Raw genomic sequence first — 144,179 nt, forward strand, 5'->3', positions numbered from 1 at the left:
CTCTTACTAGGTTGCTAGCTACTGCTGCAATCCAAATTATAAGAGGCAGCCTGGCCGAGTGGTCCAAGACACTGGTGTTAGCCACCAGTCTCTTCGGAGGCGTGGGTTCAAATCTTAGCGCTGGTATACGATTATGTTTGAAATACTGCAGTGTGAAAAGACATCAAAAATGCAGTTTTCGGCGGAAAAATTTATTCTCTTTTAGAAATAATTTATTTTAGTAAGTATTGATTTTTAACCCAATTAATTTCCTTTAAAATGAGCTATTGAACAACCCTCTACGATGTTCCAGTGCCAAGCTATCTGTGGAAAAGAAAAAAGAAAAAAAAATATCCCGTTTAGGCAGAATGTTGTAGTAGCTGCCACTTTTCTTGATTTTCAAGCCAATATGTTTCCCTTGCTGTTCAAGCCAAGGGACAGAAAGTTTCCTATACAGGGGTTTCGGACAAGGCGGTTCTAATGGTGTAGTTTTGAATTTGATCTGACTCCTTTGTTAGGAACTATGGGTTTTTATATTTCTTAACATTGGACGTGATCGTCTCTTACTAGGTTGCTAACTACCATTGCAACCCGGATAACAACCAATCAAGTAGCTAACTAAATTAAATGTATCTAATGGATTTTTATTTTAGTATAGGCAAGAGGTCGTTCTTTATTATAAACAAAGCTATCTGTGGAAAAGAAAGAAAAGAGAAAAAAATATCCCATTTGTGGAGAATAACGTGGTAAAAGTCAATTTGCTTGATTTTCAAGCCAATATATTTTCTTTGTTATTCAAGCCAAAGGGCGGTAAGTTTCCTTTATAGAGGTTTCGGACAAGGCGCTTCTAATGGTGTACTATTTGTTTTGATCTGACTCCTCTGTTAGGAACTATGGGTTTTTATATTTCTTAACATTGGACGTGATCGTCTCTTACTAGGTTGCTAGCTACAGCTGCAACCCGGATCTTCAAACATTTGAACCTTTTATAATTTATAATGATGTATAATATAAATACTGTAATCTTAACTGTAGTGAAGTTGCCTATGCAAGTTAGTATAGGGAAGAGTTCGATCTTTATAATACCATTTAAAAACAAATATAAAAAGTAACTGCCAACTGAGGAAGAATCCTAATTTGAAGCTGATTTAGGAATGGGTAACTTTATAAATAAGTTTTTGCTTTTTTTGTCCGAAATAAATTAAATATAGCGACGTATCTGATATATATAACCTGGTCACAAACAGGAAAAAGCCTACGGCATTTACTTCTTTGAAATAGTAAGAGACGAACATCAAACAATCAAGTAGCTAACTAAGTCCAATGCTTCCAATGGTTTGTTATTCCAATGATCGTATTTTATTGTAATAATTGACAAATAATATTTATGATGAACTATATCGGTCCTTTATATAACTTTAAAATGAGCCATTAAAAACTCTCTATGATGTACCAGTGCCAAGTTATCTGTGGAATTACTAACCTATACTATAATTAAGTGGCGTATAAAATTTAGTATAGGCAAGAGGTCGTTCTTTATTATAAAAATGTTTATGTCACGTATCAAGTATCAAGAACCTAACAAAAAATGAAACTAAATTTTAAATTTTTGGGTATTTTTCTAGTCTAAATTAAAAGATTAAAACTATTGTTCAGACACCATAAATATTTTTGCAGTTTATAACTTTAGCGATTCTGAACTAAAAACAAAAATAAAAAAAAATTAATTTTTTCAATTTTTACGTCACGTCACTCATTAAGTCATATATGGTTATTAGTAAAAAATAGGTTTTAGATATTACATCATTTCACTTATTACGTCATATATGGTTATTAGTAGATAATCGGTAAAATATTCGTTCTTTATTATAACAATCCGAAAAACAAAAAGGAAAATATTACAAACAGGAAAAAGCCTACGGCTTTTTCTTCTTTGAAATAGTAATAGACGAACCTCAAACGATCAAGTAGCTAACTAAGTCTAATGTATGCAATAATTTTGTATTCCAATTATCCTCTTTTAATTTAATAATGACAAACACCATTTACGATGAGATATATTTGTCCTTAATAGAATAATTTATTACTTTGTGGTGCAAATGGCTAGCACGATCGGTCATTAACCGAACAGTTGTTGGTTCAAGCCCACCCGGGGTCAATTTCTTTTGTTTGATATTCAGCTATCAAAATGGATATTCATTTAAAATAAACCTAATTGACAAACACCATTTATGATGAGCTATATCGGTCCTTTATGTAAAAAAATATTCCGTTTAGGCAGAATATTGTAGTAGCTGCCACTTTACTTGATTTTCAATCCAATATATTTCCCTTGTTGTTCAAGCCAAGGGACTGAAAACTTCCCATACAGGGGTTTCGGACAAGGCGGTTCTAATAGTGTACTTTTCGTTTTGATCTGACTCCTTTGTTAGAAACTATGGGTTTTTATATTTCTTAACATTGGACGTGATCGTCTCTTACTAGGTTGCTAGCTACCGCTGCAACCTGGATAAAAAATTATGTTTTCCGTAAAAAATAATTAATTAAAAAAAATTAAGTAGAAATGGCACTAGATCTAGAGATTTCCTTTAAAATGAGCCATTGAACAACTCTCTACAATGTCCCAGTGCCAAGCTATCTGTGGAAAACAAGAAGAAGAAGAAGAAGAAGAAAGAAAAAAATATCCTGTTTGTGGGATATTTTTGTTAGCCGAGTGGTCCAAGGCGCTGGTGTTAGTCACCAGTCTCTTCAGAGGTGTGGGTTCAAATCCTACCACTGGTATACGATTATGACGTCATTGATCAATCTTTAATATGAAATATGTAATTTTTCGTAAAAAACTGATTCAATTTTAAAAATACATTGTTTTAAGTACAAAAAGTTTTTAACGCCATTAATTTCCTTTAAAATGAGCCATTGAACAACTCTCTACGATGTTCCAGTGCCAATCTATCTGTGGAAAAGAAAGAAAAAAAGAAAAAAAGAAAAAAATATCCCCTTTGTGGAGAATAACGTGGTAAAAGTCAATTTTCTTGATTTTCAAGCCAATATATTTTCTTTGTTTTTCAAGCCAAAGGGCGGTAAGTTTCCCTTATAGGAATTTCGGAAAAGGTGATTCTAATGGTGTACTTTTTGTTTTGATCTGACTCTTTTTTTTAGGAGTTATGGGTTTTAATATTTCTTAACATTGGACGTGATCGTCTCTTACTAGGTTGCTAGCTACCGCTGCAACCCAGATGTTTATGTCACGTATCAAGTATCAAGAACCTAACAAAAAATGAAACTAAATTTTAAATTTTTGGGTATTTTTCTAGTCTAAATTAAAAGATTAAAACTATTGTTCAGACACCATAAATATTTTTGCAGTTTATAACTTTAGCGATTCTGAACTAAAAACGAAAATAAAAAAAATTAATTTTTTCAGTTTTTACGTCACGTCACTCATTAAGTCATATATGGTTATTAGTAAAAAATAAGTTTTAGATATTACATCATTTCAGTTATTACGTCATATATGGTTATTAGTAGATAATCGGTAAAATATTCGTTCTTTATTATAACAATCCGAAAAACAAAAAGGAAAATATTTCAAACAGGAAAAAGCCTACGGCTTTTTCTTCTTTGAAATAGTAAGAGACGAACCTCAAACGATCAAGTAGCTAACTAAGTCTAATGTATGCAATAATTTTGTATTCCAATTATCCTCTTTTAATTTAATAATTGACAAACACCATTTACGATGAGATATATTGGTCCTTAATAGAATAATTTATGACTTTGTGGTGCAAATGGCTAGCACGATCGGTCATTAACCGAACAGTTGTTGGTTCAAGCCCACCCGGGGTCAATTTCTTTTGTTTGATATTCAGCTGTTCCTTGGAAGACGTTGATTTTGTTTTCAATGTTCTTTTATTACAGAAGCACGTAGAGGTGACACATTCTTGATATTATAATAACATAATCTACTACAGGGCTATAAAAAAAAATGCAGTTTTGATTTTCTACCCAGGATATTTCCATTGTTATTCAAGCCAAGGATCAGTAAGTTTCCAATATAGGGGTTTTGGACAAAATGGTTATAATAGTGTATTGCTTGTTTTGATCTGACTCCGATTTTAGGAGTTATGGGTTATTATATTTCTTATAATTGGACGTGATCGTTTCTTACTAGATTGCTAGCTTCTGCTGCAACCCTGATAAGTTACTATGGGCTGGAGGTCGTTTTTTATTATAAAATTTTGAAAATAGGACAAATTTTACCGGGCTCGTAACTTTTAATTAGTATTACTCTTGAGACTACTCGCTCCTACTACAACAGTTCGTTAAGACGAACTGTTTGACTATTTAATTTTTACTATGGGGCGTGATCATCTCTTACTAGGTTGCTAGCTACCGCCGCAACCCCGATAGGTTGCTAGCTACTGCTGCAGCCTGGATTCCAGTTACTATGGGCTATAGTTCACCCTTTAATGTAATAGCTAACTAATTCCAATGTATGCAATTGTTTGTTATTCCAATGATCGTCTTTTAATGTAACAAACAGGAAAAAGCCTATGGCTTTTTCTTAATTGGAATAGTAAGAGACGACCTGGCTACAAACTATAATTATGGCATCATTGATCAATCTTTAACATGAAGTGTTCTTTACTGTAATGGTTTGTTCTTTACTAGGTTTCAGCCAGATCTACATCCATGATACTGATGGAAATTACATAATCCCTATTAATGTTTCACTTAACATGGGTAAGGTGTCGTTCTTTATTGTAATAATTCCTTAATGTAATAAAAATAATTTGTTTTAATTAATAAAAGGTTTTTAAACCCATTAATTTTATTTAAAATTATCCGTTGAACAACTCTCTACGATGTTCCAGTGCCATGCTATCTGTTGAATTACTAACCTATACTATAATTAAGTGGCGTATAAAATTTAGTATATGCAAGAGGTCGTTCTTTATTATAACGAAAGAAAAAAATATCCCGTTTGTGGAGAATAACGTGGTTAAAGTCAATTTTCTTGATTTTCAAGCCAATATATTTTCTTTTTTATTCAAGCTAAAGAGCGGTAAGTTTCCTTTAAAGGGGTTTCGGACAAGGCGGTTCTAATGGTGCACCTTTTGTTTTGATCAGATTTTTTTTTTTAGGAGTTAGGGGTTTTTATATTTCTTAACATTGGACGTGATCGTCTCTTACTAGGTTGCTAGCTACCGCTGCAACCCGGAAATAGTTACTATGTGCCGTGGTTTGTTCTTTACTAGGTTTCAGCTATAACCGATGAAATTTATGCTATAAGAGATCATAAAACAATTAAATAGCTTTCTATATATATCTCATATGGTTTAGTGGTTTAGGGTAGTTGACTTTCAATTAATTGTCTTGAGTTCGAATCCCGGTGTGGGAATTATTTTTAAACAAAATTCGATGAAATTAATTAGCTAATTTGACAAGACATAGTAGGTAACTAAGGGCAAGAGTTCGTTCTTTACTATATTTAACCCCATTAATTTCCTTTAAAATGAGCCATTGAACAACTCTCTACGATGTTCCAGTGCCATGCTATCTGTTGAAGTACTAACCTATACTATAATTAAGTGGCGTATAAAATTTAGTATAGGCAAGAGGTCGTTCTTTATTATATTCCAATGATAGTCTTTTAATGTAATTTTTTTAATTTTCGTTAAAATGAGCCATTAAACAACTCTCTACGATGTCCCAGTGCCAAGCAATCTGTCGATTTACTAACCTATGCTAAAATTAAGTGGCGTATAAAATTTAGTATAGGCAAGAGGTCGTTCTTTATTATAAGACAAGCGACAATGAGAATCCATATATAGAAACCTGCCACGTGCCAAGTACCGGGGCCTGGGGGCGAAGCCGCCGAGCTCCCGGTTCTATATATATATATATATATATATATATATATATATATATATATATATATATATATATATATATATATATATATAGCATTGGGTTCATAAGCAGGGAGTACGGCTCAGGATGAATAAAGATGCTTCTATGTCTTGCTTAGGTTGGGAAGGTATAAATAATACCATTCTAGTTGCTCCTTTTACCACTTTGAAGTGTAAGGTACAAGTCATAGTAGTATATACCTATGTAGAACCGACTGGAGGAGGTAGTAGTGGCTCAGGTGAATTTTACATACAGTAACAGAAACAAATAGACATGATCCTAGATAGAAAAACTGGTGTTAGCCACCAGTCTCTTCAGAGGCGTGGGTTCAATTCTTACCGCTGGTATACGATTATGTTTGAAAGACTGCAGTGTGAAAAGACATCAAAAATGCAGTTTTTGGTGGAAAAATTTATTCTCTTTTAGAAATAATTTATTTTAGTTACTATAGATTTTTAACCCAATTAATTTCCTTTAAAAAGCGCTATTGAACAACCCTTTACGATGTTCCAGTGACAAACTATCTGTGGAAAAGAAAAAATAAAAAAAAAAAGAAAAAAAAAAAGAAAAAAATATCCCGTTTAGGCAGAATGTTGTAGTAGCTGCCACTTTTCTTGATTTTCAAGCCAATATATTTCCCTTGCTGTTCAAGCCAAGGGACAGAAATTTTACTATGCAGGGGTTTAGGACAAGGCGGTTCTAATGGTGTACTTTTTGTTTTGATCTGACTCTTTTTTTAAGAACTATGGGTTTTTATATTTCTTAACATTGGACGTGATCGTCTCTTACTAGGTTGCTAGCTACCGCTGCAACCCGGAAACAAAGAAAAAAAGATAAAAAAATATCCCGTTTATGCAGAATGTTGTAGTAGCTGCCACTTTTCTTGATTTTCAAGCCAATATATTTCCCTTGCTGTTCAAGCCAAGGGACAGAAAGTTTCCTATACAGGGGATTCGGACAAGGCGGTTCTAATGGTGTACGTGATCGTCTCTTACTAGGTTGCTAGCTACCGCTGCAACCCGGAAAATAAAATAATATTCTTCATTATTGTGATCTTGGAATTGGAAAAGACATAAAATCACACGTCAGGTAGTTAGAATCTAACAAAAAATTAAATTAATTTTAAAATTTTAAGGTATTTTTCTAGTTTGACTTAACATTGGACGTGATTGTCTCTTACTTGGTTGCTAGCTATTGCTGCAATTAACAAAATCATCTATATAGTGATTCATTTTATTACTTCAGTTACAAAGGGCTACAGATCATTCCTTAATGTAAATCAAGCCAATATATTTCCCTTGCTGTTCAAGCCAAGGGACAGAAATTTTACTATGCAGGGGTTTCGGACAAGGCGGTTCTAATGGTGTACTTTTTGTTTTGATCTGACTCTTTTTTTAAGAACTATGGGTTTTTATATTTCTTAACATTGGACGTGATCGTCTCTTACTAGGTTGCTAGCTACCGCTGCAACCCGGATCTTTATTATAAAATGTTTGTGTAGTACTGTTTTTTCAAATTGCGTATAGCTTGCTTCGATCTAACCATTATTCTATTCAAGACTGAGAGAATTTACATCTTTGTCGTTCTTAAGTAGTAATTATGACGTCACGGCGTAATGATTTTATTGACGTCATGGCACAATGATATTATTTCATAACGTCATCAGAAACAACAATATAATTTCGTTTTTTTCTATTCACGTCATAGCTCTAATATAAAGCTATGACGACATTCATTATTTATCTAGTAGGGTTTCAGACAAGGTAGTTCTAATGATGTACTTTTGTTTTGATCTGACTCTATTTTTAGGAGTTTTGTTATATTTCTTTTCTGACTCTATTTTTTACTCTATTTTTAGGAGTTTTATATATTTCTATATTGATAGCTACTGCTGCAACCCAAATTCACATATATATTTATTTATTAGAGGCAGCCTGGCCGAGTGGTCCAAGACACTGGTGTTAGCCACCAGTCTCTTCGGAGGCGTGGGTTCAAATCTTACCGCTGGTATACGATTATGTTTGAAAGACTGCAGTGTGAAAAGACATCAAAAATGCAGTTTTTGGTGTAAAAATTTATTCTCTTTTAGAAATAATTTATTTTAGTTACTATAGATTTTTAACCCAGTTAATTTCCTTTAAAATGAGCTATTGAACAACCCTCTACGATGTTCCAGTGCCAAGCTATCTGTGGAAAAGAAAAAAAGAAAAAAAGAAAAAAATATCCCGTTTGGGGAGAATAACGTGGTTAAAGTCAATTTTCTTGATTTTCAAGCCAATATATTTCCCTTGCTGTTCAAGCCAAGGGACAGAAAGTTTCCTATACAGGGGTTTCGGACAAGGTGGTTCTAATGGTGTACTTTTTGTTTTGATCTTACTCCTTTGTTAGGAACTATGGGTTTTATATTTCTTAACATTGGACGTGATCGTCTCTTACTAGGTTGCTAGCTACCGCTGCAACCCAGACTTTACTCGGTTTCAGCTATATCCACTGAAAGCAGCTTAGGCCCCATTTATCATAAACGTTATCGATTCTTTATGTAAAAATGTTTTCAAAGCGTGTTTTCAAAGCACGTTTTTTCAATTTTAGTTACTATGGGCTCTGGTTCGCCTTTCACTAGGTTTTGCCATCTATAGCAATTATGATTTTCCAAAACATATTTAAAAATTTTAGTTACTATATGCTTCGGTTTGTCTTTCACTTGATTGCAGCTATAGCTACAACTATCATTTAGAGCTCGTTCTTTACTATATAAAAATACTAAACTTTTCAGTTAGTAAAGCCTGAAGTTCATCCTTTATTATAAAATAAATTACAAACAGGAAAAAGCCTACGGCTTTTTCTTCTTTGGAATAGTAAGAGACGATCCTCAAATAATCAGGCAGCTAATTATGTTTATAATTTGTTCTTTAACATAAACTTCATTAATCGGATATTTTAATATATCCTATATGGTCTAGAGGTTGGGATAGCTGTCACCCAGCAGGCTTGAGTTCAATTTCCATACGGGAAATTTTTACTTATGATGATTTCTTAAGGAACATAATTAAAATTTCTTAATGTAATAAAAATAATTTGTTTTAATTACAAAAGGTTTTTAACCCAATTAATTTCCTTTAAAATGAGCCATTGAACAACTCTCTACGATGTTCCAGTGCCATGCTATCTGTTGAATTACTAACCTATACTATAATTAAATGGCGTATAAAATTTAGTATAGGCAAGAGGTCGTTCTTTATTATATCAAGCCAAAGGGCGGTAAGTTTCCTTTATAGAGGTTTCGAACAAGGCGGTTCTAATGGTGTACTTTTTGTTTTGATCTGACTCCTCTTTTAGGAACTATGGGTTTTTATATTTCTTAACATTGGACGTGATCGTCTCTTACTAGGTTGCTAGCTACCGCTGCAACCCGGATTGCTAGCTACCGCTGCAACCCGGACTACACCTGGAACCACCATATATCAGTTAGTATGGGAGAGTGATCGTTCTTTACTGTAATTTTTTAAAAAGTCACACATGCTAAACTAATACGGTCCTTCATTCCGTTGTCTTTTTGTTTTATCGTCTACCACCAGATTGCGCAGTGCAATGTTTTCATTTGCAATTCAATATGCTTGCGGCTGTTTCTTGTTCCATGGGTCATTAAGTAAAATACAGTACCACACCCCAGAAATGCAAATTTTCATAAGAGGCTTTTATTATCATCACTTTTAGTTTTAGATAAGCCACGGCTTGTTCTTGACTCAGTTTCACTTATCTCTACAACCATGAACACCCATTTATTAGGAACATTACCGATGACTTATAAAATTACATAATCCAAATTTATAATGAATTATATCGTCCTTTATGTAATTTACTAGGTTTTGGCCATCTCTACAACCATGACACCAATGAAACTTACATAATTTCAGTTAATATGGGCTAGAGGTTGTTCTTTAATATAATCTTTTTTTTAAGAACTATGGGTTTTTATATTTCTTAACATTGGACGTGATCGTCTCTTACTAGGTTGCTAGCTACCGCTGCAACCCGGAAAATGGATAATTATATAAAAAAAACCTAATTGACAAATACCATTTATGATGAACTATATCGGTCCTTTATGTAACTTTAAAATGAGCCATTGAACAACTATCTACGATGTTCCAGTGCCAATCTATCTGTTGAATTACTAACCTATACTATAATTAATTGGCGTATAAAATTTAGTATAGTCATGAGCTCGTTCTTTATTATAAATCGTTCTTTACTATAAAATTTACTATTATAACCAGGATGACGTCAGTTACAACTTGGAATTCGTTTTATGCTATATCATTACAAACAGGAAAAAGCCTATGGCTTTTTCTTCTTTGAAATAGTAAGAGACGAACCACAAGTAACTACCCCTGGAACCACCATATATCAGTTACTATGCATGAGCGATCGTTTTTTACTGTAAATACTTTTAGAAGTTATGGGTTAGTTTAGTTTTTACCATGGGGCCCGATCTTCTCTTACTAGGTTGCTAGCTACTGCTGCAACCCAAATTCACATATATATTTATTTATGAGAGGCAGCCTGGCCGAGTGGTCCAAGACACTGGTGTTAGCCACCAGTCTCTTCGGAGGCGTGGGTTCAAATCTTACCGCTGGTATACGATTATGTTTGAAAGACTGCAGTGTGAAAAGACATCAAAAATGCAGTTTTTGGTGGAAAATTTTATTCTCTTTTAGAAATAATTTATTTTAGTTACTATAGATTTTTAACCCAAGTAATTTCCTTTAAAATGAGCTATTGAACAACCCTGTACGATGTTCCAGTGCCAAGCTATCTGTGGAAAAGAAAAAAAAGAAAAAAAGAAAAAAATATCCCGTTTGGGGAGAATAACGTGGTTAAAGTCAATTTTCTTGATTTTCAAGCCAATATATTTCCCTTGCTGTTTAAATCAAGGGACAGAAAGTTTCCTATACAGGGGTTTCGGACAAGGCGGTTCTAATGGTGTACTTTTTGTTTTGATCTGACTCCTTTGTTAGGAACTATGGGTTTTTATATTTCTTAACATTGGACGTGATCGTCTCTTACTAGGTTGCTAGCTACCGCTGCAACCCGTATGTCAAAATGTGCATTCCTATCCAAGGTAGTAGATTCCATGACACTAGAATGAGGACAGGAGTTTTTCTCATCTGACAGGCTTTTTAATATTTTTTTGCGATATAAGGACAGATCTTGTTTAATTTTCTTTAGTTTCTTTATTATATTTTTTTTAGGACTTATGAATTTTTATATTTCTTAACATTGGACGTGATCGTTTCTTACTAGGTTGCTAGCTACTGCTGCACCCCGGATGTTCTTTACTCTAATAATAATTGACAAACACCATTTTTGATAAGTTATATCGGTCCTTTATGTAATTTCTAATGATCGTCCTTTAATATACTATGGGGCGTAATTGTCTTTTACTTGGTTGCTAGCTGCCGCTGCAGCCCGGATAAAAAATCACGAACAGGAAAAAGCCTATGGCTTTTTCTTATTTCGAATAGCAAGAAACGAACTTCAGAGAATCAGGCAGCTAACTAAGTTCAATATGTGCCCTGGTTTGTTCTTTACTAGGTTTCAGCCATCTCTACAGCCATGATACCGATGAAGCTTACATAATCCCTATTTATGATTAATGGTCCCTTGTATAACATACCTTAGAGAAGCAACTTTCTAAAAGTATTTGCTTCAAGTTATTTTGAAACAATAGTTTATTTCAGTTATCATGGGCTAGACGTCGTTCTTTATTATAATTTTTAAATTTTCAAGTTTTTTTCTGGTTTGAATTAAAAAATGGAAATTATTGTTCAGACACCATAAATATTTTTGCACTTTTCAGATAAATAAAATTATTTTTTTTAAAATTTTCATAAATTATTCTAGTTTAAGTTGACAAATAAGATTTTTTTTTTCAAGGAATCGAGCAGCTAAATAAGTCCCAATATATAAAATGGTATGTTCTTCGAATGATCTCTTTTAATTAGGTTCCTAGCTACCGCTGCAAACCGGAACTATTAAAAAAATATTTTATCTTTAATTACAGAAGGAACTAGATATAGCAAGTTTTACTATTGAGACGAGTCACTCTTACTATACAACATACAGTTCGTTATCACGAATTATTTGCTTTGATGTATCTATTGGTATCAAAATCTCGTTCTTTAGAGTTTCGGTTACTATTGAGACAAGTAGATATTATTACTATAGAGTTCATTACCATGAACTGTTTGATTGCTTCAAAATTCAAATATCTTTGAAAAGACTGCAGTATAAAAATACATCAAAAATGCAATTTTTTTGACAAAATTGATTCTACTTTAAAAAGTATTTTATTTTTAATTACAAAAGTGACTAGATGTAGCAATTTCCTTTAAAATGAGCTATTATACAGCTCTCTATGATTTTCCGGTGCCCAGCTAGCTGACGAGAAAGAAAAAGCGGAAAGAAAAAATATCCCGTTTGTGGAGAATAACGTGGTTAAAGTCAATTTTCTTGATTTTCAAGCCAATATATTTTCTTTGTTATTCAAGCCAAAGGGTGGTAAGTTTCTATTATAGGGGTTTCGGACAAGGCGGTTCTAATGGTGTACTTTTTGTTTTGATCTGAATCTTCTTTTAGGAATTAGGGGTTTTTATATTTCTAAACATTGGACGTGATCGTCTCTTACTAGGTTGCTAGCTACCGCTGCAACCCGGATACTAGCTACCGCTGCAACCCGGATAATTGAAAATGCCATTTATGATGAGCTACATTCGTCCTTTATTTAACTAAACCTGGAACCACCATATATCAGTTAGTATGGGAGAGATCGTTCTTTACTGTAAGAAAGTTTTTAACCCCATTAATTTACTTTAAAATGAACCATTGCACAACTCTCTACAATGTTCCAGTGCGAAGATATCTGTTGAATTACTAACCTATACTATAATTATGTGTCTTATGAAATTTAGTATAGGCAAGAGTTCGTTCTTTATTATAAATATTTCTTAGAATTGGACTGATCGTCTCTTGCTAGGTTGCTAGCTACTGCTGCAACCCAGATTCACATATATTTATTTATGAGAGGCAGCCTGGCCGAGTGGTCCAAGGCACTGGTGTTAGCCACCAGTCTCTTCGGAGGCTTGGGTTCAAATCTTACCGCTGGTATGCGATTATGTTTGAAAGACTGCAGTGTGAAAAGACATCAAAAATGCAGTTTTTGGTGGAAAAATTTATTCTCTTTTAGAAATAATTTATTTTAGTTACTATAGATTTTTAACCCAATTAATTTCCTTTAAAATGAGCCATTGAACAACTCCCTACGATGTTCCAGTGCCAAGCTATCTCTGGATACAAAAGAAAAAAAGAAAAAAAGAAAAAAAAATATCCCGTTTAGGCAGAATGTTGTAGTAGCTGCCACTTTTCTTGATTTTCAAGCCAATATATTTCCCTTGCTGTTCAAGCCAAGGGACAGAAAGTTTACTATACAGGGATTTTGGACAATGTGGTTCTACTGGTGTACTTTTTGTTTTGATCTAACTCCTTTTTTAGGAACTATGGGTTTTTGTATTTCTTAACATTGGACGTGATCGTCTCATACTAGGTTGCTAGCTACCGCTGCAACCCGGATGCAACTACACCTGAAACCACCATATATCAGTTAGTATGAGAGAGAGATCGTTCTTTACTGTAAAACGTGTTTAATCACGTTTTTTGAATGAAGTATCTGTACTGTATATTCAAGAGGTGAAATCAATAAAGAGCTTGTTACTTACTACAAATTTTTTCATAATTTCTTGAATGAAATTTCCGTATTGTGTATCCAAGAGTAGATTTCAAGAAAGAAATTGTTACTTACTGAGAATTTTTTCATAATTTCTTGAATTAAATTTCTACATCGTGTAGGTAAGTGAAAATTGTTTGTGATAAAGAGAAAAAAACAGTCTCGTTGAAAGCGTGGAGTTTTCGTACTGCTCACTTTTTTGCAATGTGTAGGAACCAGTGGGGAATCCCCGCTCGTTTGGAAAGGTGCCAAGGAAAGGGAAGCAAATAGCATGTAGTTTCAAAACGTGTTTAATTACGTTTCTTGAATGAAGTATCTGTACTGTATATTCAAGACGTGAAATCAATAAAGAGCTTGTTACTTACTTACAAATATTTTCATAATTTCTTGAATGAAATTTCCGTATTGTGTATCCAAGAGTTGACTTCAAGAAAGAAATTGTTACTTACTGAGAATTTTTTCACAATTTCTTGAATTAAATTTCTACATCGTGTAGCTAAGTGAAAATTGTTTGTGATAAAGAGAAAAAAAGAGTTGTTCTAATATTGAAATTTCCAGACTTCATTTACATGCAATAAATACCGAGAGTTCAATGATTCCTCCCTGCAATGACTTCCAAGGGTTTTATAACTCCTCCCCACAATGAATTCAGATGTTTTTAGGGCTCATCCCCCTAGCCATAACTCCATTCAACCTTGAGCGAAGGTATAAAAGTTTGATGAAGTATTTTTCTACTTAACAACTACATTAATAACTTCCAAGATGATAGGACTGTATAACACAGAATTTATCAGTTTGAAAAAATCATCTTGTGGTGTTATATTTGAATATGCATTTTTATTATTGTCTATGGAACTCGAAGAAATTGACTGTTATCATGGGATAGTGAACTATAACATGTTTGAGTATGATAAGAGCTTGTGGAGTACTACATTATGTCATATAAACAGACTGGGTTTCTATGATAGAGTGATTACAATACTTAATAATATTGGTCAGGAACTGAGAAATATTCAGGAGGAAGTAGGTGAAATTTTCAGCTTTTTTAGGGTTAAATCACTCTATGTAAAGGGTACTGTACATACAAATAAATTTTTAATTCAAAAGTGTCATCCTAGGATTCCACTTTTCAATCTAGAAGAGTTTAAGTGTCCTAAATTTAAGGGGGGTTATCACCGTCCTGAAGACGAGGTTAGGTTCTTCGCACAGTGGATACCTAAGAACATACCTGCTCGTGATAAATCAATAAGACATGGTAAAAACTATTCTATATCATGGGACCATCGTTTGTGGATGTTTAAGACTGAACTCTAAGTACTATTTTTATGTTAACATTTGTTGTTGTGTTTTTTTTCTCTCAAAAAAATCTGTTAATACGTTTAAGCAATAAATATCTTTAAGCTTAACCCGTTTTTATTCTTTAGAATAGTTCTATTCTTTTCATTAAATTGTGAAGAAATTGTAAGTAACAATCGCTTTCTTGAATTCGCTTCCTGGACACAATACAGATATTTAATTTGAGAAATCATGATAAAATCGCAAGTAAGTAATAAACTCTTTATTGTTTTGATATTTAATTTCGAGAATTCCCATGAGTTGAATTCAAGAAAAAGTTTGCTACTTACGATACTATGATTTTCTCAATGCTATCCCAATTATCTGTCAATAGATGTTTATATAGAATTTATTCATTCTTATACTTAGATTTTCTCTATGTTAACCTATCTATCTAACATATGATATATGTAAATTCCTTTTCTTACATCTCCGATGTTTTAATAGACATTCTAAACGTTCGATATGCTAGCTTACTCTAAAAACAATGAACACATAACAATGTAAGGCATAATATATTTTTAATGAAATAATATCATGTAGAATATTAATACAAAAAATATATATTATTATACATTATTAATATCAATGAACAACTTTGGACATTTTGAATCTGTTCCATAAAATGGTTCACCATGTTCTCTCTTGATACTATAGCTATTGTTTTCTCTTCGTATGTAATCAGTAGAATAATCATTATTCCATTTTGACTCATACACAATTTTTATAGGTGTGTCATTGACAGGGTCAATATGCTTTTTGTCTTTGGTATTATTTGATTCATTGCCTGTTTGATCAATGGCAGTAACGTTACTGGTGCTTTGTTTTTCATCGATTCATGTTTATATTCCTTAGTGATATTTTCTACCAATGCCCTTTTTATTTTTCTAGCAATTTCACTGTCTATTATCACATTATTTTGACACAGGTAACAGTTCCGGCACGTAAACAGGGTATGGTTTATGATATTAGTAAAAGAGTAGGCCTTTCTTTTCGTCTTTGCTTTCATTTGAATGCTAATACCCGAAAGCTGACGATATGATTTAACACTGGGTAACATGTTACCACAAGCACTAGCAAGAAGATGCGCCTCTTTATCAATTATTATTTTTATGTTGGCATTCTCTTTGAGTGCAACCATCTCCGGAGATCTCAATCTCGCACATCCACCATCATAAAAGTTGAATTTTTTTGTTACTCTAAAGAAATTTAATTCTTTACTGTCATTACAATGCACGCATACGTTTCCGATAGTGCTACCGCTTGTACTTATTTCATAGTTTAAATACTTCTCCTTGTCAGCCTTCAATGCTTTAATAACACTATCATGTGAACAAACTTTCTTAAAATGCTTCATCTTCACTTTTTTGGAGATATTAGTTATGTGTTTATCGTTCCACTGAGTAAAAAATACTGATTTATTACATGCAATAAACTAGGTAGTGTCGATAACAGGCCATAGAGCAATAGTAGGAAAGCCACATCGTGTCTCTGGGCAAGCATTGAGTACAATTGTTAGAGCCATAAACATATCTGTCGAGGAGGTATCATTAGCAATAACCTACTTCTAATGAAGCATATCAAGTCACCTGTTTACCGGGTACTAAATAACTACCCTTTTTACTCCCCCTAGCATTATATTGGCTTACACTGAAAATAATTGAACGGAAAAAAAAATCCCGATAAATATTTACTAGTTGGTGTGACAAACACAGTGCAACGTTTAGCTACATAAGAAAAAGAAGAATACGGTGAATTAATAGTCTTTTGTTCACCATTATACATGAATAAACTGATTTAGTCGAGGGAATGAATCTTTATTCTAGAAGTTCTATTCCTACAAGTTAAGTTAGAATAAAAGAATGAGGTAATTATATTGGCTTACACTGAAAATAATTGAACAGAAAAAATGAAACCCCGATAAATATTTACACAGTCTCTGAAACCCCCCTTAAAGCTATTTTAAAAGGTATAAGAATTATTTATTTAACAGAAATCCTCGCTTTTTGAATAGCCACCAAGTAAAGAAAAAATCACACAGAATAAACACCTTAATTCTCTGTATTTAGAGGCAATATCAATTGTCAGAGCCAGGCAATAATCCTAGCACGGGGAAGGGGAAGGGTTTTACGAGTTTCCACTAGGAGCAACAATTCTATTATACTTGACTTATTGTATCGGAATACTATCACCTTAATTATCTGTATTTAGAGATAATATCCATTGTCACAGCCAGACAATAATCCTAGCGCGGGGAGGGGGAAGGGTTTTACGAGTTTCCACTAGGAGCATAAATTCTATTATACTTGACTTATTGTATAGGAATACTATCACCTTAATTCTCTGTATTTAGAGGTAATATCCATTGTCACAGCCAGGCAAAAATCCTAGCTCGGGGAGGGGGAAGGGTTTTACGAGTTTCCACTAGGAGCCTCAATTCTATTATACTTGACTTATTGTATCGGAATAATATCACCTTAATTCTCTGTATTTAGAGGTAATATTCATTGTTACAGCCAGGCAATAACCCTAGCACGGGGAGGGGGAAGGGTTTTACGAGTTTCCACTAGGAGCATAAACTCTATTATGCTTGAATTATTGTATTGGAATACTATCACCTTAATTCTCTGTATTTAGAGTTAATATCCATTGTCACAGCCAGGCAATAATCCTAGCGGGGGGAGGGGGAAGGGTTTTACGAGTTTCCACTAGGAGCATAAATTCTATTATACTCGACTTATTGTATCGGAATACTATCACCTTAATTCTCTGTATTTAGAGGTAATATCCATTGTCACAGCCAGGCAATAACCCTAGCACGGGGAGGGGGAAGGGTTTTACGAATTGCAACTAGGAGCATCAATTCTATTATGCTTGAATTATTGTATTGGAATACTATCACCTTAATTCTCTGTATTTAGAGATAATATCCATTGTCACAGCCAGTCAATAATCCTAGCACTGGGAGGGGGAAGGGTTTTACGAGCTTCCACTAGGAGCATAAATTCTATTTTACTTGACCTATTGTATCGGAATACTATTTGATCTGACTCCTTTGTTAGGAACTATGGGTTTTTATATTTCTTAACATTGGACGTGATCGTCTCTTACTAGGTTGCTAGCTACCGTATAAAGCTATGACGACATTCATTATTTATCTAGTAGGGTTTCAGAAAAGGTAGTTTCAATGATGTACTTTCGTTTTGATCTTACTATATTTTTAGGAGTTTTGTTATATTTCTTAGCATTGGACTGATTGTCTCTTACTAGGTTGCTAGCTAATGCTGCAACCCAAATTCACATATATATTTATTTATGAGAGGCAGCCTGGCCGAGTGGTCCAAGACACTGGTGTTAGCCCCCAGTCTCTTCGGAGGCGTGGGTTCAAATCTTACCGCTGGTATACGATTATGTTTGAAAGACTGCAGTGTGAAAAGACATCAAAAATGCAGTTTTTGGTGGAAAAATTTATTCTCTTTTAGAAATAATTTATTTTTGTTACTATAGATTTTCAACCAAATTAATTTCCTTTAAAATGAGCTATTGAACAACCCTCTACGATGTTCCAGTGCCAAGCTATCTGTGGAAAAGAAAAAAAAAAGAAAAAAGAAAAAAATATCCCGTTTGGGGAGAATAACGTGGTTAAAGTCAATTTTCTTGATTTTCAAGCCAATATATTTCCCTTAATGTTCAAGCCAAGGGACAGAAAGTTTCCTATACAGGGGTTTCGGACAAGGCGGTTCCAATGGTGTACTTTTTGTTTTGATCTGACTCCTTTGTTAGGAACTATGGGTTTTTATATTTCTTAACATTGGACGTGATCGTCTCTTACTAGGTTGCTAGCTACCGCTGCAACCCGGATTAACATTGGACGTGATTCTCTCTTACTATTAATTATTATTATTATTATTACCGGATTATTATTATTATTATTATTATTATAATTATTATTATTATTATTATTATTATTATTATTATTATATTATTATTATTATTATTATTATTATTATTATTATTATTATTATTATTATTATTATTATTATATTAATAATTATTACTAGGTTGCTAGCTACCACTGCAACCCGGATGTTTCACTTAACATGGGCTAGATGTCGTTCTTTACTATATGTTCTTTTATATAATTTAGGAATATGTATTGCTTCTTTTCATAAAGTGAAATTGTTACTCAAACATTCTAAATATTTTTGCAGTTTATAGAATTTTTCAGTTTTTTCTCATACGTTTTGCATTGTCTTAATATAAACACTTTAATCTTAACTATAGTTAAGCTGCCTATAGAAGTTAGTATAGAGAAGGGTTCGTTCTTTATTATAATCTTTACAATTATTTACTACAATCCTTTTTTAGGAACTATGTGTTTTTATATTTTTTAACATTGGACGTGATCGTCTCTTACTAGGTTGCTAGCTACCGCTGCAACCCGGATATCATTACAAACAGGAAAAAGCCTACGGCTTTTTCTTCTTTGAAATAGTAAGAGACGAACCTCAAGTAACTACCCCTGGAACCACCATTTATCAGTTACTATTGATGAGAGATCGTTCTTTACTGTATTTTATTTTTAATTACAAAAGTGACTAGATGTTGCAATTTCCTTTAAAATGAGCTATTATACAGCTCTCTATGATTTTCCAGTGCCCAGCTAGTTGAGGAGGAAAATCAAGCGGAAAAAAAAGATATCCCGTTTGTGGAGAATAACTTGGTTAAAGTCAATTTTCTTGATTTTCAAGCCAATATATTTTCTTTGTTATTCAAGCCAAAGAGTGATAAGTTTCCTTAATAGGGGTTTTGGACAAGGTGTTTCTAATGGTTTAATTTTTGTTTTGATCTGCCTCTTTTCTCAGGAGTTAGGGGTTTTTATATTTCTTAACATTGGACGTGATCGTCTCTTACTAGGTTGCTAGCTACCGCTGCAACCCGGATTGCTAGCTACCGCTGCAACCCGGAAAATACGATGAAATAATAATATGCATATGGTTCTTAAATCCTGCTGTTTTATAGTCCCATATGGTGTAGCGGATAGGAAAGCTGGCTTTGATCTAGAAGGCCTGGGTTCGATTCCCGGTATTGGAAAATTTTTAACTCTATAATCTTCGAACATTAGAAGCTCTAAACCTTTTATAATTTATAATGAACCACATCGATCCTTTATGTAATGTAACTACACCTGGAACCACCATATATCAGTTAGTATGGGAGAGAGATCGTTCTTTATTACTGTAAATGCCCAGCTACCTGAGGAGAAAGAAAAAGCTTTCAGTTAACATGGGCTAGGTGTCGTTCTTTATTGTAATTTCTTTTGGATATTACTATGAAGCTTTGCCAAGGAATTTCTAGCCGACTTTTCAACAGCATCCGCTCTTTCAAAGAGAATTTTAATCTGTAATTTTGAATACTTTTCGTGATCCTGGTAAAACATACGTAAAATATTTCTCAATTTACGAAGATCAGCCTGCATTTTTGCCATCTTCTTGTATTTCTGAATGTAATTTTTCCCTTTGTCCTTATGCGTTCTTCGGTACAACCTCGCAGAGAATTTAATTTTTTCATTATAGCTTTTGTCACCCCAGTATCTACCCATTATTCTGGTAGCAACTTTTTTCTTATGTTTGTTTCGGTAATCTTCATCATTATCATACCGTTCCCTGCTCTTTTGTCTAGCCTGCTCAATTGTTGCTTCTCTATAAAGTTTATCATTGTGATAACGCTCCTTGATCTTTTGTCTAGCCTGCTCAATTCTTGCTTCTCTATAAAGTTTATCATTGTGATAACGCTCCTTGATCGTTTGTTTAGCCTGCTCAATTCTTGCTTCTCTGTAATGTTCATCATTACCATACCGTTCCTTGATCTTTTGTTTGGCTGTCTCAATTTTTGTATGTCTATAATCTTCATCATTGTGATAACACATCTTGCTGTTTTCTTTTGCTCTCTCAATTATTACTTCGCGATACGCCTGGTCGGTTGAATACCTTTGTTTTGCTCTCTCAATTATTACTTCTCGATACACCTGGTCGGTTGAATACCTTTGCTTTTTTCTTTTCAAGTTACTATCTCTGTTGTTTGTGTAGTACTCTTTCTTCAACTTGCGTATAGCCTGCTTTGATCTAACCATTATTCTAATCAAGAATGAGAGAATTTTCAGTTTTGACTTTCCTTATATACTAATTATGACGTCACTCTATTCACGTCATAGCTCTAATATAAAACTATGATGACGTTCATTATTTATCTAGTAGGGTTTCAGACAAGGTATTTCTAATGATGTACTTTTGTTTTGATCTGACTCTATTTTTAGGAGTTTTGGGTTTTTATATTTCTTAGCATTGGACTGATCGTCTATTACTAGGTTGCTAGCTACTGCTGCAACCCAAATTCACATATATATTTATTTATGAGAGGCAGCCTGGCCGAGTGGTCCAAGGCACTGGTGTTAGCCACCAGTCTCTTCAGAGGCGTGGGTTCAATTCTTACCGCTGGTATACGATTATGTTTGAAAGACTGCAGTGTGAAAAGACATCAACATGCAGTTTTTGGAGTGGTCCAAGGCACTCGTGTTACCCACCAGTCTCTTCGGAGGCGTGGGTTCAAATCTTACCGCTGGTATACGATTATGTTTGAAAGACTGCAGTGTGAAAAGACATCAAAAATGCAGTTTTTGGTGGAAAAATTTATTCTCTTTTAGACATAATTAATTTTAGTTACTATAGATTTTTAACCCAATTAATTTCCTTTAAAATGAGCTATTGAACAACCCACTACGATGTTCCAGTGCCAAGCTATCTCTGGATACAAAAAAAGAAAAAAAGAAAAAAAGAAAAAAATATCCCGTTTGTGGAGAATAACGTGGTTCAAGTCAATTTTCTTGATTTTCAAGACAATATATTTCCCTTGCTGTTCAAGCCAAGGGGCAGAAAGTTTCCTATACAGGGGTTTCAGACAAGGCGGTTCTAATGGTGTACTTTTTGTTTTGATCTGACTCCTTTGTTAGGAACTATCGGCTTTTATATTTCTTAACATTGGACGTGATCGTCTCTTACTAGGTTGCTAGCTACCGCTGCAACCCGGATTGCTAGCTACCGCTGCAACCCGGATTTTAGTGATCGTCTTTTAATGTAACAATGTATGCAAATTTTTTATATTCCAATGATCATCTTTTAATGAAATTACATCCTAGCTAAAATAGGGAAGTTAATATGAATGAACCACAGGGTTCAGTTTCTTAGGGCTTGAGTCTATTCTTTACTATAACTACCGCTTGAACCCAGATTATAAATTGCAAACAGGAAAAAGCCTTCGGCTTTTTCTTCTTTGGAATAGTAAGAGACGATCCTCAAATAATCAGACAGCTAACTAGGTTTATAATTTTTTCTTTAACATAAACTTCATTAATCGGATATTTTAATATATCCTATATGGTCTAGAGCTTGGGATAGCTCTCACCCAGTTGGCTTGAGTTCAATTTCCGTATGGAAAATTTTAACTTATGATGATTTCTTAAGGAATATAATTGAAATTTCTTAATGTAATAAAAATAATTTGTTTTAATTACAAAAGGTTTTAACCCCATTAATTTGCTTTAAAATGAGCCATTGAAAAACTCTCTACGATGTTTCAGTGCCAAGCTACCTGTTGAATTACTAACCTTCACTATAATTAAGTGGCGTATAAAATTTAGTATAGTCAAGAGGTTGTTCTTTATTATATATTACTAACCTACACTATAATTAAGTGGCGTATAAAAGTTAGTATAGTCAAGAGGTTGTTCTTTATTATAAAATACGATAAAGAGATAAAGAGAGCAAAGAGAGCTGAAATAAAGTTGAATAATTGCTTAAACGTAAATTTTCTGTAAACATAGTTCTAATTAATCACTCCTAAAAAGGTAAGTATAGACCGCTCATCCTATATGGTGGGGGAGCATGCACAGCTGGCTAAAGCAGTTAACATTTGCCTGGAAGCTCGAAATGTAAAGTGAGATTTTGGAAAATGCAGAAATTTAATAATTGTTATTGGAAATTTTCGTTTTGATTATGAAATAAGAAATTTTTAAAAACATGAAATTTTTTGCAATTAAAAACGAACAAAAATTAATTAAAAAACTTTACGAAAAATATGTTTTAAAAATAAATTTAAAGTTCATTTTAAAATTAAGCTCAGAAGATGAAAATACAATTTAAAATTTAAACTCGAAACAATCATAAATTAATATTAAATAAGAGATGAAACCAAAACGAATAGCTATGACTGAGTTTATATTTTAGTTTCAAGAAGCAAAATTAGTTAATACTCCCAAAGATTTGACTTATAAAGCTGGAAACGTAAAGTAAGATTTATAAAAATGCACAAATGTAAATTTTATTTTCTATGATAAATACGATAAAGAGATAAAGAGAGCAAAGAAAGCAGAAATAAAGTTGAATAATTGCTTAAACGTAAATTTTCTGTAAACATAGTTCTAATTAATCACTCCTAAAAAGGTAAGTATAGACCGCTCATCCTCTATGGTGGGGGAGCATGCACCGCTGGCTAAAGCAGTTAACACTTGACTGGAAGCTCGAAATGTAGAGTGAGATTTTGGAAAATGCAGAAATTTAATAATGTTTCTTGTAAATGTTTTAAATATGAATCATTCTATTGCGAAAACACACAAAAGTTTGAAAAAATGAAAAATGATCCCTTATTATCACTGCTATACGGCTAAAAATGATTAATTCATACAAATTTTCAAATATCTAAGGGTAATTATGTTAAATATTAAACTTTCTATTGCGAAAACACACAAAAGTTTGAAAAAATTCAAACTGTTACTGTAGTACATCTGAATAATTTATAAAATTGAAGAAATAAAAACATATTTCACCTTTATTTGTGTAAATGTAGAATTTTATTTAAATTATTTTGAGAAAACACACAAAAGTAATAATATATTAAAAATGTACCTTGTTTAAATATTAAATACGGCTAAAAATGAAGAATTCATACAAATTTTAAAATAGATAAAGGTTAAATGTTTTAAATATGAGCCATTCTATTGAATAAAAAATCACCCGTTAGAAGAAATTAATAATTTCACTTGCTTAAAACTGCTATTCGTCTAAAAATTTATTATACATTCAAAATTTAATATATATAAATTGATTATTTTTTAATGATGAGCCATACAATTGAGAAAACACACAAAAGTTAGAAAAAATGCACTTTTATCCTTTCTTACAAAAGCCTTACATCTAAAAATGTAGTCTAAATACAAAATTAATACACTCATATGGGTAATTGTTTATTTTTATTTAAAGAATAGATAGTAATAAAACAAAAGTTAGAAAAAATGCAAAATGTTCCTTTATTACCTATTCATTAATTCTAAATTCTTATAATTCATAAAAATTTTCTTAATTAAAATGGGAATAATAATATTTAAAGAGAATATAAAAAGAGAAAACACACAAAATTATTACAGTATTCAAAATAGGTTTCAAGCTCATATCTACAAAAAATGTGGAATTTTGCTTTTTTACCAGAAGAAAGATCACGGATGCGTGTTTATTTTTATTTATTTATTTTTTTGTTCCAGGGGTTTTCGTATCGACCCAATGGTCATATAATATCATTGGAGGACTTATTGAAACGGAAATTAAAAGTTCTAGTTCTCTTTTTAAGTGATCAAAAATGGAGGGCAAATAGGCCCCTCCCACGCTCATTTTTTTCCAAAAGTCACCTTATCAAAATTATGATTTTCAGGGTCGAGTATTTCTAGCAAAAAATATAGTTAATTCTAATTAGTGGTATGCAAACTGTGGCTTACAGATACCTAATTTACAGATCTGGATATTCCAAATCGTCACGTTTTTGTAAGAAAAATTATAGAAATAAAATATATTTCTATGGTTCAAATATGTAAAATCCAGAGGGGAAAATATAAATTAAAATTTAAACATACATTAACCATCGAAGGACCGGTGACTTCATTTGAACTATTCATTACTTTATATATATATATATATATCTTTATTTCAATATGCACTGAGGTTGATGTCATCAAAACACTTAATAATATGCGGTAATAACGGTATATTTCCTTTCCATAATCAAATTAATAAATGTTGACCTATATATTCATGGAAAACAAGTTCATTTTATGTCTTCTTTTCATTTGCATAAGTCCCCCAATGACATAAGCCATTCTATGACTTGTTTTTCAGAAATAATGTTATTTTTTTTATGTGAACAAAGTAACTCCTGATATTTGAAAGTTCTCGTCATAATGTGATTATTTTTCCATAATCGTCTAATCAATTTTTAGATGGATCTTTTCTTCAACATAATTAAAAGCCACAATAACTATGTCTTTAGAGATAAAATGGACTCTTCAGCACCGGGGAGATAGGTTTTTAAGTTATGAAATTTATAAATAAACCGATAAAAGTTGGGGGTTGAAAAGATTTGTACTCCAACTCGAAACACAACAGTCGAGAGAGGGATCATTCTAATTGAAAAAGATTCTAGTGATCCTTTTAAGTAACAAAATTAATTGGAAGGGTAACGAGCGTCACCCTCTCGCATCACTTGGGGCCTAACTCATCGACGGGGAGCCACGGATCCGACGGACGACCCCGGACGGACCCCCCCCCCCCCTGGCACACACACTGACGGCCCACCGCCGGTGCGCTCCCCCCCCCCCCAGCCACCGCCTCTCTACGGCCACCGCTGGTGGGACCCCCCCCCCACCGTCGGGGTCACAGACCAAAGGCCAACCACGGAACAGGATCCGCCAGGGGTCACAGGCCGAAGGCCGACTGCAAACGATCGGAGCCCCAGTGGGACCCTCCACCCCCTCCCCGGACTCATAAGCCAACGTGGTCGATCCCCACCCCAGGGGCCACAGGCTGAAGGCGGCACAGTCTGGGTCTCCATCCCCAGGATAGGTTAGGTTAAGTGGTCTTAACCTAACCCAGGTTAGGTTAGGTTACCTAACCTAACTAGGGTTAGGTTAGGTTAAGACCACTTAACCTAACCTATCCTGGGGATGGAGACCCAGACTGTGCCGCCTTCAGCCTGTGGCCCCTGGGGTGGGGATCGACCACTTTGCCTTATGAGTCCGGGGAGGGGGTTGGAGGGTCCCACGGGGGCTCCGATCGTTTGCAGTCGGCCGTCGGCCTGTGACCCCTGGCGGATCCAGTTACGTGGTGGCCTTTGGTCTGTGACCCCGAGGGTGGGGGGGGTCCCACCATCGGTGGACCTTTAGCTTATGAGTCCGGGGGTGGGGGGATCCCACCTGCGGTGGGCCTTCAGTCTGTGATCCCGGGGGGTGTGGTGTCCGTCCGTGGTCAGCCTTCGGATCCGTGGCTCCCATTAGACGATTTAGGAAAAAGGTGATGCGGGAGGGTGAAGCTAGTTACCCTTCCAATTATTTTTGTTACTTAAAAGGATCACTAGAATCTTTTTCAATTAGAATGATCCCTCTCTCGACTGTTGTGTTTCGAGTTGGAGCACAAATCTTTTCAACCCCCAACTTTTATCGGTTTATTTATAAATTTCATAACTTAAAAACCTATCCCCCCCGGTGCTGAAGAGTCCATTTTATCTCTAAAGACATAGTTATTGTGGCTTTTAATTATGTTGAAGAAAAGATCCATCTAAAAAATTGATTATACGATTATTGAAAAATATTCACATTATGACGAGAACTTTCAAATATCAGGAGTTACTTTGTTCACATAAAAAAAATAACTTTATGTCTGAAAAACAAGTCATAGAATGGCTTATGTCATTGGGGGACTTATGCAAATGAAAAGAAGACATAAAATGAACTTGTTTTCCATGAATCAATAGGTCAACATTTATTAATTTGATTATGGAAAGGAAATATACCGTTATTACCGCATATTATTTAGTGTTTAGATGACATCAACCTCAGTGCATATTGAAATAAAGATATATATATATATAAAGTAATGAATAGTTCAAATGAAGTCACCGGTCCTTCGATGGTTAATGTAGGTTTAAATTTTAATTTATATTTTCCCCTATGGATTTTACATATTTGAACCATAGAAATATATTTTATTTCTATAATTTTTCTTACAAAAACGTGACGATTTGGAATATCCAGATCTGTAAATTAGGTATCTGTAAGCCACATTTTGCATACCATTAATTAGAATTAACTATATTTTTTGCTAGAAATACTCGACTCTGAAAGTCATAATTTTGATCAGGTGACTTTTGGAAAAAAATGAGCGTGGGAGGGGGTCTAGTTGCCCTCCATTTTTGATCACTTAAAAAGAGAACTAGAACTTTTAATGTCCGTTTCAATAAGTCCTCCAACGATATTATATGACCATTGGGTCGATACGAAAACCCTTGGAACAAAAAAATAAATAAATAAAAATAAAAACGCATCCGTGATCTTTCTTCTGGTACAAAAGCAAAATTCCACATTTTTTGTAGATATGAGCTTGAAACCTATTTTGCATTTTTTCATACTTTTGTGTTTTTACGCAAAAGAATGGCTAATTATTATATAAATTTCCCTCTATCTTGAAGTATTTTTTTTTGTATAAAAAATTTTATGACGTAAAACATAGGTAATAAATGAAAAATTCTATTTTTGTAAAACTTTTGTTTTATTACTCATTTTACTTGAAAAATAATTAAAAATTTACAATTATATATTAGTATTATTGTAGTTTTTCTACATTTTTAGCCGATATGCAGTTGTTCAAAAGGAACATAGAGAATAATTTCATGCTGTTTTGTGTTGACGCTATAGAATTGCTCTTTTATAATTCATAATTCCTTTATAATTAATTTAATTTGTCTGAGTAATAAATTTATATACTCATTGCATATGAACAAAAGTAGAATCTTTCATTTTTTTCTAAATTTTTCGTGTTTACGCAATAGAATGGCTCATATTTAAAACATTTACCCTTTATCTATTTGAAAATTTGTATGAATTCTTCATTTTTAGCCGTAATGCATAGTGAAAAATTTAACATATTTATATTATTCTAACTTTTGTGTGTTAAAGACAATGTTTTGCAAATATAATAAAAATTAACCATTAGATCTTATAAAATTATACTGACAAATAAATTTTTATAAGTAAATACTAGTTAAAATGGGTCCAGTTTTCATTTTTTTCGAACGTTTGTGTGTTTTCGCATTAGGAAGGTTAATAATTAATATATTTACCCTATATCTAGTTGAAATTTTGTATGAATACTACATTTTTAGACGTATATCAGATAAAATACAGGATAATTTTTCATTTTTTCAAACTTTTGTGTGTTTTCGCAATATAATTGTTCATATTTAAAACATTTCCAAGAATCATTATTAAATTTCTGCATTTTCCAAAATCTCACTCTACATTTCGAGCTTCCAGGCAAGTTTTAACTGCTTTTAGCCAGCGGTGCATGCTCCCCCACCATAGAGGATGAGCGGTCTATACTTACCTTTTTAGGAGTGATTAATTAGAACTATGTTTACAGAAAATTTACGTCTAAGCAATTATTCAACTTTATTTCTGCTCTCTTTGCTCTCTTTATCTCTATATCGTATTTATCGTAGAAAATAAAAATTACATTTGTGCATTTTCATAAATCATACTTTACGTTTCCAGCTTTATAAGTCAAATCCAGGGAAGTATTAACTAATTTTGATTCTTGAAACTAAAATATAAACTCAGTCATAGCTGTTCGTTTTGGTTTCATCTATTCTTTAATAGTAATTTCTGATTGTTTCGAGTTTAAATTTTAAATGGTATTTGCATCTGCTGAGCTTAAGTTTAAAATGACCTTTACATTTCTTTTGAAAACATATTTTTAGGAAAGTTTTTTAATTAATTTTTGTTCGTTTTTAATTGCAAAAAATTTCATGTTTTTAAAAATTTCTTATTTCATAATCAAACCGAAAATTTCCAAGAACCATTATTAAATTTCTGCATTTTCCAAAATCTCACTTTACATTTCGAGCTTCCAGGCAAATGTTAACTGCTTTAGCCAGCTGTGCATGCTCCCCCACCATATAGGATGAGCGGTCTATACTTACCTTTTTAGGAGTGATTAATTAGAACTATGTTTACAGAAAATTTACGTTTAAGCAATTATTCAACTTTATTTCAGCTCTCTTTGCTCTCTTTTTCTCTTTATCGTATTTATCATAGAAAATAAAATTTACATTTGTCCATGTTCATAAATCAGACTTTACGTTTCCAGCTTTATAAGTCAAATCTTTGGAAGTATTAACTACTTTTGCTTCTTGAAACTAAAATATAAAATCAGTCATAGCTGTTCGTGTTGGTTTCAACTATTCCTTAATAGTAATTTCTGATTGTTTCGAGTTTAAATTTTAAATGGTATTTGCATCTGCTGAGCTTAAGTTTAAAATGAACTTTACTTTTCTTTTGAAAACATATTTTTCGGAAAGTTTTTTAATTAATTTTTGTTCGTTTTTAATTGCAAAAAATTTCATGTTTTTAAAAATTTCTTATTTCATAATCAAACCGAAAATTTCCAAGAACCATTATTAAATTTCTGCATTTTCCAAAATCCCACTTTACATTTCGAGCTTCCAGGCAAATGTTAACTGCTTTAGCCAGCTGTGCATGCTCCCCCATCAGAGAGGATGAGCGGTCTATACTTACCTTTTTATGAGTGATTAATTAGAAGTATGTTTACAGAAAATTTACGTTTAAGCAATTATTCAACTTTATTTCAGCTCTCTTTGCTCTCTTTATCTCTTTATCGTATTTATCGTATTTATCGTAGAAAATAAAAATTACATTTTTGCATTTTCATAAATATCACTTTAGGATTCCAGCTTTATAAGTCAAATCCATGGACGTATTAACTACTTTTGCTTCTTGAAACTAAAATATAAATTCAGTCATAGCTGTTCGTTTTGGTTTCATTTATTCTTTAATAGTAACTTGCTTTTTCTTCATGGAACTAGAGTATAAGAATAATACTTACCTTTTTAGGAGTGATTAATTAGAAGTATGTTTACAGAAAATTTACGTTTAAGCAATTATTCAACTTTATTTCTACTCTCTTTGATTTAATGTCATAGCTCTTTACTTTTCATTGAAAAAAATAGTTCTTTGTAAAATTTTTTTTTACTGGTTTTATAAAATAAATTAAATATCATACATGCTTCTATAAATGACATTAAATCTCGCTCCGTATGTAAAAAATAATATAAAAAAAACCCACATATGGCTAATTGATGAATTTTAGACATACAAAATTATATATAAAATTAAAAAAATAAGTAACCCTGTTTATTACATTTATAGAACACCCCTCAGTATATTCATGAAGACTATACCTTTCCACAGAGCTTTTGACCATAGTGTTCTCAACCTTTTTAGGATGTATGGAGCGAGTGGGGGCTCACTATCGAGGAAGAGGAGAATCTTCTAGCTACATGTGCAAAGAACGAGAGCATCGAGATCACCTCTGAGGAGGAGGAAGAACTTCTCTGTACATGTAGAGCGGTGGATCTCTTGAGGAGTGGGTCCTCGGTTCGAGTACATAACCCGCGAGTTCGAGTGCGTGAAGATTTATTTGCGGAGGAGATACCCTCTCTCATAAATATTGTGCCAGTGGAGGGGGATCTGTTGAGGAGTGGGTCCGAGGATTTATTTGCTGAGGAGACACCCTCTCCCATAAATATTATATCAGTGGAGGAGGATGAGGTTCAAATAATAGAACCTCCTGAGGTAGTATACATAAAAACAGTGATAAATATGGATATTACAAAGGAATAAATATTTGAACATAGATTGTTTGTGAATTTGTTTATTAATAAAATGCATATATACAACAATGTCTTTAAATCTTCACTTTTAGATTTCTTCATCTTCGAGGTATAGGCAATTGTCGTGAATCACTAATGTGTGTAAATCATTTGGATTCACTGTATATTGATCTTGATTGACGTCAAAGTGAGGGTCCCATTTTCTGAAGTACAATGTAACTTCACTCTTGTCATATCTCTTTGTATAGTCAATGATACTATTTACATTCATATTATGAAATTCACGAGTTTCAATCTGTCTATTTGAAGCAATATCACATACAGTGTTTTCAAATGGTGAATCACATTCCGTCACAGCCAAATAAAAATCACTTGGTTTATAGTCATAGTAGGCAGTGTCGTCACAGCGATGACGTAGAAACCAGATTGTCTTGTTATTCCAACAGTTGAATCGTAGACCAGATTCCTCTTCCCATAATAATTTAAATCATCGACGATACCAATCTCGTAGAAATAAACTAAAATCGCGTTTAGGATTCTGTCCAATCATAGCGGGGTAAGTATTCTCCCACTGATCACATTTATCATTATGACAATTGGAGCACAGGTGCCCTCTAGGATGAGAATCACACACCTCCTCAAGACATGAATTACATCCTTTAATTTGTACTGCATAGCCTCTATGTAATTTACAAGGATTACATACTTTACACTTTTCACTATATCCATCTATGATTGTACAATTCTCACATTGATTCCAACTGCCAAGAGTGTACATATACAATTGACATGTATAGAACATTTTTCGGTTTCCGATGTCAACTCTCTCACAGCTAAAACGAAACTGATCGTCCTCACTCGATAAATTTAAGGTGAGGGAAATGGGGGAGAGAGGAGTAGCTCTGTAGCGTTACCTCTTTCGAATGATGGGGGAGTCATCTACATTGAATCCATTGGCAATGTTTTCAAAAGTATATCCACAATATGATTCTGCTTTGTTCCAATTAATACATCAATAAATTGACTATAAGCATTTGAATCACATTTTAAAAGCTTCATACAATAGTCCAATGGGGGAGAATCACTCCTCATTATATTGTCAAGTGTTCCCCGACAAGAGAATATCTTGCGTTTAAGAGATAACTCGAGAAAATCATCATCCAAAATCAAATGTTTTTCCATAAACACTAGATTTGATCTAAGTCTCTCTTTCTCAAATTGAGTCATTTTTCGATCATGTCACTACGACTGCAATCTTGAGGCTGATACCTCTTCATTAGAACTCACCAGAAAATATAGGAAATATTATTGAGGTCACAACAATTTTACTGAATAATTACAACAACAACAACATTAATAATTTATAAAATGTAAAATTATAAAGACTGTTTATTGTCTTCAATATGTTTCACCAATGCACTTAAAGCACATTGAAGTCTATTCACGTGTGCTATATCAACTTTAGCGGCGAAACATAATTGATCCTCCATTTTAAATTTGCTCAAGGATATCACATATCTTGCATATACTGCATCCCATTCCAGACAAAGCCGTGATCCTTTCGTGATTTCCACCGCAATGTTTGGTTCTCTTGTACTATTATCATCAACTACACTATCAACTTCTAATAGGGTAAACATTCCACACATCGCCATCTTCAACACAAATATATATCCAAAATGAGTAAAGTCAAACTGTTCTTCTTCTTCTCACTCCTTTGAATTCTATTCACAGACTAATAAAACTATATAAAAAAAAACCCGTTCCTTATATTCCCACCGCCGCTAATATGTAAGCACGTCTCTGATTGGCTGAGAAGGAGGATGTATCCGACTCGCTGATTGGCTGAGAAGGAAACATGTGATCTAACTGTTTCCTATTCCAGGACACCTTGACATTCACCCCGAGCATGCACTTGTCCAAAAACAACAATAATAAATAAATCCCTCAGGCCTAAAGATTAAAGAAGCCTTAATGTTTCTTAAGTCCCTCTTCGTGAATCAACAATTTCCCCGCCGATTATGTAAATCAATTTCACAGGTTAGGCCTAACCAAACAACACTGAAGCCAGGTTTGTTTCATAATTCCCCCCTTCGTGAATCAATAATTTCCCCTAGCGATTATGTAAATCACAGATTAAAGAAGCCATGTTTGTTTCTTAATTTTCCCTTCGTGAATCAACAATTTCCCCTTCGATTATGCAATCAATTTCTCGGAAATTCACTTCCCCTTCGATTACGCAATCAATTTCTCGGAAATTCACTTCCCCCTCGAGTCCTAGATCAATAACATTGTTCCCGTTAGAATTCAATGCGCATGTGCAACCTTCGCCCCGGAGTTATTACACATAGAAACATCAAATAAATCGACCTTAGAAAAAGAGGTCATTGACCCCATTAACCACGTGTTCTCCCTAATGACTCTATGCCCATATATGGTGTACTGATCGGAGATACGTTCTTTTGATAACCGAATTTTGTACTGATCGGAGTCGGACCCCCTCCTCTACTGGCAACTAGGCCCCCTCCCACGCTCGTGTTTTCTCAAAGTCACCCAACTAAAATTTTGAGATAGCTATTTTGTTCAGCATAGTCGAAAATCTTATAAATATATCGTTTAGGATGACTTAATCCCCCCCCGTTCCCCGTGGAAGGGCTGCAACATATGAACGTTGCCCTTTCCTCAAATCTTTCATTGGTTAGTGGTAAACATACCTATATTGTTTGACAGGATTATTGTTCTGGTGGGGGGGGGCTTGAGAAGGGGATTATGTGGCAGAATATTACCATGGTGGTGGTGTCTTCGGGTTAAGGGACATTTCTATGGAGGGTGTGCCGAATTTCCAAGAATTACTTAAAAAAAGATAATAAATTAAATTAAAAAAAACAAGTTTTTTCAACTGAAAGTAAGAAGCAACATTAGAACTTAAAACTAACAGAAATTATTACGTATATTAGGGGGTTCTCCCCCAAGTCAATACCTCGCTCTTTACGCTACAGTTTTTTTTAGTGCTTTCAAAAGAGCTATCTATTCTAATTAAACGGCCTTTGTGATTCAGGGGTTTGTGAATTAAATTTTTTTTTAACTTTTAACGTAAAGAGCGTGGTATTTACTAAGGGTACAACCCCCTCATATACGTAATAACATATACGTAATAAAAAAAAAACAATCGATACGGCTCAATAGTAATCGAAACTTTTAAAAATGGAATTTTGATGTCAATAACTGTATCAAAAGAATGGGCTTATAATGCTGATTCTAAATATATAAATTTTATTAAGTTTAGTATTACTCATCAAAGGCTACGAGCCTGAGAAACTTTACCTGATTTTTTAAAGAGGGAGGAAACATCCCCTTCAAGTGAAATAATTTTAATGAAAATCCCACCGTCAGATTCAGCGTATCAGAAAACCCTATTACATAGGTTTCAAGCTCATATCTGCAAAAATCTGCAACTATATCTGCAACGTATTTTTTGCCAGAACAAAAATATACGAATATAGAAGTTTGCTACTTAAGTTAATTTGTAAATTACGTCAGAACCAAATTTCGAGACAACCATTTAGCAAAAGAAGAGTAAAATTTTTATGCAAATTTTGCTTACTTATTCAATGACGGTGAGTCAAAATAAAAGCTGCATTAACTAAAAAACGATCAGAAATTAAATAGAAAAACAAGTTTTTTAAACTGAAAGTAAGGAGCGACATTAAACCTTAAAACGAACAGAATTTATTCCTTATATGAAAGGGACTGTCCCCTCCCCAACGCCTCGCTCTTTACGCTAAAGTTTAACTCTATCTCACAACTTAATTTTTTAAAATAATAAAAAACTTTAGTGTAAAGAGCAAGGCGTTGAGGAGGGGACAGCCCCGTTCATATACGGAATAATTTCTGTTCGTTTTAAGTTTTAATGTTGCTCCTTACTTTCAATTTAAAAAACTTGTTTTTTTTTATTTAACCCTAGAAAGGTAAGCTTCCCAAAAAGTTACGTAGATGGTAAGCTTTCGTAAAAATTACTACTTGCAGAAACATTGACTTTTAAAACTCATCACTTAAGTATATTTTAAAAGTAAGTGGGAATTATCGAAAACAGATCTTCAGATAATGTTTTACACAGCACAAAAGGTTGATTTCATTTCTTGGAGTCACATGGTATGCATGACTTCGCACGGTGTTCACCGCAGAACGGCTTTTTGCAGTGGTTGCAAAAATTGGTTGTCATTCGGCGAATGCGCGCTGGGCAAAGGCTGCAGGTCAATCTTCTCCCTTCCACAGACGTTCCTGAATGTATTTCACCTGTCACCTCCTTTTTGACTGATATCGAGTCTGATCGAGCGCTGCAAAGTGGGGGTATCTAAGAGAGTGGTCATATGCGGCTGGGTCAACTCTTTGAACAGAACATTCATGAAATCCTTTCGTGAAAGGGGTCTTCCACCAGATTTGGAGATATTGAAGGAGTAGATGACATAACTGTTGATACACGCGATGTTGATCAGCCCATAAAACATGCACATGGGCCACCTGTTGGTCTTCCAAGCCGCTGACATTGAACTACACATTTTGTCAAATGTGTCTATACCGCCTTTGGTGTTATTGTAGTACTCAATTATCTCAGGCTTCTTGGCTCGATACATGATACTGGTACCCTCTTGGCAAGTTGACAAAAGCTGGACCATTTTTGATGGCTTAGGAGGATATAACACTAGAGTAAGCTCCCAATCGAAACATAACATTGAGGTTCCTGTGATTCTCCCTTTGCTTACAAGCAGCTCTTCCGGAATTTCATTCTTGTTTTTTCGTACTGTACCAACTGTAGTCAGTCAATACAGTTTCTTCAGTAGTTCGGTTGCAAACAGAATCAATGTAGACCAGATGTCAGTCGTGACACTTTTATTTGTCTCCCAGATATATGTTTTGAGCTCTTGCATATATTGTATTCCTAGTGGAAATTCGTCAGTCCTTATCGCCTTTCCAAAATATGGCATTGCATTCACCAAGGACTATGTTCCAACGTCGCACATCATGAAAATCTTAAGTCCGTACTTGGTAGGTATGTTGGGAATATACATTCTAAAAGGACAGCGTCCACGGAATCCTAATAGCTGCTTGTCGATAGTGACGTTGATTCCTGGGCGAAAATGTTCTTTGCAGCTCTGTATGATCAATTCCCACGTTTCCCTTATAGTTGCAAACGGATCATGTTTTCTTCGTTCTTCCCGACTATTTTTGTCATCGAACCGCAAAAAAATTACCAAGAATCTGAAGCGCTGACGGCTCATGGTGGCATGGTATGAAGAGCCACTCAAATGGGTGTCAAACAGCTCCTCGGTCGAAAGATGCCCATCTTTGAGTGAGCCTGAGAGAATGAGGATACCAACTAGGGCCCTAACTTCTATCTCAGTCGTTGCAGCAGTGGTTGCAATTTGCTGTGAATACGAGTCTTTCTTCCTCACTATTTCCTCGTTCGTATGTTTCGTTATTTTCTCGAAGACACCGTTTGAAAAAAACAGGTGAAATACTGACAGTTCACTTTTGGCCGCTTTTGCATCGCCACTTACAGGTTCAGCTGCACCTCTAACAATGTTTCTCGCCTTTGCCTTATTGGGTCTGGACGGCGGGACAGCCGACCATCGATGACCATTCTTTGCTTTCAAAGATTTTTTCCTTGGAATGACAATATGTTCGTCCCCTGGCAGCTGAGAGGATAGAGGAGGGTCGTCATCGGTTTCATTTGATGATTCAGGAGATGTAGGACCTTCAGCAACAGTTTTTTTACGCTTCGAATACGCCTGGCTTAAACTCACTGTAGTAGAAAGGTTTTCATCAGGGCTGCTATATTCGTTCTCGTCTGGAGGAAAATAATCATCATCGGAATCTTCGCTATTAGAAATGTCAAGGATTTCCTGGTCCTCCTCATCGTCTGTACAAGAATCCTCTGCTGCTTCACCATCTTCTGATTCAAGCAGACGCAGGATTTCCGCATGTGAAAGCCGTCGCGAAGTCATTCTGAAAAAAGAACATTTTTTGCTGCTCATTTGTTAAATCAGAAAATAGCCAAAGTCAGCATTTTCATGTGCTATTTCCTCACGAAATTTGCTACGAAGCTTGTCAACAACGTTAAAAAACTGATCTAACCTCATTGTCTGAAGAAGCTTACTAATTACCAAGTTTTGATCAAAAAATCCCTTTTCCTGAAATAGGTGAACAAGTTACGTAGATGGTAAGCTTTCGTAAATTTTGCTACTCACCCTTAATACCTCCCCACCCGGTTCAGATAATAAAACCTCGGTGACGGCACAAGAACTGGCTAGTCATAATATTAGCATATCGGGGAGGTCAGTTCGCGCAATGCATCCGTTTCCATGGCAACCGCGAAAAAGTGTTTTTGCGTCGTAAAATTTACGAAAGCTTACCCTTCTAGGGTTAATCACTTTTAAGATGCAAGTCGCAATTGTGCAATATTTCAGAATATCTTGGAATCTTGTAAATCATGATATATGTCTCCCATATTAAGGGAGTAAAATTATTTGGATCACTATAGATAGGAAGAAGAACAATAAATATCTTCAGGGGTAGCGGTAATGCTGACATTACAAGCGTTGAAAAATATGTTCAGAGGAGTATACGAGTCATAACCACTAAGTAAATATGTATTATTTTCTCGTACATCATTCATTCCTAGAACTTTTATAACTGTTATTTTCGTGTTTTATATGTTTCTGTGATTTGTGTTTGTCAGCGATTATCGTATTTTAAATTTTGTTTTATTATATTTCTTAGTAAAGCATATCGTGCTTAGTTTCTGCATTTCTAGAATTTTCATTTTGTTTAATATAAAGCGGCTTTCTCAAATATTGTTGTGCAAAGGTTGAATAATGGTTTAAATAAGATTTATATTTCACACACGGATGCCATTTAAAGGGAGGCTCAAAAGGACATACCAATTATCGGAAAATGCTCAATTTTGCAATATAGGACAAGAAAATTTGTTTGCAGGGGTATACAAAAGTTTTATTTAGACAGTCTTGAATCCTCAAGAAAATGCTTGATCCCCCTTGTCTGAAAAAGCGACAAATTTATTTGAAGTGGCTTGATTTGCTCTCATTTTTCGTTTAAGGAAAATTTTTCCAGGGATCAACAATTTGTAAACCTGGCAAAAAAAGGCAGGTAAACTTTGTCAAACAGAATAAATTACAGAGAAAATATTCATAGCTTCATATCTGTTTACAAGGGGCATGACGGCCATAGCTTCACATCTGAGCATGACGGCAATTGTTTGTTAGTGCATATAAATCAGGCTTTTACCACGTCATTCAAGAATATGTCTCTTGCAATGGAAATAAAGGAAGAAATATTTGACTTTTTTGGAATCTCTTCTGTCCAATCTGTCTTACTATTTTGTTTCAGATCATGTTACAGTAATTACTCTCCTTTATCTGTTGTGGATCATTTGGTCCTATCCCAAAGGGCCACACAAATTTTATGAATTCTATGCAAGTATTCTTTTAGAAGGAATCCCTGAACATCGCCTATTTGTTAAATCCTCTGAAAATATTTTTGTTAATCTACCCTGCATGTTCGTTTTGATCGCCTGGTGGTTTTATGTTGTATGGTCTAATTAGTTTTTGATGTGTTATCATTTTAGGAATTCCATTTCTTTTGGCGGCCATGTTTTCTGATGGATGGCCTCTTGGCTATGTGATGTGCAAAGTTTATATGACACAAACATCCATAAGTCAGTTTGCCAGTTCATTTCTCCTGGCCATTATGTCTGCAGACAGATATATCGCTGTTTGTCATCCAATTAATTCACCAAAGTTCCGAACGCCGACTATTTCAAAGGTAAGTCATTGTCAGGTGATTTAGAAGCGATAAATCTGAAAGTTGGAACGGATTCTTTTGTTCTTTTCCCAAAAGTAGTTCTTTTAGCTAATTAATAATTCTGAAAGTAGAACAAGGTCATCATTAATACAAGTTTTAGCTTCTATCTAAACTCATTTCCATTTGTTTTGTTCGTGTTAAACCAATGTCCTATCAAAAAATTTGGGAAGTAGGGAGGTTTGACCAAAATGAACAGCTACTAGCACCCAGTCACGTTCAATATAAACACACACAGGGGCCATGGAAATTAATCTTCCCACTAAAATAATTAGCCGATTTCCCTAAGAATACCTTAAGAATACGTCATTATGTCAGAAATTTTCGGCCATTTCGATTTTTCGGTCAAATTAAACAATTTTTCCGTTTTTAATGTCAGAGCCATTAGCATTTTAGATCTCCTTTAATTTTTGATATAAATCTGTTATCTGTTCGCCAGTTTCTCCCTTGATCACTCGACATGTTGTGCTTAAGAGAGGATGCCGCGCTTTTTATATTCCCTAAATACACCAATGTATTAGGTCTGGACCCAACTTGCTCAAAATTTTAATAATATTTATGGGTTCCCTTAAGATTTTGACTACAAATACGTTTAAAACAAGAAAGTGGGGCGCTTTAGTTAAATTCTGATTTTTGCTGATCTTATACTAAAGTAATTTTTTATGTTATACAAAACTCTTTGGCTTGAGGTAAAATCAGTCCTCAAAGGTTCATTTCAATAATGGCTAGGTATTTAATTTTATTTTGAATTTCATGCACATCTACATTAAAGAAGGATTAGCTGCTCCATTGGGCTTCTTCGTACATGCAAATGATCAGAACATAAACTGTTTTTTAAGCATTACTCAAAACCCTTTTTACCAAAAGCTTCAGGACCCACTGGCCTGTTAAAAATACAACTATTTTATTATTTAGGTGTAGCTTGTTGTGTACTAAAAACACCCACAACCACAGAGGTGAAGACAAGATTGGGCTAAAATTTCAAATACTCGTACTATAGCAAAACAGATACAGGCTTATATATATTTAGGTTTCCTTATTCACAAACAAAAAAACAGTTTTTATTATATATGAATTTTATACAATTATGAAAAAATGACGATTTTTGCTAGTGTGCAGTATAAGATACTAGCCAGTTTTTTCAATTCTACTACAATAATAATTAGTTTTTTTTTATAATAGAAACAAAACTGCCAAACAACAAACTAGATTTTTTCAACAATGGCAAATCCATATACTGTATTATTCATACGCTATAGGATACATTCATATTTAGGTTTGCTTTTTCGCTCTGTCTTGGCTGTCTGCTAAACTTTTAATCTAATCTATTATAGTATTTGCTTGAAAGATATCCTTAACTCTTTACTAGATCACTCAGATAATTCTTGTACAAAATCCTCCTCGCTCTGTTAAACATGTAACAATATCTAAGTGCCTTTTATAATAACTTTATGTTCGTTCTTAATTATAATCAATTGCGCAATCTTTCCTGCAAGACAAAATACTTATGTCTGTTTAAACTTACACACATCAAAACCGTGACTCAGATTAAGTAAAACATTTTCACATTTTTTAATTAGCTCAGCCTTCCGAAGACCTATAGCAAGCTGATAGTATTGATTTACAAACTGATATTGGAAATTCGGGACGATAATTTAGCTGCAGAAACACGCACTGTCTCAATAATACCTAGTACTCTTAGCTGCTGCACAACTCTATGGGGATAAAAATAGAACGCCACCTTACTATCGTTCAGTTTGTGGTATCTTATATACTGTAGACAGGTGCTATCCAGGCTATCCATTAATTGAGTTAAGGAATCTTTAAATTGTGACCCAACAGTTCGTTTTTTCTATTGGAGGGTTGATTTTTACTATGGGGCGTTATCGTCTCTTACTAGGTTGCTAGCTACCGCTGCAACCCGGAAAATATCTTAAGTCAAAGTATCAATATCTTGAATTGTGTTTTTATTCTGTTTTTTTTGTCAAACGACAAATTTGGTGCATCATAATGGATATATCGATCTTAACTTTTAGTTACTATGTGGCACGTTTTGTTCTTTACTAGGTTTCAGCTATATCCACTGAAACTTAAATAGTACCCATATATAATTACCTATATTGATCCATTCTCTATGTCTTATATTATCTTGTCAAAAGATAGACTTGCATAAATATTACATTCACATATTACGTCACATGGTAACAACTCACGAATATGACGTCATTTCTGCAGCTTGTGCATGAAAATGCAGTTTTTCTGTAAAAATTGATTCTACTTTAAAAAGTAAATTCTTTTTAATTAATTTTCTTTTTAAACACCCCATTGTTTTGACTATGGGACGTGATCGTCTTTTACTATGTTGCTAGCTACCGCTGCAACTCGGATTGCTAGCTACCACTGCAACCCGGATTAATTTACTATGGGCTAGAGTTTGTTTGCTATTATAACCCGGGTTCAATTCCCCGTTATAGGGAATTTTTACTATATTGACTTTAAATATTACTGTGCAAGCCTATAGTATAGTTGAGTTTTATATACAAGTTAGTATAGGCAAGAGTTCGTTCTTTTCTGTAATACTTCTCGATACGCCTGGTCGGTTGAATACCTTTGTTTTGCTCTCTCAATTATTACTTCTCGATACACCTGGTCGGTTGAATACCTTTGCTTTTTTCTTTTCAAGTTACTATCTCTGTTGTTTGTGTAGTACTCTTTTTTCAACTTGCGTATAGCCTGCTTTGATCTAACCATTATTCTAATTATTCTTATATAGTAATTATGACGTCACTGCATCAAAAATACAGTTTTTATTGGAAAAATTTATTCTCTTTAAGAAATAATTTATTTTAGTTACTATAGATTTTTAACCCAATTAATTTCCTTTAAAATGAGCTATTGAACAACCCTCTACGATGTTCCAGTGCCAAGCTATCTCTGGATACAAAAAAAGAAAAAAAAATATCCCGTTTGGGAAGACTAACGTGGTTAAAGTCAATTTTCTTGATTTTCAAGCCAATATATTTCCCTTGCTGTTCAAGCCAAGGTACAGAAAGTTTACTATACAGGGGTTTCGGACAAGGCGGTTCTAATGGTGTACTTTTTATTTTAATCTGACTCCTTTTTTAGGAGCTATGGGTTTTTATATTTCTTAACATTGGACGTGATCGTCTCTTACTAGGTTGCTAGCTACCGCTGCAACCCGGATTTAATGCCATATTGTCGAAAGAACGTGTATAAATATTGCATTCACTTATTACGTCACATATGGTTATCTTTTAATGTATTATTACAAAAAGGAAAAAGCCTAAGGCTTTTTCTTCTTTGGAATAGTAAGAGACGAACCTCAAAGAATCAGGCAGCTAACTAAGTCCAATATAGGCAATGGTTTGTTCTTCTAATGATCATCTTTTAATTTGGCGTTTCGTACTAGGTTGCTAGCTACCACTGCAACCCGGATTATGTAATTAATAGGTTGCTAGCTACCGCTGCAACTTAGATATTCTTATTTCTGCTACTATGGGCTAAGGTTCGTTCTTTACTGTATTTAGAAATAATTTATTTTAGTTACTATAGATTTTTAACCCAATTAATTTCCTTTAAAATGAGCTATTGAACAACCATCTACGATGTTCAAGTGCCAAGCTATCTATGGAAAAGAAAAAAGAAAAAAAAGAAAAAAATATCTCATTTAGGCAGAATGTTGTAGTAGCTGCCACTTTTCTTGATTTTCAAGCCAATATATTTCCCTTGCTGTTCAAGCCAAGGGACAGAAAGTTTCATATACAGGGGTTTCGGACAAGGCGGTTCTAAAGGTGTACTTTTTGTTTTGATCTGACTCCTTTGTTAGGAACTATGGGTTTTTATATTTCTTAACATTGAACGTGATCGTCTCTTACTAGGTTGCTAGCTACCACTGCAACCCGGATATGAGAGGCAGCCTGGCCGAGTGGTCCAAGGCACTGGTGCTCGCCACCAGTCTCTTCGGAGGCGTGGGTTCAAATCTTACCGCTGGTATACGATTATGTTTGAAAGACTGCAGTGTGAAAAGACATCAAAAATGCAGTTTTTGGTGGAAAAATTTATTCTCTTTTAAAAATAAATTATTTTAATTACTATAGATTTTTAATCCAATTAATTTTATTTAAAATTAGCTATTGAACAACTCTCTACGATGTTCCAGTGCCAAGCTATCTCTGGAAAACAAGAAAAAAGAAAAAAAAAATATCCCTTTTAGGCAGAATGTTGTAGTAGCTGCCACTTTTCTTGATTTTTAAGCCAATATATTTCCCTTGCTATTCAAGCCAAGGGACAGAAAGTTTACTATACAGGGGTTTCGGATAAGGCGGTTCTAATGGTTACTTTTTGTTTTGATCTGACCCCTTTTTTAGGAGCTGTGGGTTTTTATATTTCTTAACATTGGACGTGATCGTCTCTTACTAGGTTGCTAGCTACCGCTGCAACCCGGATTTTATATTTCTTAACATTGGACGTGATCTTCTCTTACTAGGTTTCTAGCTACCGCTGCAACCCGGATTCCTTTAAAATGAGCCATTACACAGCTCTTTATTATGACCATCTCTTAAGTTACTATGGGTTACAGTTCGTTCCTTATTGTAATAATTCAATATCCGTCGGATAGAGCTTGCAGATATCAGGGTGACATTGCCAAGTAACCTGCTGCCCAATTTTTGGTTTTGAATTTTTACTCAGATTGTTATAGGTGACTTCAGCCATCATAATTTCCTTGTCAGATCTAGTTTTAGAGCATTTTTCAATAGTTGTCTCGTACTTTTCAGGACAGTGTGTTCTACTACACAGAGAATTTTTTGCCAAATATTCAGTAGAACTAAACGAACTGTTTAAAACACAGTTAGAAATGCTTTTTTCTTGAGTCGGTGTTCCAGGAATTTGTTCTAAATCATTAGTCTTACAAACACATTTACTAATAACCCTAACAGGCTCGTTTTCGCCATAATTGAAAAACATTGCTTTTCCTTCGCTGTTGATAGGTATGCTTGTATATATATTTTTATTGCTGCTACATAAACTGCAATTGCTCCTTCCAAAATTAATATACGAATTTTCTAAGAAGTACGCCTCCGTATATTCACTGTGTTGTCGAACATTTTCCATTGCATCTATAAACTGTTCCGCAGTTGCCAATCCATACCTTGGAAGCTTTTCGTTAAACTGACAACATTTCTTTTGGATATTGCCATGAAGCTTTGCCAAAGCATTTCTAGCCGACTTTTCAACAGCATCCGCTCTTTCAAAGAGAATTTTAATCTGTAATTTCGAATACTTTTCGTGATCCCGATAAAACATGCGTAAAATGTTTCTCAATTTACAAAGATCAGCCTGCATTTTTGCCATCTTCTTGTATTTCTGAATGTAATTTTTCCCTTTGTCCTTATGCGTTCTTCGGTACAACCTCGCAGAGAATTTAATTTTTTCATTATAGCTTTTGTCACCCCAGTATCTACCCATTATTCTGGTAGCAACTTTTTTCTTATGTTTGTTTCGGTAATCTATATCGTTATCATACCGTTCCTTGCTCTTTTGTTTCGCTGTCTCAATTTTCCCTTCTCGATACCCCTGATCCGTAAGATACCTCTGTTTTGCTCTGTCATATTTCATTTTCTTAAATCCTGGATCACAAGACATCTTAGTAGCAATCCTTACGCGTGCTCGAGCTTTATTGCGTTTGGTGGCATTTTTATCTCTTTTAAATAAACTTTTCTTATATTTCAGGATGTTAGCTTTATTTTTTGTGTAGTAAAGTTTTCTATTAGTAGAAATTTGGATTGTTCTATTTTGATATTGTTTTTGGTTATTCTTTCTTTTTTTCCTTTTTTTCTTTCTTTTTTTAAAATTATTAAGCACACAAAATCCCGTGTCGAGTATCTAAAACCTAGCATAAAACAAAACTAATTTTAAAATTTTAATTTTTTTATCTTTTTTTAATTAAAAAATTAGTATTATTGGTTAGACACAATAAATATTTTTTAATTTTAAATAATAAGTTTATTGATTATTGACTGAAAACTAAAATAATTGCAATTATGAGACAATAATATGGAGATATGTACTTTACGGGTTACAGGATACAATAATAAATTTGAACTGAGATGAAAAAAAAATTTCTTCCAGGAGACAAAAAGCAAAACTAATTTTAGAATTTTCATGTATTTTTGTTGTTTAAATTAAAAAATTACTATTACTGATTAGGCATCATAAATATTTTTGCAGTTTACATAATAATTTTAGCGATTAAGCCAAAAAAGAAAATTTTGGTTCCAGGAGTTTCGGTTACTATTGAGACAAGTAGCTATTATTACTATAGAGTTCATTACATGGACTGTTTTATTGCTTCAAAATTCAAATATCTTTGAAAAGACTGCAGTATGAAAATACATCAAAAATGCAATTTTTTTGACAAAATTGATTCTACTTTAAAAAGTATTTTATTTTTAAATACAAAAGTGACTAGATGTTGCAATTTCCTTTAAAATGAGCTATTATACAGCTCTCTATGATTTTCCAGTGCCCAGCTAGCTGAGCAGAAAGAAAAAGCGGAAAGAAAAAAATATCCCGTTTGTGGAGAATAACGTGGTAAAAGTCAATTTTCTTGATTTTCAAGCCAATATATTTTCTTTGTTATTCAAGCCAAAGGGCGGTAAGTTTCCTTTATAGAGGATTCGGACAAGGCGGTTCTCATGGTGTACTTTTTGTTTTGATCTGACTCTTTTTTTAAGAGTTGGGGGGTTTTATATTTCTTAACATTGGAGGTGATCGTCTCTTACTAGGTTGCTAGCTACCGCTGCAACCCGGATATAAATACAAACAGGAAAAAGCCTATGGCTTTTTCTTCTTTGAAATAGTAAGAGACAAAACTCAAACAATCAAGTAGCTAACTAAGTCCAATGTATGGAATGGTTTGTTATTTCAGTGATCGTCTTTTAATGTAAAAAAAATTATAAAAATACTGTAATCTTAACTATAGTAAAGTTGCGTATGCAAGTTAGTATAGGGAAGAGTTTGATCTTTATTATACTGGAAACAAAGAAAAGAGAATCTTATATAGTAATTATGACGTCACTGCATCAAAAATACAGTTTTTATTGGAAAAATTTATTCTCTTTTAGAAATAATTTATTTTAGTTACTATAGATTTTTAACCCAATTAATTTCCTTTAAAATGAGATATTGAACAACCCTCTACGATGTTCCAGTGCAAAGCTATCTCTGTATACAAAAAAAAAAGAAAAAAATATCCCTTTTGGGGAGAATAACGTGGTTAAAGTCAATTTTCTTGATTTTCAAGCCAATATATCTTCCTTGCTGTTCAAGCCAAGGGACAGAAAGTTTCCTATAAAGGGGTTTTGGACCAGGCGGTTCTAATGGTGTACTTTTTGTTTTGATCTGTCTCCTTTTTTAGGAGCTATGTGTTTTTATATTTCTTAACATTGGACGTGATCGTCTCTTACTAGGTTGCTAGCTACCGCTGCAACCCGGATAAATACAAACAGGAAAAAGCCTACGGCTTTTTCTTCTTTTAAATAGTAAGAGACGAAACTCAAACAATCAAGTAGCTAACTAAGTCCAATGTATGGAATGGTTTGTTATTTCAGTGATCGTCTTTTAATGTAAAGAAAATTATAAAAATACTGTAATCTTAACTATAGTAAAGTTGCGTATGCAAGTTAGTATAGGGAAGAGTTTGATCTTTATTATACTGGAAACAAAGAAAAGAGAATCTTATATAGTAATTATGACGTCACTGCATCAAAAATACAGTTTTTATTGGAAAAATTTATTCTCTTTTAGAAATAATTTATTTTAGTTACTATAGATTTTTAACCCAATTAATTTCCTTTAAAATGAGCTATTGAACAACCCTCTACGATGTTCCAGTGCCAAGCTATCTCTGGATACAAAAAAAAAGAAAAAAATATCCCTTTTGGGGAGAATAACGTGGTTAAAGTCAATTTTCTTGATTTTCAAGCCAATATATTTCCCTTGCTGTTCAAGCCAAGGGACAGAAGTTTCCTATACAGGGGTTTCGGACAAGGCGGTTCTAATGGTGTACTTTTTGTTTTGATCTGACTCCTTTTTTAGGAGCTATGGGCTTTTATATATCTTAACATTGGACGTGATCGTCTCTTACTAGGTTGATCGCTACCACTGCAACCTGGATAACATTGGACATGATCGTCTCTTACTAGGTTGCTAGCTACCGCTGCAACCCGGATATTGTTTCTAAGGCTTATCAATTCTTCTTGCCTTTGAGTCTCTTGCTACTCGTATATTTTTAGTTTAGCTGTCTGTTGTATTTCTACAGCCATTAGGTTTGCATTCCGGAGTCTGTCGTATTTTCTCCAGCTATTCTTTGCGTCTTCGTAATCTTTATAAGCAGCAACAATTAAATCAACGTGAAAAATAATTTATTTTTTTTCACCCCACAAAGTGACGTAACGAGTCACTTGAAGCAAAAGGAAAACCAAACTAATTTTAAAATTTTTAGGTAGTTTTTTTGTTTGAATTAAAAAATTAAAATTATTGCTCAAACACCATTAATATTTTTGCAGTTTACAGCTAAATATTATTGATTTATTTAATATTTTCAGTAATTATTCTAGTTTCAGTTAACACACACCCATACACGCCTTTCAGTTACTATAGGTCAAAGTTCGCTCTTTATTGTAATCCAGGTCGAAGGAATTTTTTACCACCTTTGTTTTCAACTATACTCTGTCTCGTGTTTTAAATTAAAAAACCACAGAAAATCAGGCAACTAAGATATTCAATTACATGCTGTTGTTTGTCATTTACTAATTTTCAGATCGATCCTTTATGTATAAATTTTAAAATAGAAACTTGTTTATTTACATTCTAGCTAAAATAATGAAGATAATATGAATGAACCACAGTGTTCAGTTTCTTTGGACTTGAGTTCGTTTTTTAACTAAAAATACAAACAGTAAAAAGCCTACGGCTTTTTCTTCTTTTAAATAGTAAGAGACGAAACTCAAACAATCAAGTAGCTAACTAAGTCCAATGTATGGAATGGTTTGTTATTTCATATAAATACTGTAATCTTAACTATAGTGAAGTTGCGTATGCAAGTTAGTATAGGGAAGAGTTTGATCTTTATTATATAATAATAATTAATTTTGTTAATTACAAAAGGTTTCTATATACAGCAGTTTCCTTTAAAATGAGCCATTACACAGCTCTTTACTATGACAACAAACCGTTTGATTTAATACTTAAGTTACTATGGGTTATAAGTTCGTTCCTTATTGTAACATTGTGATAACTCTCCTTGATCTTTTGTTTGGCTGTCTCAATTTTTGCATGTCTATAATCTTCATCATTGTGATAACACATCTTGCTGTTTTGTTTTGCTCTCTCAATTATTACTTCTCGATACGCCTGGTCGGTTGAATACCTTTGTTTTGCTCTCTCAATTATTACTTCTCGATACGCCTGGTCGGTTGAATACCTTTGTTTTGCTCTCTCAATTATTACTTCTCGATACGCCTGTTCGTTTGATTTGCTTTGTTTTGCTCTCTCAATTATTACTTCTCGATACGCCTGGTCGGTTGAATACCTTTGTTTTGCTCTCTCAATTTTTACTTCTCGATGCGCCTGGTCGGTTGAATATTTTTGCTTTTCTCTTTTCAAGATACTATCTCTGTTGTTTGTGTAGTACTGTTTTTTCAACTTGCGTGCGACTTGCTTGATTGAAACCATTATGTAATTATGAATGAGAACATTTTCATCTTTGTAGTTCTTAAGTAGTAATTATGACGTCACAGCGTAATGATTTTGTTGACGTCATAGAGCAATGATATTATTTCATGACGTCTTCAGAAACAACAATATAATTTCATGTTTTTCTATTCACGTCATAGCTCTAATATGAAACTATGATGACATTCATTATTTATCTAGTAGGGTTTCAGACAAGGTAATTCTAATGATGTACTTTTGTTTTGATCTGACTCTATTTTTAGGAGTCTTGTTATATTTCTTAGCATTGGACTGATCATCTCTTACTAGGTTGCTAGCTACTGCTGCAACCCAAATTCACATATATATTTATTTATGAGAGGCAGCCTGGCCGAGTGGTCCAAGGCACTGGTGTTAGCCACCAGTCTCTTCGGAGGCGTGGGTTCAAATCTTACCGCTGGTATACGATTATGTTTGAAAGACTGGAGTGTGAAAAGACATCGAAAATGCAGTTTTTGGTGGAAAAATTTATTCTCTTTTAGAAATAATTTATTTTAGTTACAAAAGGTTTTTAACCCAATTAATTTACTTTAAAATGAGCTATTGAACAACCCTCTACGATGTTCCAGTGCCAAGCTATCTGTGGAAAAGAAAAAAAAAAGAAAAAAGAAAAAATATCCCGTTTGGGGAGAATAACGTGGTTAAAGTCAATTTTCTTGATTTTCAAGCCAATATATTTCCCTTGCTGTTCAAGCCAAGGGACAGAAAGTTTCCTATACAGGGGTTTCGGACAAGGCGGTTCTAATGGTGTACTTTTTGTTTTGATCTGACTCCTTTGTTAGGAACTATGGGTTTTTATATTTCTTAACATTGGACGTGATCGTCTCTTACTAGGTTGCTAGCTACCGCTGCAACCCGGATACCGCTGCAACCCGGATTGTAAGCCATGATACTGATGGAAATTATATAGTCCCTATTTATGTTTCAGTTAACATGGACTAGGTGTCGTTCTTTATTGTAATCATTAAACTAACAACATTTCTTTTGGATATTACTATGAAGCTTTGCCAAAGCATTTCTAGCCGACTTTTCAACAGCATTCGCTCTTTCAAAGAGAATTTTAATCTGTAATTTTGAATACTTTTCGTGATCCCGATAAAACATGCGTAAAATGTTTCTCAATTTACAAAGATCAGCCTGCATTTTTGTCATCTTCTTGTATTTCTGAATGTAATTTTTCCCTTTGTCCTTATGCGTTTGTCGGTACAACCTCGCAGAGAATTTAATTTTTTCATTATAGCTTTTGTCACCCCAGTATCTACCCATTATTCTGGTAGCAACTTTTTTCTTATGTTTGTTTCGGTAATCTATATCGTTATCATACCGTTCCTTGCTCTTTTGTTTGGCTGTTTCAATTGTTGCTTCTCTGTAATCTTCAACATTATCATGCCATTCCTTAATCTTTTGTTTGGCTGTCTCAATTTTCGCAGGTCTATAACCTACATCATTATAATAACGCTATTTGTCACTATCAATTTTTGCATCTCGATACGCCTGGTCGGTTGAATACCTTTGCTTTTCTCTTTTCAAGATGCTGTCTCTGTTTTTTTGGTAGTACTATTTTTCTAACTTGCGTGTATCTTGCTTGATTGAAACCATTATGTAACCATTAGTTGAATGTTTAAGTCACGTATCAAGTATCAAGAACCTAACAAAAAATTAAACTAATTTTTAAATTTTCAGGTATTTTTCTAGTCTAAATTAAAAGATTAAAACTATTGTTCAGACACCATAAATATTTTTGCAGTTTATAACTTTAGCGATTCTGAACTAAAAACGAAAATAAAATAAAAATTAATTTTTTCAATTTTTACGTCACGTCACTCATTAAGTCATATATGGTTATTAGTACACAATAGGTTTTAGATATTACGTCATGTCACTTATTACGTCATATATGGTTATTAGTAGATAATCGGTAAAATATTCGTTCTTTATTATAACCATTTAAAGTTTTTAATTCGTCGTTTACTGTTTGTGAAAAAACTTTTATACAATTAATAACAATAATTTGGTGAAAACAATCCCTCCGCAGTATTAGACGACAAGTTTCATGCAATGTTCAGTCAAGTCTTGACTGAACAAGTCATTCAAGGATGTTCAGTCAATTCATTTACTGCTCTGACAGATCACTAGTTCTTGGATTTGCTGACAATTTTCTTAAGATTCCTACACATGGATTAAGCTGCAGAAATACTCGGGCAGGCAGTTGCAAGTATTTAAATATACTGATAAGTCTGCAAGAGCTTAGAATCTTTTTTTGTCATGCAGAAAATGACTGAAAGTCATTACAAAAAAAATGAACTTTGAGCCTAAGCCCGAACAGCCCGGTAAGTACTTCAGAGCAAAATAACCACCTCACTTCTGTATGAGAAAAAAAAAGAAAAAAGAAAAAAATATCCCGTTTGGGGAGAATAACGTGGTTAAAGTCAATTTTCTTGATTTTCAAGTCAATATATTTCCCTTGCTGTTCAAGCCAAGGGAAAGAAAGTTTCCTATACAGGGGTTTCGGACAAGGCGGTTCTAATGGTGTACTTTTTGTTTTGATCTGACTCCTTTGTTAGGAACTATGGGTTTTTATATTTCTTAACATTGGACGTGATCGTCTCTTACTAGGTTGCTAGCTACCACTGCAGTACTTTTTGTTTTGATCTGACTCCTTTGTTAGGAACTATGGGTTTTTATATTTCTTAACATTGGACGTGATCGTCTCTTACTAGGTTGCTAGCTACCGCTGCAACCCGGATTGCTAGCTACCGCTGCAACCCGGATTAGCATGGGACTGATCGTCTCTTACTAGGTTGCTAGCTACTGCTGCAACCCAAATTCACATATATATTTATTTATGAGAGGCAGCCTGGCCGAGTGGTCCAAGACACTGGTGTTAGCCACCAGTCTCTTCGGAGGAGTGGGTTCAAATCTTACCGCTGGTATACGATTATGTTTGAAAGACTGCAGTGTGAAAAGACATCAAAAATGCAGTTTTTGGTGGAAAAATTTATTCTCTTTTGGAAATAATTTATTTTAGTTACTATAGATTTTTAACCCAATTAATTTCCTTTAAAATGAGCTATTGAACAACCCTCTACGATGTTCCAGTGCCAAGCTATCTGTGGAAAAGAAAAAAAAAGAAAAGAGAAAAAAATATCCCGTTTGGGGAGAATAACGTGGTTAAAGTCAATTTTCTTGATTTTCATGCCAATATATTTCCCTTGCTGATCAAGCCAAGGGACAGAAAGTTTCTTATACAGGGGTTTCAGACAAGGCGGTTCTAATGGTGTACTTTTTGTTTTGATCTGACTCCTCTGTTAGGAACTATGGGTTTTTATATTTCTTAACATTGGACGTGATCGTCCAATGAACTATATCGGTCCTTTATATAATCATTGATCAATCTTTAATATGAAATATGTTAAAAATTAGCCATTGAACAACTCTCTACAATGTTCCAGTGCCAAGCAAGTCCAATGTATGGAATGGTTTGTTATTTCAGTGATCGTCTTTTAATGTAAATTTACTAACCTATACTATAGTTAAGTGGCCTATATAATTTAGTATAGGCAAGAGGTCGTTCTTTATTATAATTTCTACACGTATCTCATATGGTCTAGTGGCTTAGGATAGTTGGCTTTCAACCAATTAGCTTGGGTTCGAATCCCGGTGTGGGAATTATTTTTAAAACAAAATATGGTGAAATTAATTAGCTAATTTGACAAGACATAGGTAACTAAAGTAAAGAGTTCGTTCTTTATTATAAACATCAAAAATGCAGCTTTTAGTGAAATAATTTATTCTCTTTTAGAAATAATTTATTTTAGTTACAAAAGATTTTTAACCCAATTAATTTCCTTTAAAATGAGCCATTGAACAACTCTCTACGTTGTTCCAGTGCCAAGCTATCTGTTGAATTACTAACCTATTCTATAATTAAGTGGCGTATAAAATTTAGTATTGGCAAGAGGTCGTTCTTTATTATAATCTCTTTTAGAAATAATTTATTTTAGTTACAAAAGGTTTTTAACCCAATTAATTTCCTTTAAAATGAGCTATTGAACAACCCTCTACGATGTTCCAGTACCAAGCTATCTCTGGATACAAAAGAAAAGAGAAAAAAATATCCCGTTTGTGGAGAATAACGTGGTAAAAGTCAATTTGCTTGATTTTCAAGCTAATATATTTTCTTTGTTATTCAAGCCAAAGGGCGGTAAGTTTCCTTTATAGAGGTTTCGGACAAGGCGGTTCTTATGGTGTACTTTTTGTTTTGATCTGACTCCTCTGTTAGGAACTAAGGGTTTTTATATTTCTTAACATTGGACGTGATCGTCTCTTACTAGGTTGCTAGCTACCGCTGCAACCCGGACTACCACTTAAGCCCTTATTATGTGATAGGTTGCTAGCTACCGATGCAACCTAGATATTCTTATTTCTGCTACTATGGGCTAAGGTTCGTTCTTTCATGTAAAACTAGCAAAACATTTCTTAAGCCTGATGAAGATTTAACTAATGTGTCAAAAGTAAGGTTGCAAGTTGACGATTTTGTTTTGGCCTTATTATAATTGGTATGGTGAAGTAATAATATGCATATGGCTCTTAAAATCATACTTCTTTATGGTTCCATATGGTCTAGTGGCTATGATAGTTAACTTTCACTTAACAGGCTCGGGTTCGATTCCCGGTGTGGGAAAATTTTTAACTCTATAATCTTCGAACATTTGAACCTTTTATAATTTATAATGATGTATAATATAAATACTGTAATCTTAACTATAGTGAAGTTGCGTATGCAAGTTAGTATAGGGAAGAGTTCGATCTTTATTATAATAACGTGGTAAACTCAATTTTCTTTATTTTCAAGTCAATATATTTTCTTTGTTATTCAAGCCAAAGAGCAGTAAGTTTCCTTTATAGGGGTTTTGGACAAGGCGGTTCTAATGGTGTAATTTTTGTTCTGATCTGACTCCTTTTTTTTAGGAGTTAGGGGTTTTTATATTTCTTAACATTGGACGTGATCGTCTCTTACTAGGTTGCTAGATACCGCTGCAACCCGGAAATAGTTATTATGTGCCGTGGTTGTTCTTTACTAGGTTTCAGCTATATCTGATGAAATTTATGCTAAAAGAGATCATAAAACAATTAATTAGCTTTCTATATATATCTCATTTGGTTTAGTGGTTTAGGGTAGTTGGCTTTCAATTAATTGTCTTGGGTTCGAATCCTGGTGTGGGAATTATTTTTAAACAAAATTAGATGAAATGAATTAGCTAATTTGACATGACATAGTAGGTAACTAGGGGTAAGAGTTCGTTCTTTACTATAACAACCAGGATGACGTCAGTTACAACTTGGAATTCGTTTTATGCTATATCATTACAAACAGGAAAAAGCCTACGGCTTTTTCTTCTTTGAAATAGTAAGAGACGAACCACAAGTAACTACCCCTGTAACCACCATATATCAGTTACTATGCTTGAGCGATCGTTCTTTACTGTAAGAACAAAAGAAAAAAAAATATCCCGTTTAGGCAGTATGTTGTAGTAGCTGCCACTTTTCTTGATTTTCAAGCCAATATATTTCCCTTGCTGTTCAAGCCAAGGGCCAGAAAGTTTACTATACAGGGGTTTCGGATAAGGCGGTTCTAATGCTGTCCTTTTTGTTTTGATCTGACTCCTTTGTTAGGATCTATGGGTTTTTATATTTCTTAACATTGGTCGTGATCGTCTCTTACTAGGTTGCTAGCTACCGCTGCAACCCAGAAACAACCCGGATTTGTTTTAATTACAAAAGGTTTTTAACCTTATTAATTTCCTTTAAAATTAGCCATTGAACAACTTTTTACGATGTTCCAGTGCCATGCTATCTGTTGAATTACTAACCTATACTATAATTAAGTTGCGTATAAAATTTAGTATAGGCAAGAGGTCGTTCTTTATTATAATTTTATGGGTAGCATAGACTAAATACAACTGAATTCATCGATTTATGCTAGCAAAACATTTTTTAAGTCTGATGAAGATTTAACTGATGTGTCAAAAGTAAGGTTGCAAGTCGACGATTTTGTTTTTGTCTTATTATAAAAACCCTGATTACAAACAGGAAAAAGCTTACGGCTTTTACTTCTCTGGAGTAGTAAGAGACAACTCTGGCAGCTAACTGGTCAAAAAAAATCTGGCAGCTAACTAAGTCCAATGTATGCAATGGTTTGTTATTCCAACGATTGTCTTTTAATGTAACTACCATTGCAGTCCGGAATATATACAAGCAGCTTCGATGTTTTAATTACAAAAGGTTTTTAACCCCATTAATTTCCTTCAAAATGAGCCTTTGAACAACTCTCTACAATGTTGCAGTGCCATGCTGTCTGTTGAATTACTAACCTATACTATAATTAAGTTGTGTATAAAATTTAGTATAGGTAAGAGGTCGTTCTTTATTATAATTCATGAATGAGACCATTTACAGTTTTGACGTTTCTTATATAGTAATTATGACGTCACTGCATCAAACATACAGTTTTTATTGGAAAAATTTATTCTCTTTTAGAAATAATTTATTTTAGTTACAAAAGGTTTTTAACCCAATTAATTTCCTTTAAAATGAGCTATTGAACAACCCTCTACGATGTTCCAGTGCCAAGCTATCTCTGGAAAAGAAAGAAAAAAGAAAAAAATATCCCGTTTGGGGAGAATAACGTGGTAAAAGTCAATTTGCTTGATTTTCAAGCCAATATATTTCCCTTGCTGTTCAAGCCAAGGGACAGAAAGTTTCCTATACAGGGGTTTCGGACAAGGCGATTCTAATGGTGTACTTTTTGTTTTGATCTGACTCCTTTGTTAGGAACTATGGGTTTTATATTTCTTAACATTGGACGTGATCGTCTCTTACTAGGTTGCTAGCTACCGCTGCAACCCGGATTTCAAGATACTATCTCTGTTGTTTGTGTAGTACTGTTTTTTCAACTTGCGTGCGACTTGCTTGATTGAAACCATTATGTAATTATGAATGAGAACATTTTCATATTTGTAGTTCTTAAGTAGTAATTATGACGTCACAGCGTAATGATTTTGTTGACGTCATAGAGCAATGATATTATTTCATGACGTCTTCAGAAACAACAATATATTTTCATGTTTTTCTATTCACGTCATAGCTCTAATATAAAACTATGATGACATTCATTATTTATCTAGTAGGGTTTCAGACAAGGTAATTCTAATGATGTACTTTTGTTTTGATCTGACTCTATTTTTAGGAGTTTTGTTATATTTCTTAGCATTGGACTGATCATCTCTTACTAGGTTGCTAGCTACTGCTGCAACCCAAATTCACATATATATTTATTTATGAGAGGCAGCCTGGCCGAGTGGTCCAAGGCACTGGTGTTAGCCACCAGTCTCTTCGGAGGCGTGGGTTCAAATCTTACTGCTGGTATAATGTTTGAAAGACTGGAGTGTGAAAAGACATCGAAAATGCAGTTTTTGGTGGAAAAATTTATTCTCTTTTAGAAATAATTTATTTTAGTTACAAAAGGTTTTTAACCCAATTAATTTACTTTAAAATGAGCTATTGAACAACCCTCTACGATGTTCCAGTGCCAAGCTATCTCTGGAAAAGAAAGAAAAAAGAAAAAAATATCCCGTTTGGGGAGAATAACGTGGTAAAAGTCAATTTGCTTGATTTTCAAGCCAATATATTTCCCTTGCTGTTCAAGCCAAGGGACAGAAAGTTTCCTATACAGGGGTTTCGGACATGGCGGTTCTAATGGTGTACTTTTTGTTTTGATCTGACTCCTCTGTTAGGAACTATGGGTTTTTATATTTCTTAACATTGGACGTGATCGTCTCTTACTAGGTTGCTAGCTACCGCTGCAACCCGGAACCATTGAACAACTCTCTACGATGTTCCAGTACCATGCTATCTGTTGAATTACTAACCTATACTACAATTAAGTGGCGTATAAAATTTAGTATAGGCAAGAGGTCGTTCTTTATTATAATTTCCTTTATAGAGGTTTCGGACAAGGCGGTTCTAATGGTGTACTTTTTGTTTTGATCTGACTCCTCTGTTAGGAACTAAGGGTTTTTATATTTCTTAACATTGGACGTGATCGTCTCTTACTAGGTTGCTAGCTACCGCTGCAACCCGGACTACCACTTAAGCCCTTATTATGTGATAGGTTGCTAGCTACCGATGCAACCTAGATATTCTTATTTCTGCTACTATGGGCTAAGATTCGTTCTTTCATGTAAAACTAGCAAAACATTTCTTAAGCCTGATGAAGATTTAACTAATGTGTCAAAAGTAAGGTTGCAAGTTGACGATTTTGTTTTGGCCTTATTATAATTGGTATGGTGAAGTAATAATATGCATATGGCTCTTAAAATCATACTTCTTTATGGTTCCATATGGTCTAGTGGCTATGATAGTTAACTTTCACTTAACAGGCTCGGGTTCGATTCCCGGTGTGGGAAAATTTTTAACTCTATAATCTTCGAACATTTGAACCTTTTATAATTTATAATGATGTATAATATAAATACTGTAATCTTAACTATAGTGAAGTTGCGTATGCAAGTTAGTATAGGGAAGAGTTCGATCTTTATTATATATTGAACAACTCTCTACGATATTCCATTGCCAAGCTATCTCTGGAAAAGAAAGAAAAAAAGAGAAAGAAAAAAATATCCTGTTTGTGGAGAATAAAGTGGTTAAAGTCAATTTTCTTGATTTTCAAGCCAATATATTTTCTTTGTTATTCAAGCCAAAGGGTGGTAAGTTTCCTTTGTAGGGTTTTGGACAAGGCAGTTATAATGGTGTACTTTTTGTTTTGATTTGACTCTTTTTTTAGGAGTTAGGGGTTTTTATATTTCTTAACATTGGACGTGATCGTCTCTTACTAGGTTGCTAGCTACCGCTGCAACCCGGATTGCTAGATACCGCTGTAACCGGGATTTTAATAACTAGTACATGAGATCATCTTGTCCTTGTGTCACAATACTAGGTTGCTAGCTACCTCTGCAACCCGGATGTTTGATGTGAAATTACAAACAGGAAAAAGTTTATGGCTTTTTCTTAATTGTAATAGTAGGAGACGACCTGGCTACAAACTATGATTATGGCATCAATGATCAATCTTAAACATGAAATGTTCTTTAATGTTATGGTTTGTTCTTTACTAGGTTTCCGCCATCTCTACAGCCATGATACTGATGGAAATTACATAATCCCAATTTATGTTTCAGTTAACATGGGCTAGATGTCGTTCTTTATTGTAACTTTAGTTTTTACTATGGGACGTGATCGTCTTTTACTAGGTTTCTAGCTACCGCTGCAACCCGGAAAATAAACTGATTACAAATAGGAAAAATCCTACGGCTTTTTCTTCTTCGAAAAATAGTAAGAGACGAACCTCAAACAATCAAGTAGCTAACTAATTCCAATGTATACAATTGTCGTCTTTTAATGTATTAGCTAATTTCAATAGTTGGGTTCAAATCCCGGTACGGGAATTATTTTTAAACAACATTTGATGAAATTAATTAGCTAATTTGACAAGACATAGTAGGTAACTAAGGGCAAGAGTTCGTTCTTTACTATAACAAACAGGATGACGTCAGTTGCAACTTGGAATTCGTTTTATGCTATATCATTACAAACAGGAAAAAGTCTACGGCTTTTTCTTTTTTGAAATAGTAAGAGACGAACCACAAGTAACTACCCCTAGAACCACCATATATCAGTTACTATGCATGAGCGATCGTTCTTTACTGTAAACTACTGCTGCAACCCAAATTCACATATATATTTATTTATGAGAGGCAGCCTGGCCGAGTGGTCCAAGACACTGGTGTTAGCCACCAGTCTCTTCGGAGGAGTGGGTTCAAATCTTACCGCTGGTATACGATTATGTTTGAAAGACTGCAGTGTGAAAAGACATCAAAAATGCAGTTTTTGGTGGAAAAATTTATTCTCTTTTAGAAATAATTTATTTTAGTTACAAAAGGTTTTTAACCCAATTAATTTCCTTTAAAATGAGCTATTGAACAACCCTCTACGATGTTCCAGTGCCAAGCTATCTGTGGAAAAGAAAAAGAAAAAAGAAAAAAGAAAAAAATATCCCGTTTGGGGAGAATAACGTGGTTAAAGTCAATTTTCTTGATTTTCATGCCAATATATTTCCCTTGCTGTTCAAGCCAAGGGACAGAAAGTTTCTTTTACAGGGGTTTCGGACAAGGCGGTTCTAATGGTGTACTTTTTAATTTGATCTGACTCCTCTGTTAGGAACTATGGGTTTTTATATTTCTTAACATTGGACGTGATCGTCTCTTACTAAGTTGCTAGCTACCGCTGCAACCCGGAAAATTTACTAACCTATACTATAGTTAAGTGGCCTATATAATTTAGTATAGGCAAGAGATCGTTCTTTATTATAAGGTATACGATTATGTTTGAAAGACTGGAGTGTGAAAAGACATCGAAAATGCAGTTTTTGGTGGAAAAATTTATTCTCTTTTAGAAATAATTTATTTTAGTTACAAAAGGTTTTTAACCCAATTAATTTACTTTAAAATGAGCTATTGAACAACCCTCTACGATGTTCCAGTGCCAAGCTATCTGTGGAAAAGAAAAAAAAAAGAAAAAAAAAGAAAAAAATATCCCGTTTGGGGAGAATAAGGTGGTTAAAGTCAATTTTCTTGATTTTCAAGCCAATATATTTCCCTTGCTGTTCAAGCCAAGGGAAAGAAAGTTTTCTATACAGGGGTTTCGGACAAGGCGGTTCTAATGGTGTACTTTTTGTTTTGATCTGACTCCTTTGTTAGGAACTATGGGTTTTTATATTTCTTAACATTGGACGTGATCGTCTCTTACTAGGTTGCTAGCTACCGCTGCAACCCGGATAAGTGGCGTATAAAATTTAGTATAGTCAAGAGGTTGTTCTGTATTATATATTAATTACAAAAGGTTTTAACCCCATTAATTTGCTTTAAAATGAGCCATTGAAAAACTCTCTACGATGTTCCAGTGCCAAGCTACCTGTTGAATTACTAACCTACACTATAATTAAGTGGCGTATAAAAGCTAGTATAGTCAAGAGGTTGTTCTTTATTATATGCAACCCGGATATAAATACAAACAGGAAAAAGCCTACGGCTTTTTCTTCTTTTAAATAGTAAGAGACGAAACTCAAACAATCAAGTAGCTAACTAAGTCCAATGTATGGAGTGGTGTGTTATTTCAGTGATCGTCTTTTAATGTAAAGAAAATTATAAAAATACTGTAATCTTAAATATAGTAAAGTTGCGTGTGCAAGTTAGTATAGGGAAGAGTTTGATATTTATTATACTGGAAACAAAGAAAAGAGAATCTTATATAGTAATTATGACGTCACTGCATCAAAAATACAGTTTTTATTGGAAAAATTTATTCTCTTTTAGAAATAATTTATTTTAGTTACTATAGATTTTTAACCCAATTAATTTCCTTTAAAATGAGCTATTGAACAACCCTCTACGATGTTCCAGTGCCAAGCTATCTCTGGATACAAAAAAAAAGAAAAAAATATCCCTTTTGGGGAGACTAACGTGGTTAAAGTCAATTTTCTTGATTTTCAAGCCAATATATTTCCCTTGCTGTTCAAGCCAAGGGACAGAAAGTTTCCTATACAGGGGTTTCGAACAAGGTGGTTCTAATGGTGTACTTTTTGTTTTGATCTGACTCCTTTTTTATGAGTTATGTGTTATTATATTTCATAGCATTGGACGTGATCGTCTCTTACTAGGTTGCTAGCTACCGCTGCAACCCGGATATAAATACAAACAGGAAAAAGACTACGGCTTTTTCTTCTTTTAAATAGTAAGAGACGAAACTCAAACAATCAAGTAGCTAACTAAGTCCAATGTATGGAGTGGTTTGTTATTTTAGTGATCGTCTTTTAATTTAAAGAAAATTATAAAAATACTGTAATATTAACTATAGTAAAGTTTCATATGCAAGTTAGTATAGGGAAGAGTTTGATCTTTATTATACTGGAAACAAAGAAAAGAGAATCTTATATAGTAATTATGACGTCACTGCATCAAAAATACAGTTTTTATTGGAAAAATTTATTCTCTTTTAGAAATAATTTATTTTAGTTACTATAGATTTTTAACCCAATTAATTTCCTTTAAAATGAGCTATTGAACAACCCTCTACGATGTTCCAGTGCCAAGCTATCTCTGGATACAAAAAAAAGAAAAAAATATCCCTTTTGGGGAGAATAACGTGGTTAAAGTCAATTTTCTTGATTTTCAAGCCAATATATTTCCCTTGCTGTTCAAGCCAAGGGACAGAAAGTTTCCTATACAGGGGTTTCGGACAAGGCGGTTCTAATGGTGTACTTTTTGTTTTGATCTGACTCCTTTTTAGGAGCTATGGGTTTTTATATTTCTTAACATTGGACGTGATCGTCTCTTACTAGGTTGCTAGCTACCGCTGCAACCCGGATATAAATACAAACAGGAAAAAGCCTACGGCTTTTTCTTCTTTTAAATAGTAAGAGACGAAACTCAAACAATCAAGTAGCTAACTAAGTCCAATGTATGGAGTGGTTTGTTATTTCAGTGATCGTCTTTTAATGTAAAGAAAATTATAAAAATACTGTAATCTTAACTATAGTAAAGTTGCATATGCAAGTTAGTATAGGGAAGAGTTTGATCTTTATTATACTGGAAACAAAGAAAAGAGAATCTTATATAGTAATTATGACGTCACTGCATCAAAAATACAGTTTTTATTGGAAAAATTTATTCTCTTTTAGAAATAATTTATTTTAGTTACTATAGATTTTTAACCCAATTAATTTCCTTTAAAATGAGCTATTGAACAACCCTCTACGATGTTCCAGTGCCAAGCTATCTCTGGATACAAAAAAAAAGAAAAAAATATCCCGTTTGGGGAGAATAACGTGGTTAAAGTCAATTTTCTTGATTTTCAAGCCAATATATTTCCCTTGATGTTCAAGCCAAGGGACAGAAAGTTTCCTATACAGGGGTTTCGGACAAGGCGGTTCTAATGGTGTACTTTTTGTTTTGATCTAACTCCTTTTTTAGGAGCTATGGGTTTTTATATTTCTTAACATTGGACGTGATCGTCTCTTACTAGGTTGCTAGCTACCGCTGCAACCCGGATTGTTTTGGCCTTATTATAATTGGTATGGTGAAATAATAATATGCATATGGCTCTTAAATCATACTTCTTTATGGTTCCATATGGTCTAGTGGCTAGGATATTTAACTTTCACTTAAGAGGCTCGGGTTCGATTCTTGGTGTGGGAAAATTTTTAACTCAATAATCTTCGCACATTTGAACCTTTTATAATTTATAATGATGTATAATATAAATACTGTAATCTTAACTATAGTGAATTTGCGTATGCTAGTTAGTATAGGGAAGAGTTCGATCTTTATTATGAACTATTGGAAATTACATAATCCCTATTTATGCTTTAGTTAACATGGGCAAGGTGTCGTTCTTTATTGTAGCAGAAAAAAAAAGCGGAAAGAAAAAAATATCCCGTTTGTGGAGAATAACGTGGTAAAAGTCAATTTTCTTGATTTTCAAGCCAATATATTTTCTTTGTTATTCAAGCCAAAGGGCGATAAGTTTCCTTTATAGAGTATTCGGACAAGGCGGTTCTAATGGTGTACTTTTTGTTTTGATCTGACTCTTTTTTTAGGAGTTGGGGGGTTTTATATTTCTTGACATTGGAGGTGATCGTCTCTTACTAGGTTGCTAGCTACCGCTGCAACCCGGATTATAATTAGTATGGTGAAATAATAATATGTATATGGCTCTTAAATCATACTTCTTTATGGTTCCATATGGTCTAGCGGCTAGGATAGTTAACTTTCACTTAACAGGCTCGGGTTCGATTCCCGGTGTGGGAAAACTCTATAATCTTCGAACATTTGAACCTTTTATAATTTATAATGATGTATAATGTAAATACTGTAATCTTAACTATAGTGAAGTTGCGTCTGCAAGTTAGTATAGGGAAGAGTTCGATCTTTATTATATTTTTCTATTCATTCTTTACTTTAAACATATCGATCCTTTATGTAAAATTACATAATAATTTTAGCGATTAAGCCAAAAAAGAAAATTTTGGTTCCAGGAGTTTCGGTTACTATTGAGACAAGTAGCTATTATTACTATAGAGTTCATTACATGGACTGTTTTATTGCTTCAAAATTCAAATATCTTTGAAAAGACTGCAGTATGAAAATACATCAAAAATGCAATTTTTTTGACAAAATTGATTCTACTTTAAAAAGTATTTTATTTTTAAATACAAAAGTGACTAGATGTTGCAATTTCCTTTAAAATGAGCTATTATACAGCTCTCTATGATTTTCCAGTGCCCAGCTAGCTGAGCAGAAAGAAAAAGCGGAAAGAAAAAAATATCCCGTTTGTGGAGAATAACGTGGTAAAAGTCAATTTTCTTGATTTTCAAGCCAATATATTTTCTTTGTTATTCAAGCCAAAGGGAGGTAAGTTTCCTTTATAGAGGATTCGGACAAGGCGGTTCTAATGGTGTACTTTTTGTTTTGATCTGACTCTTTTTTAGGAGTTGGGGGGTTTTATATTTCTTGACATTGGAGGTGATCGTCTCTTACTAGGTTGCTAGCTACCGCTGCAACCCGGATTGGAAAATTTTTAACTCTATAATCTTCGAACATTAGAAGCTCTAAACCTTTTATAATTTATAATGAACCACATCGATCCTTTATGTAATCTCGATACGCCTGGTCGGTTGAATACCTTTGTTTTGCTCTCTCAATTTTTACTTCTCGATGCGCCTGGTCGGTTGAATATTTTTGCTTTTCTCTTTTCAAGATACTATCTCTGTTGTTTGTGTAGTACTGTTTTTTCAAATTGCGAATAGCTTGCTTCGATCTAACCATTATTCTAATCAAGACTGAGAAAATTTACATCTTTGTTGTTCTTAAGTAGTAATTATGACGTCACGGCGTAATGATTTTTCTATTCACGTCATAGCTCTAATCTAATATAAAGCTATGACGACATTCATTATTTATCTAGTAGGGTTTCAGACAAAGTAGTTTCAATGATGTACTTTCGTTTTGATCTTACTCTATTTTTAGGAGTTTTGTTATATTTCTTAGCATGGGACTGATTGTCTCTTACTAGGTTGCTAGCTACTGCTGCAACCCAAATTCACATATATATTTATTTATGAGAGGCAGCCTGGCCGAGTGGTCCAAGACACTGGTGTTAGCCACCAGTCTCTTCGGAGGCGTGGGTTCAAATCTTACCGCTGGTATACGATTATGTTTGAAAGACTGCAGTGTGAAAAGACATCAAAAATGCAGTTTTTGGTGGAAAAATTTATTCTCTTTTAGAAATAATTTATTTTAGTTACTATAGATTTTTAACCCAATTAATTTCCTTTAAAATGAGCTATTGAACAACCCTCTACGATGTTCCAGTGCCAAGCTATCTGTGGAAAAGAAAAAAAAAAAAGAAAAAAGAAAAAAGAAAAAAATATCCTGTTTGGGGAGAATAACGTGGTTAAAGTCAATTTTCTTGATTTTCAAGCCAATATATTTCCCTTGCTGTTCAAGCCAAGGGACAGAAAGTTTCCTATACAGGGGTTTCGGACAAGGCGGTTCTAATGGTCTACTTTTTGTTTTGATCTGACTCCTTTGTTAGGAACTATGGGTTTTTATATTTCTTAACATTGGACGTGATCGTCTCTTACTAGGTTGCTAGCTACCGCTGCAACCCGGATACCGCTGCAACCCGGATTTTAGTGATCGTCTTTTAATGTAACAATGTATGCAAATTTTTTATATTCCAATGATCATCTTTTAATGAAATTACATCCTAGCTAAAATAGGGAAGTTAATATGAATGAACCACAGGGTTCAGTTTCCTAGGGATTGAGTCTATTTTTTACTAGAACTACCGCTTGAACCCAGATTATAAATTGCAAACAGGAAAAAGCCTTCGGCTTTTTCTTCTTTGGAATAGTAAGAGACGATTCTCAAATAATCAGACAGCTAACTAGGTTTATAATTTTTTCTTTAACATAAACTTCATTATTCGGATATTTTAATATATCCTATATGGTCTAGAGCTTGGGATAGCTCTCACCCGGTTGGCTTGAGTTCAATTTCCGTATGGAAAATTTTAACTTATGATGATTTCTTAAGGAATATAATTGAAATTTCTTAATGTAATAAAAATAATTTGTTTTAATTACAAAAGGTTTTAACCCCATTAATTTGCTTTAAAATGAGCCATTGAAAAACTCTCTACGATGTTCCAGTGCCAAGCTACCTGTTGAATTACTAACCTACACTATAATTAAGTGGCGTATAAAAGTTAGTATAGTCAAGAGGTTGTTCTTTATTATATATAAATACAAACAGGAAAAAGCCTACGGCTTTTTCTTCTTTTAAATAGTAAGAGACGAAACTCAAACAATCAAGTAGCTAACTAAGTCCAATGTATGGAGTGGTTTGTTATTTCAGTGATCGTCTTTTAATGTAAAGAAAATTATAAAAATACTGTAATCTTAACTATAGTAAAGTTGCGTATGCAAGTTAGTATAGGGAAGAGTTTGATCTTTATTATACTGGAAACAAAGAAAAGAGAATCTTATATAGTAATTATGACGTCACTGCATCAAAAATACAGTTTTTATTGGAAAAATTTATTCTCTTTTAGAAATAATTTATTTTAGTTACTATAGATTTTTAACCCAATTAATTTCCTTTAAAATGAGCTATTGAACAACCCTCTACGATGTTCCAGTGCCAAGCTATCTCTGGATACAAAAAAAAAGAAAAAAATATCCCTTTTGGGGAGAATAACGTGGTTAAGTTATTATAAAAAAGAAACTTGTTTATTTACATTCTAGCTAAAATAATGAAGATAATATGAATGAACCACAGGGTTCAGTTTCCTTGGACTTGAGTTCGTTTTTAACTATAAATACAAACAGGAAAAAGCCTACGGCTTTTTCTTCTTTTAAATAGTAAGAGACGAAACTCAAACAATCAAGTAGCTAACAAAGTCCAATGTATGGAATGGTTTGTTATTTCAGTGATCGTCTTTTAATGTAAATTTACTAACCTATACTATAGTTAAGTGGCCTATATAATTTAGTATAGGCAAGAGATCGTTCTTCATTATAAGGTATACGATTATGTTTGAAAGACTGGAGTGTGAAAAGACATCGAAAATGCAGTTTTTGGTGGAAAAATTTATTCTCTTTTAGAAATAATTTATTTTAGTTACAAAAGGTTTTTAACCCAATTAATTTACTTTAAAATGAGCTATTGAACAACCCACTACGATGTTCCAGTGCCAAGCTATCTGTGGAAAAGAAAAAAAAAGAAAAAAGAAAAAAATATCCCGTTTGGGGAGAATAACGTGGTTAAGGTCAATTTTCTTGATTTTCAAGCCAATATATTTCCCTTGCTGTTCAAGCCAAGGGAAAGAAAGATTTCTATACAGGGGTTTCGGACAAGGCGGTTCTAATGGTGTACTTTTTGTTTTGATCTGACTCCTTTGTTAGGAACTATGGGTTTTTATATTTCTTAACATTGGACGTGATCGTCTCTTACTAGGTTGCTAGCTACCGCTGCAACCCGGATTTTATATTTCTTATATTGGCCGTGATCGTCTCTTACTAGGTTGATAGCTACCGCTGCAACCTGGATTCTATGCTATATGATTACAAACAGGAAAAAGAATATGGCTTTTTCTTCTTTGAAATAAAAAGAGACGAACCTCAAACAATCAAGTAGCTAAATAAGTCCAAATACAAATAGCACTAGATCTAGGGATGTCCTTTAAAATGAGCCATTGAACAACTCTCTACGATGTTCCAGTGCCAAGCTATCTGAGGAAAAGAAGAAAGAAAGAAAAAAATATCCCGTTTGTGGAGAATAACGTGGTTGAAGTCAATTTTCTTGATTTTAAAGCCAATAAATTTTCTTTGTTATTCAAGCCAAAGGGCGGTAAGTTTCCTTTAAGGGGTTTCGGACAAGGCAGTTCTAATGGTGTACTTTTTGTTTTGATCTGACTCCTTTTATAGGAGTTAGGGGTTTTTATATTTCTTAACATTGGACGTGATCGTCTCTTACTAGGTTACTAGCTACCGCTGCAACCCGGATACCGCTGCAACCCGGATTAGTATGATGAAATAATAATATGCATATGGTTCTTAAATTATATTTTTTTATAGTTCCATATGGTCTAGTGGATAGGATAGCTGGCTTTGTCTAAGAGGCCCGGGTTTGATTCCCGGTATAGGAAAATTTTTAACTCTATAATCTTCGAACATTATAATTTACATTAAAATTTCGAACCTTTTATAATTTACAATGAACCACATCGATCTTTTTTGTAATTTCTTATTTCTGCTACTATGGGCTAAGGTTTGTTCTTACATGTAAAACTAGCAAAACATTTTTTAAGTCTGATGAAGATTTAACTAATGTGTCAAAAGTAAGGTTGCAAGTCGGCGATTTTGTTTTGGCCTTATTATAATTGGTATGGTGAAATAATAATATGCATATGGCTCTAAAATCATACTACTTTCTGGTCCCATATGGTCTAGTGGCTAGGATAGTTAACTTTCATTTAACAGGCCCGGGTTCGATTCCCGATGTGGAAAAATTTTTAACTCTATAATCTTCGAACATTTGAACCTTTTATAATTTATAATGATGTATAATATAAATACTGTAATCTTAACTATATTGAAGTTGCGTATGCAAGTTAGTATAGGGAAGAGTTCGATCTTTATTATAACTACCTTATCAAGGCTCTCACCAAATAATTTATTATTGTATTTTCATCCACAGAAACTCTAATATTGCTATCACCGTAAATGAAGTCTTGACTATTATTACGACAGAGTCTACTTGACACCTCTTCTATATAATGACTTAGTTCCTTGTACGAGCCCTCGACTTTTAGTAGATTAATGTTGTATAATCTTACATTTTGATACTGCCTTATATACGCTATTGATGAAACAGTTCAAGACAGGAAAATGTGGAGCTAGTGCCCTTAGAGAACGCAAATAGCTCTGACATCCCTCATTTGGGCTACAGTATAACGAATGCCCATGCTTTCTTGTGTCCCTGTAATTGATTTCACAATAATCCAAGCCGCCAAGGTAGAAATTAACCACTTTGTCAGTTGAAAATTTTAATGCTATATTATTTTCAAGGATATCAAAAAGAATTTGACATAATTCAATATCCGTTGGATAGAGCTTGCAGATATCAGGGTGACATTGCCAAGTAACCTGCTACCCAATTTTTGGTTTTGAATGTTTACTCAGATTGTTATAGGTGACTTCAGCCATCATAATTTCCTTGTCACATCTAGTTTTAGAGCATTTTTCAATAGTTGTCTCGTACTTTTCAGGACAGTTTGTGCTACTACACAGGGAATTTTTTGCCAAATATTCAGTAGAACTAAAAGAACTGTTCAAAACACAGTTAGAAATGCTTTTTTCTTGAGTCGGTGTTCCAGGAATGTGTTCTAAATCATTAGTCTTACAAACACATTTACTAATAACCCTAACAGGCTCGTTTTCGCCATAATTGAAAAACATTGCTTTTCCTTCGCTGTTGATAGGCATGCTTGTATATATATATTTTTATTGCTGCTACATAAACTGCAATTGCTCCTTCCAAAACTACTATACGAATTTTCTAAGAAGTACGCCTCCGTATATTCACTGTGTTGTCGAACATTTTCCATTGCATCTATAAACTGTTCCGCAGTTGCCAATCCATACCTTGGAAGCTTTTCGTTAAACTGACAACATTTCTTTTGGATATTACTGTGAAGCTTTGCCAAAGCATTTCTAGCCGACTTTTCAACAGCATCCGCTCTTTCAAAGAGAATTTTAATCTGTAATTTTGAATACTTTTCGTGATCCCGATAAAACATGCGTAAAATGTTTCTCAATTTACAAAGATCAGCCTGCATTTTTGCCATCTTCTTGTATTTCTGAATGTAATTTTTACCTTTGTCCTTATGCGTTCTTCGGTACAACCTCGCAGAGAATTTATTTTTTTTATTATAGCTTTTGTCACCCCAGTATCTACCCATTATTCTGGTAGCAACTTTTTTCTTATGTTTGTTTCGGTAATCTTTATCATTATCATACCGTTCCTTGCTCTTTTGTTTGGCTGTCTCAATTTTCGCATGTCTATAAACTACATCATTATAATAACGCTGTTTGTCACAGCGTTACAAATTTTCACATCTCGATACGCCTGGTCGGTTGAATACCTTTGCTTTTCTCTTTTCAAGATGCTATCTCTTTTTTTTTGGTAGTACTCTTTTTTTAACTTGCGTGTAGCTTGCTTGATTGAAACCATTATGTAACCATTAGTTGAACTTTTATGTCCCATATCAAGTATCAAGAACCTAACACAAGAACCTTTTCTAGTCTAAATTAAAAGATTAAAACTATTGTTCAGACACCATAAATATTTTTGCAGTTTATAACTTTAGCGATTCTGAACTAAAAACGAAAATAAAATAAAAATTAATTTTTTCAATTTTTACGTCACGTCGCTCATTAAGTCATATATGGTTAGTAGTACACAATAGGTTTTAGATATTACGTCATGTCACTTATTACGTCATATATGGTTATTAGTAGATAATCGGTAAAATATTCGTTCTTTATTATAAAACACATATACTAATAACCCTAACAGGCTCGTTTTCGCCATAATTGAAAAACATTGCTTTTCCTTCGCTGCTGATAGGTATGCTTGTATATATATTTTTATTGCTGCTACATAAACCGCAATTGCTCCTTCCAAAATTAATATACGAATTTTCTAAGAAGTACGCCTCTGTATATTCACTGTGTTGTCGAACATTTTCCATTGTATCTATAAACTGTTCCGCAGTTGCCAGTCCATACCATGGAAGCTTTTCATTAAACTGACAACATTTCTTTTGGGTATCACTATGAAGCTTTGCCAAAGCATTTCTAGCCGACTTTTCAACAGCATCCGCTCTTTCAAAGAGAATTTTAATCTGTAATTTTGAATACTTTTCGTGATCCCGATAAAACATGCGTAAAATGTTTCTCAATTTACAAAGATCAGCCTGCATTTTTGCCATCTTCTTGTATTTCTGAATGTAATTTTTCCCTTTGTCCTTATGCGCTCTTCGGTACAACCTCGCAGAGAATTTAATTTTTTCATTATAGCTTTTGTCACCCCAGTATCTACCCATTATTCTGGTAGCAACTTTTTTCTTATGTTTGTTTCGGTAATCTATATCGTTATCATACCGTTCCTTACTCTTTTGTTTGGGTGTCTCAATTTTCGTATGTCTATAAACTACATCATTATAATAACGCTGTTTGTCACTATCCATTATTACTTTTCGATACACCTGGTTGGTTGAATACCTTTGTTTTTTTCTTTTCAAGATGCTATCTTTTTTTGGTAGTACTGTTTTTTTAACTTGCGTGTAGCTTGCTTGATTGAAACCATTATGTAACCATTAGTTGAATGTTTTTATGTCACGTATCAAGTATCAAGAACCTAACAAAAAATTAAACTAATTTTTAAATTTTCAGATATTTTTCTAGTCTAAATTAAAAGATTAAAACTATTGTTCAGACACCATAAATATTTTTGCAGTTTATAACTTTAGCGATTCTGAACTAAAAACGAAAATAAAATAAAAATTAATTTTTTCAATTTTTTCGTCACGTCGCTAATTAAGTCATATATGGTTATTAGTACACAATAGGTTTTAGATATTACGTCATGTCACTTATTACGTCATATATGGTTATTAGTAGATAATCAGTAAAATATTCGTTCTTTATTATAATTATTTTTTAATTCAAACAAAAAAAAAAAAAAATTAAAATTAGTTTTGTTTTTTGTTAGTTTCTAACTACTTAACATAAACAAAATCTAATTCGTCATTTGAAACTAAAATAATATCTAAAAATTTTAAACAAAATGATTTTATTTAACTGCAAACTGCAAAAATTTTTATGGAGTCTGAGGAATAATTTTAATTTTCTAATTCAAACCAGAAAAATACCTAAAATTTTTTAAATTAGTATACTTTTCGTTTTGCTTCAAGTGACTCGTTATGTCAGTTTATGGGGTGAAAATATATTATTGAATTGAATAATTATTAAGATGAATTCTTGGATTGATCATATTAAAAGTCAATTGCTATCAAATTGTATTTCGGAAGCTGCTATTATTGGTGTTGATGGGTCAGTTTGGGCAAAGTCTAGGGAATTTTCTGCCACAGCAGCTGAATTGAAAGCGTTTGTATCAAAATATGATTCAGATGAGTTTTCTGAGAACGGTATTATGATGGGAGGAATGAAGTATTTTTACCTTTCAAGGGATCATCTTGTTGTACGGGCAAAAAAGGGAGAAAATGGATTTCATGCAATGAAGCTGAAACAATTGTATATTATAGCTCTGTATGATGTGATAAAATGCCAACCACCTGAAGCTGCAATTACAGTGGAAAATTATGGTAATTATTTATCTAAAAGTGGGTATTGAAAAAGCAATTTAAGCATAGAAATCTGAAAGGAAAATGAAACAGTATGAAACTGTTTGAAATGGAAGTTGTAAGGATTTTAAATGTGAAACCTGGGTTTTGGTGGTAATATAGTGAGGGATGATCGCGTCCTCATAATAAAAACTACAATCACTTACAACCCTTGCATTGACTGTGGAGGGAGCGTCATCCTCAAACCAAATAACAGAAAGTTTACTATGCAGGGTTTTCGGAAAAGGCGGTTCTAATGGTGTACTTTTTGTTTTGATCTGACTCTTTTTTTAGGAATTAGGGTTTTTTTTATATCTTAACATTGGACGTGAACGTCTCTTACTAGGTTGCTAGCTACCGCTGCAACCCGGAAAGCTACCGCTGCATCTCGGATAACTTATAATACTTCAGTTGCTATGGACAAAAGTTCATTCTTTAATGTAACCTTTTCTTTATCAGCTATTCGATTTTTCGTAATCTAGTTTGAATTTGCAAGAGTTAGCTTTTTACTATACAAACATTTTCAAAAATTTTATATTATTTTAATATTTCGATTGCTATGGGATAGAGTTCAATCTTTAAAATAGTGTCTTTTAAAAAATTACTTTACATTTATAATAATTTAATTTTAATTACTAAAGGTTTTTAACCCCATCAATTTCCTTTAAAACGAGCCATTAAACAGCTCTCTACGATGTTCCAGTGCCCCGCTAACTGAGGAAAAAAAAAAAAAAGATGCCGTATATGTAGAATATCGTGGTTACAGCCACATTTTTTTATTTTCAAGCCAGTATATTTCCCTTGTTGTTCTAGCCAAGGAGCTATAAATTTTCTATATACGGATTTTGAACAAGGCGGTTCTAATTCCTTTATATAATTATTGTAACATAATCCCTATTGGTGTTTCAGTTAACATGGGCTATGTGTCATTCTTTATTGTAACATTCTTTACTATATTACAAACAGGAAAAAGCCTACGGCTTTTTCTTTTTTGGAATAGTAAGAGACGACCTGGCTACAAACTAAGATTATGGCATCAATGATAAATCTTTAACATGAAATGTTCTTTACTGTAATGGTTTGATCTTACTAGGTTTCGGACACCTCTGCAGCCATGATACTGATGGAAATTACAGAATCCCTATTTAAGTTTCAGTTAACATGGGCTAGGTGTCGTTCTTTATTGTAAACTTGATTTTCAAGCCAATATATTTCTCTTGCTGTTCAAGCCAAGGGACAGAAAGTTTCCTATAAAGGGTTTTCGGACAAGGCGGTTCTAATGGTGTACTTTTTGTTTTGATCTGACTTTTTTAGGAGATATGGGTTTTTATATTTCTTAACATTGGACGTGATCGTCTCTTACTAGGTTGATAGCTACCGCTGCAACCCGGATACAAACAGGAAAAAGCCTACGGCTTTTTCTTCTTTTAAATAGTAAGAGACGAGACACACAGGATTCAAAGTCTTAAGTGCTAACCACTACACCAAGAAATGTTCATACAAGAAAGAATTTTAACAGTATATGATAACTTAAAGACCAAACTCTAACCATCAGTATTGTCTATCAGATCGTTTTAACGAACTTTATAGCAATTTTATACATTAAAAGACGATCATTGGAATAAAAAATTATTGCATACATTGGACTTAGTTCATAGTAAAGATCGAGCTTGGTACTGGATTACATAAATTACATAATGTACTGATATAGTTCTTCATAAATGGTGTTTGTCTTTACAGTTTTTTTTATATAATTGTCCTTTATTATGTAAAATGCAGTAATTTTTGGGGGGTTTTAACAAAAAATTAATTTGTTAACTGAAACTAGAATAATTCCTGAAATTTTTAAATAAAATAATTTTATTTTTTCGGGTTGCAGCGGTAGCTAGCAACCCGAAAACTTCGCTGAAGTAAGGATGCTAGGACTGCTTTGAAAAATTTTTAATTTTTGGTTTTATTGGTTGCATGTTGTTGTGAGTCTTTTTTCTTTCATATATTTTTGTCTTGCTGAGGACGGCTCTTGGACATAGGGCCGAAACATTCATTCAAATTATCTTCACTGTCTTACAAAAAAGATTTCCCTATTGTTCTTCGTCCTTTTGTTGTTTGTTAAAGTTTAGTCAATGTTGTCATAATCGTAGGTTGTAGCCAGGCCGTCTCTTAGTATTCCAATTAAGAAAAAGCTATAGGATTTTTCCTATTTGTAATCAACCAGTTCGTGGCAACGAACTGTGTAGTAAGAGCGACCCGTCTCAATAGTAACCGAAACTCTAAAAATGGAATATTAATATCAGTAGAAACATGAACAGAATTGGATTCTTATGCTGATTTTAAATATTTAAGTTTCATCAAATTTACTCTTACTCATCATTCTTAAAGCATCTTAAAGCAGGAAAAAGCCTACGGTTTTTTCTTTTTTGAAATAGTAAGAGACGAACCTCACTCGATCAAGTAGCTAACTAAGTCCAATGTATGCAATAATTTTTTATTCCAATGACCGTCTTTTAATGTGTATTATATTAAAAATTTCAGTTAGTATAGGCTTAACTTGATGATTTTAAAAACTTGGTGAAGCTTATATATTATAAAAATCCTTTTTTTTATGTATCTATTGGTATCAAAATTCCATTTTTTAGAGTTTCGGTTACTATTGAGCCGGGTCGCCTCTTACTTACAGTTCTTAACCGTAAACTGTTTTATTCCTTATAACACTTCAGTTACTATGGACTACAGTTCGTTCTTTAATGTAAAAAACAAAAATTATAATAAAAATTCATATTTCAATTTTTACATCACGTCCCTCATTACGTCATATATGGTTATTAGTACACAATATTTGTTAGATGTTACGTCATGTCACTTATTACGGCATATATGGTTATTAGTAGACAATCGGTAGAATATTCGTTCTTTATTATAATTATGTAAACTTTACCAACCTATACTATAGTTAAGTGGCCTATAAAATTTAGTACAGGCAAGAGGTCGTTCTTTATTATAGAAGTCCAAAAAGATGGCAACAATGCAGGCTGATCTTTGTAAATTAAGAAACATTTTACGACTGTTTTACCGGGATTACGGAAAATATTCAAAATTACAGATTAAAATTCTCTCTGAAAGAGTGGTTTTTGTTGAAAAGTCGGCTAGAAATGCTTTCGCAAAACTTAATAGTAATATTAAGGACTGCTTTGAAAAATTTTTAATTTTTGGTTTTATTGGTTGCATGTTGTTGCGAGTCTTTTATCTTTCATATATTTTTGTCTTGCTGATGACGGCCCTTGGACATAGGGCCGAAATATTCATTCAAATTATCTTCACTGTCTTGCAAAAAGATTTCCCTATTGTTCTTCGTACTTTTGTTGTATGTTAAAGTTTAGTCAATGTTGTCATAATCGTAGGTTGTAGCCAGGCCGTCTCTTAGTATTCCAATTAAGAAAAAGCTATAGGATTTTTCCTATTTGTAATCAACCAGTTCGTGGCAACGAACTGTGTAGTAAGAGCGACCCGTCTCAATAGTAACCGAAACTCTAAAAATGGAATATTAATATCAATAGAAACATGAAAAGAATTGGATTCTTATGCTGGTTTTAAATATTTAAGTTTCATCAAATTTACCCTTACTCATCATTCTTAAAGCATCTTAAAGCAGGAAAAAGCCTACGGTTTTTTCTTTTTTGAAATAGTAAGAGACGAACCTCACTCGATCAAGTAGCTAACTAAGTCCAATGTATGCAATAATTTTTTTATTCCAATGACCGTCTTTTAATGTATATTATATTAAAAATTTCAGTTAGTATAGGCTTAACTTTATGATTTTAAAAACGTGGTGAAGCTTATATATTATAAAAATCCTATTTTTTATGTATCTATTGGTATCAAAATTCCATTTTTTAGAGTTTCGGTTACTATTGAGCCGGGTCGCCTCTTACTTACAGTTCGTAACCGTAAACTGTTTTATTCCTTATAACACTTCAGTTACTATGGACTACAGTTCGTTCTTTAATGTAACCACTGCAACCTAGATATTCTTATTTCTGCTACTATGGGCTAAGGCTTGTTCTTTACTGTATCTTTTAAGAAGAATAGTAGGCGTCTTTATTATCTTCTTTGCGTAAGCATTTATCTAGTATAGGCAAAAGGTCGTTGTGTTTTCATCTCTACTATTTCATTTTTCAAGATGTTGTCTCTGTTTTTTGTACTAACTCGCTTCTTATGACTCGTCATAATACTTTATTTAAACTCATAACACTTCTTATGATTCGTATCAAATATCCATAACCTAACAAAAAGTAAAACTAATTTTTAAATTTTCAGGTATTTTGTTAGTTTGAATGAAAAGATTAAAATTATTGCTCAGATATCATAAATATTTTTGCAGTTTACATAATAACTTTAGCGATTCTAAACTGAAAAATAAGATATATTAAAAAATGGAATTTTTTGGTTTGAAACTACATAGTCAATCCCACATCGGGTAGTTAGAACCTAACCAAAAATAAAACTAATTTTAACATTTTAAGGTATTTTTCTAGCTTGTATTGAAATATTCAAACTACTGCTCAGATACCATGGATATTTTTGCAGTTTACACAAGCTAATAAGAATATTAATTTATATAATTTATAAAGAATATAAATTAATATAGGTAAGAGGTCGTTCTTTATTATATTTTCTTATGTTTGTTTCGGTAATCTTCATCATTATCATACCGTTCCCTGCTCTTTTGTCTAGCCTGCTCAATTCTTGCTTCTCTGCAATGTTCATCATTACCATACCGTTCTTTTGCTCTCTCAATTATTACTTCTCGATACGCCTGGTCGGTTGAATACCTTTTTTTTGCTCTCTCAATTATTACTTCTCGATACACCTGGTCGGTTGAATACCTTTGCTCTTTTCTTTTCAAGTTACTATCTCTGTTGTTTGTGTAGTACTCTTTCTTCAACTTGCGTATAGCCTGCTTTGATCTAACCATTATTCTAATCAAGAATGAGAGAATTTTCAGTTTTGACTTTCCTTATATACTAATTATGACGTCACTCTATTCACGTCATAGCTCTAATATAAAACTATGATGATCTTATATAGTAATTATGACGTCACTGCATCAAAAATACAGTTTTTATTGGAAAAATTTATTCTCTTTTAGAAATAATTTATTTTAGTTACTATTGATTTTTAACCCAATTAATTTCCTTTAAAATGAGCTATTGAACAACCCTCTACGATGTTCCAGTGCCAAGCTATCTCTGGATACAAAAAAAAGAAAAAAATATCCCTTTTGACGAGAATAACGTGGTTAAAGTCAATTTTCTTGATTTTCAAGCCAATATATTTCCATTGCTGTTCAAGCCAAGGGACAGAAAGTTTCCTATACAGGGGTTTCGGACAAGGCGGTTCTAATGGTGTACTTTTTGTTTTGATCTGACTCCTTTGTTAGGAACTATGGGTTTTTATATTTCTTAACATTGGACGTGATCGTCTCTTACTAGGTTGCTAGCTACCGCTGCAACCCGGATTAACGAATGAATTTTTTGTTAAAGCCCCCCCAAAAATTCCTGCATTTTATATAATAATGGATAATTATATAAGAAAAACCGTATTGACAAACACCATATATGATGAACTCTATCGGTCCTTTATGTAATAATAAAAATAATTTGTTTTAACTACAAGAAGTTTTTAACCCCATTAATTTTCTTTAAAATGAGCCATTGAACAACTCTCTACGATGTTCCAGTACCAAGCTATCTATTGAATTACTAACCTATACTATAATTAAGTGGCGTATAAAATTTAGTATAGGCAAGAGGTCGTTCTTTATTATAATGTTTTGCTCTCTCAATTATTACTTCTCGATACACCTGGTCGGTTGAATACCTTTGCTTTTTTCTTTTCAAGTTACTATCTCTGTTGTTTGTGTAGTACTCTTTCTTCAACTTTCGTATAGACTGCTTTTATATAAACATTATTATAATAAAGAATGAGAGAATTTTCAGTTTTGACTTTACTTATATAATAATTATGACTTCAATCTATTCACGTCATAGCTCTAATATAAAACTATGATGCAGTTCATTATTTATCTAGTAGGGTTTCAGACAAGGTATTTCTAATGATGTACTTTTGTTTTGATCTTACTCTATTTTTAGGAGTTTTGGGTTTTTATATTTCTTAGCATTGGACTGATCGTCTATTACTAGGTTGCTAGCTACTGCTGCAACCCAAATTCACATATATATTTATTTATGAGAGGCAGCCTGGCCGAGTGGTCCAAGGCACTGGTGTTAGCCACCAGTCTCTTCAGAGGCGTGGGTTCAATTCTTACCGCTGGTATACGATTATGTTTGAAAGACTGCAGTGTGAAAAGACATCAAAATGCAGTTTTTGGAGTGGTCCAAGGCACTCGTGTTACCCACCAGTCTCTTCGGAGGCGTGGGTTCAAATCTTACCGCTGGTATACGATTATGTTTGAAAGACTGCAGTGTGAAAAGACATCAAAAATGCAGTTTTTGGTGGAAAAATTTATTCTCTTTTAGAAATAATTAATTTTAGTTACTATAGATTTTTAACCCAATTAATTTCCTTTAAAATGAGCTATTGAACAACCCTCTACGATGTTCCATTGCCAAGCTATCTCTGGATACAAAAAAAGAAAAAAAGAAAAAAAGAAAAAAATATCCCGTTTGTGGAGAATAACGTGGTTCAAGTCAATTTTCTTGATTTTCAAGACAATATATTTCCCTTGCTGTTCAAGCCAAGGGACAGAAAGTTTCCTATACAGGGGTTTCAGACAAGGCGGTTCTAATGGTGTACTTTTTGTTTTGATCTGACTCCTTTGTTAGGAACTATGGGCTTTTATATTTCTTAACATTGGACGTGATCGTCTCTTACTAGGTTGCTAGCTACCGCTGCAACACGGAGGTGAAATAATAATATGCATATGGCTCTTAAATCATACTTTTTTATGGTTCCATATGGTCTAGTGGCTAGGGTAGTTAACTTTCACTTAACAGGCTCGTGTTCGATTCCCGGTGTGGGAAAATTTTTAACTCTATAATCTTCAAACATTTGAACCTTTTATAATTTATAATGATGTATAATATAAATACTGTAATCTTAACTATAGTGAAGTTGCGTATGCAAGTTAGTATAGGGAAGAGTTCGATCTTTATTATACTTCGCACATTTGAACCTTTTATAATTTATAATGATGTATAATATAAATACTGTAATCTTAACTATAGTGAATTTGCGTATGCTAGTTAGTATAGGGAAGAGTTCGATCTTTATTATGATTTATATTTTCAAGAAGACTATAATGGGAACAGTTGTAAAATAAGAGAGAGTCAAGGTGACCAAAAAACTCCTGTTGGTAAGGAATTCCCTCTTAATTATGACATTGATCAATCTTTAATATGAAATATGTTTAAAATGAGCCGTTGAACAACTCTCTACGATGTTCAAGTGCCAAGTTATCTGTGGAATTACTAACCTATACTATAATTAAGTGGTGTATAAAATTTAGTATAGGCAATAAGTCGTTCTTTATTATAAATACTGCTGCAACCCAAATTCACATGTATATTTATTTATGAGAGGCAGCCTGGCCGACTGGTCCAAGGAACTGGTGTTAGCCACCAGTCTCTTCGGAGGCGTGGGTTCAAATCTTACCGCTGGTATACGATTATGTTTGAAAGACTGCTTTGTGAAAAGACATCAAAAATGCAGTTTTTGGAGGAAAAATTTATTCTCTTTTATAAATAATTTATTTTAGTTACTATAGATTTTTAACCCAATTAATTTCCTTTAAAATGAACCATTGAACAACTATCTACGATGTTCCAGTGCCAAGCTATCTCTGGATACAAAGAAAAAAAAATTTAGGCAGAATGTTGTAGTAGCTGCCACTTTTATTGATTTTCAAGGCAATATATTTCCCTTGCTGTTCAAGCCAAGGAACAGAAAATTTACTATACAGGGGTTTCGGATAAGGCAGTTCTAATGGTGTACTTTTTGTTTTGATCTGACTCCTTTTTTAGGAACTATGGGTTTTTATATTTCTTAAAATTGGACGTGATCGTCTCTTACTAGGTTGCTAGCTACCGCTGCAACCCGGATCCAATGATCACCTTTTAATGTAACTTACTGTGGAAGCAAAAATAAAAAGAAAAAAAATATCCCATTTAGGCAGAATGTTGTAGTAGCTGCCACTTTTCCTGATTTTCAAGCCAATATATTTCCCTTGCTGTTCAAGCCAAGGGACAGAAAGTTTCCTATATAGGGTTTTCGGACAAGGCGGTTCTACTGGTGTACGCTTTGTTTTGATCTGACTCTTTTCTCCTTAGGAGTTATGGGTTTTTATATTTTTTAACATTGGACATTATCGTTTCTTACTAGGTTGCTATCTACCGCTGCAACCCGGATTCACACATATAGTTATGAAAGGCAGCGTGGCCGAGTGGTCCATGGCACTGGTGTTAGCCACCAGTCTCTTTGGAGGCGTGGGTTTAAATCTTACCGCTGGTATACGATTATGATCAGATAGTTCGTGGTAACGAACTTTAAGTAAGGAGCGACCCGGTACTTACAAAAGGTTTTTAACCCCGTTAATTTTCTTTAAAATGAGCCATTGAACAAATCTCTACGATGCTCCAGTGCCAAGCTATCTGTGGAATTACTAACCTATACTATAATTAAGTGGCGCATGAAATTTAGTATAGGCAAGAGGTCGTTCCTCATTATAATGTAATACTAACTACATCCAACGACTATGACGTCATTGATCAATATTGTATATAAGAAATTAATTTTTTCGTAAAAAATAATTAATTTAAAAAAAATGAAGTGCAAAAGTTGCTAGATCTAGAGATTTCCTTTAAAATGAGCCATTGAACAACTCTCTACGATGTTCCAGTGCCAAGCTATCTATGGAAAAGAAGAAAGAAAAAAATATATCGTTTAGGCAGAATGCTGTAGTAGCTGCCACTTTTCTTGATTTTCAAGCCAATATATTTCCCTTGCTGTTCAAGCCAAGGGACAGAAAGTTTCCTATTTAGGGGTTTCGGACAAGGCGGTTCTAATGGTTTACTTTTTGTTTTGATCTGATCCCTCTGTTAGGAACTATGGGTTTTTATATTTCTTAACATTGGACGTGATCGTCTCTTACTATGTTGCTAGCTACCGCTGCAACCCGGAAATTTCTTAACATTGGACGTGATCGTCTCTTACTAGGTTGCTAGCTACCGCTGCAACCCGGATACTGTGAAATTACAAACAGGAAAAAGCCTATGGCTTTTTCTTAACTGGAATAGTAAGAGACAATCTGGGTAATACCTATGATAATGACGTCAATGATCAATCTTGATCATGAAATTATATCTGATGAAACTTAAATATTCTGCATTTACGATGAACCATATCGATCCTTTTGTGTACTTGTAGCTACCCCTGGAGCCACCATATATCAGTTACTATTGGCGAGAGATCGTTCTTTACTGTAAAAAAAAATTTATTCTCTTTTAGAAATAATATATTTTAGTTACAAAAGGTTTCAACCCAATTAATTTCCTTTAAAATGAGCTTTTGAACAACCCTCTACGATGTTCCAGTGCCAAGCTATCTCTGGATATAAAAGAAGAAAAAAAAGGAAAAAATATCCTGTTTAGGCAGAATGTTGTAGTAGCTGCCACTTTTCTTGATTTTCAAGCCAATATATTTCCCTTGCTGTTCAAGCTAAGGGACAGAAAGTTTACTATACAGGGGTTTCGAACAAGGCGGTTCTAATGGTGTACTTTTGAATTTGATCTGACTCCTTTTTTAGGAACTATGGGTTTTTATATTTCTTAACATTGGACGTGATCGTCTCTTACTAGGTTGCTAGCAACCGCTGCAACCCGGATTTTATGTCCCGTATCAAGTACCAAGAACCTAAAAAAAATTAAACTAATTTTAAATTTTTCGTTATTTTTCTAGTCTAAATTAAAAGATTAAAACTATTGCTCAGATACCATAAATATTTTTGCTGTTTATAATTTTAGCGATTCTGAACTAAAAACGAAAATAAAATAAAAATTAATTTTTTCAATTTTTACGTCACGTCGCCCATTAAGTCATATATGGTTATTAGTACACAATAGGTTTTAGATATTACGTCATGTCACTTATTACGTCATATATGGTTATTAGTAGATTAATTATGTAATACTAACTACATCCAACGGCTATGACGTCATTGGTCAATATTGTATATAAAAAATAAAGTTTTTCGTAAAAAATAATTAATTGAAAAAAAAATTAAGTGCAACACTTGCTAGATCTAGAGATTTCCATTAAAATGAGCCATTGAACAACTCTCTACGATGTTCCAGAGCCAAGCTATCTGTGGAAAAGAAGAAAGAAAAAAATATCCCGTTTAGGCAGAATGTTGTAGTAGCTGCCACTTTTATTGATTTTCAAGCCAATATATTTCCCTTGCTGTTCAAGCCAAGGTACAGAAAGTTTCCTATACAGGGGTTTCGGACAAGGCAGTTCTAATGGTGTACTTTTTGTTTTGATCTGATTCCTCTGTTAGGAACTCTGGGTTTTTGTATTTCTTAACATTGGACGTGATCGTCTCTTACTAGGTTGCTAGCTACCGCTGCAACCCGGATGTAAATTAATATTGAGCGTGATAAGAAAGAAAACGTCAATTACAACTTGGGTTTATTTTTATGCTATATCATTACAAACAGGAAAAAGCCTAAGGCTTTTTCTTCTTTGAAATAGTAAGAGATGATCCTCAAGCAATCAAGTAGCTATCTAAGTTCAATGTATGCAGTGGTATGTTATTCCAATGATCGTATTTTAATATAATTTTCTTGATTTTCAAGCCAATATATTTCCTTTGCTGTTCAAGCCAAGGGAATGAAAGTTTCCTATACAGGGTTTCGGACAATGCGGTTCTAATTGTGTACTTTTTGTTTTGCTCTGACTCCTGTTTTAGGAACTATGAGTTTTTATATTTCGTAAAATTGGACGTGATCGTCTCTTACTAGGTTGCTAGCTACCACTGCAACCCAAACTAGGTTGCAAGCTACCGCCGCAACCTGGATAATTGACAAACACCATTTATGATGAGCTATAATCATCCTTTATGTAATTCCCTTAAAATGAGCTATTGAACAACTCTCTACGATGTTCCAGTGCCAAGCTATCTGTGGAAGAGAAAGAAAAAAGAAAAAAAGAAAAAAATATCCCGTTTAGGCAGAATGCTGTAGTAGCTGCCACTTTTCTTGATTTTCAAGCCAATATATTTCCCTTGCTGTTCAAGCCAAGGGACAGAAAGTTTCCTATACAGGGATTTCGGACAAGGCAGTTCTAATGGTGTACTTTTTGTTTTGATCTGATTCCTCTGTTAGGAACTATGAGTTTTTATATTTCTTAACATTGGACGTGATCGTTTCTTACTAGGTTGCTAGCTACCGCTGCAACCCGGATGTAAATTAATATTGAGCGTGATCGGAAAGAAAACGTCAGTTAAAACTTGGGTTTATTTTTATGCTATATCATTACAAACAGGAAAAAGCCTAAGGCTTTTTCTTCTTTGAAATAGTAAGAGATGATCCTCAAGCAATCAAGTAGCTATCTAAGTTCAATGTATGCAGTGGTATGTTATTCCAATGATCGTATTTTAATGTAATTTTCTTGATTTTCAAGCCAATATATTTCCTTTGCTGTTCAAGCCAAGGGAATGAAAGTTTCCTATACAGGGTTTCGGACAATGCGGTTCTAATTGTGTACTTTTTGATTTGATCTGACTCCTGTTTTAGGAACTATGAGTTTTCATATTTCGTAAAATTGGACGTGATCGTCTCTTACTAGGTTGCTAGCTACCGCTGCAACCCAGACTAGATTGCTAGCTACCGCTGCAACCCGAATAATTGACAAACACCATTTATGATGAGCTATAGTCGTCCTTTATGTAATTCCTTTAAAATGAGCTATTTAACAACTCTCTACGATGTTCCAGTGCCAAGCTATCTGTGGAAAAGAAAGAAAAAAGAAAAAAAAAGAAAAAAAACATCCCGTTTAGGCAGAATGTTGTAGTAGCTGCCTCTTTTCTTGATTTTCAAGCCAATATATTTTCCTTGCTGTTCAAGCCAAGGGACTGAAAGTTTCCTATACAGGGATTTCGGACAAGGTGGTTCTAATGGTGTACTTTTTGTTTTGATCTGACTCCTCTGTTAGGAACTATGGGTTTTTATATTTCTTAACATTGGACGTGATCGTCTCTTACTAGGTTGCTAGCTACCGCTGCATTTAGTATAGCCAAGAGGTCGTTCTTTATTATAAAGTGTTCTAAAATCGTGGCCATCATTACATCAAAACCTTTCTTATTTGAAAGGGATCTTAGACTCTTCAATTGGTATTTTGTCTTTATCTGCTCACAACTGTCACAATGCATTGTGGGGTATACATCCCTAATGTTAGCTACCTTATCAAGGCTCTCACCAAATAATTTTATTATTGTATTTTCATCCACAGAAACTCTAATATTGCTATCACCGTAAATGAAGTCTTGACTATTATTACGACAGAGTCTACTTGACACTTCTTCTATGTAATGACTTAGTTCCTTGTACGAGCCCTCGACTTTTAGTAGATTAATATGTTGTATAATCTTACATTTTGATACTGCCTTATATACGCTATTAATGAAACAGTTCAAGACAGGAAAATGTGGAGCTAGTGCCCTTAGAGAACGCAAATAGCTCTGACATCCCTCATTTGGGCTACAGTATAACGAATGCCCATGCTTTCTTGTGTCCCTGTAATTGATTTTACAATAATCCAAGCCGCCAAGGTAGAAATTAACCACTTTGTGAGTTGAAAATTTTAATGCTATATTATTTTCAAGGATATCAAAAAGGATTTGACATAATTCAATATCCGTCGGATAGAGCTTGCAGATATCAGGGTGACATTGCCAAGTAACCTGCTGCCCAATTTTTGGTTTTGAATGTTTACTCAGATTGTTATAGGTGACTTCAGTCATCATAATTTCCTTGTCAGATCTAGTTTTAGAGCATTTTTCAATAGTTGTCTCGTACTTTTCAGGACAGTTTGTTATACTACACAGATAATTTTTTGCCAAATATTCAGTAGAACTAAACGAACTGTTTAAAACACAGTTAGAAATGCTTTTTTCTTGAGTCGGTGTTCCAGGAATTTGTTCTAAATCATTAGTCTTACAAACACATTTACTAATAACCCTAACAGGCTCGTTTTCGCCATAATTGAAAAACATTGCTTTTCCTTCGCTGTTGATAGGTATGCTTGTATATATATTTTTATTGCTGCTACATAAACTGCAATTGCTCCTTCCAAAATTAATATACGAATTTTCTAAAAAGTACGCCTCCGTATATTCACTGTGTTGTCGAACATTTTCCATTGCATCTATAAACTGTTCCGCAGTTGCCAATCCATACCTTGGAAGCTTTTCATTAAACTGACAACATTTCTTTTGGATATTACTATGAAGCTTTGCCAAAGCATTTCTAGCCGACTTTTCAACAGCATCCGCTCTTTCAAAGAGAATTTTAATCTGTAATTTTGAATACTTTTACGCTCCTTGATCTTGATCTTGAGCAAGGAACGGAGTGATAACGCTCCTTGATCTTTTTTCTAGCCTGCTCAATTCTTGCTTCTCTGTAATATTCATCATTATCATACCGTTCCTTGCTCTTTTGTCTAGCCTGCTCAATTGTTGCTTCTCTGTAATCTTCATCATTACCATACCGTTCCTTGATCTTTTGTTTGGCTGTCTCAATTTTTGCATGTCTATAATCTTCATCATTGTGATAACACATATTTCTGTTTTGTTTGATTACTTCTCGATACGCCTGGTCGGTTGAATACCTTTGCTTTTTTCTTTTCAAGATACTATCTCTGTTGTTTGTGTAGTACTGTTTTTTTTAACTTGAGTGCAGCTTGCTTGATTGAAACCATTATTTAATTATGAATGTGAACATTTACAGTTCTGACGCTTCTTATATAGTAATTATGACGTCACAGCGTAATGATTTTATTGACGTCATAGCGCAATGATATTATTTCATGACGTCTTCAGAAACAACAATATCATTTCGTGTTTTTCTATTCACGTCATAGCTCTAATATAAAACTATGACGACATTCAATATTTATCTAGTAGGGTTTCAGACAAGGTAATTCTAATGATGTACTTTTGTTTTGATCTGACTCTATTTTTAGGAGTTTTGTTACATTTCTTAGCATTGGACTGATCGTCTCTTACTAGACTTTGATCTAACCATTATTCTAATCAAGAATGAGAGAATTTTCAGTTTTGACTTTCCTTATATACTAATTATGACGTCACTCTATTCACGTCATAGCTCTAATATAAAACTATGATGATCTTATATAGTAATTATGACGTCACTGCATCAAAAATACAGTTTTTATTGGAAAAATTTATTCTCTTTTAGAAATAATTTATTTTAGTTACTATAGATTTTTAACCCAATTAATTTCCTTTAAAATGAGCTATTGAACAACCCTCTACGATGTTCCAGTGCCAAGCTATCTCTGGATACAAAAAAAAGAAAAAAATATCCCTTTTGACGAGAATAACGTGGTTAAAGTCAATTTTCTTGATTTTCAAGCCAATATATTTCCATTGCTGTTCAAGCCAAGGGACGGAAAGTTTCCTATACAGGGGTTTCGGACAAGGCGATTCTAATGGTGTACTTTTTGTTTTGATCTGACTCCTTTTTTAGGAACTATGGGTTTTTATATTTCTTAACATTGGACGTGATCGTCTCTTACTAGGTTGCTAGCTACCGCTGCAACCCGGATTAACATTTGACGTGATCGTCTCTTACTAGGTTGCTAGCTACCGCTGCAACCCGGATATTACAAACAGGAAAAAGCCTACGGCTTTTTCTTCTTTGAAATAGTAAGAGACGAACCTCAAACGATCAAGTAGCTAACTAAGTCCAATGTATGCAATAATCTTTTATTCCAATGATCGTCTTTTAATGTACTTTTTTTAAGAACTATGGGTTTTTATATTTCTTAACATTGGACGTGATCGTCTCTTACTAGGTTGCTAGCTACCGCTGCAACCCGGATTTTGATCTTACTCTATTTTTAGGAGTTTTGTTATATTTCTTAGCATGGGACTGATCGTCTCTTACTAGGTTGCTAGCTACTGCTGCAACCCAAATTCACATATATATTTATTTATAAGAGGCAGCCTGGCCGAGTGGTCCAAGACACTGGTGTTAGCCACCAGTCTCTTCGGAGGCGTGGGTTCAAATCTTACCGCTGGTATACGATTATGTTTGAAAGACTGCAGTGTGAAAAGACATCAAAAATGAAGTTTTTGATGGAAAAATTTATTCTCTTTTAGAAATAATTTATTTTAGTTACTATAGATTTTTAACCCAATTAATTTCCTTTAAAATGAGCTATTGAACAACGCTCTACGATGTTCCAGTGCCAAACTATCTGTGGAAAAGAAAAAAAAAGAAAAGAGAAAAAAATATCCCGTTTGGGGAGAATAACGTGGTTAAAGTCAATTTTCTTGATTTTCAAGCCAATATATTTCCCTTGCTGTTCAAGCCAAGGGACAGAAAGTTTCCTATACAGCGGTTTCGGACAAGGCGGTTCTAATGGTGTACTTTTTGTTTTGATCTGACTGCTTTGTTAGGAACTATGGGTTTTTATATTTCTTAACATTGGACGTGATCGTCTCTTACAAGGTTGCTAGCTATCGCTGCAACCCGGAAAAAAAACACATTGTGCCCACATCGTTCTTTACTCAGGCAGTGCTAGCGCGCTGCCTATGATAATAAACTGATTACACACAGGAAAAAGCCTACGGCTTTTTCTTCTTTTAAATAGTAAGAGACGAGTCTCAAATAATCAAGTAGCTAGCTAATTCCAAAGGTATTCAATTTTTGTTATTCCAATGATCGTTTTTTATTGTAACTAGGTTTCAGCCATCTCTACAGCCATGATACTATTGGAAATTACATAATCCCTATTTATGTTTTAGTTAACATGGGCAAGGTGTCGTTCTTTATTGTATATTGTGATAACACATCTTGCTGTTTTCTTTTGCTCTCTCAATTTTTACTTCTCGATACGCCTTGTCAGTTGAATACCTTTGTTTTGCTCTCTCAATTTTTACTTCTCGATACGCCTGGTCGGTTGAATACCTTTGCTTTTCTCTTTTCAAGATACTAGCTCTGTTGTTTGTGTAGTACTCTTTCTTCAAATTGCGTATAGCTTGCTTCGATGTAACCATTATTCTAATCAAGAATGAGAGAATTTTCAGTTTTGACTTTCCTTATATACTAATTATGACGTCACTCTATTCACGTCATAGCTCTAATATAAAACTATGATGACGTTCATTATTTATCTAGTAGGGTTTCAGACAAGGTATTTCTAATGATGTACTTTTGTTTTGATCTGACTCTATTTTTAGGAGTTTTGGGTTTTTATATTTCTTAGCATTGGACTGATCGTCTATTACTAGGTTGCTAGCTACTGCTGCAACCCAAATTCACATATATATTTATTTATGAGAGGCAGCCTGGCCGAGTGGTCCAAGGCACTGGTGTTAGCCACCAGTCTCTTCAGAGGCGTGGGTTCAATTCTTACCGCTGGTATACGATTATGTTTGAAAGACTGCAGTGTGAAAAGACATCAAAAATGCAGTTTTTGGTGGAAAAATTTATTCTCTTTTAGAAATAATTTATTTTAGTTACTATAGATTTTTAACCCAATTAATTTCCTTTAAAATGCGCTATTGAACAACCCTTTACGATGTTCCAGTGCCAAGCTATCTGTGGAAAAGAAAAAAGAAAAAAAAAGAAAAAAAAGAAAAAAATATCCCGTTTAGGCAGAATGTTGTAGTAGCTGCCACTTTTCTTGATTTTCAAGCCAATATATTTCCCTTGCTGTTCAAGCCAAGGGATAGAAATTTTACTATGCAGGGGTTTCGGACAAGGCGGTTCTAATGGTGTACTTTTTGTTTTGATCTGACTCTTTTTTTGAGAACTATGGGTTTTTATATTTCTTAACATTGGACGTGATCGTCTCTTACTAGGTTGCTAGCTACCGCTGCAACCCGGATTCTCTACGATGTTCCAGTGCCAACTTATCTGTGGAAAAGAAAAAAAAGAAAAAAAATGCTGTTAACATTAAATCTTAACATTGGACGTGATCGTCTCTTACTAGGTTGCTAGCTACCGCTGCAACCCGGATTTTGACAGAAAACTATAATCTTTTATTTTTACTTTGGGCTGGAAGTTTGTTCCTTACTATAATCTTTAACATAAACTTCATTAATCGGATATTTTAATATATCCTATATGGTCTAGAGGTTGGGATAGCTCTCACCCAGTAGGCTTGAGTTCAATTTCTATATGGGAAATTTTTACTTATGATGATTTCTTATGGAACATATAAAATTTCTTAATGTAATAAAAACAATTTGTTTTAATTACAAAATGTTTTTAACCCCATTAATTTCCTTCAAAATGAGCCATTGAACAACTCTCTACAATATTGCAGTGCCATGCTATCTGTTGAATTACTAACCTATACTATAATTAAGTTGCTTATAAAATTTAGTATAGGTAAGAGGTCGTTCTTTATTATAAATCAATTTTCGCATGTCTATAAACTACATCATTATAATAACGCTGTTTGTCACTATCAATTTTCGCATCTCGATACGCCTGGTCGGTTGAATACCTTTGCTTTTCTCTTTTCAAGATGCTATCTCTGTTTTTTTGGTAGTACTCTTTTTTTAACTTGCGTGTAGCTTGCTTGATTGAAACCATTATGTAATCATTAGTTGAATTTTTATGTCCCGTATCAAGTATCAAGAACCTAACAAAAAATTAAACTAATTTTTAAATTTTCAGGTATTTTTCTAGTCTAAATTAAAAAATTAAAACTATTGTTCAGACACCATAAATATTTTTGCAGTTTATAACTTTAGCGATTCTGAACTAAAAACGAAAATAAAATAAAAATTAATTTTTTCAATTTTTACGTCACGTCGCTCATTAAGTCATATATGGTTATTAGTACACAATAGGTTTTAGATATTACGTCAAGTCACTTATTACGTCATATATGGTTATTAGTAGATAATCGGTAATTATAATTATGTAATACTAACTACATCCAACGACTATGACGTCATTGGTCAATACTGTATATAAAAAATTAAGTTTTTCGTAAAAAATAATTAATTGAAAAAGAAAATTAAGTGCAAAAGTTGCTAGATCTAGAGATTTCCTTTAAAATGAGCCATTTAACAACTCTCTACGATGTTCCAGTGCCAAGCTATTTGTGGAAAAGAAGAAAGAAAAAATATCCCGTTTAGGCAGAATGTTGTAGTAGCTGCCACTTTTCTTGATTTTCAAGCCAATATATTTCCCTTGCTGTTCAAGCCAAGGGACAGAAAGTTTCCTATACAGGGGTTTCGGACAAGGCGGTTCTAATGGTGTACTTTTTGTTTTGATCTGACTCCTTTTTTAGGAACTATGGGTTTTTATATTTCTTAACATTGGACGTGATCGTCTCTTACTAGGTTGCTAGCTACTGCAGCAACCAGTATTGGGTTTGAATCCCAGTGTAGGAATTATTTTTAAAACAAAATCATATGAAATTAATTAGCTAATTTGACAAGACACAGATAACTAAGGACAAGAGTTTGTTCTTTACTATAACAACCGTTTCGTTTTATGCTATATCATTACAAACAGAAAAAAGCCTGCGGCTTTTTCTTCTTTGAAATAGTAAGAGACGTACCTCAAGCAATCAAGTAGCTAACTAAGTCCCATGTATGCAGTGGTATATCATTCTAATGATCTTCTTTTCATGTAATCTTGATAAGTTGGTTCCTTACTGCTAATTTATAATGAACTACATCGATCCTATATGTAATTCAGCCTTCAATAAATCCTATTTATAGTAACGATCCTTTATGTAACTAGCTACCGCTGCAACCCGGATGATGAAGATTTAACTGATGTGTCAAAAGTAAGGTTGCAAGTCGACGATTTTGTTTTGGCCTTATTATAATTGGTATGATAAAATAATAATATGCATATGGTTCTTAAATCATACTGTTATATAGTCCCATATGGTCTAGCGGGTAGGATAGGTGGCTTTGATGTAGCAGGTCCGGGTTCGATTCCCGGTATATAATTTTTAATGAACCACATCGATACTTTATGTAATCTTTATTATAATTTTTAATATATTGACTTTAAATATAACTGTACTAACCTATACTATAGTTAAGTGGCCTATAAAATTTAGCATAGAAAAGAGGTCGTTCTTTATTATACCTTGATGTTCAAGCCAAGGTACAGAAAGTTTCCTATACAGGTATTTTGGACAAGGCGGTTCTAATGGTATACTTTTTGTTCTGATCTGGCTCTTTTTTTAGGAATTATGGGTTTTTATATTTCTTAACATTGGACGTGATCGTCTCTTACTAGGTTGCTAGATACCACCGCAACTCAGAATATGAACAGGAAAAAGCCTTCGGCATTTTCTTCTTTGGATTAGTAAGAGACGACTCTCAAAGAATCAGGCAGCTAACTAAGTCCAATTTATGCAATGGTTTGTTCTTATAATGATCGTCTTTTAATATAACTTTACCACAAACTGTTTAATTGCTTCAAAAATCAAATATCTTTGAAAAGACTGCAGTGTGAAAAGACATCAAAAATTCAGTTTTTGGTGGAAAAATTTATTCTCTTTTAGAAATTATTTTAGTTACTATAGATTTTTAATCCAATTAATTTCCTTTAAAATGAGCCATTGAACAACTCTCTACGATGTTCCAGTGCCAAGCTATCTCTGGATACAAAAGAAAAAAAGAAAAAAAAATATCCCGTTTAGGCAGAATGTTGTAGTAGCTGCCACTTTTCTTGACTTTCAAGCCAATATATTTCCCTTGCTGTTCAAGCCAAGGGACAGAAAGTTTACTATACAGGGGTTTCGGACAAGGCGGTTCTAATGGTTTACTTTTGAATTTGATCTGACTCCTTTTTTTAGGAACTATGGGTTTTTATATTTCTTAACATTGGACGTGATCGTCTCTTACTAGGTTGCTAGCTACCGCTGCAACCCGGATCATACATATCTCATATGATCTAGTTGTTTAGGATAGTTGGCTTTAAAGCATCTGGCTTGGGTTTGAACCCCGGTGTGGGAATTACTTTTAAAGCAAAATCAGACGAAATTAATAAGCTAATTTGACAAGACATAGGTAACTAAGGGCAAGAGTTCGTTCTTTACCATAACAACCAGTATGACGTCAGTTACAACTTGGGTTTCGTTTTATGCTATATCATTATAAACAGGAAAAAGCCCACGGCTTTTTCTTCTTTGAAATAGTAAGAAACGAACTTCAAGCAGTCAACTAGCTAACTAACTCCAATGTATGCAGTGGTATGTTATTCCAATGATCTTCTTTTAATGTGAAACAGGAAAAAGCCTCAGGCTTTTTCTTCATTGAAAGAGTAAGAGACTTCAAACAATCAAATATCTAACAAGTCCAATGTCAGCAAGGGTTTGTTATTCCAATGATCGTCTTATAATGTAATTCTAATGGTGTATTATTTTTTTGGATCTGATTCCTTTTTTAGGAGCTATGGGTTTTTATATTTCTTAACATTGGACGTGATCGTCTCTTACTAGGTTGCTAGCTACCGCTGCAACCCGGACGAATTTCTTAACATTGCACTAATCGTCTCTTACTAGGTTGCTAGCTACCGCTGCAACCCATATTCTATGCTATATGATTACAAACAGGAAAAAGCCTACGGCTTTTTTTTCTTTGGAAGAGTAAGAGACAAACCTCAAACAATCAAGTAGCTAACTAAGTCCAAAGTCTGCAATGGTTTGTTATTGCAATGATCGTCCCTTAATGTAAAACCGCTGCAAACCGGAACTATTAAAAAATATTTTATCTTTAATTACAGAAGGAACTAGATGTAGCAAGTTTTACTATTGAGACGAGTCGCTCTTACTATACTACAACATATAAAAGACTGCAGTATGAAAATACATCAAAAATGCAATTTTTTTGACAAAATTGATTCTACTTTAAAAAGTATTTTATTTTTAATTACAAAAGTGACTAGATGTTGCAATTTCCTTTAAAATAAGTTATACAGCTCTCTATGATTTTCCAGTTCCCAGCTATTTGAGGAGGAAAAACAAGCGAAAAAGAAAAAATATCCCGTTTGTGGAGAATAACGTGGTTAAAGTCAATTTTCTTCATTTTCAAGCCAATATATTTTCTTTGTTATTCAAGCCAAAGAGCGCTAAGTTTCCTTTATAGGGGTTACAGACAAGGCGGTTCTAATGGTGTACTTTCTGTTTTGATCTGACTCTTTTTTTAGGAGTTGGGGGTTTTATATTTCTTAACATTGGAGGTGATCGTCTCTTACTAGGTTGCTAGCTACCGCTGCAACCCGGATTTATATTTCTCAACATTGGACGTGATCGTCTCTTACTAAGTTGCTAGCTACCGCTGCAACCCGGATTATTGTATTTTAATCTACAGAAACTCTAATATTGCTATCACCATAGATGACGTCTTGACATTACGAAAGAGTCTACTTGAAACTTCTTCTAAATAATGACTTAGTTCCTTGTAGGAACCCTCGACTTTTAGTAGATAAATATGTTGTATAATCTTAGATTTTGAAACTGCCTTATATACACTATTAATGAAACAGGTCAAGACAGGAAAATGTGGAGCTAGTGCCCTTAGAGAACGCAAATAGCTCTGACACCCCTCATTTGGGCTACAGTATAACGAATGCCCATGCTTTCTTGTGTCCCTGTAATTGATTTCACAATAATCCAAGCCGTCAATGTAGAAATTAACCATTTTGTCAGTTGAAAATTTTAATGCTATATTATTTTCAAGGATTTCAAAAAGAATTTGACATAATTCAATATCCGTCGGATAGAGCTTGCAGATATCATGATGATATTGCCAGGTAACAGGCTGCCCAATTTTTTTTTTTTTTAGAATGTTTGCTCAAACTGTTGTAGGTGACTTCATCCCTCATAATCTCCTTGTCAGATCTAGTTTCAGAATATTTTTCAATAGTTGTCTTGTACTTTTTAGGACAGTTTCTTCTACATCACAGAGCATTTTTGCCAAATATTCAGTAGACCTAAAAGAAATGTTTAAAACACAGTTAGAAATACTTTTTTCTTGAGGAGGTGTTCCAGGATTTTTTTCTAAATCATTAGTCTTACAAAGACATATACTAATAACCAAAACAGGTTCAATTTCGCCCTAATTGAAAATCATTGGTTTTCCAACGCTGTTGATATGTATGCTTGTATATGTATTTTTATTGCTGCTACATAAACTGCAATTGCTCCTTCCAAAATTAATACACGAATTTTCTAAGAAGTACGCCACCATATATTCACTGTGTTGTCGAATATTTTCAATTGCATCTATAAACTGTTCCGCAGTTGCGAATCCATACTTGGAAGCTTTTCATTAAACTGACAACATTTCTTTAGGATATTGCTATGAAGTTTTGCCAGAGCATTTCTAGCCGACTTTTCAACAGCATCCGCTCTTTCAAAGAAAATTTTGATCTGTAATTTTGAATGCTTTTTGTGATCCAGGTTAAACATGCGTAAAATATTTCTGAATTTACGAAGATCAGCCTGCATTTTTGCCATCTTCTTGTATTTCTGAATGTAATTTTTCCCTTTGTCCTTATGCGTTCTTCGGTACAACCTCGCAGAGAATTTAATTCTTTCATTATAGCTTTTGTCACCCCAGTATCTACCCATTATTCTAGTAGCAATTTTTTTTCTTATGTTTGTTTCAGTAATCTTTATCATTATTATACCGTTCCTTGCTCTTTTGTTTGACTGTCTCAATTTTTACTTCTCGATACACCTGGTCGGTTGAATATCTTTGCTTTTCTTTTTTCTTATATTTGATTCGGTAATCTTCATCATTGTGATAACGCTCCTTGATCTTTTGTCTAGCCTGCTCAATTGTTGCTTCTCTGTAATCTTCATCATTGTGATAACGCTCCTTGATCTTTTCTCTAGCTTGCTGAATTGATGCCTCTCTATAAACTTCATCATTGTGATAACGCTCCTTGATCTTTTCTCTAGCTTGCTGAATTGTTGCCTCTCTATAAACTTCATCATTGTGATAACGCTCCTTAATCTTTTCTCTAGCTTGATGAATTGTTGCCTCTCTATAAACTTCATCATTGGGATAACGCTCCTTCATGTTTTGTTTGGCTCTCTCAATTTTTACTTCTCAATACGCCTGGTCGGTTGAATACCTTTGCTTTTCTCTTTTCAAGATGCTATTTCTGTTTTTTGTGTAGTACTGTTTTTTTATTTTGCGTGTAGCTTGCTTTGATTTAACTATTATGTAATCATAAATGAGACCATTTACATCTATGTCGCTTTTTAAATAGTAATTATGACGTCATGGTGTAATGATATTTCATGACGTCATGGAGTAATGATATTATTTCATGACGTCTTAAGAAACAACAACATAATGTAGTGTTTTTATATTCACGTTATAGCTCTAATAAAACTATGATGACATTAATTATTTATCTAGTAGGGTTTCAGACAAGGTGGTTCTAATGAAGTACTTTTGTTTTGATCTGACTCTATTTTTAGGAGTTCTGGGTTTTTATATATCTTAGCATTGGACTGATCGTCTCTTACTAGGCTGCTAGCTATTGCCTCAACCCGGATTCACATCCGGGTCTCCATCATATAGTCAGGAGAGGCAGCGTGGCCTGGGTTCAAATTTTACCGCTTGTATATGATTATGATTTATGTACAAAAATCAAATATCTTCGAAAAGATTGCAGTATGAAAAGACATAAAAAGTGCAGTTTTAGTGTTAAAATTTATTATCTTTTAGAAATAATTTTTTTTTGTTACAAAAGATTTTTAACCCAATTAATTTCCTTTAAAATGAACCATTGAACAACTCTCTACGAAGTTCCAGTGCCAAGCTATCTGTGGAAAAGAAAAAAAGAAAAGAAAAAAATATGCCGTTTAGGCAGAAATATTTTAGTAGCCGCCACTTTTCTTGGTTTTCAAGCCAATATATATTTCCCTTAAGGTTCAAGCCAAATAACAGAAAGTTTACTATACAGGGGTTTCGGACAAGGCGGTTCTAATGGCGTACCTTTTGTTTTGATCTGACTTTTTTTTAGGAGTCATGGGTTTTTATATTTTTTAACATTGGACATGATCGTCTCTTACTAGGTTGCTAGCTGCCGCTGCAACTCGAATTGCTAGCTACCGCTGCAACCCGGATTACATTGGACGTGATCGTCTCTTACTAGATTGCTAGCTACCACTGCAACCCGGATAAATAATCATCTATATAATGATTCATTTTATTACTTCAGTTATTGGGGGCTACAGTTCGTTGCTTAAGGTAATTTTAATATAACTACCGCTGCAAATTTACTATAGCATAGGCTTCTTATCGTTCTTCATTTTGTCTCGTACTAGGTTTCTAGCTACGGCTGCATCCCGGAAAGTCATTCAGATTTATTTAAAATCAAATATAACCTCATATGACGTCGCAGCTTGGCAAAGGGGTCTAAGAGGCTGGTGTTAGCCACCAGTATCTTCGGAGGCGTGGGTTCGAATCCCACCACTGCCAGTATTTTATACCAAAGCAAACAAATTACTTGTTTGAGTCTTAAATTATAATCTTAGTTATTATGGGCTGAAGCTCGTTCCTTGCTGTAACTATGGACTATACTTCGTTCTTTAATGCAATACTATCTCTGTTGTTTGTGTAGTACTGTTTTTTCAATTTGCGTGCAGTTTGCTATATTGAAACCATTATGTAATTATGAATGTGAACATTTACAGTTCTGACGCTTCTTATATAGTAATTATGACATCACAGCGTAATGATTTTATTGACGTCATAACGTAATGATATTATTTCATGACATCTTCAGAAACAACAATATAATTTCGTGTTTTTCTATTCACGTCATAGCTCTAATATAATACTATGACGACATTCAATATTTATCTAGTAGGGTTTCAGACAAGGTAATTCTAATGATGTACTTTTGTTTTGATTTTACTCTATTTTTAGGAGTTTTGTTATATTTCTTAGCATTGGACTGATCATCTCTTACTAGATTGCTAGTTACTGCTGCAACCCAGATTCACATATATAGTTATTTATGAGAGGCAACCTGGCCGTGTGGTCCAAGGCACTGGTGTTAGCCACCAGTCTCTTCGGAGGCGTGGGTTCAAATCTTACCGCTGGTATACGATTATATTTGAAAGACTGCAGTGTGAAAAGACATCGAAAATGCAGTTTTTGGTGGAAAAATTTATTCTCTTTTAGAAATAATTTATTTTAGTTACAAAAGGTTTTTAACCCAATTAATTTCCTTTAAAATGAGCTATTGAACAACCCTCTACGATGTTCCAGTGCCAAGCTATCTGTGGAAAAGAAAAAAAGAACAAAAGAAAGAAAAAAATATCCCGTTTAGGCAGAATGTTGTAGTAGCTGCCACTTTTCTTGATTTTCAAGCCAATATATTTCCCTTGCTGTTCAAGCCAAGGGACAGAAAGTTTCCTATGCAGGGGTTTCGGACAAGGCGGTTATAATGGTGTACTTTTTGTTTTGATCTGACTCCTTTGTTAGGAACTATGGGTTTTTATATTTCTTAACATTGGACGTGATCGTCTCTTACTAGGTTGCTAGCTACCGCTGCAACCCGTATAACTATGGATGAAAGTTCGTTCTTTAATGTAAAAAATAAAACTAATTCTAACATTTTAAGGTATTTTTCTAGCTTGTATTGAAATATTCAAACTATTGCTCGGATACCATAGATATTTTTGCAGTTTACACAAGCTGCAAAGAACGTACAGGCTGATCTTTGTAAATTGAGAAACATTTTACGAATGTTTTACCGGGAATACGAAAAATATTCAAAATTAAAGATTAAAATTATCTCTGAAAGAATAGATTCTGTTGAAAAGTCAGCTAGAGATGCTTTCGCAAAACTTCATAGTAATATCCAAAAGAAATGTTGCATGTTTAGTGAAAAGCTTCCAAGGTATGGACCAGCAACTGTGGAACAGTTTACAGATGTAATGGGAAATCTTATATATTACTGTGAATATATGGAGACATAATTGTCCTTTACTTAGTTTCAGCTTAAATTCGATGATCGAGCCTTTATGTAACTCAAACAATCAAGTAGCTAACTAAGTCCAATATATGGAATGGTTTGTTATTTCAGTGATCGTCTTTTAATGTAATCTTTAACATAAACTTCATTAATCGGATATTTTAATATATTCTATATGGTCTAGAGGCTGGGATAGCTCCCACTCAGTAGGCTTGAGTTCAATTTTTGCATGGGAAATTTTTACCTATGATGATTCCTTAAGAAACATATAAATTTCTTAATGTAATAAAAATAATTGTTTTAATTACAAAAGGTTTTTAACCAGATTAATTTCCTTCAAAATTAGCCATTGAACAACTCTCTACAATGTTCCTGTGCCATGCTATCTTTTGAATTACTAACCTATACTATAATTAAGTGGCGTATAAAATTTAGTATAGGTAAGAGGTCGTTCTTTATTATAATTTTTCAGTGGAGAGAGGTGTGTATTTTGTGGTGTTTTCCTGATCAATAGCTAAACTTAAACAACTATGCATTGTTAAACCATTTATGCTATGTGCAGCAATACCAGTAGGTGCCATAACTACAACGGGACAATCTTCATTCTTGAACTTGTTGCAAAGTAGTCTTCTCACGACACTGATAACGCTAGATTTTCCTGTACCCCCACATCCAGATACAATCAACTTCAAAGATGTTGCACCATTGCGCTTGGTAACTGAGTCTAAAATTTTGTCAACTACTCTCTTTTGATGAATATTGAGCGACTCATAATCATTTTTCAGCCTGTCTTCGGTGTCATCATTTAAAATCTGTTTTTTTGCGTCTAACAAATCCTCCATAGCATCTGCTGCTCTGTCAATGACTCCTCCCTGAATTGCATTATCTGGGTCATCTTCAATGTTTTCATCAATATATTCTGCCTTCAGAATTTCTTTTGCAGGTTCTCAGACCCTTTATTCAAATTCTATGTTGCTTTTCCTCTTAACAACAAAATTTTTTTGGTAAGCTACCATGTCGGGATAGTTTACACTTTCAACACAGTAGGTTTTGTAGTTGCTATTTCCACTGACTATTAGTTCATTTTCATTTCTCCAAGGTTTAAACAATTTTAAAAGATCTCCATAGTAAGCATATTTCTTCTCGTCAGTTTTAAATGGGTTTACTTTTCTGTGCTGTATGATATACGGTTTAAAAATCCTTTTTCTGAGGTAGAAGGACCCGTCAGTTAACATCATATTATCATCAGTACCATTACGCTCCCGTTCATACCAAGACAATAACTGAAAAAGACTGATATTTTCCATATATTCCGGTCTTTTAGGGTATATATCAATAACCCAGTGGGCAATGTACAAATCACTACTCTGTGGATCGTTTTTAGCAAGCTTTTCAAGCTCCTCATACCTTCTCAGTGTCCTCTTCACCTCGCTCTTTTTCGCAAGGTCAATATATCTAAATTGCCTAGAAATACTATACAATTTAGTACCAAGAAGCCTATCAGCAGCTTCAACTGCTCCAACTTGACGTGTTTTTATGGACTTCAACAAGTAGGACATAGTTCGTTGACCAAGACTTTTGCATGCATTATTTACTTCCTCCCACATTGCTTCTATTTCGACACTCTCTGCTTTTGTCATGTAATCGGTAATGTAATACGGTAATTTAGAGCCCAAATGGCCAATATATTGAACATCAATGTTTGCTTGATTAGCAATAAGTAACGCAGGAGAATTGTCATTTATATAACGCTCGTCATCTCTTCGAAGCAGATGATATATTCTTTTTCTTGGCTTTTTACGGTTTGTACTATGAGCCAAGCAGTGAAGGATGTCATATAATTCTGTTCGTTCCTTTGTAGGACGAGGAAAGCCAAACTTACAATACGTAACCCATCTTCCTCTTTTTCTCTTATACTTTTTTTGACAGTATTTATTACAGCGGTGCACTTGATGGTCTTTGACCAGTTTGTGAAGAGTTGGACTAGTCAATCTATTTGGTATTTCACAAGTTATAATACTATTGATATACTGAATCACTTCAGACGCTGTTGATTCTCCAATAATAGGAGCATCTTCAATCCACAACACACAGTGTACATGAGGCGCACCTCGTTTCTGATACTCGATACGCCAGAAATGATCCTTATTTTTACCAAACAAAGGATTTGTCTTTGAACAAATTAGCTCATTAAATATAGGTGTCCATTTTTTGTCAAAGTGCATGGAAACTGCAATTGGATCTAGAGACGTCAACTCTGCTGGGGTCATTTTTGCCACACCAGGTAAGTTCTTATGGACAGTCCGTAAATAGTCAATAAATTCAGGAGAGTACCACACAGCACATGAAACTGTCAGAAACAAAGTCGGTGGACCCAATTGCTCAATCATTGACTTTACTTTATAGGAAAGAGATTGAAAATACTGCTGAGATCCTCTGATTTTTGATTGAACAGAAAACAAAGTCGCTTCCATCTCTACATCACGGGAATGAAGCCTGTCTATAAATTGACTAGCAGTTTGATTTGGTTTCACATTCCGCAACATATTACCGACGCTATTACACATGTAAGAGAATTCTTGCAATTGGAAGCTGTGAAAAAGAAACTGTTTGTCAAGACGAAACTTAGTATGTCTGCTAAGAAGCCTTGATTTAAAATATTCTGCATTCCTAATCCGAAATGGTCTTGCCTTTAAACGCAAGCCATATTTGCCTTTCGGGAAAAGATTTGGAAACACTTTTAGATCAAGTTCTTCCTGAAATAAGTCTTGGCTCTCACCTTTTAGTTTCTTGATTTGAAATTGGTCAGTACCAAGATCTTTCATCTGCTTAAAATCTGCAATGAAGTCTTTTGGAACCGCTGAATTGAGAGGCTGGACAGAGAAATGTTCAACCAATGTAGATTTTGCACTTTCTGTCAGTTTCTGAAGGATTGCAGCTTCCGGTATTTCAGGTAAATTATCAACACCAACCGCTTTTTCAGCAAGACCTGCTTCAAGTATTTTATTTAAATCTTCTAGGGTGAATGCATGTATTGTTTTATAGAGACTGTTGTTCTCTCTTAACCACAACAGGGCTTCATGGACTTTTCTCAGATCTATTAGTGCAGTCCAAACATTCTTGTTGTAAGTAGGCTGACAATTGACAATGACTACAAAACTATCAATGTTAAGAAGTTTTTCAGGCTGAATATCTACATTTGCTTGCACATCAACAGGTAGATATACTATTCTATCCTTAAGAGCGTCAACAAGTTCTGTTCAAGGTCTCTTCAATGCAGTTACTTGCCCTAATCTGACGATCGTAAGACAAGGCATTACAAATCGAATCATTGCCATTTCAAAATTATTTAAACACTTTATACATTCCGGTGTACAGTCTATATGAAGGTTATTTAATACTGATCGGACATTTTCCTGACTTTTCAACATTTTCCCAGCACAGTAATCACAGACAAAGAATGAATCTATGACATCCTCTTTCCAACCTGTACATTGAATTAGTTGTTCTCTGTCATCTTTGGGTATGTCCTGTTGTATGTGTTCTAAAATCGTGGCCATAATTACATCAAAACCTTTCTTATTTGAAAGGGATCTTAGACTCTTCAATTGGTATTTTGTCTTTATCTGCTCACAACTGTCACAATGCATTGTGGGGTATACATCCCTTGTGTTAGCTACCTTATCAAGGCTCTCACCAAATAATTTTATTATTGTATTTTCATCCACAGAAACTCTAATATTGCTATCACCGTAAATGAAGTCTTGACTATTATTACGACAGAGTCTACTTGACACTTCTTCTATGTAATGACTTAGTTCCTTGTACGAGCCCTCGACTTTTAGTAGATTAATATGTTGTATAATCTTACATTTTGATACTGCCTTATATACGCTATTAATGAAACAGTTCAAGACAGGAAAATGTGGAGCTAGTGCCCTTAGAGAACGCAAATAGCTCTGACATCCCTCATTTGGGCTACAGTATAACGAATGCCCATGCTTTCTTGTGTCCCTGTAATTGATTTCACAATAATCCAAGCCGCCAAGGTAGAAATTAACCACTTTGTCAGTTGAAAAGTTTAATGCTATATTATTTTCAAAGATATCAAAAAGAATTTGACATAATTCAATATCCGTCGGATAGAGCTTGCAGATATCAGGGTGACATTGCCAAGTAACCTGCTGCCCAATTTTTGGTTTTGAATGTTTACTCAGATTGTTATTGGTGACTTCAGCCATCATAATTTCGTTGTCAGATCTAGTTTTAAAGCATTTTTCAATAGTTGTCTCGTACTTTTCAGGACAGTTTGTTCTACTACACAGAGAATTTTTTGCCAAATATTCAGTAGAACTAAAAGAACTGTTTAAAAAACAGTTAGAAATGCTTTTTTCTTGAGTCGGTGTTCCAGGAATTTGTTCTAAATCATTAGTCTTACAAACACATTTACTAATAACCCTAACAGGCTCGTTTTCGCCATAATTGAAAAACATTGCTTTTCCTTCGCTGTTGATAGGTAGGCTTGTATATATATTTTTATTGCTGCTACATAAACTGCAATTGCTCCTTCCAAAATTAATATACGAATTTTCTAAAAAGTACGCCTCCGTATATTCACTGTGTTGTCGAACATTTTGCATTGCATCTATAAACTGTTCATTGCATCTATAATTTTAAAATGATCCGGAATGATTATTATTTAAAAAAAAACGCTTAGAAAGCACTTATAGCAGGCTAGTGATAATATATAACTATCCAGTGATAACATTTATAATTAAAACATATAAACTAGGGAGTTTGACGCCCTCAATAAAGCTTTAAAAATCATCATCCCTTTTTCTGTTTATTTTCCAGAAAATGTCTTAATCTTAAATTGGTCTGCCTCTTGTTTGACCATTATAATCCTAACATTGTTGGTAGACCCAGCTTTCATGTGCCACCCAGTAACAATGAAGACTAGGTCGTCTAGTTTGACAAAGCCACGAATCTTAGCGAATTGGATGGCAAATTGAATCCTAGAATCAATATCTTTCATTCCTTCAGCATTGCATTCGGCAGAATATCGAATTGGTAGGATGTCTTTCCGCAAGTGACTGGCGAGTAACCTGATTGATTTTTGTAACTGTAATAACAGGACAGACTGACCTATATCTAGTAATCATATGGACAGACGTGCCAGTAGTAGTACGAATTATTGTAGCTTTTGCCAAGGAGTTATAGGCAGCTTTGACGGCACCGATTGCGATAATTTGGGTAGTCTCCGTTGGAAGTCTCACCAATGCAGTTAATTCACTAAACACTTGTCTATGCCACATAACTGCTTCAGCTTCTCTGCAGATATTCGCCACGGTTCTGAAACATTAAGGAAGTTAGTCATCTTTGGCAGGTTCACCAGAAAGGATGACACAATCGGCTCCATCAAGGATCCCATTGGTGAAATCGGAGCCCTCAGCAAGAGTAGGGTGAAGTTTCTTCAACACGGATTCAAGCATTTGAGTGGCACAAATAACTGGCTATCCAGCAGTGTTACAACGTGCAATCATGGCTTTTTGGGCGATGAATACTTTTTCTGGGAGAATCTCGATGTCAAGGTCACCACGTGCAGCCATAATGCCATCAAATTCCGCAGTGATTTCATCTAGTTCTCTTTGCCCTGTTGGTTTTCGATCTTGGAAATGACAAAATATTCCTGCCCTTTCCTTCTAAAACTACTCTAATTTCTCTGACACCCTCAGTATTTCTCGTAAAGCTGGGAAAAAACCATATCAGTTCCCTCTTCGACTCTGGAAAGACAACCCTTCATGTCTTTTTCAGAAACGACTTGCACTTCTACTGGAGTTCTTGGTAGGTTAACTCCTTTTCTGCTCCCAGGCTCTCGTCATTTTCAATGTTGCAGATAAGGAAGTCAGAACCTGTTTCTTCGATAACTACAGATATGGGACTTTCATCAATTTAAACCTTGGAGCCAACTTTTACTACCTTATCGATACATCCATAATCAACGTAAAGGACTTGAGTGGAAAATTTCTCAGCAAAATCCTTATGGGCGGTAAGTTCGATAACTCCCCTTTACACAAATTTACTTCTTTTGATGCGCCTCCTTGCAAGAATCCAGTCCTGTTTTCCGTACCTTTAGTATCTAGAGCTATGGCTATAGGAACAGTCATATTTAGTCTCTTTTCTACTTTAGATATAGCTTCACGAATACATCGAATTGTGTTTGCATGGTATTCGTATGAGCCGTGAGAGAAACATAGACGCTCAATATTCATTCCAGTTTCGATAATTTCTTCAAGAAGATCAACTTTGGCAGAAGCAGGACCAATCATACAAACAATTCCAGGAAGTCGGCTTTGCTGAAAACTGAAAATGTGGCTTTTGCTGAAAATTCAGTCCACATAAGTTTTCAATATGAGTAAGCTTTTCAGATTGTGGCCTATATTGGCTATCAGCCATCTTTTCAAAAATTACTACTTCTTTCACCGACTATTCTAAGGAAAATCTCAAGTTGTATCAAGTTGTTTAAACGTTAAGATAACATAAAACTCATTTAAAATTTCTTAGGAATGTATCTGAAATTGTTACTAAAACATCCTAAATATTTTTGCAGTTTACAAAGTTTTGCACTTTTTTCTCATACCTTTTGCTTTATCATTATATAAATACTGTAATGATTCTTCAACATAATTTGTTATTTACTAGGTTTCAGCTAAATCCACTGAAGCTTACATAGTCTCCATTTATAATAAACTCTCTCTTTTATGTAATAATGGGACGTGATCGTCTCTTACTACTATCTAATAATATTTTATTTTATTTAAGTCTATTTGTTTTGACCTGACTCCTTTTTTAGGAACTATGGGTTTTTTACTGGACTTAACATTGGACGTGATCGTCTCTTACTAGGTTGCTAGCTACCACTGCAACCCGGACTATTGAACAACTCTCTACGATATTCCATTGCCAAGCTATCTGTGGAAAAGAAAGAAAAAAGAGAAAGAAAAAAATATCCTGTTTGTGGAGAATAAAGTGGTTAAAGTCAATTTTCTTGATTTTCAAGCCAATATATTTTCTTTGTTATTCAAGCCAAAGGGTGGTAAGTTTCCTTTGTAGGGTTTTGGACAAGGCAGTTATAATGGTGTACTTTTTGTTTTGATTTGACTCTTTTTTTAGGAGTTAGGGGTTTTTATATTTCTTAACATTGGACGTGATCGTCTCTTACTAGGTTGCTAGCTACCGCTGCAACCCGGATTGCTAGATACCGCTGTAACCGGGATTTTAATAACTAGTACATGAGATCATCTTGTCCTTGTGTCACAATACTAGGTTGCTAGCTACCTCTGCAACCCGGATGTTTGATGTGAAATTACAAACAGGAAAAAGTTTATGGCTTTTTCTTAATTGTAATAGTAGGAGACGACCTGGCTACAAACTATGATTATGGCATCAATGATCAATCTTAAACATGAAATGTTCTTTAATGTTATGGTTTGTTCTTTACTAGGTTTCAGCCATCTCTACAGCCATGATACTGATGGAAATTACATAATCCCAATTTATGTTTCAGTTAACATGGGCTAGATGTCGTTCTTTATTGTAACTTTAGTTTTTACTATGGGACGTGATCGTCTTTTACTAGGTTTCTAGCTACCGCTGCAACCCGGAAAATAAACTGATTACAAATAGGAAAAATCCTACGGCTTTTTCTTCTTCGAAAAATAGTAAGAGACGAACCTCAAACAATCAAGTAGCTAACTAATTCCAATGTATACAATTGTCGTCTTTTAATGTATTAGCTAATTTCAATAGTTGGGTTCAAATCCCGGTACGGGAATTATTTTTAAACAACATTTGATGAAATTAATTAGCTAATTTGACAAGACATAGTAGGTAACTAAGGGCAAGAATTCGTTCTTTACTATAACAAACAGGATGACGTCAGTTGCAACTTGGAATTCGTTTTATGCTATATCATTACAAACAGGAAAAAGTCTACGGCTTTTTCTTTTTTGAAATAGTAAGAGACGAACCACAAGTAACTACCCCTAGAACCACCATATATCAGTTACTATGCATGAGCGATCGTTCTTTACTGTAAACTACTGCTGCAACCCAAATTCACATATATATTTATTTATGAGAGGCAGCCTGGCCGAGTGGTCCAAGACACTGGTGTTAGCCACCAGTCTCTTCGGAGGAGTGGGTTCAAATCTTACCGCTGGTATACGATTATGTTTGAAAGACTGCAGTGTGAAAAGACATCAAAAATGCAGTTTTTGGTGGAAAAATTTATTCTCTTTTAGAAATAATTTATTTTAGTTACAAAAGGTTTTTAACCCAATTAATTTACTTTAAAATGAGCTATTGAACAACCCTCTACGATGTTCCAGTGCCAAGCTATCTGTGGAAAAGAAAAAGAAAAAAGAAAAAAGAAAAAAATATCCCGTTTGGGGAGAATAACGTGGTTAAAGTCAATTTTCTTGATTTTCATGCCAATATATTTTTCTTGCTGTTCAAGCCAAGGGACAGAAAGTTTCTTTTACAGGGGTTTCGGACAAGGCGGTTCTAATGGTGTACTTTTTAATTTGATCTGACTCCTCTGTTAGGAACTATGGGTTTTTATATTTCTTAACATTGGACGTGATCGTCTCTTACTAAGTTGCTAGCTACCGCTGCAACCCGGATTGCTAGCTACCGCTGCAACCCGGAAAATATAAATACTGTAATCTTAACTATAGTGAAGTTGCGTATGCAAGTTAGTATAGGGAAGAGTTCGATCTTTATTAAACAACCCGAAAAAAAAACACATTGTGCCCACATCGTTCTTTACTCAGGCAGTGCTATCGCGCTGCCTATGATAATAAACTGATTACACACAGGAAAAAGCCTACGGCTTTTTCTTCTTTTAAATAGTAAGAGACGAGTCTCAAATAATCAAGTAGCTAGCTAATTCCAAAGGTATGCAATTTTTGTTATTCCAATGATCGTTTTTTATTGTAACTAAGTTTCAGCCATCTCTACAGCCATGATACTATTGGAAATTACATAATCCCTATTTATGTTTTAGTTAACATGGGCAAGGTGTCGTTCTTTATTGTACTCTGGAGTAGTAAGAGACAACTCTGGCAGCTAACTGGTCAAAAAAAATCTGGCAGCTAACTAAGTCCAATGTATGCAATGGTTTGTTATTCCAACGATTGTCTTTTAATGTAACTACCATTGCAGTCCGGAATATATACAAGCAGCTTCGATGTTTTAATTACAAAAGGTTTTTAACCCCATTAATTTCCTTCAAAATGAGCCTTTGAACAACTCTCTACAATGTTGCAGTGCCATGCTATCTGTTGAATTACTAACCTATACTATAATTAAGTTGTGTATAAAATTTAGTATAGGTAAGAGGTCGTTCTTTATTATAATTTAATGTAATAATTAAGTGGCGTATAAAATTTAGCATAGGGAAGAAGTCGTTCTTTATTATAATTTTTAACCCCATTAATTTCCTTCAAAATGAGCCATTGAACAACTCTCTCCAGTGCCATGCTATCTGTTGAATTACTAACCTATACTATAGTTAAGTGGCGTATAAAATTTAGCATAGGTAAGAAGTCGTTCTTTATTATATAATTTTTTCATTATAGATTTTGTCACCCCAGTAACGCTCCTTGATCTTTTGTTTTGCTGTCTCAATTTTTACTTCTCGATACACCTGGACGGTTGAATACCTTTGCTTTTGGTTTTTCTTATATTTGATTCGGTAATCTTAATCATTGTGATAACTCTCCTTGATCTTTTGTTTGGCTGTCTCAATTTTTGCATGTCTATAATCTTCATCATTGTGATAACACATCTTGCTGTTTTGTTTTGCTCTCTCAATTATTACTTCTCGATACGCCTGGTCGTTTGAATACCTTTGTTTTGCTCTCTCAATTTTTAATTCTCGATGCGGCTGGTAGGTTGTTTTCCTTTGTTTTGCTCTCTCAATTATTACTTCTCGATACGCCTGGTCGGTTGAATACCTTTGTTTTGCTCTCTCAATTTTTACTTCTCGATGCGCCTGGTCGGTTGAATACCTTTGCTTTTCTCTTTTCAAGATACTATCTCTGTTGTTTGTGTAGTACTGTTTTTTCAATTTGCGTGCAGCTTGCTTGACTGAAACCATTATGTAATTATGAATGTGAAAATTTACAGTTCTGACGCTTCCTATATAGTAATTATGACGTAACAGCGTAATGATTTTATTGTTGACGTCAAGGCGCAATGATATTATTTCATGACGTCATCAGAAACAACAATATAATTTCGTGTTTTTCTATTCACTTCATAGCTCTAATATAAAGCTACGACATTCATTATTTATCTAGTAGGGTTTCAGACAAGGTAGTTCTAATGATGTACTTTTGTTTTGATCTTACTCTATGTTTAGGAGTTTTGTTATATTTCTTAGCATGGGACTGATCGTCTCTTACTAGGTTGCTAGCTACTGCTGCAACCCAAATTCACATATATATTTATTTATGAGAGGCAGCCTGGCCGAGTGGTCCAAGACACTGGTGTTAGCCACCAGTCTCTTCGGAGGAGTGGGTTCAAATCTTACCGCTGGTATACGATTATGTTTGAAAGACTGCAGTGTGAAAAGACATCAAAAATGCAGTTTTTGGTGGAAAAATTTATTCTCTTTTAGAAATAATTTATTTTAGTTACAAAAGGTTTTTAACCCAATTAATTTCCTTTAAAATGAGCTATTGAACAACCCTCTACGATGTTCCAGTGCCAAGCTATCTGTGGAAAAGAAAAAGAAAAAAGAAAAAGAAAAAAATATCCCGTTTGGGGAGAATAACGTGGTTAAAGTCAATTTTCTTGATTTTCATGCCAATATATTTCCCTTGCTGTTCAAGCCAAGGGACAGAAAGTTTCTTATACAGGGGTTTCGGACAAGGCGGTTCTAATGGTGTACTTTTTAATTTGATCTGACTCCTCTGTTAGGAACTATGGGTTTTTATATTTCTTAACATTGGACGTGATCGTCTCTTACTAAGTTGCTAGCTACCGCTGCAACCCGGACAAGCCAATATATTTCCCTTGCTGTTCAAGCCAAGGGACAGAAAGTTTCCTATACAGGGGTTTCGGACAAGGCGGTTCCAATGGTGTACTTTTTGTTTTGATCTGACTCCTTTGTTAGGAACTATGGGTTTTTATATTTCTTAACATTGGACGTGATCGTCTCTTACTAGGTTGCTAGCTACCGCTGCAACCCGGATTAACATTGGACGTGATTCTCTCTTACTATTAATTATTATTATTATTATTACCGGATTATTATTATTATTATTATTATTATTATAATTATTATTATTATTATTATTATTATTATTATTATTATTATTATTATTATTATTATATTATTATTATTATTATTATTATTATTATTATTATTATTATTATTATTATTATATTAATAATTATTACTAGGTTGCTAGCTACCGCTGCAACCCGGATGTTTCACTTAACATGGGCTAGATGTCGTTCTTTACTATATGTTCTTTTATACAATTTAGGAATATGTATTGCTTATTTTCATAAAGTGAAATTGTTACTCAAACATTCTAAATATTTTTGCAGTTTATAGAATTTTTCAGTTTTTTCTCATACGTTTTGCATTGTCTTAATATAAACACTTTAATCTTAACTATAGTTAAGCTGCCTATAGAAGTTAGTATAGAGAAGGGTTCGTTCTTTATTATAACATTATCTAATTATGAATGAGAACATTTACAGTTCTGACGCTTCTTATATAGTAGTTATGACGTCACGGAGTAATGATTTTATTTCATGACGTCATGGCGCAATGGTATTATTTCATGACGTCTTCAGAAACAACAATATAATTTCATATATTTCTATTCACGTCATAGCTCTAATTTATCTAGTAGGGTTTCAGACAAGGTAGTTCTAATGATGTACTTTTGTTTTGATCTGACTGTATTTTTAGGAGTTTTGGGTTCTTATATTTCTTAGCATTGGACTGATCGTCTCTTGCTAGGTTGCTAGCTACTGCTGCAACCCAAATTATGAGAGGCAGCCTGACCGAGTGGTCCAAGGCACTGGTGTTAGCCACCAATCTCTTCGGAGGCGTGGGTTCAAATCTTACCGCTTGTATAATGTTTGAAAGACTGCAGTGTGAAAAGACATCAAAAATGCAGTTTTTGGTGGAAAAATTCATTATCTTTTAGAAATAATTTATTTTAGTTACTATAGATTTTTAATCCAGTTAATTTACTTTAAAATGAGCCATTGAAAAACTCTCTACGATGTTCCAGTGCCAAGCTATCTCTGGATACAAAAGAAAAAAGAAAAAAAAATATCCCGTTTAGGCAGAATGTTGTAGTAGCTGCCACTTTTCTTGATTTTCAAGCCAATATATTTCCCTTGCTGTTCAAGCCAAGCAACAGAAAGTTTCCTATACAGGGGTTTCGGTTAAGGCGGTTCTAATGGTGTACTTTTTGTTTTGATCTGACTCCTCTGTTAAGAGCTATGGGTTTTTATATTTCTTAACATTGGACGTGATCGTTTCTTACTAGGTTGCTGATCATACTCTATTTTTAGGAGTTTTGGGTTTTTATATTTCTTAGCATGGGACTGATCGTCTCTTACTAGGTTGCTAGCTACTGCTGCAACCCAAATTATAAGAGGCAGCCTGGCCGAGTGTTCCAAGACACTGGTGTTAGCCACCAGTCTCTTCGGAGGCGTGGGTTCAAATCTTACCGCTGGTATACGATTATGTTTGAAAGACTGCAGTTTGAAATGACATCAAAAATGTAGTTTTTGGTGGAAAAATTTATTCTCTTTTAGAAATAATTTATTTTAGTTACTATAGATTTTTAACCCAATTAATTTCCTTTAAAATGATCTATTGAACAACTCTCTACGATGTTCCAGTGCCAATCTATCTGCGGAAAAGAAAAAAAAGAAAAAAAGAAAAAAATATCTCGTTTAGGCAGAATGTTGTAGTAGCTGCCACTTTTCTTGATTTTCAAGCAAATATATTTCACTTTCTGTTCAAGCCAAGGGACAGAAAGTTTCCTTTACAGGGGTTTCGGACAAGGCGGTTCTAATTGTGTACTTTTTGTTTTGATCTGACTCCTCTGTTAGGAACTATGGGTTTTTATATTTCTTAACATTGGACGTGATCGTCTCTTACTAGGTTGCTAGCTACCGCTGCAACCCGGATCTTACTAGGTTGCTAGCTACCGCTGCAACCCGGATACCGCTGTAACCCTGATAACAAACAGGAAAATATTACAAAACGGAAAAGGCCTACGGCTTTTTCTTCTTTGAAATAGTAAGAGACGAACCTCAAACGATCAAGTAGCTAACTAAGTCCAATGCATGCAATAACTTTTTCTTCCAATGATCGTCTTTTAATGTAACATATCAGTTACTATGGGAGAGAGATCGTTCTTTACTGTAAACCATTGAATAACTCTCTACGATGTTCCAGTGCCAAGCTATCTGTTGAATTACTAACCTATATTATAATAAATGTATTACAAACAGGAAAAGCTTATGGCTTTTTCTTAACTGGAATAGTAAGAGACGACCTGGCTAAAACCTACGGTTATGACATCATTGATCAATATTTGATATTAATTATAATCTTATTTTAGTTACTATGGGCTGGAAGTTTGTTCTTTACTGTAATTCTATACCAGAGCATCTTAACTGTAACTTATGTTTCAAAAAATCAAATAGCTAACTAAATCCAATGTACGCAATGAATTGTTATTCCTATGATTGCATTTTAATGTAATTATGTAATTAGTGAAATAATTATGATTACTTAGTCTGATCCTTTATATAAAACTGATTAAAGCCTATAATTATGACGTTATTGATCCATCTTTAACATGAAATATACAGTTTCTCATAGAAAAATTAATTTTACTTAAAAAATTATTTGTTTTAATTACAAAAAGTTTTAACCCCATTAATTTCCTTTAAAATGAGCCATTGAAAAACTCTCTACGATGTTCATGCGCCAAGCTATCTGTGGAAGAAAATAGAAAAAAATATACCGTTTAGGCAGAATACTGTAGTAGCTGCATTTCTTGATTTTCAAGCCAATATAAATCCCTTGCTGTTCAAGCCAAGGGACAAAAAGTTTCATATACAGGGGTTTCAGACAAGGTGGTTCTAATGGTGTATTTTTTTATCTGACTTTATTATTAGAAGTTAAGGGTTTTTATATTTCTTAACATTGGACGTGATCGTCTCTTACTAGGTTGCAAGCTACCTCTGCAACAAGGATTAAAACTTTAAAAAAAAACTCGTTTTATTTACATCCTAGCTAAAATAATGAAGTTAATATGTACAGGGTTCAGTTTCCTTGGGCTTCAGTTCGTTCTTTACTATGCTATTACTAAGGCTTAGTTTCCTTATGGGTTTTTCTATTCATTCTTTTATTTAAACCATTTCGATTTTTTATATATTTTTTATATTGATGAACTTAGATGAAATAAAATTAATGGCGTAAAAAAGGGTGTAGCGAGTCAATTGAAGCGAAACGAAAACCAAACTAATTTAAAAATTTACAGTTTTTTCTGGTTTGAATTAAAAAATGGAAATTATTGATCAGACACCATAAATATTTATACACTTTGACTTAAATATAATTATTTTATTTAAATTTTTAGGAATTATTCTACCTTCAGTTGATAGATAAGTTTTTTTTAAGGAATCAAGCAACTAACTAAGTCCAACATATGCAATGATATGTTCTTCAAATGATCGTCTTTTAATGTATAATATAGGGAAGAGTTTGATCTTTATTATACTGGAAACAAAGAAAAGAGAATCTTATATAGTAATTATGACGTCACTGCATCAAAAATACAGTTTTTATTGGAAAAATTTATTCTCTTTTAGAAATAATTTATTTTAGTTACTATAGATTTTTAACCCAATTAATTTCCTTTAAAATGAGCTATTGAACAACCCTCTACGATGTTCCAGTGCCAAGCTATCTCTGGATACAAAAAAAAAAAGAAAAAAATATACCTTTTGGGGAGAATAACGTGGTTAAAGTCAATTTTCTTGATTTTCAAGCCAATATATTTCCCTTGCTGTTCAAGCCATGGGACAGAAAGTTTCCTATACAGGGGTTTCGGACAAGGCGGTTCTAATGGTGTACTTTTTGTTTTGATCTGACTCCTTTTTTAGGAGCTAGGGTTTTTATATTTCTTAACATTGGACGTGATCGTCTCTTACTAGGTTGCTAGCTACCGCTGCAACCCGGATTTTAGTGATCGTCTTTTAATGTAACAATGTATGCAAATTTTTTATATTCCAATGATCATCTTTTAATGAAATTACATCCTAGCTAAAATAGGGAAGTTAATATGAATGAACCACAGGGTTCAGTTTCCTAGGGCTTGAGTCTATTTTTTACTAGAACTACCGCTTGAACCCTGGAAGTTTGTTCTTTACTGTAATTCTATACCAGAGCATCTTAACTGTAACTTATGTTTCAAAAAATCAAATAGCTAACTAAATCCAATGTACGCAATGAATTGTTATTCCTATGATTGCATTTTAATGTAATTATGTAATTAGTGAAATAATTATGATTACTTAGTCTGATCCTTTATATAAAACTGATTAAAGCCTATAATTATGACGTTATTGATCCATCTTTAACATGAAATATACAGTTTCTCATAGAAAAATTAATTTTACTTAAAAAATTATTTGTTTTAATTACAAAAAGTTTTAACCCCATTAATTTTCTTTAAAATGAGCCATTGAACAACTCTCTACGATGTTCATGCGCCAAGCTATCTGTGGAAGAAAATAGAAAAAAATATACCGTTTAGGCAGAATACTGTAGTAGCTGCATTTCTTGATTTTCAGCAAATATTAATTCCCTTGCTGTTCAAGCCAAGGGACAAAAAGTTTCATATACAGGGGTTTCAGACAAGGTGGTTCTAATGGTGTACTTTTTTTTATCTGACTCTATTTTAGGAGTTATGGGTTTTTATATTTCTTAACATTGGACGTGATCGTCTCTTACTAGGTTGCAAGCTACCTCTGCAACAAGGATTAAAACTTTAAAAAAAAACTCGTTTTATTTACATCCTAGCTAAAATAATGAAGTTAATATGTACAGGGTTCAGTTTCCTTGGGCTTCAGTTCGTTCTTTACTATGCTATTACTAAGGCTTAGTTTCCTTATGGGTTTTTCTATTCATTCTTTTATTTAAACCATTTCGATTTTTTATATATTTTTTATATTGATGAACTTAGATGAAATAAAATTAATGGCGTAAAAAAGGGTGTAGCGAGTCAATTGAAGCGAAACGAAAACCAAACTAATTTAAAAATTTACAGTTTTTTCTGGTTTGAATTAAAAAATGGAAATTATTGATCAGACACCATAAATATTTATACACTTTGACTTAAATATAATTATTTTATTTAAATTTTTAGGAATTATTCTACCTTCAGTTGATAGATAAGTTTTTTTTAAGGAATCAAGCAACTAACTAAGTCCAACATATGCAATGATATGTTCTTCAAATGATCGTCTTTTAATGTATAATATAGGGAAGAGTTTGATCTTTATTATACTGGAAACAAAGAAAAGAGAATCTTATATAGTAATTATGACGTCACTGCATCAAAAATACAGTTTTTATTGGAAAAATTTATTCTCTTTTAGAAATAATTTATTTTAGTTACTATAGATTTTTAACCCAATTAATTTCCTTTAAAATGAGCTATTGAACAACCCTCTACGATGTTCCAGTGCCAAGCTATCTCTGGATACAAAAAAAAAAGAAAAAAATATCCCTTTTGGGGAGAATAACGTGGTTAAAGTCAATTTTCTTGATTTTCAAGTCAATATATTTCCCTTGCTGTTCAAGCCAAGGGACAGAAAGTTTCCTATACAGGGGTTTCGGACAAGGCGGTTCTAATGGTGTACTTTTTGTTTTGATCTGACTCCTTCTTTAGGAGCTATGGTTTTTATATTTCTTAACATTGGACGTGATCGTCTCTTACTAGGTTGCTAGCTACCGCTGCAACCCGGATTTTAGTGATCGTCTTTTAATGTAACAATGTATGCAAATTTTTTATATTCCAATGATCATCTTTTAATGAAATTACATCCTAGCTAAAATAGGGAAGTTAATATGAATGAACCACAGGGTTCAGTTTCCTAGGGCTTGAGTCTATTTTTTACTAGAACTACCGCTTGAACCCAGATTATAAATTGCAAACAGGAAAAAGCCTTCGGCTTTTTCTTCTTTGGAATAGTAAGAGACGATCCTCAAATAATCAGACAGCTAACTAGGTTTATAATTTTTTCTTTAACATAAACTTCATTAATCGGATATTTTAATATATCCTATATGGTCTAGAGCTTGGGATAGCTCTCACCCAGTTGGCTTGAGTTCAATTTCCGTATGGAAAATTTTAACTTATGATGATTTCTTAAGGAATATAATTGAAATTTCTTAATGTAATAAAAATAATTTGTTTTAATTACAAAAGGTTTTAACCCCATTAATTTGCTTTAAAATGAGCCATTGAAAAACTCTCTACGATGTTCCAGTGCCAAGCTACCTGTTGAATTACTAACCTACACTATAATTAAGTGGCGTATAAAAGTTAGTATAGTCAAGAGGTTGTTCTTTATTATATATAAATACAAACAGGAAAAAGCCTACGGCTTTTTCTTCTTTTAAATAGTAAGAGACGAAACTCAAACAATCAAGTAGCTAAGTAAGTCCAATGTATGGAGTGGTTTGTTATTTCAGTGATCGTCTTTTAATGTAAAGAAAATTATAAAAATACTGTAATCTTAACTATAGTAAAGTTGCGTATGCAAGTTAGTATAGGGAAGAGTTTGATCTTTATTATACTGGAAACAAAGAAAAGAGAATCTTATATAGTAATTATGACGTCACTGCATCAAAAATACAGTTTTTATTGGAAAAATTTATTCTCTTTTAGAAATAATTTATTTTAGTTACTATAGATTTTTAACCCAATTAATTTCCTTTAAAATGAGCTATTGAACAACCCTCTACGATGTTCCAGGGCCAAGCTATCTCTGGATACAAAAAAAAGAAAAAAATATCCCTTTTGGGGAGAATAACGTGGTTAAAGTCAATTTTCTTGATTTTCAAGCCAATATATTTCCCTTGCTGTTCAAGCCAAGGGACAGAAAGTTTCCTATACAGGGGTTTTGGACAAGGCGGTTCTAATGGTGTACTTTTTGTTTTGATCTGTCTCCTTTTTTAGGAGCTATGGGTTTTTATATTTCTTAACATTGGACGTGATCGTCTCTTACTAGGTTGCTAGCTACCGCTGCAACCCGGATTTTTAGTGGAAAATTTTAATATATTGACCTTAAATGTAACTGTACTAGCCTATGCTATAGTTAACTGGCCTATAAAATTTAGTATAGGCAAGAGGTCGTTCCTTATTAAAATTGCTAGCTACCGCTGCAACCCGGATAATTGACAAACACCATTTATGATGAGCTATATTCGTCCTTTATGTAATACTTCTCGATACACCTGGACGGTTGAATACCTTTGCTTTTGGTTTTTCTTATATTTGATGCGGTAATCTTCATCATTGTGATAACTCTCCTTGATCTTTTGTTTGGCTGTCTCAATTTTTGCATGTCTATAATCTTCATCATTGTGATAACACATCTTGCTGTTTTGTTTTGCTCTCTCAATTATTACTTCTCGATACGCCTGGTCGGTTGAATACCTTTGTTTTGCTCTCTCAATTTTTACTTCTCGATGCACCTGGTCGGTTGAATACCTTTGTTTTGCTCTCTCAATTATTACTTCTCGATACACCTGGTCGGTTGAATACCTGTGTTTTGCTCTCTCAATTTTTACTTCTCGATGCGCCTGGTCGGTTGAATACCTTTGCTTTTCTCTTTTCAAGGTACTATCTCTGTTGTTTGTGTAGTACTGTTTTTTCAACTTGCGTGCAGCTTGCTTGACTGAAACCATTATGTAATTATGAATGTGAACATTTACAGTTCTGACGCTTCCTATATAGTAATTATGACGTCACAGCGTAATGATTTTATTGACGTCAAGGCGCAATGATATTATTTCATGACGTCATCAGAAACAACAATATAATTTCGTGTTTTTCTATTCACTTCATAGCTCTAATATAAAGCTACGACATTCATTATTTATCTAGTAGGGTTTCAGACAAGGTAGTTCTAATGATTTAATTTTGTTTTGATCTTACTCTATTTTTAGGAGTTTTTTTATATTTCTTAGCATGGGACTGATAGTCTCTTACTAGGTTGCTAGCTACTGCTGCAACCCAAATTCACATATATATTTATTTATGAGAGGCAGCCTGGCCGAGTGGTCCAAGACACTGGTGTTAGCCACCAGTCTCTTCGGAGGAGTGGGTTCAAATCTTACCGCTGGTATACGATTATGTTTGAAAGACTGCAGTGTGCAAAGACATCAAAAATGCAGTTTTTGGTGGAAAAATTTATTCTCTTTTAGAAATAATTTATTTTAGTTACAAAAGGTTTTTAACCCAATTAATTTCCTTTAAAATGAGCTATTGAACAACCCTCTACGATGTTCCAGTGCCAAGCTATCTGTGGAAAAGAAAAAGAAAAAAGAAAAAAGAAAAAAATATCCCGTTTGGGGAGAATAACGTGGTTAAAGTCAATTTTCTTGATTTTCATGCCAATATATTTCCCTTGCTGTTCAAGCCAAGGGACAGAAAGTTTCTTATACAGGGGTTTCGGACAAGGCGGTTCTAATGGTGTACTTTTTAATTTGATCTGACTCCTCTGTTAGGAACTATGGGTTTTTATATTTCTTAACATTGGACGTGATCGTCTCTTACTAGGTTGCTAGCTACCGCTGCAACCCGGATTTAAAAACTATTTCATTTTTAATTACAAAAAGCACTAGATGTAGCAATTTCCTTTAAAATGAGCTATTATACAGCTCTCTATGGTTTTCGAATGCCCAGCTAGCTGAGGAGAAAGAAAAAGCTTTCAGTTAACATGGGCTAGGTTTCGTTCTTTATTATATTTAAAATGAGCCATTGAACAACTCTCTACGATGTTCCAGTACCATGCTATCTGTTGAATTACTAACCTATACTACAATTAAGTGGCGTGTAAAATTTAGTATAGGCAAGAGGTCGTTCTTTATTATATTGCTAAGAAACCATAAATATTTTTGCAGTTTATAACTTTATCGATCCTGAGTTAAAACTAAAATAAAATAAAAAATGTTTTTTTTCAATTTTTACGTGACGTCACTCATTACGTCACGTATGGTTATTAATACACAATCGATGGTAGATCTTACGTCACGTCACTTATTACTTCATATATTGTTTTGATTGCTAAAAAATCAAATATCTTTGAAATGCCTGTAATATGAAAAGACATCAAAAATGCAGTTTTTGTATGAAGCGATTCTATTTTTACTTCTTTTTTTTTTATTAAAAAGGCACTAGAACTTTTAATTTCTGTTCAAATAAGCCATCTTGCAAAATTCTAGGACCTCTGGTTCGATACAGTCACCCGGGGGGGAAAGGCAAATAAATACGCATCCGTGATCTTTCTTCAGGCAAAAAATACAAAATTCTACGTTTTTGCAGATGGGAGCTTGAAACCTCTACAGTATGGTTCTCTGATACGCTGAAACTGATGGTGTGATATTCATTATGATTATATGACTTTTAGGGGACGGTTTTCTCTTTTTTGAAAATTAGGCAAATTTTCTCTGGCTCATAGCTATTAATGGATATGAGTAAAGCGCCTTAAAGTGTTTTTCCTAAGAAATTTTTAATATCTCAATAAAGTGTTTTTACTGAGAAATTTTGGCTACTTAAAAAAATTACCTTTTTTTAAAGTAGCCAAAAAGTTTATCTGACTGCAAAATGTTATCGACTAAAATTCTGAGATAGCAATCAAACAATCTCAAAAAACTGGCAACTGAGACTTCCCATTTTTGGAAGCCGTAATGATGGGTGGTCGCTCATTCATTCTAAAGAGTCATGTAGTTCATACAAAATTATTAGTTAAAATAGACATTTATTTTTAACCTTCATTTAGCTAAATTGATTCATTTCATGTTTAATAAAAAATTAGGCACAGTCATGTATGATGGTACATCAGCTATTATGAAAGAGGGCCGTTGGGTTGTTGTCTAGGTGGGGGATAGTTGAGACTGATTCCTCAACGAGTGCATTTTTGCACTCGAGTTTGGAGTTTTACTTTCGAACTTGCTTTTGACACCGAAAATTCAATTTTTGAATCTAAATTAAAATGTATACTGATCCAAAAACCGGCACTAACCTTAGTATTAGCCTGCAAAACTATTGATCTTAATACTACTGTTAGCTACCACTGCAACCCGGATGAAGCTATCAATGAATCATATTTATAGTATTGATCCTTTATGTATTATATTTATTAACATTGGACGTGATCGTCTCTTACTAGGTTGCTAGCTATCAGTTATACTATGGGCGAGAGATCGTTCTTTACTGTAAATTATTACAAACAGGAAAAAGCCTACGGCTTTTTCTTAGTTTGAGTAGTAAGAGACGAATTTCCGAGAATAAAGCATGTAAGTAAGTCAATTATTGCAACATACTCTAGAAAAGTTTACAAATGATAATACTGCCACTAAGGCTAGAGCTACTACTTATAATTAATACTTCAGTTACTATGAGCAAGTGTTCGTTCTTTATTATAAGTATCTAAAACCTAGCATAAAAAAAACTAATTTTTAAATTTTCAGGTATTTATCTTGTTTGAATTACAAAATTAGTATTATTGGTTAGACACCATAAATATTTTTGCAGTTTACATAATAAGTTTAGCGATTCTGGACTGAAAACTAAAATATTTGCAATTATAAGACAATAATATGGAGATACGTACTTTACGGGTTACAAACCAAAAAAAGTTTGGTTCCAGGATACAATAATAACTTTGAACTGAGATGAAAAAAGTTTTTCTTCCAGGAGACAAAAAGTAAAACGAATTATAAAATTTTCATGTATTTTGTTGTTTAAATTAAGAAACTACTATTACTGGTTAGGCATCATAAATATTTTTGCAGTTTACATAATAATTTTAGCGATTAAGCCAAAAAAGAAAATTTTGGTTCCAGGAGTTTCGGTTACTATTGAGACAAGTAGCTATTATTACTATAGAGTTCATTACCATGAACTGTTTGATTGCTTCAAAATTCAAATATCTTTGAAAAGACTGCAGCATGAAAATACATCAAAAATGCAATTTTTTTGACAAAATTGATTCTACTTTAAGAAGTTTTTTTTTAATTACAAAAGTGACTAGATGTTGCAATTTCCTTTAAAATGAGCTATTATACAGCTCTCTATGATTTTCTAGTGCCCAGCTAGTTGAGGAGGAAAATCAAGCGGAAAGAAAAAAATATCCCGTTTGTGGAGAATAACGTGGTAAAAGTCAATTTTCTTGATTTTCAAGCCAATATATTTTCTTTGTTATTCAAGCCAAAGGGCGGTAACTTTCCTTAATAGGGGTTTCGGACAAGGTAGTTCTAATGGTATACTTTTTGTTTTGATCTGACTCTTTTTTTAGGAGTTAGGGGTTTTATATTTCTTTACATTGGAGGTGATCGTCTCTTACTAGGTTGCTAGCTACCGCTGCAACCCGGAAAAAAGTTCTTTCTTTATTATAATGCAAAGAACGCACAGGCTGATCTTTGTAAATTGAGAAAAATTTTACGAATGTTTTACCGGGATTACGAAAAATATTCAAAATTAAAGATTAAAATTATCTCTGAAAGAATAGATTTTGTTGAAAAATCAGCTAGAGATGCTTTCGCAAAACTTCATAGTAATATCCAAAAGAAATGTTGTATGTTTAATGAAAAGCTTCCAAGGTATGGACCGGCAACTGTGGAACAGTTTACACATGTAATGGGAAATCTTAGACATCACTGTGAATATATGGAGGCATAATTGTCCTTTACTTAGTTTCAGCTTAAATTCGATGATCGAGCCTTTACTAACTACATCCAGCGACTATGACGTCATTGATCAATATTGTATATAAAGAATTAAGTTTTTCGTAAAAAATAATACATTAAAAAAAAATCCAGTGCAAAAGGCGCTAGATCTAGAGATTTCCTTTAAAATGAGCTATTGAACAACTATCTACGATGTTCCAGGGCCAAGCTATCTCTGGATACAAAGAAAAAAAAATATCCCGTTTAGGCAGAATGTTGTAATAGCTGCCACTTTTCTTGATTTTCTAGCCAATATATTTCCCTTGCTCTTCAAGCCAATGGACAGAAGGTTAACTATACAGGGTTTTCGGACAAGGAGGTTCTAATGGTGTACTTTTTGTTTTGATCTGACTCCTTTTTTTTAGGAACTATGGGTTTTTATATTTCTTAACATTGGACTTGATCGTCTCTTACTAGGTTACCGCTGCAACCCGGTTTCTAATGAAAATGTCTTGATTTTAAATATAAATGTACAAGCCTATGCTGTAGTTAAGCTGTCTATGCAAGATAGTAAAGGCAAGAGTTCGTTCCTTATTGTAATTTTGATCTGACTCCTTTGTTAGGAGTTATCGGTATTTATATTTCTTAACATTGGACGTGATCGTCTCTACTAGGTTGTTAGCTACCTCTGCAAACCGGATGTACCAGATTACGAACAGGAAAAAGCCAAAGGCTTTTTCTTATTTGGAATAGTAAAATATGATCTTCAGGGAATGAGGCATCAAACTAAGCTCAATTTGTGTCATGGTTTGTTTTATACTAGGTTTCAGCCATTTCTACAGATAAAACTATGACGACATTCATTATTTATCTAGTAGGGTTTCAGACAAGGTAGTTCTAATGATGTAATTTTGCTTTGATCTGACTCTATGTTTAGGAGTTTTGGGTTTTATATTTCTTAGCATTGAACTGATCGTCTCTTACTAGGTTGCTAGCTACTGCTGCAACCCAAATTATGAGAGGCAGCCTGGCCGAGTGGTCCAAGGCACTGGTGTTAGCCACCAGTCTCTTCGGAGGCGTGGGTTCAAATCTTACCGCTGGTATACGATTATGTTTGAAAGACTGCAGTGTGAAAAGACATCAAAAATGTAGTTTTTGGTAGAAAAATTTATTCTCTTTTAGAAATAATTTATTTTAGTTACTATAGATTTTTAACCCAATTAATTTCCTTTAAAATGAGCTATTGAACAACCCTCTACGATGTTCCAGTGCCAAGTTATCTGTGGAAAAGAAAGAAGAAAAATCATTCAGTACTGAATGAGCCTTTGAACTGTGAGGACGCAAATTGGATTTAACTTTGAATTTAATTGGTTTGAAAAAAGTGTATTTGTTAGACAGTGAAGATATTGCGAAACATTGAATTGGCTTGGGATTATACACCTTGGATTACGTCATTTAGTTATGACAAAAAAAGAAAATAGACCAAAGTCAATGAATCAAGCTCTGATTGAGTAGTAGTTCAGGCGTCTTTACCGCTTGCCCTGAGGAACGGAATGAAATGCAAATATTTGATTAGTTGAATTTTGCAAACGCTACAGAGTATTCCTGAAAGTTGGTTGTGATTCCTGAAGTAGCGTCGGTATTCAAACGCTGTTGGAAATTGTCGGTGCAGGAGATAGGGTTGTTAGCCGTGCCCAAATTAACGGTGGCTTAGTGAACTGCACGTCCGCATCGACGTGGATTAATAATAGGTGCCAGAATAGGTAAGAGAGATTATATATTTTATTTTATTTGCACTTGCCATGGGGCGAAAAAGGAAGATTGCTAAAACTGTCCAAGTAGGATCCCAGTCTGTTGAGAACAGTTTGTTGAATTCGACCGTTTCATCTGAAGGGAATAACGATGTCACTTCACTGAAGACCTTGGCGGATGATTTTGCTAAGATGCTAACAATACTTACTGAAAATGGTAAAAAACTAGACTCTATAAACGATAGTATAAAAATGTTAGAAAATCGTATGGTATCAGTGGAAAATACACAGTCTGAGCTAAAATCAGAAGTTAATACTACGAATTCGCGTGTTACACAACTTGAATCTGATGTTCTAAGCTTAAGAAATCAAATGTCAATTATCGCTAGTGCAACGAAAAAGTATGAAACTGGGAGTGCAGATCTGTCTCGTCGGCTTATGGCATCAGAGTATCGACATACAGAGACGAATATTATCGTTTGGAATGCTCCCTGCGAAAATACCACCCAAGCCGAAACGTTTTTTGACCAGTTGGGTTTGGAGGGTCTAGGACTGTCCATGGTCCCGAGGTTTCGAGTTCTTGGTAATGTCTGTAAGGAGCAACCGTATTTTAAAGTTGTTGTTGGTTCTCGAGATGCGAAGGTCAGTGTGCTTAAGAACGAAAAGAAATTAAAAGGTAAAGTTATTGGACACCATAAAAAAGTATCTGTTAGCGATGATGCACCAATATCAGTTCGTGAAGCTCGAAGGAAGTTTTATGCAAAGAAATCTAGATTAAATGCTATAGGAGTTTCATCATGGGTTTCCAATACAGTTCCACCATATATACAGATCGACCGTGGTGGTGTGACAGCAAAATTTGGTTACGATGAGCCTATCCCTGAGTTATGTGACCAATAGCTGGTTATATCATGAATGGTGAATTAAGAGTTTGTTAAGATATTTTTATTTTGTTTTTTTTTTGTTTTGTATTTGTGTTTATGGAAAAAAAAAAATGAAAAGTTGTTCTTTTTTCCTCATTTATTTAGTTTTTGTTAGAATTTAGAATGGGTAAGTGGTAGACACAGGTAGAGCATTGTGTTTTCTTCAATTATAATTTTCTGGAATTCAGTAATGGAAACAGTAAGCCTGTATTGTGACAGGCTAGTGTTAGTGTCAATTTTTTCACTTTTTTTGTATTCGTTTGTTTATTTATACTATTTTGTTAATATGTTTCTTATTATTTTTAGGTTATATTGTGTTTTTTCTGGAGCTTCGATTACGTTGGAAACGGGACCACCGACCCTCCGAGTTATAGTAAGTTATTCAGTTGGTTAGGTTTGGTTGCAACTACCCTCCTTTTCTTTTATATATATATATATATATATATATATATATTTATAAAAAATGGTAATTTTTCGTAATGATCGTTTGGATTGGCTTGAGAATAATCCATTGAGTGTTTCGGATTTAGGATTAGGGATACTTCACAGGGATTTTGATATGGGGGTAGATGATGTTTTTCCGAAGGTTAATTATAAGTGCCCAGTTGATTTACATACTAGACTGGCACCGGATAAACTTGGCATTTCTCATTTGAATTGTCAGGGGTTAAATAGTACATTGGATTATTTGTCGGAGCTGTGTATGCTATCTGATTTTCATATTCTTGCACTTACTGAAACATGGTTAATGAATATTAATTCTGGACTATTGGATATTTTAAATTATAATATGTATGTTAAGAACCGTACTCACCATCAGCATGGAGGACTTGCCCTGTATATTAGAACTGATTTGAATGTGAAGGTTAGGGATGATTTGTGTGTTAATAAAGAGATGATTTTTGAGTGTTTTGTTACGGAGGTTGATAAGAATGGTGACCCATTTTTTATTGCTGTTTGTTACCGCCCCCTTCAGCTAGTATAGATTGTTTTTTAGAATTATTAGAGCAACAAATGGACCTTCTAACTCGTAAGAACATGCTGTGTTTTGTGTGTGGGGATTTTAATATTGATTTGAAATTGTTAGCATCTAATTTAAAAGCCCGGAATTTTTTTAATTTAATGTTAGATTATGGGATGCATCCTGCTGTAAATAATATTTGTACTAGAGTGACGGATTCATCTTCATCTCTAATTGATAATGTATTTTTGAATGTTCCCCATGATTCGTCGAGTGTTGTGTTAAATGATGTTTCGGATCACTTTGGTTTGGCTATATTAGTTCCGGGTATATTTAAGAATATTAATATTAATTGTGATGCTCGCCCTAAGCCTAAGAAATTAATAGTTGATTCAAATACTATTTCAAGATTTAAGCTTAGGATAGAACAGTTAGACTTTAAATTTTTACAAGAAGAATTAGATTTAAATTTGAAGTTTGAGTTTTGGTATGGTAAGATTAAGGATACGTTTTTGGAATGTTGTGAAGTGTCAGGAATACAGAAGAGAAGGGTGTCTCCGAATAAACCTTGGATTACAAAGAGTTTGTTGCAGTCAGTTAATAGAAGACGTTTTTTATATAAGTTGTCAACAAGGAGCAATGATCCTCATGATAAAGTAATATATAGAGTTTATAATAGTAGGTTAAATGCTGCACTCCGACTGGCTAAGTAGAATATTATAAGGTTAAATTTAAAAAAGTTGAGGGTAACCCGAGTAAGACTTGGAAATTGATTAAGTCGGTGACTTGCCCTGGTAGCGTCTTGATCCGTCCAGATAATATGGGAATGAATAATAATGTTGCAGATGAGATGTGTAATCATTTCGCTACTATTGGACAGCGTGTGTCATCATCGGTGCCAGTATTTGATCAAGATGGAGATTTTCGTCAGTTCCTACCTGAAGATTGTGATGTGTCTGCGTACCTTAAATCTGTAACTATTGATGAATTATTTGATGTTATAAATAATATGAAAAATGGTGCATCAGGAGGCGATTTTATTTCGTTGAAGGCTTTGAAGTCAATATTACCTGTTATATCTAGTCATTTTTTAGGACTGATAAATAATTGTTTAAAAGCTGGAATATTTCCTGATTGTCTAAAGTGCGCGAATGTTATCCCGATATTTAAAGGAGGGGATAAGAATTGTTTTAGTGATTATAAACCGATTTCTTTACTGCCATTTATTTCTAGAGTGTTTGAAAAGTTGATTCATAGTAGGATGGTAAGTTTTTTCGAAAAAAGACAATTTTTTAGTTCTAGTCAGTTTGGGTTTAGGAGTCATCATTCTACAGAGCATGCAGTTTTGTTTTTAACAACTTTTATTAATGATGCTTTAGACAAGGGTCTGAAGAAAGCTTCGATATTTTTGGATATTACTAAAGCATTTGACTCTGTTGATCATGATATACTAGTTCAAAAGCTATATAGTAGTGGTATACGTGGTGATTTTTTAAATGTGATAGTTAGTTTTCTTAGTGAAAGGACTTAGTGTGTCGTCATGGATGGAGTTACATCTAAAATTGAATATATTTCGATTGGAGTACCCCAGGGTTCCGTTTTGGGCCCTTTGTTGTTTTTGGTTTATATTAAACCTTTAATGACCTTTGTAGAATGAAACCTTTAAAAACCTTTAATGAAACCTTTAAAAACCTTTATAATGACCTTTGTAGAGCTTCAAGTAATGTGTCTTGTTCTTTAGACCTTGATACTTACGGTACAAAAGGAATTCTACCATGTTTTGCTGATGATGCCCATTTCACCGTAGCTGCTAGAACTGAAAATGAGTCAATGACTATATTGAAACAAGGTATTTCTTCGATTGAAAAGTGGATGCGAGTAAATAAATTGAAACTGAATCATAATAAGTCGAATTTTTTGATTTATGGTAGAATTACTGGACATTATCCATGGATTAATAGTATAGAAATAGGGCACCATACTATTGTAAGATCTACTAGTACTAGATACCTTGGTGTTATAATTGATGAAAGCCTTAGTTTTAAAGACCATATTGCAGCTGTTAACAGCAAATTGTCTCGTAATATTGGTATTATGCGTAAACTTAGGTATCTTTTTCCGTGTGAAATTCTGAGAATGTTGTATTTTTCTATGGTTCAACCATATCTCATTTACTGTTGTATGGTTTGGTCGAAAACATTCGTAACTCACCTCCATCCACTCTGCGTAACACAGAATATGGCAATTAGAGTTCTTTATGGTAGTCAAATTAACATTTCTGTATCGGTGAGGCATCTTTACCGCGAGTATAAAATTCTACCGTTGGCAGGAATATGTGTATTCTATAATGCTCTGTTTATGTTTAAATATTTAGCTTCGGAGCTACCATCATGTTTTTCAGAAATGTTTAGTCTTGCGTCTACTACTCACGATCATCTGACACGATCTTCTCAGTTGGTGCGAAGACCAGCTATAGTCTCGTCTAGGTCCAGGTTTTCAATTTGCCATGTTGGTCCGTTAGTTTGGGAGAGTTTCCCTGAGGATTTGAGGAATGTTGGGGGTTTGCAGGATTTTCGTAATTCGCTAAAGAACCATTGTTTTGATGTGTATATTTTGAATGGATTATTCCACGCCACTTAAGTTTTGTTTTTGAGGAGGGTTTAGTTGCAGCTGAATATGATTATAATTATTGTAATTTTGTTGGGTGTTGTTTGGTGGTTCGTTGGTTTTCGGGTCCGGTAATTTTAGCTATAATTGTTTTTTTTTTTTTTCTTTTTTCTTTTTTTTTTTGGTTTCTTGGTTTTTTTATTTATTAGGTGGGTTTTCTCCCGCACAAACATTGCTTCAGGGAATCGATGATGTATATATTTTTTTTTTAAAATAAACCCATTTTTACTGAAAAAAAAAAAAAAATATATCCCGTTTGGGGAGAATAACGTGGTTAAAGTCAATTTTCTTGATTTTCAAGCCAATATATTTTCCTTGCTGTTCAAGCCAAGGGACAGAAAGTTTACTATTCAGGGGTTTCAGACAAGGCGGTTCTAATGGTGTACTTTTTGTTTTGATCTGACTCCTTTGTTAGGAACTATGGGTTTTTATATTTCTTAACATTGGACGTGATCGTTTCTTACTAGGTTGCTAGCTACCGCTGCAACCCGGACTATGTTCCAGTGCCAAGCTATCTATGGAATTACTAACCTATCCGGGTTGCAGCGGTAGCTAGCAACCTAGTAAGAGACGATCACCTCCAATGTTAAGAAATATAAAACCCCCCAACTCCTAAAAAAAGAGTCAGATCAAAACAAAAAGTACACCCTTAGAACCGCCTTGTCCGAATCCTCTATAAAAGGAAACTTACCGCCCTTTGGCTTGAATAACAAAGAAAATATATTGGCTTGAAAATCAAGAAAATTGACTTTTACCACGTTATTCTCCACAAACGGGATATTTTTTTCTTTCCGCTTTTTCTTTCTGCTCAGCTAGCTGGGCACTGGAAAATCATAGAGAGCTGTATAATAGCTCATTTTAAAGGACATTGCAACATCTAGTCACTTTTGTAATTAAAAATAAAAAACTTTTTAAAGTAGAATGAATTTCGTCAAAAAAATTGCATTTTTGATGTATTTTCTTACTGCAGTCTTTTCAAAGATATTTGAATTTTGAAGCAATCAAACAGTTCATGGTAATGAACTCTTTAGTAATAATAGCGACTTGTCTCAATAGTAACCGAAACTCCTGGAACCAAAATTTTCTTTTTTGGCTTAATCGCTAAAATTATTTTGTAAACTGCAAAAATATTTATGATGCCTAATCGGTAGTAGTAAGTTCTTAATTTAAACAACAAAAATATATGAAAATTATATAATTAGTTTTACTTTTTGTCTCCTGGTAGAAATTTTTTTTTCATCTCAGTTCAAAGTTATTATTGTACCCTGGAACTAAACTTTTTTTGGTTTGTAACCCGTAAAGTACGTATCTCTATATTATTGTCTTATAATTGCAATTATTTTAGTTTTCAGTCCAGAATCGCTAAACTTATTATGTAAACTGCAAAAATATTTATGGTGTCTAACCAATAATACTAATTTTGTAATTCAAATCCGGGTTGCAGCGGTAGCTAGCAACCTAGTAAGAGACGATCACCTCCAATGTTAAGAAATATAAAACCCCCCAACTCCTAAAAAAAGGGTCAGATCAAAACAAAAAGTACACCATTAGAACCGCCTTGTCCGAATCCTTTATAAATGAAACTTACCACCCTTTGGCTTGAATAACAAAGAAAATATATTGGCTTGAAAATCAAGAAAATTGACTTTTACCACGTTATTCTCCACAAACGGGATATTTTTTTCTTTCCGCTTTCTTTTCCTGCTCAGCTAGCTGGGCACTGGAAAATCGTAGAGAGCTGTATAATAGCTCATTTTAAAGGAAATTGCAACATCTAGTCACTTTTGTAATTAAAAATAAAATACTTTTTAAAGTAGAATCAATTTTGTCAAAAAAATTGCATTTTTGATGTATTTCTTACTGCAGTCTTATCAAATATATTTGAATTTTGAAGCAATCAAACAGTTCATGGTATACTATAATAAAGCGGCGTATAAAATTTAGTATAGGCAAGAGGTCGTTCTTTATTATAAATAGTAAGAGACGATCACGTCCAATGTTAAGAAATATAAAAACCCCTAACTCCTAGAAAAATAGTCAGATCAAAACAAAAAGTACACCATTAGAACTGCCTTGTCCGAAACCCCTATAAAGGAAACTTACCACCCTTTGGCTTGAATAACAAAGAAAATATATTGGCTTGAAAATCAAGAAAATTGACTTTAACCACGTTATTCTGCACAAACGGGATATTTGCTTAACATTGGCTTAACATTTGCAATATATTGGCTTAACATTGGAGGTGATCGTCTCTTACTAGTTTGCTAGCTACCGCTGCATCCAGGATAATAGTTAAAAATATCATTGAGACATTTAAAGAAGCTATTTCGATTCAAAATTATAACTTCTAGGGTCCTTTCTAGTGCAAAATATTTTTGCACTTTGCAATTAAATAAAATTATTTTATTTTTATTTAACTGAACTACTATTCCTATCTTTAACTGGGCCAAGTCCGGATTGACTACTCGCTCTCAATTTGTTAACATGCCAGTACAATATTTTACTATTATGTCGTTTAGCTACATCTTAAAAATACGAAAAAAACAAGCCCTTTTTCAATAACAATACCACGAAAACAAATTTTTGAATCTTAGAGGGAGAATGCAGAAAAAAAAATCTTGTAAGAGATTACCCCCCTCAGTTTTTTTCAAACCACGCATTTCAACTTTTGGTCTGTGCTTTTCATCCCCAACAAAGAATTAAGATTTTTTGTGCTAAATTTAGGAAAACTGCCGATGTGACTGCGTGAGGAATGTCTAGAGACATTATCAATCCTATAATTACTTTTGTACCATTAGTTGCTGTAACGCATTGGCTAGTGAACTCTCCTCCTGACAAGGATGACAGAAGTTTGAGCCGCTCTACAGTAACAATTGAATCCTGATTATAATATATAACGATTTTATTATAGGGAATAATTTCTCTATAGGCTTTTTGAATTTTTCTTGCAATATTGGCACCCCGGTCCGCCATTTCATTATGGTATATCGATGAATGTCTGGGGTACTATTATTTTTAGGTTTTTGCTTTTTTTTTACCCGCAATACTTTTTTTGTAAATGTTTCACGGATTTTGAGGGATTCTGAAAGTTTACTATTTGTTTTATTGCTGGAAGGCAGTCAGAGACAAATAAAAAAACTTTTTTTTGGAAGATCTATATCTTGCAGAATATAAGTGGTCCCCAGATGAAGACCACTTATTTCTGCGTCGCCACTTTTTTATAGTTCGTTCGGTAGCAAATTACCATCGAACAGTCAGAAACTGCTACTGCAGTATGAAAAGACATCAAAAATGCAGTTTTTAGCGGAAAAATGTATTCTGTTTTAAAAATAATTTGTTTAAGTTACAAAAGGTTTTAAACCCCATTAATTTCCTTTAAAATGAGCCATTGAACGACTCTCTACGATGTTCCAGGGCCAAGCTATCTGTGGAAAAGAAAAAAAAAGATGCCGTTTAGGCGGAATACTGTAGTAGCTGCCACTTTTCTTGATTTTCAAGCCAATTTATTTCCCTTGCTGTTCAAGGCAAGGGACAGAAAGTTTCCTATACAGGTATTTCAGACAAGGCGGTTCTATTGGTGTAATTTTTGTTATGATCTGACTCTTTTTTTTAGGAGTTATGGGTTTTTATATTTCTTAATATTGGACGTGATCGTCTCTTACTAGGTTGCTAGCTACCGCCGCAACCCGGATTATGACATCATTGATCAATCTTTAACATGAAATTATACTTTTATTTTAGTTACTATGGGCTGGAAGTTCGTTCTTCACTGTAACATGAAAGAAATCGGACTTACTTTAATAATCGAATATTTTTGAATAAACCGCAGTATGAAAAGACATTGAATTGTAGAAAAGAAAACGTTTATTAGAAATTGTTGCTAGAAATCGGACTTGCTGTATTAATCATATGTTTGATTAGACTCCAGTATGGAAAAAACATTAAATTGCTTGAAGAGCAAAAAACTGGTAAATGAAATTTTGTATATACTTTAACAAGGGATTACAGCAATTTAGAAACTTTGAAAGAGAAAGCCAAAGTTCGAAGCTTAGTAGAAATCATTGTTAGAAATTCGAAATGCTGTAACAATGAAATTTCTTTGGATAGTTTGCAGTGTGTAAATAAATTTAATGGAGTAAAGAGCAAAAAATGGGAATTGCAAAAATATTTGTATATATTTTAAGAATGGATTACAACAATTCAAAAACCTTAAAAAAGAAAACCAAAAGTTTGAAGCTTAGTAGAGATCGTTGTTAGAAATCGGAATTGCTTTGATAATCAACTATTTTTGAAAAGACAAAGTATTGAAAGATATTACATTGGGGAAAGAACAAAAAGCTGGTAATTGCAAAAATATTTGTATATATTTTAACAAGAGATTACAACAGTTTGTAAACCTAAAAAAAAGTTAGGAGCATAGTTGATATTGTTGTTAGATATCGGACTTGCTTTAATAATCAAATATCTTTGACAAGACTACAGTATGGAAAGACAACAAATTGTCTGCGGTTAGAAGACAAGTCCACAGCTAACTAGGTCCAATGTATGCAATGGCTTGCTTTTCTAATGATCGCCCGTTAATATAAACTATGGATTTAAAGTTCGTTCTTTAATTTAAAAAACTTTGATTCCAGGAGACAAAAAACAAAACTAATTTTAAAATTTTCAGGTATTTTTCTAGTTTGAAATAAAAAATTGGTTTTTGGTGGAAAAATTTATTCTCTTTTAGAAATAATTTATTTTAGTCACTAAAGATTTGTATCCCAATTAATTTCCTTTAAGATGAGCTATTGAAAAACTCTCTACGATGTTCCAGTGCCAAACTATCTGTGGAAAAGAAAGAAAAAAATATGCCGTTTGGGGAGAATAACGTGGTTAAAGTCAATTTTCTTGATTCTCAAGCCAATATATTTCCCTTGCTGTTCAAGCCAAATGACAGAAAGTTTCCTATACAGGGGTTTCGGACATGGCAGTTCTAATGGTGTACTTTTTGTTTTGATCTGACTCCTTTTTTAGGATCTATTGGGTTTTATATTTCTTAAAATTGGACGTGATCGTCTCTTACTAGGTTGCTAGCTACCGCTGCAACCCGGGCTCCTAAAAATAATCTTCTAATGATCGTCCTTTAATTTAAAAATAGATTTTTTTCTAGAATTTTGTGCTATTATAAAGAAGATATTTCCTTTATACTTTTGTCTTTTAATATTTTGATTTCCTTTCGTCCTTTCCTAATTAATTACACAATACACTAGATGTAGCAATATGCTTTAAAATGAGCTATTAAACATAAACTGAACCATTAACCATTAATAGTAAACTGGTTACAAACAGGAAAAAGCCTACGGCATTTTCTTCTTTCAAATAGTAAGAGACGAATCTCAAACAATCAAGTGACTAACTAATTCCAATGTATACAATGGTTTGATATTCTAATGATAGTATTTTAATATCTTTTCAACCCATTGTAAACAGTAACCTTTGATTACTGTAAGCATTATCTATATAATGGTTCCTTATAACATTTCAGTTACTATGGACTGAAGATCGTTCTTTAATGTATACCGCTGCAACCCTGATATGGGCGAGAGATCGTTCTTTACTGTAATAAAAGATTAAAATTATTGCTCAGATATCATAAATATTTTTGCAGTTTACATAATAACTTTAGCGATTCTAAACTGAAAAATAAAATATATATTAAAAAGCGTAATTTTTTGGTCTGAAAATACATAGTCAATCCCACATCGGGTAGTTAGAGCCTAACCAAAAATAAAACTAATTTTAACATTTTAAGGTATTTTTCCAGCTTGTATTGAAATATTCAAACTATTGCTCGGAAAACCATGGATATTTTTGCAGTTTACACAAGCTGCAAAGAACGCACAGGCTGATCTTTGTAAACTGAGAAAAATTTTACGAATGTTTTACCGGGATTACGAAAAATATTCAAAATTAAAGATTAAAATTATCTCTGAAAGAATAGATTCTGTTGAAAAGTCAGCTAGAGATGCTTTCGCAAAACTTCATAGTAATATCCAAAAGAAATGTTGCATGTTTAGTGAAAAGCTTCCAAGGTATGGACCGGCAACTGTGGAACAGTTTACAGATGTAATGGGAAATCTTATACATCACTGTGAATATATGGAGGCATAATTGTCCTTTACTTAGTTTCAGCTTAAATTCGATGATCGAGCCTTTATTTACTACATCCAATGACTATGACGTCATTGATCAATATTGTATATAAAAAATTAAGTTTTTCGTGAAAAATAATTAATAAAAAAAATTAAGTGCAAAAGGCGCTAAATCTAGAGATTTCCTTTAAAATGAGCAATTGAACAACTCTCTACGATGTTCCAGTGCCAAGCTATCTCTGGAAACAAAAGAAAGAAAAAAATATCTCGTTTGTGCAGAATAACGTGGTTAAAGTCAATTTTCTTGATTTTCAAGCCAATATATTTTCTTTGTTATTCAAGCCAAAGGGTGGTAAGTTTCCTTTATAGCGGTTTCGGACAAGGCGGTTCTAATGGTGTAGTTTTTGTTTTGATCTGACTATTTTTCTAGGAGTTAGGGGTTTTTATATTTCTTAACATTGGACGTGATCGTCTCTTACTAGGTTGCTAGCTACCGCTGCAACCCGGAAAAATACAAACAGGAAAAAGCCTACGGCTTTTTCTTTGTTTAAATGGTAAGAGACGAGACTCAAACAATCAAGTAGCTAACTAAGTCCAATATATGAAATGGTTTGTTATTTCAGTGATCGTCTTTTAATGTAATCAGGCAGTGCTAGCGCGCTGCCTATGATAATAAACTGATTACACACAGGAAAAAGCCTACGGCTTTTTCTTCATTTAAATAGTAAGAGACGAGTCTCAAATAATCAAGTAGCTAGCTAATTCCAAAGGTATGCAATTTTTTTTATTCCAATGATCGTTTTTTATTGTAATTCTTTCAATGTAACACATCAGTTACTATGGGAGAGAGATCGTTCTTTAGTGTATTCTTTATAATAATTACTAGGTTGCCTGCTACTGCTGCAACCCAAATTATGAGAGGCAGCCTGGCCAAGTGGTCCAAGACACTGGTGTTAGCCACCAGTCTCTTTGGAGGCGTGGGTTCATATCTTACCGCTGGTATACGATTATGTTTGAAAGACTGCAGTGTGAAAAGACATCAAAAATGCAGTTTTTGGTGAAAAAATTTATTCTCTTTTAGAAATAAATTATTTTAGTTACTATAGATTTTTAACCCAATTAATTTCCTTTAAAATGAGCTTTTGAACAACTCTCTACGATGTTCCAGTGCCAAGCTATCTGTGGAAAAGAAAAAAGAAAAAAAAAGAAAAAAATATCTCGTTTAGGCAGAATGTTGTAGTAGCTGCCACTTTTCTTGATTTTCAAGCCAATATATTTCCCTTGCTGTTCAAGCCAAGGGACAGAAAGTTTCCTATACAGGGGTTTCGGACAAGGCGGTTCTGATGGTGTACTTTTGGTTTTGATCTGACTCCTCTGTTAGGAACTATGGGTTTTAATATTTCTTAACATTGGACACAATCGTCTCTTACTAGGTTGCTAGCTACCGCTGCAACCCGGATCTACGATGTTCCAGTGCAAAGTTGTCTGAGGAGGAAAAGAAAAACCACTGACTATAATTAACTTGACTGATCCTTTATCAGGTATTTTAATATATTATATATTGTCTAGTGATTAAATTAGGTGGCTCTCATTCAGTTGGCCCGAGTTTGATTCCCGGTATGTAAAATTTTTTTAGCTATGATGAATTTTTAAGAAAAGTACTTAAAATTAATTTGTGTTATACTATTTTATCTAAAGATGAATTCGTGTATATTCGTGTAGAGGATGAATCATCCTCTTTAAATTGATTCCTTTCAATACTTCAGCTACTATGGGCTACAGTTCTTTCTTTAATGTAACAAAAAAACTGCATTTTTGATGTCTTTTCATACTGCATGACCAATCTTTTCAAAGACTGTAACCCGGAAACCTCACTGTATTACAAACAGGAAAAAGCCTATGGTTTTTTCTTAATTGGAATAGTAAGAGACGACCTGGCTACAACCTACGATTATGACATGATTGATCAATCTTTAACCTGAAATTATAATCTTATTTTAATTACCATGGGCTGGAAGATCGTTCTTTACTGTACCAGTACCAAGCTATATGTGGAGCTACTAACCTATACTATAATTAAGCGGCGTATAAAATTTAGTATAGGCAAGAGGTCGTTCTTTATTATAATTCTAATAAAACTAGGACGACATTCATTATTTATCTAGTAGGGTTTCAGACTGGGTGGTTCTAATGATGTACTTTTGTTTTGATCTGACTCTATTTTTAGGAGTTCTAGGTTTTAGTATTTCTTAGCATTGGACTGATCGTCTCTTACTATCTCGCTAGCTACTGCTGCAACCCAGATTCACATATATAGTTATGAGAGGCAGCGTGGCCAAGTGGTCCAAGGTGCTGGTGTTAGCCACCAGTCTCTTTGGAGGTGTGGGCTCAAATCTTACCACTGGTATACGATTATGATTTATGTACAAAAATCAAATATCTTTGAAAAGACTGCAGCATGAAAAGACATAAAAAATGCAGTTTTTAGTGGAAAAATTTATTCTCTTTTAGAAATAATTTATTTTAATTACAAAAGATTTTTAACCCAATTAATTTCCTTTAAAATGAGCTTTTGAACAACTCTCTACAATGTTCCAGTACGAAGCTATCTGTAGAAAAGAAAGAAAGAAGAAAGAAAAATATATACCGTTTAGGCAGAAGGTTGTAGTAGCCGCCACTTTTCTTGATTTTCAAGCCAATATATTTCCCTTGCTGTTCAAGCCAAGGGTCAGAAAGTTTCCTACATAAGGGTTTGTGAAAAGGCGGTTCTAATGGTTTACTTTTTGTATTGATCTGACTTTTTTTTTAGGAGTTATGGGTTTTATATTTTTTAACATTGAAAGTGATCGTCTCTTCCTAGGTTGCTAGCTACCACTGCAACTTGTAGTTTGCTAGATACCACTGCAACCCGGATTACTATGGGATACAGTTCGTTCCTTAGTGTAATCTTATTTTAATTACTATGGGCCGAAATTGTTTTCTTTACTGTAACTAACTGACAAACACCATTTATGATGAGCCATTTCGGTCCTTTATCTAATATTTTTTTTGAAAATAAGGGCAATTTTACCAGGATCGTAACTTTTGATGGATATGAGTAAAATTGATAAAACTTTCATATTTAACGTTCATTATATACAGTTCGTTACCACGAACTGTTTGATTATAATTAACCAGAACAATTCCTTATATAATTTTTTGTGTATTAACGGAATTATTATCATGTCTGATATGTAACTTATATGTGATATGTCTTCGGTAGTCTAATGGTAAGCATACACACTTGTCTGGTGGAAAAACGGGTTTCGATTCCCTGTCGGGGAGAATTTTTAATATGTTGAATTAAAAGTAATATCTTTTAAATTTAAAATTGAAAAAGAAACTCGTTTTAGTTACATCCTAGCTAAAATAATGAAGATACTATAAATGAGCCACAGGGTTCAGTTTCTCTGGGCTTGAGTTCGTTCTTTACTAAGTTATTAATAGCTTTTAGTCTCCTTATGGGTTTTTCTATTCATTCTTTTCTTTAAACATATCGATCCTTTATGTAAATATAGTAAAACTTGGTCTTTGCCATATGACTAGTAACTGGGGTTGGTTTTATGCCATATGATTACAAACAGGAAAAAGCCTACGGCTTTTTCTTCTTTTAAGTAGTCAGAGATGAACCTCAAACAATAAAGTAGCCAACTAAGTCGAATGTATGAAATCGTTTTCTATTCCAGATACAAGATGCTTGTATTATCTTCACTTTTTATTACTTTATGGCATGGATTGTCCTTTACTAGGTTTCAGCTTTATCCGATGATCGAGGCTTTATGTACTATTCAGTCTGAACAAAACTTCTATTAATGACTACTACACGAGATCTTCTTGAGTGACACCATTTATGATAATCGTTCTTTACTGAAATCGTCTCTTACTAGGTTGCTAGCTACCGCTGCAACCCGGATTTCTCACTTAAAAGTTTTCAAGCGACTCAAAGCACTACGTAACTCATTTTAAAGGTAGAACTCTTTCTAATTGATTACAAACAGGAAAAATCCTACGGCTTTTTCTTCTTTGAAATAGTAAGAGACTAGTCTCAAACAATCAAGTAGCTAACTAAATCAAATGTATGTATTGGGTTTTTATTCCAATGACCGTCTTTAAGTGGAAAATCTTAATATATTGACCTTAAATATAACTGTACTAGCCTATTTTATTATTTCATGACGTCATGGCGCAATGGTATTATTTCATGACGTCTTCAGAAACCACAATATAAGGTCGTGTTTTTCTATTCACGTCATAGCTCTAATTTATCTAGTAGGGTTTCAGACAAGGTAGTTCTAATGATGTACTTTTGTTTTGATCTGGCTCTATTTTTAGGAGTTTCGGGTTTTTATATTTCTTAGCATTGGACTGATCGTCTCTTGCTAGGTTGCTAGCTACTGCTGCAACCAAGATTCACATATATATTATTTATGACAGACAGCCTGGCCGAGTGGTCCAAGGCACTAAATTTAGTATAGGCAAGAGGTCGTTCTTTATTATAACTCTGTCATCTTTGGGTATGTCCTGTTGTAGGTGTTCTAAAATCATGGCCATCATTACATCAAAACCTTTCTTATTTGAAAGGGATCTTAGACTCTTCAATTGGTATTTTGTCTTTATCTGCTCACAACTGTCACAATGCATCGTGGGGTATACATCCCTTGTGTTAGCTACCTTATCAAGGCTCTCACCAAATAATTTTATTATTGTATTTTCATCCACAGAAACTCTAATATTGCTATCACCGTAAATGAAGTCTTGACTATTATTACGACAGAGTCTACTTGACACTTCTTCTATGTAATGACTTAGTTCCTTGTACGAGCCCTCGACTTTTAGTAGATTAATATGTTGTATAATCTTACATTTTGATACTGCCTTATATACGCTATTAATGAAACAGTTCAAGACAGGAAAATGTGGAGCTAGTGCCCTTAGAGAACGCAAATAGCTCTGACATCCCTCATTTGGGCTACAGTATAACGAATGCCCATGCTTTCTTGTGTCCCTGTAATTGATTTCACAATAATCCAAGCCGCCAAGGTAGAAATTAACCACTTTGTCAGGTGAAAAGTTTAATGCTATATTATTTTCAAAGATATCAAAAAGAATTTGACATAATTCAATATCCGTCGGATAGAGCTTGCAGATATCAGGGTGACATTGCCAAGTAACCTGCTGCCCAATTTTTGGTTTTGAATGTTTACTCAGATTGTTATTGGTGACTTCAGCCATCATAATTTCGTTGTCAGATCTAGTTTTAAAGCATTTTTCAATAGTTGTCTCGTACTTTTCAGGACAGTTTGTTCTACTACACAGAGAATTTTTTGCCAAATATTCAGTAGAACTAAAAGAACTGTTTAAAAAACAGTTAGAAATGCTTTTTTCTTGAGTCGGTGTTCCAGGAATTTGTTCTAAATCATTAGTCTTACAAACACATTTACTAATAACCCTAGCAGGCTCGTTTTCGCCATAATTGAAAAACATTGCTTTTCCTTCGCTGTTGATAGGTAGGCTTGTATATATATTTTTATTGCTGCTACATAAACTGCAATTGCTCCTTCCAAAATTAATATACGAATTTTCTAAAAAGTACGCCTCCGTATATTCACTGTGTTGTCGAACATTTTGCATTGCATCTATAAACTGTTCATTGCATCTATAATTTTAAAATGATCCGGAATGATTATTATTTAAAAAAAAACGCTTAGAAAGCACTTATAGCAGGCTAGTGATAATATATAACTATCCAGTGATAACATTTATAATTAAAACATATAAACTAGGGAGTTTGACGCCCTCAATAAAGCTTTAAAAATCATCATCCCTTTTTCTGTTTATTTTCCAGAAAATGTCTTAATCTTAAATTGGTCTGCCTCTTGTTTGACCATTATAATCCTAACATTGTTGGTAGACCCAGCTTTCATGTGCCACCCAGTAACAATGAAGACTAGGTCGTCTAGTTTGACAAAGCCACGAATCTTAGCGAATTGGATGGCAAATTGAATCCTAGAATCAATATCTTTCATTCCTTCAGCATTGCATTCGGCAGAATATCGAATTGGTAGGATGTCTTTCCGCAAGTGACTGGCGAGTAACCTGATTGATTTTTGTAACTGTAATAACAGGACAGACTGACCTATATCTAGTAATCATATGGACAGACGTGCCAGTAGTAGTACGAATTATTGTAGCTTTTGCCAAGGAGTTATAGGCAGCTTTGACGGCACCGATTGCGATAATTTGGGTAGTCTCCGTTGGAAGTCTCACCAATGCAGTTAATTCACTAAACACTTGTCTATGCCACATAACTGCTTCAGCTTCTCTGCAGATATTCGCCACGGTTCTGAAACATTAAGGAAGTTAGTCATCTTTGGCAGGTTCACCAGAAAGGATGACACAATCGGCTCCATCAAGGATCCCATTGGTGAAATCGGAGCCCTCAGCAAGAGTAGGGTGAAGTTTCTTCAACACGGATTCAAGCATTTGAGTGGCACAAATAACTGGCTATCCAGCAGTGTTACAACGTGCAATCATGGCTTTTTGGGCGATGAATACTTTTTCTGGGAGAATCTCGATGTCAAGGTCACCACGTGCAGCCATAATGCCATCAAATTCCGCAGTGATTTCATCTAGTTCTCTTTGCCCTGTTGGTTTTCGATCTTGGAAATGACAAAATATTCCTGCCCTTTCCTTCTAAAACTACTCTAATTTCTCTGACACCCTCAGTATTTCTCGTAAAGCTGGGAAAAAACCATATCAGTTCCCTGTTCGACTCTGGAAAGACAACCCTTCATGTCTTTTTCAGAAACGACTTGCACTTCTACTGGAGTTCTTGGTAGGTTAACTCCTTTTCTGCTCCCAGGCTCTCGTCATTTTCAATGTTGCAGATAAGGAAGTCAGAACCTGTTTCTTCGATAACTACAGATATGGGACTTTCATCAATTTAAACCTTGGAGCCAACTTTTACTACCTTATCGATACATCCATAATCAACGTAAAGGACTTGAGTGGAAAATTTCTCAGCAAAATCCTTATGGGCGGTAAGTTCGATAACTCCCCTTTACACAAATTTACTTCTTTTGATGCGCCTCCTTGCAAGAATCCAGTCCTGTTTTCCGTACCTTTAGTATCTAGAGCTATGGCTATAGGAACAGTCATATTTAGTCTCTTTTCTACTTTAGATATAGCTTCACGAATACATCGAATTGTGTTTGCATGGTATTCGTATGAGCCGTGAGAGAAACATAGACGCTCAATATTCATTCCAGTTTCGATAATTTCTTCAAGAAGATCAACTTTGGCAGAAGCAGGACCAATCATACAAACAATTCCAGGAAGTCGGCTTTGCTGAAAACTGAAAATGTGGCTTTTGCTGAAAATTCAGTCCACATAAGTTTTCAATATGAGTAAGCTTTTCAGATTGTGGCCTATATTGGCTATCAGCCATCTTTTCAAAAATTACTACTTCTTTCACCGACTATTCTAAGGAAAATCTCAAGTTGTATCAAGTTGTTTAAACGTTAAGATAAGATAAAACTCATTTAAAATTTCTTAGGAATGTATCTGAAATTGTTACTAAAACATCCTAAATATTTTTGCAGTTTACAAAGTTTTGCACTTTTTTCTCATACCTTTTGCTTTATCATTATATAAATACTGTAATGATTCTTCAACATAATTTGTTATTTACTAGGTTTCAGCTAAATCCACTGAAGCTTACATAGTCTCCATTTATAATAAACTCTCTCTTTTATGTAATAATGGGACGTGATCGTCTCTTACTACTATCTAATAATATTTTATTTTATTTAAGTCTATTTGTTTTGACCTGACTCCTTTTTTAGGAACTATGGGTTTTTTACTGGACTTAACATTGGACGTGATCGTCTCTTACTAGGTTGCTAGCTACCACTGCAACCCGGACTATTGAACAACTCTCTACGATATTCCATTGCCAAGCTATCTGTGGAAAAGAAAGAAAAAAGAGAAAGAAAAAAATATCCTGTTTGTGGAGAATAAAGTGGTTAAAGTCAATTTTCTTGATTTTCAAGCCAATATATTTTCTTTGTTATTCAAGCCAAAGGGTGGTAAGTTTCCTTTGTAGGGTTTTGGACAAGGCAGTTATAATGGTGTACTTTTTGTTTTGATTTGACTCTTTTTTTAGGAGTTAGGGGTTTTTATATTTCTTAACATTGGACGTGATCGTCTCTTACTAGGTTGCTAGCTACCGCTGCAACCCGGATTGCTAGATACCGCTGTAACCGGGATTTTAATAACTAGTACATGAGATCATCTTGTCCTTGTGTCACAATACTAGGTTGCTAGCTACCTCTGCAACCCGGATGTTTGATGTGAAATTACAAACAGGAAAAAGTTTATGGCTTTTTCTTAATTGTAATAGTAGGAGACGACCTGGCTACAAACTATGATTATGGCATCAATGATCAATCTTAAACATGAAATGTTCTTTAATGTTATGGTTTGTTCTTTACTAGGTTTCAGCCATCTCTACAGCCATGATACTGATGGAAATTACATAATCCCAATTTATGTTTCAGTTAACATGGGCTAGATGTCGTTCTTTATTGTAACTTTAGTTTTTACTATGGGACGTGATCGTCTTTTACTAGGTTTCTAGCTACCGCTGCAACCCGGAAAATAAACTGATTACAAATAGGAAAAATCCTACGGCTTTTTCTTCTTCGAAAAATAGTAAGAGACGAACCTCAAACAATCAAGTAGCTAACTAATTCCAATGTATACAATTGTCGTCTTTTAATGTATTAGCTAATTTCAATAGTTGGGTTCAAATCCCGGTACGGGAATTATTTTTAAACAACATTTGATGAAATTAATTAGCTAATTTGACAAGACATAGTAGGTAACTAAGGGCAAGAGTTTGTTCTTTACTATAACAAACAGGATGACGTCAGTTGCAACTTGGAATTCGTTTTATGCTATATCATTACAAACAGGAAAAAGTCTACGGCTTTTTCTTTTTTGAAATAGTAAGAGACGAACCACAAGTAACTACCCCTAGAACCACCATATATCAGTTACTATGCATGAGCGATCGTTCTTTACTGTAAACTACTGCTGCAACCCAAATTCACATATATATTTATTTATGAGAGGCAGCCTGGCCGAGTGGTCCAAGACACTGGTGTTAGCCACCAGTCTCTTCGGAGGAGTGGGTTCAAATCTTACCGCTGGTATACGATTATGTTTGAAAGACTGCAGTGTGAAAAGACATCAAAAATGCAGTTTTTGGTGGAAAAATTTATTCTCTTTTAGAAATAATTTATTTTAGTTACAAAAGGTTTTTAACCCAATTAATTTCCTTTAAAATGAGCTATTGAACAACCCTCTACGATGTTCCAGTGCCAAGCTATCTGTGGAAAAGAAAAAGAAAAAAGAAAAAAGAAAAAAATATCCCGTTTGGGGAGAATAACGTGGTTAAAGTCAATTTTCTTGATTTTCATGCCAATATATTTCCCTTGCTGTTCAAGCCAAGGGACAGAAAGTTTCTTTTACAGGGGTTTCGGACAAGGCGGTTCTAATGGTGTACTTTTTAATTTGATCTGACTCCTCTGTTAGGAACTATGGGTTTTTATATTTCTTAACATTGGACGTGATTACTAAGTTGCTAGCTACCGCTGCAACCCGGATCTCACCTAAGTCACCTAAGTAGCTAACCAAGTCCAATGTATGCAATGGTTTGTTATTGTAATGATCTTCTTTTAATGTAATTTCGTAAGAAAAATGATTCTATTTAAAAATAATTTGTTTTATAACTACAAAAAGTTTTTAACCCCATTAATTTGCTTTAAAATGAGCCATTAAAAAACTCTCTACGATGTTCCAGTGCCAAGCTATCTGTGGACTTTGTAACCTATACTATAATTAAGTGGCGTATAAAATTTAGTATAGGCAAGAGGTCGTTCTTTATTATAATCTTACTAAGTTGCTAGCTACCGCTGCAACCCGGATGGAAAAGAAGAAAAGAGAAAAAAAAATATCCCGTTTAGGCAGAATGTTGTAATAGCTGCCACTTTTCTTGATATTCAAGCCAATATATTTCCCTTGCTGTTTCAAGCCAAGGGACAGAAAGTTTCCTATACAGGGGTTTCGGACAAGGCGGTTCTAATGGTGTACTTTTGAATTTGATCTGACTCCTTTGTTAGGAACTATGGGTTTTTATATTTCTTAACATTGGACGTGATCGTACTAGGTTGCTAGCTAGATCGTACTCTTACTAGGTTGCTAGCTACCGCTGCAACCCGGATTAAGTAATACCACTGGAACCTGGATAACAAACAGGAAAATATTACAAAACAGGAAAAAGCCTACGGCTTTTTCTTCTTTGAAATAGTAAGAGACGTACCTCAAACGATCAAGTAGCTAACAAAGTCCAATGTATGCATTAATTTTTTATTCAAATGATCCTCTTTTAATGTAATGCAACCCGGATACCACTGCAATCTGGATAGCTTGCAGCTACCCCTGGAACCACCATACATCAGTTACAATGGGCGAGAGATCGTTCTTTACTGTATGTATGGAATGGTTTGTTATTTCAGTGATCGTCTTTTAATGTAAAAGTAGCTAACAAAGTCCAATGTATGGAATGGTTTGTTATTTCAGTGATCGTCTTTTAATGTAAATTTACTAACCTATACTATAGTTAAGTGGCCTATATAATTTAGTATAGGCAAGAGATCGTTCTTTATTATAAGGTATACGATTATGTTTGAAAGACTGGAGTGTGAAAAGACATCGAAAATGCAGTTTTTGGTGGAAAAATTTATTCTCTTTTAGAAATAATTTATTTTAGTTACAAAAGGTTTTTAACCCAATTAATTTACTTTAAAATGAGCTATTGAACAACCCTCTACGATGTTCCAGTGCCAAGCTATCTGTGGAAAAGAAAAAAAAAAGAAAAAAGAAAAAAAATATCCCGTTTGGGGAGAATAACGTGGTTAAAGTCAATTTTCTTGATTTTCAAGCCAATATATTTCCCTTGCTGTTCAAGCCAAGGGAAAGAAAGTTTCCTATACAGGGGTTTTGGACAAGGCGGTTCTAATGGTGTACTTTTTGTTTTGATCTGACTCCTTTGTTAGGAACTATGGGTTTTTATATTACTTGACATTGGACGTGATCGTCTCTTACTAGGTTGCTAGCTACCGCTGCAACCCGGACTAGGTTTCAGCCATCTCTACAGCCATGATACTATTGGAAATTACATAATCCCTATTTATGTTTTAGTTAATATATAGACTAAGGTTCGTTCTTTCATGTAAAACTAGCAAAACATTTTTTAAGCCTGATGAAGATTTAACTAATGTGTCAAAAGTAAGGTTGCAAGTCGACGATTTTGTTTTGGCCTTA

General features: G+C 33.8%; 1 protein-coding gene and 2 pseudogenes across 1 annotated transcript; 1 reads left to right on the top strand and 2 right to left on the bottom strand.

Annotated features, from left to right (window-relative positions):
* Positions 1-38,437: 38,437 nt before the first annotated feature.
* On the top strand, positions 38,438-104,258 carry LOC148953187 (somatostatin-like receptor F_48D10.1; the record flags this gene model as incomplete). Its single annotated transcript, XM_089087565.1, has 2 exons — positions 38,438-38,635; positions 104,153-104,258. Coding segments are annotated over 2 exons (225 nt in total), but the record flags the coding sequence as incomplete, so codon positions are not given.
* Positions 102,143-103,755, bottom strand: LOC148953188 (pyruvate kinase pseudogene; annotated as a pseudogene).
* Positions 104,259-138,625: 34,367 nt separating the features above from the next.
* On the bottom strand, positions 138,626-140,238 carry LOC148953189 (pyruvate kinase pseudogene; annotated as a pseudogene).
* Positions 140,239-144,179: the final 3,941 nt, after the last annotated feature.

This window comes from Artemia sp. Qi Xiang Cuo, chromosome 4 (genome assembly GCF_049724085.1).
Source record: "Artemia sp. Qi Xiang Cuo chromosome 4, ASM4972408v1, whole genome shotgun sequence".
NCBI classification, from domain to species: Eukaryota; Metazoa; Arthropoda; class Branchiopoda; order Anostraca; family Artemiidae; genus Artemia; species Artemia sp. Qi Xiang Cuo.